This window comes from Lactuca sativa, chromosome 8, assembly GCF_002870075.4.
Source record: "Lactuca sativa cultivar Salinas chromosome 8, Lsat_Salinas_v11, whole genome shotgun sequence".
Taxonomy (NCBI): Eukaryota; Viridiplantae; Streptophyta; class Magnoliopsida; order Asterales; family Asteraceae; genus Lactuca; species Lactuca sativa.
The window spans coordinates 145,976,831-146,121,009 of NC_056630.2; the positions used below are offsets into that span (position 1 = coordinate 145,976,831).

A 144,179-nucleotide genomic window follows, 5' to 3' on the forward strand; every position below is an offset into this window, starting at 1 on the left:
CGGATTGGAGTGGTACTGCATGAATGTTGCTTGCTTTGTGCTTTGTGGGACTCTTAGGTGATGGGAGCCATCTACTAAGTGAATATGTCAAGTCACATGTGACAAAGGGTGGATAATCATAAAGTGATGGATTTGACTCTATTGCACAGCTCTTGTTTGAGTCTAACCCTTGTAGAGAAGAGTTTGTTACTCGAAGGATTATCTAAGATTTGTTGCATGTGACTGTGTTCGAGCTGGGTAACTAGCATTATGGGGAGTTCTTCAGTAGATGATGACAGTGTGAGGTCGGGAACCTAGGAAAGCCTATAGATTTCTTCGGTGGGTTTTGTTGCGTCGGCTCACGAGCGTTTGGTGTATGGATTGGAGAAGGTGACTTAAAGGATTCGGGAGGATTCTTGAGGAAAGTATGGGTAGGTGTGGTGTAACATCCCAAAAATACGGGCCAAAAATTTTGTTTTTAATTAAGCGATTTGAAAAAGCATTTGTAACAAAACATCATATGGTCATAATATTTAATAAAACATGTCTCGTGGCCATAAACCAAAACATAAAACATGAAAATGTCAGAGTACAAAATCCCAGAATGTCTCTTGGTGCAGAAATCAAAAGAGTGTGTGCGATGCGCCGCTACCGTGCCAGCTCTTTCCCCTTGACAGAAGAGGTACCTAAAACAGCAACTGAAAATTGTAAGCACGAAGATTAGTGAGTTCCCCCACTGTACTGCATACCATATAACCACATAACATACATATATTGTCAGGCATATCTGGGTGCCCGACCTACCCCTTCGGTCCTCTTAACCGGATACTGGCTAGCATATCTGGGTGCTGGCCTCCCTTTCGGTCCTCTCGACCGGATACTGACTAGCATATCTGGGTGCTGGTCTCCCCTTCGGTCCTCTAGACCGGATGCTGGGGACTATTTCACCCCCTACTACTACCACATATCACATATCACATAATCTATCTAGCATGGCTGGGCATGACCGCCCCTTCGTCCCTATCGACCGATATTCTGGGGACTATTTCCCCTTACTGTCACTAGCACATAGCATCATATCATACTAGCACATAAGCATATCACAGGTAGTAGCAACCCTAGATGAATATCACAAAGACAATCATCTATCATACAACTCCTACTGGTGGGCCGGCATTGTGGCCGTAGACCCACCGCTACTGGAAGATAACTCACCTCGAAAGTAGCTACTGATGTCTGTTTGCTAAGCGCCTGACTGCTGAATCGGAAATCCTCCGGCTATAAATCATAAACATAGATTAGCCTCTCATACACACCCTTAGGTCAGATGACTGACCCTCCCTTGGTCTAAGGTCAACTCCTTGGTCAAGGTCAACTTCCAGTTGACTGGACTCGCCGATTCCTTCTCCCACTAACCCGGTCCCACTCTACAAGTCCCTTTTTCCCACTCACTGAGTCACCCTTAACTCACTACTCGGGACGATAGGACCGGCTCGCGATCCGGCTCGCCGAGTCCATGAACAACTCGTCGAGTCCGTGCGAGCAGACTTCCCACTCGCTTCCAGATCCTCATCTGAACATCCTTCATGAGAATCTGGGTTTCTGGGACTATCGTAACACGTTGGATTGCTAATTCTACGTGCAAACACGAGGGGTTGGACTTCTGACACTTAAACCCTTCGTACACAGTAACAGTTCATACGACTCGCCGAGTTTGAAGAACAACTCGTCGAGTACCAGACAATCTTCATAGGACTCGCCGAGTTGTTCATCCAACTCGCCGAGTCTAAGGCCATCTTCATAGAACTCGCCGAGTTCCACTTTGGGACTCACCGAGTCCCTTGACCCATTTCCCATATGAGCCAAATCTGAGACATGCAACACTTCAAAACCACAGATCTATTGTCCTAGGGAATGCTTAACACGTAAAGTTGCAAACTTTACGTGCATGCATGGCCCTATAAGCTCAAAAATGCAATTCCAAGCTCTTTAAGAGGTCATGCACACAATGGGGTCCTCAATCACTTCAACCACAGCAACTTTATGCTTTTAACATGTTCATAAGGTCTACATCTGAAGTCCTTTCGGATCATTAAGCTCAAACACATGGAGTTTGGTGTTTTAGGGCTTGAAAACCACCAAATTGGGACAAAATGGGATCTAATGAGCTAAAGATCAAGGTAGAAACTTTACTACGTGAATGGAAGCTTCTCCCAATGTAGATTTCGGATCTACTCCCTCTCTCGCACTCTTCAATCTCTTCTTTTCTTCTTCTAAACTTCAATTTCCTTCACCAAGCAAGAACTTCACTCACACGCACAATATGGGGGACTAGGGACTCTCACTACAGCTCTCTGGAAGTGTTAAGGACAAGGGGCCGAGTTAATGTGCTTAAATAGAGTGACAATACTCGGGTTAGGGTTTTTGCCCAAACAGGGCCTACTCGCCGAGTCGGGAAACCGACTCGCCGAGTCCAAGGCTCAGACCCCGCGTCTCATCCCGCTCCTACTCGGCGAGTCGGTCCTTCAACTCGCCGAGTCCAAGGCAAAAATGCAAGAATTAAGAATTTTAAATTACAAGAAATATGTACCGGGAACCAGGTGCTACAAATCTTCCCCACTTATTTTAGACTTCGTCCTCGAAGTCTACTGCTCGATCCTGAAATAGCTCGGGGTAGTGTTCCATCATTTCTTCCACCGGTTCCCAAGTCCACTCTGATCATTTCCTATGCTGCCATTGCACCTTTACAAGTTCCACCCTCTTGTTCCTCAGATCCTTTGACTTCCTGTCGAGGATCGCCACAGGCCGCTCGATGTAATTCAGACTATCATCGACCTGAATATCCTCCAAAGGCACTACTGCCGAGTCGTCCACCAAACACTTCTGCAACTGAGAAACGTGGAAAGTGTTGTGGATCTGGCTAAGTTCGGCTGGCAGATCCAACCTATATGCCACCTTGCCCACCCGGGCTACAACCCTAAACGGTCCAATGTATCTTGGGCCCAACTTGCCCCGCTTCCTGAATCGGATGACGCCCTTCCAAGGCGACACTTTCAGGAGAACCATATCCCCGACTTGGAATTCCAAGTCTAAACGACGCTTATCGGCATAGATTTTTTGCCGACTCTGTGCAGTCTGAAGCCTGCTCCGAACCTGCTGGATCCTCTCGGTAGTCTTGAGCACCACTTCGGTGCTCCCCATGACCCTCTGGCCCACCTCACCCCAACATATCGGGGTCCTACACCTCCGTCCGTATAATATCTTGAATGGAGGACGGTCAATACTCGCGTGGTAGTTGTTGTTGTACGAGAACTCAGCCAAGGGAAGATAGGTATCCCAACTACCACCAAAGTCTAGCACGTACGCCCGCAACATATCCTCCAGAGTCTGGATGGTACACTCGCTCTGACCATCTGTCTGCGGGTGAAAGGTGGTGCTAAAGTGCAGACGAGTGCCTAACTCATCATGAAACTTCTTCCAAAACCTGGAAGTGAACCGCACATCTCTGTCTGATATCACGGACACCGGCACCCCGTGCCGCACCACTATCTCCCTGATATAGATATCGGCCAACTTTTCGGCCGAGATACTTTCCTGGATCGGAATAAAATGGGCGCTCTTGGTCAATCGATACACGATGACCCAAATCAAATCTACTCCCCGCGCAGTCCTGGGAAGCTTTGCGATAAAATCCATCGTAATATCTTCCTATTTCCACAACGGGATATCCAACGGTTGCATCTTCCCGTGCAGTCTCTGATATTCGGCCTTGACCTTCCTGCAGGTCAAGCACCGCTCAATGTACCAAGCCACATCCCGCTTCATGCAGGGCCACCAATAGTCTAGAGGAAGATCCCTATACATCTTCGTTGCCCCGGGATGAATAGAAAATCGGGATTTGTGCGCCTCCTCCATCAAGATCTGACGCACACCTCCGTGATACGACACCCACACCCTACTGTGTAATGTCAATAATCCTCGACTATCATAATCGAAGGAGGTGACTAGACCCACTATCTGCTCGCTTTTCCGATGCTCATCCTTCATAGCCTCTTGCTGAGCTTCCCGAATCTGCTATAACAGTGGAGTCACCACCATCATCCTCATACATACATCCCTGATCGGCGCCGCCTTACGGCTAAGCGGATCGGCCACAACATTGGCCTTCCCCGGGTGATAAAGGATCTCACAATCATAATCATTCACCACGTCCAACCACCGACGCTGCCTCATGTTCAAATTCGGCTGATCCATGAGGTACCTCAGACTCTTGTGGTCCGTGTAGATGGTACATCGAACCCCATAGAGGTAATGCCGCCAAATCTTGAGGGCGAAGACCGCCGCCCCCAACTCTAAATCGTGCGTCAGGTAGTTCGCCTCGTGAGGCTTCAGCTGCCTCGAAGCATAGGCAATGACATGCCCCCTCTGCATCAGTACCGCGCCCAACCCCGAAATGGACGCGTCACAGTATATCACAAAATCCTCTACGCCCTCGGGCAGGGCTAAGATTGGCGCCTCGCATAATCTCTGTCTGAGAGTCTCGAACGCTGCCTGCTGCTCAGGCCCCCATCGAAAGACCATGGCTTTCTTAGTCAACCGTGTCAGGGGCACGGCTATCTTGGAGAAATCCTGCATGAATCTCTGATAGTAGCCCGCTAATCCTAGGAAACTTTGAATCTCGGATGGAGACTTCGGAACCTCCTATCTCATCACGGCCTCGACCTTGGCCGGGTCGACCAGTATACCCTTTTGGTTGACAAGGTGCCCAAGGAATTGCACCTCGCGCAACCAGAACTCGCACTTGGAGAACTTAACGTACCTGCTCTCCCTCCTCAGGGTCTCCAAAACCTCCCTCAGATGCTCCTCATGCTCCTCCTGCATCTTGGAATAAACCAAGATGTCATCAATGAAAACTATCACAGACCGATCTAGCATCGGTCTGCACACGCGGTTCATGAGGTCCATGAACGCGACAGGAGCATTGGTGAGCCCGAACGGCATCACCATGAACTCATAATGGCCATAACGCGTCCGAAACGCGGTCTTCTGCACATCCTCCTCTCTGACCCTCATCTGATGATAGCCCAAACGCAAATCGATCTTAGAGAACCAAGATGCTCCCTATAACTGATCGAAGAGGTCGTCGATCCTCGGGAGTGGGTAACGGTTCTTCACCGTTACCTTGTTTAGCTCCCGGTAATCTATACACATCCGATGCGACCCGTCCTTCTTTTTCACAAACAGGATCGGGGCTCACCAGGGTGAACTGCTTGGTCTAATGAATCCCTTATCTAACAGCTCTTGTAGCTGTGTAGACAACTCCTGCAACTTAGGAGGAGCCAACCGATATGGTGCCTTGGATATCGGAGCCGCACCAAGAACTAGGTCGATCCTGAACTCTACCTGTCGCTCCGGAGGTATTCCAGGAAGTTCCTCCGGAAACACATCAGTGTAGTCTCGCACCACTGGAACCTCACTCATCGTCGTCTTACCCGCCTCCCGGGTATCCAGAACATACGCGACATATCCCGCGCAAACCTGCTGAAGGTAGCACCTAGCCCTCGTTGCTAAGCGTACCGTGGGTCCACGTAGTGGCCTCTCGCCATGGATCACCAACTCTCCCCTACTTGGGGTCCTGATCCGCACTAGTTTCTGAGCGCAATCTATCACCGCCCCATTAGGGCTTAACCAATCCATGCCTATAATCACTTTGTTCCCACGCAACGGAATGGGAACCAAATCCACCAAGTAGCGCTCCTCAAACAACCTTAGAACACAATCTATGAACACTGCTGATGCTCGCACTAATCGGTCATCGGCAATCTCTACCTCTAAAGGGCAATCCAATATGCCCGAAGACTCAGTAAACTTCTTACTAAGCGCAAGAGAGACAAATGATCGGGTGGCACTCGAGTCGAACAACACCTGAACTGGGATACCGTTCACATGGAATGATCCTAACGCATATATATAGCACATATCAATATCATAACATCATAAAAATAAAATAGGGGGAAAGAATCATACCCGTCACCACATCAGGTGCGGCGCGAGCCTCCTCGGTAGTCAGCTGAAATACCCGGCTCCTCACTACTGGAGCCTCTGCCTTGCCCTCCTGGCCATCAGTGATCCGTAGGGTTGCTGGAGCTGGCGCCTTCATTGGCGTTGTTGCTGTCAACTGAGGGCAATTGGCCTTCTTGTGGCCCCTCTGGTTGCAGTGGAAACATAGCAACTCAGACGCCTGTATAACAGGTACAAGGGCGGTACAATCCCTGCCGAAGTGTCCTGACTTGCCGCACTTATAGCAGCCTGACGACCCCAACTTGCACGCTCCCTCGTGCGTCTTGCCGCATTTCCTGTAGCGGCCCCGCCCCTGTTGGCCTTTCGGCCCCGCATATGGTCCCTTAGGCTTCTTCCCCGAAGCCCCCATAACATGCCCCTCTTCCGCCTTCCTCTTCCGGATGTGCTCCAGATCTATCTCCCTCTCCCTTGCCCTGGCAATCATAGAGTCTAGAGTAGGGCAAGCTGAAAAACTGACATGCTCCCAAATATCAGCTCGTAGCATGTCATGATAGCGGGTCCTCCTCATGTCTTTGTCACCTGCATACTAGGGCACCAACAATGCCCTCTCCCGGAACTTGGCGGTGATCTCCGCCACAGTCTCCGTCGTCTGTCTCATGTCCAAAAACTCCCTGGTCAGCTGTTGAAGCTCGACAGACGGTGCAAACTCTGCCCTGAACCTGGTCACAAAGTATGACTAGGTCATAGCCTCAATAGCCGAGGCTCCCAACGAGTCACCAATGGACTCCCACCAATCCCTAGCTCGATCTCTCAAACATCCTGCTGCAAATCTCACTTTTGACCCCTCAGGGCAGAAGCTAGTCACCTGTGCAGACTCAATGTCTGCAATCCATCGCCTGGCAGCTATGGGGCCCTTCGCCCCGTGAAAATCCGGCGCACCACTGCCCTTGAAGTCCTTAAAGGACAGTGTGCAAGATCTCGACTGGCCGGATGCCATGTCGCTCCTGAATGCCCGGAGGCGTGTAACATCCCCCTCTGGCACGTATCACAATATTGTCCGCTTTGGGCCACTCGGCACGAGGACTTCCCAAGGGGTCACCCATCCTGGTACTACTCCCGCCCGAGCACGCTTAACTGCAGAGTTCTTATGGGATCTGCTGCCCTCACGGCTTTAAAACGCGTTGTGATAGGGAAGGTATCCACACCCCTTTTATAAGGAAATGTTTCGTTCTCCTTCCAAGCCGATGTGGGATCAGATCTAACCCACTTTCACCCCCCATTATAGGGTTCGACGTCCCCGTCGAACACATCGACCCGTGCCCTGGCTCTGATACCATTTGTAACATCCCCCTCTGGCACGTATCACAATATTGTCCGCTTTGGGCCACTCGGCACGAGGACTTCCCAAGGGGTCACCCATCCTGGTACTACTCCCGCCCGAGCACGCTTAACTGCAGAGTTCTTATGGGATCTGCTGCCCTCACGGCTTTAAAACGCGTTGTGATAGGGAAGGTATCCACACCCCTTTTATAAGGAAATGTTTCGTTCTCCTTCCAAGCCGATGTGGGATCAGATCTAACACACTTAGTTAAGTGGGTTAGATCTGATCCCACATCGGCTTGGAAGGAGAACGAAACATTTCCTTATAAAAGGGGTGTGGATACCTTCCCTATCACAACGCGTTTTAAAGCCGTGAGGGCAGCAGATCCCATAAGAACTCTGCAGTTAAGCGTGCTCGGGCGGGAGTAGTACCAGGATGGGTGACCCCCTGGGAAGTCCTCGTGCCGAGTGGCCCAAAGCGGACAATATTGTGATACGTGCCAGAGGGGGATGTTACAAATGGTATCAGAGCCAGGGCACGGGTCGATGTGTTCGACGGGGACGTCGAACCCTATAATAGGGGGTGAAAGTGGGTTAGATCTGATCCCACATCGGCTTGGAAGGAGAACGAAACATTTCCTTATAAAAGGGGTGTGGATACCTTCCTTATCACAACGCGTTTTAAAGCCGTGAGGGCAGCAGATCCCATAAGAACTCTGCAGTTAAGCGTGCTCGGGCGGGAGTAGTACCAGGATGGGTGACCCCCTGGGAAGTCCTCGTGCCGAGTGGCCCAAAGCGGACAATATTGTGATACGTGCCAGAGGGGGATGTTACAAGGCGATCCTCCATCAACTCAATTATCCCTTCTTGATCGACCCGAAAATAATAGGGGTCGACTCCAGGATACCCCTGGTGATCTCTAACGCGATGAACTCACGTAGTCCCTCGTCTACTAGCTCGGAGCCTGATCCCGAACCTGATCCCTCTCCTGAACTGCCAACTATCGGCCTCGATCGTAGTACCACCATTCTTCAATAAATAACATTCGTTAGTGATACTGATACTTCTTGAGGGATCACATCTACTACAAGTTCCCAGGTCTTATCTTGGCCTTCCTTGGTTCGGGTACGGATCCTCTGCTTTCAGTAGTATGGGCCCATACTACCTTCCACATCTATCCGTACCTTCTTCAAGGACTGCCTCGACTCCACCAGATCCCTTTCACTACTGCTGATCACTGCTATACTCATCCTAGGCTTACCCTAGGGAAATCTCTAACTCCACCCTTCCCGGTCCTCAGCTGTTGAAGGCCTCTTTGTAATGCCAATTAGCCATTACCTGAATACCATCACATGTGATGAGGCTCAGATAATCCTTTGAGTAACGGACCCGTCCCTACCAAGGTTAGACTCAAACAAGAGTTGCGCAATAGGGCCAAACCCAACACTCTAAGATTATTCAACCCTGATCACATGTGACATGACGTATTCACCTAATGGATAACTCCCATCACTCAGAGTCCCACGAAGCACAAAGCAAGCAGCATTCAGACAAAAGGAAACAATCTCAAGCAACTCTACTCTCATAGAGAGAAACTGAACTAGCATACAGTGCTAAACTCATACTATCAGGCATAACCCTAATAGGCTATCCTACTGTTGTCTACTCAATTCTAGCATGCAATTTTCATTCACTGAAGCACATAAAGCAGGAACATAAGGCATCACTCCTAGATCCTTAGTCCAATTTGTTGGATTAGTGTCTAAGTCCATAACTATTTTGGTATGTACTTTACCCGATGGTGCATGGTCCTTTTGGGTTGCCTTCACCAAAGCAACTTGATAGGATGAATTATGGAGAGAAAGGATTAATTATGATTTATTATTATATTATGAGAATAATATATTAAAGGAGAAATCATATTGTTTAATTAATATTAGTCAAGAATTAATAAGAATTAAGTTTGTGGCTAAAAGACATTAATTAAACTTAAGGGACTAGAACTGTCAACTGTGTGATAGTTGAATATTGGGCTAATGGACTCCATATTAGAGGGGTGGACGAATTCTATGGGGAAACCCATTAGAAATCGTCCTAGGCCTCTAAGGAGGGAGTCCACGAGTTGCTTAGGGCCTAAGCATCCAAATTAGGGTTTCCTTGTTAGATAACCCTAATAGCCTCACTGTTTAAAGGACCCTTGAGACTCAAAAACGTGGTGAACTAATTGATTAGGGTTTCCACACGTTTTGGGCAGCCTCCCCTCTCCTTATTCTTCATCCTCTTGCTCTTGGTGTTTCTGAACCATTAGAGGAGTGACATTTGTGACTCTAAGCTTTCTAAAGTCATTACAAGGAGGATTTGAGATTGTTATTGCTACATAACTATCAAGGTAATATCTTAAACCCATTTTTATGTTAATATTGATTATCATATGCTAGATCTAGGGTTTAAAGTCTTGGATGAATTTCATGTACAATAGAGAAACCTAGATCCAAACATTAGGGTTTGTATGAGCACATAGGATGTTCTTATGGCTAAAACCCATCCGTGGTATCAGAGCCTGGTTGGTTTATATTGTATTGATGCTTATTTGATTGAAATTGTCACTAAAAATCGAAATTTTTTGCTTCTGAGTGTTTGACTCGCCGAGTCACTAGGTGAACTTGCCAAGTCAGCTGTACTCGACGAGTCAAAGAGTCTGACAACTCGTTTTCGCGATTTTCTTCCTGTTTTCGCTTTGGATAATTACCATAAACATGTTTTTGTAATAAAATCCGAATTTTATCAATATTTGGTGATTATCCTTACCAAAATAGAAGATAATTGTCAAAATTTAGATAATCATTTGTTTTATTAGATAAAGTTTGATTATTTGTAATTTAGATTTGAATTATCTTGTGAAAAAGATTCAAATTTCCCCCCTTTAGGTTTTATAGTTTAAATTTAAACTCAAAAGTTTTGTTTTTGAAATTTAAATAAGTTAAACCCTAATGTTTTGAAATGTTTCAAAATTTGCCCTCAAGTTTTGGAATTTAAAAGTTGATTAAAAGTTTAATTTAGAAATGTTAAATTCTAAAAACCCTAGTATTGTTTTGAAAAAGTTCAAATCACACCCTTATGGTTTTATTAATTAATCAAGGTGTATAATTAAAGGAGATTTAATAAATCCATAAAGTTTAGGTTCACATTTAGTTAAATTAAAAGTGTAATTTATTAAATTAGACCACCTAGTATTTTAAAAGTGTAAAATACACCCTATACTATATATAACATTAAAAGTGTAACATTATATATATATGTATGAGTAAAAGTCAGTCTTACCGTTAGTAGGCCTCATTCACGAAGGTGGTCTATAAGGGGTGTTTAAGGAAATTGCCTATAAAATGGCGATTGAATGGGTATCCACTCTTACCCACCGCACGCTTGACCAGTGAAGGGTTGTTAGCCGAACGGGTAGGATAGGACAGAAACCTTCCATTATAAGTATAATGAAGTACAAAAGTAACTAAATGCTTTCATAAAATTCCCAATCTTAGTTACTTTAGGCAAAAAGTGAATTGATGCAATTCCATGAAATTACACTTTGTGCCCTTGCGAAGACGTTAGTGGAGCGTGTGTGGTTAACAGACACACTAAATGGTTCCAAGCAAAGGTAGCAAAGGGTAACTCAATGTTTGTCATAGTTCGATGGAGTGTGTGTGGTTAACCGGCACATCGAATAGGTGATTGTAACATGTGGGGGCACCATGTAAGTTTGCATGGTTATTCACACCTGCTTTGTGATCCTCGGTATCCTAGTCACAAACTAGAGGGGCATATCGAGATTTAAACATGAAATTGAAATGTTCAATGAATTTCAAAAGATCTAGGAATTTTCAATAGATTTAAAACTTAAATTTCTTTTTCGTTTTTTCATGGTGAATCGTCATTCACTCACCTTCAAATATTCTGCAACTAGATTACGGCATCCTTTTCGAGGTTGTAGAGTATTGTGTTGGGTCCTAGCCTTAATATCTCATTTGGGTGATTTATTAAGGACTCAATCAATCAACTAACTTGAATTTAATTTTTCTCCCGTTTTGTAGATGTCAAAGTATGACAACTATGGTCTTCTCAAATTCCGTGGAACAAGCTTTTCACATGAAGATGATATTCCACGATTCGATCGAGGAACACGAGATCATGATTCACTTCCTCCACCTCCTCCTATTATTCTCCCTAACCCACAAGTTCAAAAGATTAAAAAGTTCAAACTCACTCAAGCCCTTTTGGCAAGTAAACATGAAGAAGGAAAGTCAGTGTGTGCACACATCCTAGAGATGAAGTCACACATTGATAGATTAAGAATTTTGGGATTTGTTGTCTGTGAGGAGTTGGCTGTTGACTGGGTTCTTCAGTCACTTCCTAACTCATATAGTGAGTTCGTAAGAGAGTACTATATGATGAACCACAACGTAACCCTCATTGATCTCACCTATATGCTTATTGCTGCTGAATCAGCAATGATTTGGCGCACTAGAAAACCAAAGTTGATTGGTGGATCGGCCTTCCAGACCTCTATGGATATAGGCAATGGCAACGAAAGGCATGCCATGATCAAAAAGTTTGATCATAAGAGAAAGGCAAAGTCAGAAGTAGTTCTGTGTGCTGTTCCAAAAGAGTCAATTTGCTTTTATTGCCAAGAGAAGTGGCATTGGAGACAAAGCTGCCCTATTTACCTAAGAGATCTAAGAGATGGGAGAGTCAAAACATATGGCTCTGCTTTAGGTAAAATCCATTAACTAACTCTTTTAAGTTCCTATTCTAGATTCTTAATACATGATGTGATAAGATTGCATTTCGATGCCTTGTAGGATCGAAGAAAAGAGAGGAAACTTAAGGGAAGAAGTGAGCAGAATCTAATCGTGAAGAAATGGATTTCGATCGCATTGCTTGAAGATTGGATTCTTGAGTTACTACTTAGAGTTAGAATAGATTGCTAAGAAATATGTATTAACATAGTTTTTCAATTGAATTGCATTGTAAGGACAAATTTTTCCGCAATAAAAAAAAAATTTTATTTTATATTATTTATTTATCCTTGCAATGGTGTGTGTGAAAAATTGATGTTTGTAAGCAATAATAGATTTGATTCTTAATTATTTTAATTGTGGAAAGGTCAAGAATTTACCAAATAAGGAAAGGTTCTCATCACCCAAGTTTCAATTGGACATAAACTTGGAATCATACAACTTGGTTGCATGATGAATGAAAATTTTCATATTTGGAAGTTAGACTAATTCGTTGACAAAGTGTCAAGTGAAGGACTAGGAGATCAAGTACACAAGGTTGTGTGTTGATCAAGTCCACCACAAGAGTAACAAAGATATTTGTCATGATTTACTAAGGTTAAGTAAATATGATTATACTTATGAGATTAAGTGTAATTCTCAGTTGATTGAAAGAGTTTCAATAAATAGCAGAACGAATAAAGAAGAATCAAGTAGGCAGAAAGATAAAAGTTTCTCTATTCTAAGAAGAAGGGAGAGTACCTTTTATTATGTTTTATGATAGGTCTTAATGATTAAGAACCATATCTCAATTGATCCTCTAAGTGAGTCTTAGTGCAATTGTATGTCTGAGAAGAGGAATCAAGAATTGATGAAATGGTTAAATCAAGAAGTCAATCATACTTCGTTCCAAAACCAAGTCTTAGAGTTAAGATTGTGACATTGAGTGACAAGTCTTAAGAAGGTTTATAACATTCATCAAATGTGGAAAGTTGTGATGTCTTGGATAAGACAAAGACCAACTAGGACCAATTTTGTGAAATGTTTTGTCTTGATAAAAGCTACACTAACTCTTGAATATTTGTTTGTCGAGAAATGTTTATTGACAAGAGAATCTTATATGTCAAGGAGTCAGTGGAAGTGTTAATGGTCTCGAAAAGTTTCAAGAACTAAACAAGAATAAACCTTATCGATCATCACTATCACACGAGTTGAGGTTGACAACCTATCGTGTTGACACTATCTTGTTTATGTGTTCCAATTGAGTTAATTATGCATGTGAGTCCTATGAGTTCTCATTTGAATGCATAAAAGGCAAGGACCTTGATCAATGAAAAGTAAATTGATAGGAAAGGGTGACCTGCTTAACTACTTGGAAGACATGGTGGGCAGCCGTGTTACCATAAGGCAAGAGATCAAGATTGAGAAAGTTTAGTCCATAAGAGTTTGGATTTGTCACAAACTTTGGTTTTGTACAAATTCGCATGGATAGGAACACATACACCATTAAAATCTAAGTTTCATAAGATTCCCTCCTTCATGAAGATGGCTGTGAGGAAATGCTTTCACCAAGAGAGATTTTAAGAAGATAGTGATTGTGAAAATTGTATTCTCAAATTTGATTATGGTTACGGTATCCCTTTCCATAATTCGAATTGTGAGATTTGGCAATTATTCTGAATAGTTTAGACACACATATGAGCCATCTAAAGCAAAGGTGTATAAGTTTGAGAAGCTTAGATAAAGGATTATCAAAGAATTAGGTATTAGAAATATGAACTTAATAAATTCAATAGGTATTGTTTTTCTGGAAGTTAAGTTGTTTTCTGAATACATGTCAAAGCTAGTGGGAGCATAAGTGTTATGCTTATATGATAATAATCATCATGATAGTGGGAGCATAAATGTTGTGCTTGTATGATTATTAAGGCAAGTATTGCAAGTTAGCAATATTAATTATAGAAAACAAGAGTTATACTTTGCAAAGTCGTAAGGGTTGAATAGTTGTTTTGCTATAATTAAGGGAGATAATATTATGCTTCATTTCAAATCTAAAGGCTTAGGTTGTGGAATGTTAATAAATTTAGTCAAGGATACATAGTGCGTTCTTAAATTTCGATTATGATCATGGTATCCCTCTTCATAGTTCGAATTGTGAGAACGTGACACATTAAATATTATGGCAGAAGATTGATAAAGTATCATATCTTTATGTAAGACATATTACATCGTGTCCCATACGCTTCGGGTATAGGATCGATTGCAAGGGTTATAATATTTAACCATTCTAAAATTTTCCAAATGTCTAGCGCATTTAGAGGGAAAAATGACAAGAATCGGTTTTGACTAATATAATTAAACAACTATCAAAGGATGATCCAAAGTTCGCCGAGGATTGGTCGCTTGCGAGTAGTTGGAAGTATAGTATTGGATGGACCATATCGACATTATTATGAATAGATAAGATTCTATTAAGAATGAGTTGTCATATGGAAAATATGAAAATGGTTCCATATTAGGATTTGGATATTGAGAGTCTATGTTTAGATTAGAAAATTTTATGCAAAAGGATGTTCAAGGAATGTACTTTGAGTGAGAGACATCACGTCTATGGAAATGTATTGTAACAATCTCAGATAGAGGACTTTGTAATTTCATTGGCAATAGTCATTGTGACTTTTGTACTATGACATTATGAAAGGATCATTGCATAAAATGTTAGAATCTAGCATATTCTATAAGTGGTAAGAATTTGATATTCTTCCACTTGTGAAAAGGATTAGGAGTTGTGAAATGAGTATGATTGGAAATGTGTTCATTTGATCTATTTCACAAAGTAAGAACCATAGGTAAACATTGTGTGCATGCTAAGAGCATGGGACAAGTGTAGTAATAATTCAAGTAAGAGGTTGATTACCCGAAACAACAAATAATGAGTAATCAATATGGTGATAGATAAAAGGTGTTTTATTTATACTCAAAAGTTTGGGTCCATATGGGATTAGTATTATTCTTGTGTTTCACTTTGCATGTTTTGAATTCCTGAATAATCTAATTGGTTCAGAACAGTCAAATTATTCGAACGGACCACAGTCGTTCGTATGTTGGATGTAGGTATGAATGAAGACTATCGTGACGTAGATCTGGTATAGCTTTGAGCTAACGTATATGTATGATATGCGGTATTTTAGAAAACTCAATAAGCTTCGTGGTTATAGTTTTTAGTTTATATTTCAGGTACTTCCGGATCGAAAGGGAAGAGCTCGGGCTGATCGTATTGCACACACCATGAGTTTTCACTTATTTGACTCTGATGTATATTGGATGTTTATGAATTTCCTTTGGGTTTTGATAAACACATTTGGTAGATGTTTTATTTAATATAAAAACAAAAAAATGGTTTTAAGTTTTGGGACGTTATAACTACCTACCACCAACGCCATCACCACCTACCACTACCACCCACCACCGCCACCACCAACATGAATGCTTAATTAATAAAATGAAAATTTAGTATTTTATATTTTATATAATATATCTTTACATGTAAGATAGAAAACAAAGTAAGTTAAGCGAAACAAACAAAAAAAGGGTAATTTTGTCATTTTCATGGATTACAATTCTATTTCCTGAAAACCAAATAAAATCTAGAATTAGTTCCAATTTCATTCCCTACCGACCAAACAGTATATGAAATTGGATTTAAATTCCTGACAGTTTTTTTTTTTTTTCCAATTCCAATTCCTTTAGAAACATTTTGCGAACCAAACAACACTTAAGGGCGTGTTGGCAAAACTAGTTGGTAGCTGGTAGCCGAAAGCGGGTAGTTGGTAAATGGAAGCTTGAGTTTTTATTATATGAGTGTTTGGCAAAAGTAGCTAGAAGCTTTTGAAATCTATAAAACACATAAAAAAGCATTTGTCTAAAATCTAAATGTGAAACATAATAAATAAAAAGGAAATTTTGAAAATTGATTAAAAAGGTCAATAACTTTTTCTTAAACGTTATAGACATGTTTGTTAAAACTAGTTGGTAGCGTTTTGTTAAACGCTATGTGAGATAGCTTTTAGATTTGAAGCGTTTTGTTTAAACTAAACGCTAAAAGTCTGTAGTGTCAAATGATGCTTTTTGATTAAAACGGAACATGTTGTCAAAGGCTAGAAGCTCTCAAACGTTATATGTCAAACACACTCACATTAAATAACTTTTAGATTCGGAGCATTTTGTTTAAATTAAAAACAAAAAGTTCATACTATCAAAAAGTTCATACTATCAAACGAAGCTTTTTGTTTAAATCAAATATTTTGTCAAAAACTAAAAGGCTCCCAGACGGTTTTTGTCAAATATAGAGTATTCATATCTTAGTACTTACGTACTACTTAATACCTTGAACATGTGGAGTTTTTTTGCCCACGTACAATTTTTAGTCGGAGACTATGTATTAATGTATATTTATCTAGTTAAAAGCTCACTCTATTACTCTATATATAACACCCAACGATTTAAGGTAAGAAGAACCACGCCTTATTGAGTAAACTTTTCCTTTCTAATTTAATAATAAGTAGGAATTAATTTAAATACGAGTTAAGGTGCGCAATGTATGTTAAGGGCAAATGGTGCTTTAACAACTTTATAAAAGTAAATTATGAAAAAAAAAAAAAAAAAACAAAAAAAACCCTTAACTTAAGTTATTTTGTTAATTAATTTAGTCCTTGATTAAATTAGTTATTATGCTTTTGTATGAATATTATACTTCATTCTATGGTGGGGTTATTAGTTAATTAATTTAGTCCTTGATTAAAGGGATAATGACTTAAAAGGGTAATATATTTTTTGATTTGTATATATTTGGTCGCTGAGTTTTTTTTTCGTCCACATTTACCCCTTTAACTTGTTAAACTGTACACATTCAGTCATTATGACCGGTTACTCTAGGTTAGCCGGGAAAAATGATTTAATAAAGTAATATATTTCTCATTTGGTACACATTTAGTCCTTAATATTTTTGTACACATTTAGTCTTTAATACTTTTTTGTTTCAAAATAAGTCATTTTTGTTTTTGTACTCATTCAATACTTATGAATGATTTCTTTAGGTTTTTCTCACGACATCTTACGTGGGACAATCATTGATGAAGTGTGTGAGGTTGTTGATGTTTATGTGTAACGTCTCATTTTCACAACCAAAATTTTTTATTTTTAAATAAGGCAAAAGTCCCTAATTATAAATACATTATTAAGAAAAAAAAAACGTTTATTCCAAAATACATTTATCGAAAATTAGAGTAATATAAGAAACGCGGAATCCTCAATATCGTTGATGAGTGTGTACATTCATGCCTTCATCTTCCCACAATCAATGATAGAACCAAAAAACATAAACAATTGGGTAAGCACAAAGTTTAGTGAGTTTCTCCAAAAGTACTCGATATAACAAACGTATAATCATGCATAACGAGCCCACACTCATCAGATTGGAATACCTTGGCCCAATCAGTCATTGGACTGGAATGCCAACATGCAATAGGTCCAATCAGTAATCGGACTGGAATACCCAGGGTTTGTCGGCGTGTCGCCTTAACCCAACCGCTCTTCTCGAGTCTCCATGCCTACGGCTTACAGCCAGCCCGCACCAGGTATCTTGGCCTACAACATATAGCAGGACCACCTCAACCTATCCCACCACCATATGACTATCTCACTTAAGATGTCATGAAAAAAACTAAAGATCATTCATAAATATTAAATGAGTACAAAAACAAAAATGACTTATTTTGCAACAAAAAAATATTAAGGACTAAATGTGTACAAAAATATTAAGGACTAAATATGTACAAAGTGAGAAATATATTACCCTATTAAGTCATTTTTACCGGCTAACCTGGAGTAGCCGGTCATAAGGACTAAATGTGTACCGTTTAACAAGTTGAAGGGGTAAATGTGGACAAAAAAACTCAGTGACCAAATGTGTACAAATCAAAAAATACATTACCCTTTTAAGTCATTATCCCTTGATTAAACTACCTGTATTTACCAATTAAGAAATCCACTGTAGGGTTTTTCATGGTGGTGAGGGACATTGAGAATTGGGAGGAGACATCGAATGACGATTTTGGTGACAAAGGAAAGGATTCGTTATTTACTTATTTTTGACACATATAAGTGTTTTCATAGCAAATAAGGTAAATTTTTATTTGTTGTGTTATTCGGTTAGGATTTATTGTGTTGATTCATCTAGGATTTTCAGTTTTTATTGTTCTTAGAGTTGATTTTTCCAAATCCTTGTCGATAATTGATTCAGACCATGACTTGATCCGTTTCTACACAAAAATTAAATTTGGGAGCAAATTGGACCTCCAAATGGAACCAAGTCGGCATTGACCACTCTAGATGGAGAGTGTTTAAGTCCTAGAAAAAAAATTAAAATTTGATTAACCAAATTTACGGGGTCACCGAACAACTTTCCAAACTCAATCAGCCGAGTTCCCAAGTTGACTCGGTGAGTATAATAGGTGTTGTCATGTCTAGTTTTATAGTATTTTTCGTAGAGGGACTTTTTTGTTGTGTAACGTCCTAAAAATCAAAGTAACATTTTCATTTTTCCAAAACAACCTCTAGTAAATAATTGCTTACAAAAAGGTTGTTTCAAAAGTATAGTACGTTAATCAGAGTATCCCAAAATCCAATAACATTAAATATGAAAGATGTGCACGACCACGCCTTTGTTTTTCATGATCATCTGAAGTACCTGAAACCGTAACAAACAACTATAAGCATGAAGCTTAGTGAGTTCCCTCAAAGTACCAACACACACAACATATAACAGCATATAGTGGGTCCACAGCTAAAAGATTGGATTACCCATGAACCCACAGTAAGAGTCTGGCTTGCCTATCGGGCCCACAGCTCATATCTAGATTGCCCTCAAGCCCGCAGCATAAATCTAGCTTGCCCTCGGGCCCACAACTTATGTATGGATTGCTCTTGAGCTCACAACATAAGTCTGGCTTGCCCTCGGGACCCACAACTTATGTCTAGATGGCTCTGGGGTTTGTTGGCTACCGCACAAAGCAATACAACCTCAACCCAATCATACTATGTCGACATATGCATAAAAGATAATATATAACCAGCAAACAGATAATCATATAATCAGTCGGACAAACAGGCATGTCCATAGCAACATCGTATATCTCAGAATACAGATCTAACAGATCACTACTGCATAACAACACCCGATATACCAGAATACAAAATCCAGTGGGCCGGCATTGGTGTCTTTGACCCACTAGTACAGTGAGGAAAACTCACCTGAATGAAGAAACCCGAGAACCATTGCAACACGCTCTCTGCTACATTGCTTGCTCTCGCGGAACCACTAACACCATAACCATATAAAATCTTAATCACCAGTCAAAACCCTCAAGTATGACCTAAAGTCAAACTTGGTCAAAAAGTCAAAAGTCAACAGAGTCAACAAAAGTCAAAGTCCAAGGTTGGTTGAGTACGCCCTGCGTACTTAATTTACGCCCAGCGTACCCGGGATGGTTTAGTACGCCCAGTGTATGAAAATTACGCCCATCGTACACGAGCTAGTTCCATCCTTTCCATTAAGCATTTAATCCCTTAAGGACTTTTCACATAAACTCATATCTAGCCTCAAAACATTGTCTTAAGTCATAAAGTTTCCACCTTTTATGACTTTCCATGTCTAGGGAAGGTCCAAAAGCTAAAACCCTAACTTATTGATCAATTAAGACATCACAACTCTTGCATGGAAGGGAGAGAAGGACCAAGATCACATTTTTATGGTTCCTAATAGCTCCATAATGGAAAAAGTTTCCAACTTTATCCATTAGAATGGTCCCAACAAACAAGATCTAGTCTTTAAGTCTCAAAGGGACCTAAACGTGCATCTTTTCAACTTAATCCATTAAGTTCAAGTCTCCAACCTTTATATCTGAATCAAAATGATGTTTAGATGGATAACGCTCCCAACTTTATCCATAAAAAGGTCACAAACTTTCAAGATCTAAACTTTATGCACTTAAAGTGACCAAAAGCTCATAACACCCAAAACTAGCTAGATCTAACAATTTCATCATCAAGATTCAAACTTTATACCTCTAGAAGAAAGATCAAGGTGAACAAGGTCTGGATCTACAAGCTCCAAAGAAACCAATGCTTCTTCACAGAGTTCCTTCTTCTCCAAGCTGCACCAAAAACACTTAAAACACTTTCTTTTTGCTCACAAGGCTCAATCTAGAACTAGAGTTTCAAGAAAGGGTGTTGGAGAGGTGAAGGCTAAGAATGGAATGAGTTTGGGGGAGTTAAGGAGCTTAAATAGGGCTCAAACCATGAAAATAAGGTTTGGGCACTGATCGTATACGCCCAACGTACTAGGGATGCCCTAGTAACGTACTCCCCATACGTCCAGCGTACGCGGCTATCCCAAAAATTGCCCTAACTTCAAACGGTCGTAACTTCTTCGTTTCAACTCTGTTTTCGACGTTCTTTATATCCACAGAAAGGTGTTGAAGAGCTCTACAATATTGTCTAAATATCTTGGACTAAAAACTTCTTGAATAAAAATCCATATTTCATGCAAGAACCTGGCCTAAGACTTTTCTCTTTCTACCCTCCGGGCCAAAACATAATTCAAGGATAAAATCTCTTAACTAACATTAGCTCCTTCCACAATGACTAAACTTTCCTCCTTAAAACCCAAAGTCTTACACAATCAACTTCCGACCCATGACCCAGAAATTGCAACAGGATGTTACATGTTGAGTTGTATACTTATAAAAATATGTAAAATATAGGAAAAACTCTAATTTAGCTGTAGGTTATTATTTTAATTACAATTAAGCTAGATACTTGGTATAGATTATTTGCCTACGTTATCGTAGAGTTTTAGATTTTTCTAGTTGCTCATATATGTTAGTACATAATTGTTTTTTATGACATATCCCCTACAAAATTAGTTGTTTTATTAAATGTTATTTGTGATTCAATAGTTATTTTATATGTTATTTTATGTTATAGTTATGATGTGATGTTATGCCTCGTTGTCATGTTAGGATCGATCTTATAGTATGGTGTTATCATGTGTTCGGTGGCGGACGCAGAATGTTTTAGTAGGGGTGGCACCTAAAAAAATTCGAATAAATCTAAATTAGTAGTGGCACTCGTATCTTAAGTCGGTACACCTAATAGAAAAACAATTTTTTTTACACTACCTGTCGGAATCGGAACAGTGGCCTTGGACCCCCGGCCCGAGCTCCACTAATGTTCACCACTGCATGTGCTAGTATGCTTAACTACCATGCAAAGATTGATGTTATGATGTTACAGGACGATCATTAAATTAGGGTGTTACTATATGTATCCCTCTCACACAAAAAATCAACATACACACACTCACCCACTCATATAAGGAGGTACAACTAGTAATTGGGGGTATGAATAGGCTCACCCTTAACTTAGGTGTTGTTTGTTTTTTTGAAGCCAAAATGTATGTAGTCTGCGGACCACATCTGCAAGCCTCTGCGACAGAAGAGGTGGACCAAATGTCTGCAGTCTGCAATAAGAAAATTGTTTGTTTTTAACATCTGCAGCTGTTGAAATAAATTAATTTTTCAAACTTAATTCCATGTCATAAACATTAAAAATGCATTTTCAGCAAAAAGAGAAAGAAAAAAAACGGGTGGTCTTTTTTTTTTAGGTTAAAATGAGGTCTGAAGACCTTTGAAGACAGTGGCCCATGTCTACGCCAGGAAGACCTCGCGCAGACGTTTTTTTGTCTGCGCACTTCCAAAAAACAAACACTCTACGAGGGCATATGTCTGCGCGTTGTCTGCGCGGCGCAGACAAAAGTGGTTGCGCAACTCTTCACAGAAAAAACAAACAGCCCCTTAGTTTCCATGCTAAGAATGTTGTTATGATTTGATGATGTGATGATATGCTTAGTTGTCATGTTATGATTGATTGGTGTGATGGTATGTTTAGTGTTCATCTTATGATTGTCATGTTATGATTGATTGGTGTGATGGTATGTTTAGTGTTCATCTTATGAGTGATGTTATGGTATGATGAGTTGATGATATGATTAGTTGTCATGCTAATATTTGATGTTATGATGATTGATGGGATATTTGTCATGTTGAGATTAATGTTACGATGTTATAATGATAATGTTATAGTTTTATTATTATGTTGTGTAGATGCTATATTTCTTGCCATTGTATTCACATGCACTGTCGTTTTATATCATAGCAAGATACATGTTGATTGGATGATGAACGGTGTGACAGTGAGTTCATGATCGATGATGTGTTAGTTTAGTGACGATGACGAGAGGAGTTCGCGAAGCCGTGTCATCGCTCATGAGTTTTAGAGGTGTTAAAAAATATTTGAGTATGAATATCTTATCCAAAATTCGGATTTGGATTTAGATAGTATTTATCTTTTGAATATATACTATAATAAATGAAGGTTTTTTTGTCACATGTCCTCTTCTCATTCATTTGGACACATGGCATTTTCTAGAATTTTTATATTCTCTATTTTTCTACTTGTCATTTTATTGTATTTTTCATTTTATTAAATTAAAATTCCACATTTAATGTGTAAGGTAATATAGGTATTTATTAGAAAAAATTTATATACGTAATGTATTCAATACATTAAAGTTTCATTAATTTTAATAATTCAAATTTTTCCCATTTTTCTTATAAATTCAAACTTTTCAAATTGTTAAAATTTTATATTTATTTCTTTAATTAAACCCATATAATATATGGGTCTCACACCTAGTTATGAATATTCGAATATGTGATATCCAAAATATGTAATTAGTATTATGTAAATCAAACTTAATTTCGATTGTTTATGCCATTATATAACCAAAGAAGTTTTATAATATATAAAAGACAAATAAAAAATAAAAGTTCTATACCCATCGTTATACACGTGTAATTAATGACATACACTGAAACCTGATTACAGAGGACCGAATCTGCATGCCGAGAAAACTGACGAATTTCACTCCGCCATTTGATAATGCTTCAAATCATATGAACAACGTAACTCTACTATCGATCTGTAGTAATTAATTAATAATAATCACGAAGGAGTTCACCAACCTGCATCGATCGATGTCTCGTGATCCGAAATCAATCCAACAATTTTGCCCTAACGAAGACGACGATCTAAACCATAGCAGATCTTCGATTAGTGTAACGAACGGAGAAGGATTTGGAAAGAATCTCAGGCTCCGATTCACTGTTCCATTGCAATCCTTGGTCGAAATTCTGCATGTACGTATACTCATCGTAAGGAACTTGATGATGAACCGATGAAGATCTAACCATCAATCTCTTTTTCTCTCTCTTCAATTTCTTCCACCACACTTTCCACACAGATTGAGAGGCGCCACCTGGCTGGGTGGCGGAGTTCACCGTCTCAAGGTGGTTGTAAGTGCGATCTGGTTTGACCGATTTGCTGCGCCATTTCTTCATATCCATGCTGGATTTTGGTTGGTGGTTTAGTGAGGACTGAATGTTTTACATCTTTATATTACTGTAAGTAAAGTAACTACTATATAGTATATAAATTATGGATATGGTCAGAATTAATACGCAGCCTTAGGCAAAAGGTCAACAATTCAGCCAATAGTCAAACATATATAGTATTATTTTAATTTGCCGAAATTGCAATCTGCTGCATTCTTTTGACACATTCGCTCTCTGGTTTTGGATAAATGGGGCTGTTTTTTCCTTATTATATTAAAAAAACGTGTTTACAAATGAAATAAAGTTGGAATATAATAAGTTACTTTTAAGCAAAATTACAAAAATAGTCTTTAAAATTTTGTTCAATTTTGACCAGTTGAATCTATAGTCTAATAATCCTATAGATAGATCCTAAAGAAGAGAAAAACACAAAATGTATGAGAAATAATAAACAACTCCCGGGCTTTTTTTTTTTTTTCATTAAGCATATTTGAAAAGAATCACACAACTTATAATACGTTTTCATTTTGGAACAACAAAAGACTTGTTTAAAGTTATAAAAACAAAAGATAAAAATCCTGCAGGCGTTGACATGCACGCACTTGATGTATTGGGTCCGATTGTTGACACTATACACCCTTACACTTCCTCCCTCCACCAACAACACCCCTTCATCTTTGTTTCCTTTTAAAGGAAAAGCCCAAAGTAGATTTTCCTTTTTGCCTGTACATAATCTTAAAAAGTTTTTTATATTCCATAACCGCACAACAAAAACTCTACATCTTTTTCACCGCCTTCCCAACCAACCGCACCCCTGTGGCAAAACCGTAAATAACCACATCAGGTGGAAATTTTTATATTAGCAATACAGGCAATGTACTTTATTTGTTACCCATAATATCAACATACTTTTAGTTTTCCATTGAAAACTCTATAAAAGTCCTTATATTTTGGCCTCATAATCGATTTAGTCCTTATATGTTTTTTTAATTCAGTTAAGTCACAAAAACTATAGCAATTTTTGACCCGTTCATCCCACTTTCAAAACTTATACTTTTGACCCAGATCTTAAATTTTATTACAAATTTGGTCCAAAACTTTACACTTTTGGCCCAGAATTCAAATTTCATTACGAATTCATCCTAAATTGTTAATTTTGTTCTATTCATACAAAAATGGGTTTTTATATAGAAAAAAGAAGGTTTTTACGTGAATGTTTTTTTGTATAAATATGATTTTATACGGCAAAAAAAACATATTCGAAACAAAATTTTGAAAAAAAAAACTAAATTTAGGATGAATTCATAATAACATTTTGAAATTTGGTCCAAAAGTGTAAATTTTGGACCAAACATGTAATAAAATATAAAATCTTGGCCAAAAGTGTAAATTTTGAAAGGTAAAACCAGGTAAAAGGATGAAAATGAATACAATTGCGGGGTTTTGGGACTTAATTGAATAAAAAAAAACATATAAGGATTAAATTGATTATGAGGCCAAAATATAAGGAGTTTTCCCATAGTAGAAATATTACCCATATTGGTATTGTCAGTGAAAAATTGTAAGTTACATATAATATAGGTGTTTCTTTTTCACTTAATACAGAAAAAATGAGTTAATAAAATAACAGTATGACAAAGTAAACACTTTGAGAGAGAAACATACGAATAGAATTTTGTTTCTTGAGATTTTCAAGATACAGTTCTTCCATAACAGATGGATGCTATGTACAAATTCTTGGACCATTTCTCCTGTGGATACATACAAAAACACACAACAAAAAGTCAAAAATAAAAACTTTTTTTTAGTTTTTAATTTGTATAATTAAGAAAAAAAAATACCTTGACATGGGTACTAGGAAAAGCAGATGTCCGAAGAGTTTCTTGAGTGACATCTTGTGATCTCTTCTTTGTTGTACTGAGAATGAAGGCTGCTTGATCTTCTGTTGCTGCTGCTGCTGTAATTCTGTACCCGTTTTCCCATCTTCTGTGAATTCCTTCACTTGGATACAGAAAATCCAGCTCAACCACCTGTTTTTTTTTTAAAATGTTAAAGAGTCTTGTTTGTTTGGATGGAACTGGAATTGGAATTGGAATCACCAAGGAATGGAATCAATCAACCATTCCATTCCTTCTCAATTCCATCATACCAAAAACACTACTAAAGTTTCATTCATAACACAAGAATTTAATAAAATAATAATAATACCTGATTAGAGTAAGTTGCATCACGAGACATGACAATACCCCATCGACTACCAGCAGTTGTCATTGAAGTTACCAAAAACCCTTCTTTCCATTTTTTATTAATCCACTTAAATGGAAATACATCACTCACTTTATACGATTGTTGCGTGTATGTCGTCCCTAAAAAAACCAAGTTACAAAAATTTAAAAAAAAATCATCATAAAGGGCAAAATCGTAAATACCCAGCATCCAAAATTATAAAAAAGAAAACTTACCCTTTGACATTACCACCAATGCACTACCATTAGTCGCCCCAGCAAGTGATGTGATGTAATAATTCTTCTCCCATTGCTCCATAATCCATTCCTTCAATAAACAAACATAAAAATATAAAATATTTATATTATATATTGAAAAAAAAAAAAGAAAAAAAAATGTTACCTTGTGTAAGAAAACAGGGGAGAGCTCATAGACTTGTGAAGTGAACCCTGTCCCAGCATCCATAACAATGGCCCACAAATTTGATGCAGAAGCAACACAACTAATATTCAAACCATCATTCTTCCCTTTTTCAACGTGTTGATGAAGTCTTGAATCCATTACATTGTAGTAATACCTATGTTTACATATGTCAACAAACATCATTTAAACTTTTTACTATATATTTGGTTTTTCTTCAACATCCTAAAATGGAAATTTTCTTTTTTTAATGTGTAACACTTACCTTTGTTTCATGGGAGTTCTTGAAGTATAAATAGAAATCCATTGAGTTGCAGGAGTGCCTAGACGTATTTTCTTCCTAGGTTGAGCATCATCTTCCAAATCAATAAGTAATCTTCCCCTCTTTTGTCCCACCTATTAAGTTTAGATTAAAGAATCATAAAAAAAAAAAATAAAAAAAAAAAAAAAAAAAAAAAAAGAGTAAATATTTAAAGAGCAAATCACAAGGAATAACATTGAAATTGTACCTTTAAGGCACCATCTATTCTGATTGGGCGTAAAGATGCACTTGAAACTAAGCAGTTTTCAAAGAGACCAATGAGCTTCAAGTAATTTGGTTCTTCATCAAATTTCATATTTGTCACAGTTTCAAGGAATAGTTTGAAAGGCGATGGACAAAGGTAACAAAGAATATCGGGAGAAGTTGCCATCTTTTTTTTACAAACAAGAAACCCTTTGTTTTCTCCCTGAAATTATACAACTTTAATCATTAGGTTCAACGATAAAGTTATAAAAGAGAAATCAAGATTGAAACGTTGAAAACATTAGATGAAACCTAAATATCAAAAGCACCCCAACTTTCAAGAATGGAAAGAAGGTGATTTGGGGAATCTTGAAATAATTTGCTTAAACTTAGGGGATATTCAAAGCATCCAACTTTAGGAAATTTCGATTTTAGGAAGCAAATCCAAATTCTAAAGAACAAAATTCCCTAAAAAGGAAAAAACTTAGAAGTTGATAAACTTTAGGAAAGAAGTCGCAATGAAACCTTTCCATGGAAGCCTTAAATCAATTATATTGAAAGACAAATTACTCAACATTTAAACTTCAAGTGCCTTGGCATGTAACCAGAGTATGAAAATCTTGAAACAGTTCAATAAGAAAAACAAAAACACCCAACTATCATATATTTGCACTATGAAAATCCACAAAATGGAAAGAACACAAGTTCGGGAATCTTATAAATGATTTCTTCAAAAGCACCAAGCTTTATAAAATTTCCTATTTTAGAAACAAAATCCCAATTGGGTTCAACAACAAAGAATATAAAGAGAAAAAGTAAAAGAGTTTAGAAGTTGACAAATTTAGGGAAAAGCTCTCAAAGAAACCATGCCATGAAAGCCCCTAATCATATAACCTTAGTATGAAAACCTAGAAAAATTTAAAACCACAAAAGCACCCAACTTTGAAGATTGCATAAAAGTAAAACCCATAAAATGGAAAGAACATAACTTTACGAATCTTGAAATGATTTATTTAAAAGTTAAAACCGAAGAAATCCAAAACACCTTTAAAGAAAACAATACCCAATTGTAAAAAATTTTAAAAACAAACTCACAATAAAACCCTGCCATGGAAGCTTTCCTCTTAAGAGAAATATTAATGTATAAGCCAAAGATTCAAGATCATCTCTTCGGCTTCCTGTTCTCCCTAAATGTGCATGCACACTTGCATAACGCACTGTTCCCCTATAAATTTATATAAAAAAAAAATTAAAAATTAAAAATATATAAACTTATTTAAGCCAAGAAAAACATCTAAAACCAAGAATGTACCTGAAAACATCAGGCTTTTGGTCATAATCAACATGATTACCAGATGATGTGTCCCTCCATTTTGAAGCTAAAATATAAAAATATTAAGCCATAATAATATTTTTAAAATGTTAAATAGAGTAGGAGAAATACGTACCTAAACCAAGATCAACTAAATATAATTTCTTCTCATTAGGTGTTCCAGGTTGACCGAGTAAAAAGTTTTCTGGCTTCACATCTCCATGAACAAAACTATAAAAAAGTAAAAACAATTTATTGTAACATATTTTGATAATAAAGAAAGAATATAAAGTACTTGTCTAAAATCTTAAATTTACGTGGATACCCTCGTAAATGAAGCTGCTCTAGGATCGATAAAGCTTCCACTGCTATACAAGCAACCATTTCTTCAGAGAGACTGTTAAAATGAAGAAATAAAATAAACTTTATACAACTTTAAAAACAAAAAAGAAAAATAAAAATTAAAACAAGATTTGATTTATTCACATACATTTGGTTGCTAGAGTTCCAAACATCCCATAAACTCGGGCCTAATTTGTCCATAACCTAGATAAAAGAAAAGTAGTATGTATTAAGCATCAATGATGAGAATGAAAAGGGCATTTACGTCTTTTGCACCCCTAATGGAAGATTACTCACAAGTATATAATAGTCTCCTTGGCGACCTTTATGATGCACCATTGGAACTCCATAACACCCATTAAGAGTACTTCAAGAAAAAAAAAAAAAAGTAATTAGCATTTTATAAAACATTTTAAATCTTTTAAAACAAATCAAAACATCATTCACCTGTAAACTTGCCACTCATAAGGAGGTCCATAACTACACCCCTTCCCATTTCGATGCTCTAACTTTAAAGCAACCTAAAAATTCTCAACATGTCAATAATAAACAAATTTTCAACAACTAACAATAATTTTTAAAAAAAATATATATAAATTTATAAAATTATACCTCAAGAGCATCGGGCCCCGTGTTCCCTGAGCCACCACTAACCCTTCTCCCTACATAAACTTGTCCAAATCCTCCTTTACCGAGTTTTCTTTCTAATTTATAAGCAGGAGAATTCCCAACTTGAACCTAAAACCCAAAATTATATAAAAAAAAAAACAAAAAAGTTCAAAAATATAAGTATATAACCACTTTCCTTACTATTACTTCATTTCATTTTCAATCAAAAACATAAAAGTTTCCGACTTTTTTCCAAATCAAACCATTTTGACAAGTTATATAAGTTCAAAATGGTTAGACATGTCTAAAACTTTATGGCCGTAATATTTCATAAAACAAATGACTAAAATACCCTTTCAGGAAGAGGGCTTGTGCTTCCTTCATCTTCTGCATCATTAGCAGCTAACTTTTCAGCACTTTTACCAACAACTAATGGATTATTATTACAAACTCCAACATCAAGATTTAAGTGGGCCCGACCGACACCTGTACCAAATAGTTCAGGGTTTTTATCCTCTGTTGCTCGGGTCCCACGACCTCTGCCAGCTGGCCTAGGCATTGGGTACGGGTATGCGGGGCCCACTGGACCTGAACCAACACCAGCAGCAGGTGCTTTTTGTGCCTGAGCTTTGCCTCGCCGGGTCCCACGACGTGGTGTTGGAGCTAAAATAGGGGCATTTTCGTCAATATTATTATTATTATTGTTATTGTTATTAGCTTTTTTGGCTTGGCGAACTCCACGTCTCAAATCCGGCATCTTCTTCCATGCACAAATAAAGATCCTCCAACCCCACTAAAGAAATGCCTATAAAACCTGATAAAGATTCAAGAAATCAAATTTATATTCACAATTTTACATAAATTAAACAACTTTTTAACACCCTTTTTATCAGTTTAAGTATCAGAATCGGTATAAGAGCATTGATTTAAGTGAACTAGGTTAAAATCTTGAAAACTGATTGCTCAAAGAATGTGTATTTTTTTTTTCTTTCTATAGGAAGCTTCAATAGGGTTATATTGGAATGTTGTATCTAATTGTTTTAATGAAAGTTGATTTTTTGTTTAATGTGACTTCCTTTTACGGGAATACAACCATTTTAGAGATGTGATTCGAATAAAGAGGAAATAAGTGAAATGTTATGAATGAAATTCATATATAGAAGTTGAACATCTGTAATTAAATGAATGTGAATAGTTTTTGATACTAGTTATCAGCAAAAAAAAGTGTTGATTAAGAATTTAAGATCATTCTTTCTGCATTTACATTCGGAGAATTCATCAAAAGTTGTTTGTTTTGTTAAAATGATGGTCTTTTTAGTTCTGTGTGAAATAATTGACTGTCTATTTGTCTGTTTGCAGTGAAAAGGGGAAATTGATGATTTAAAACAATAATCACTTGAAGAATAACTTAATTTCAATCTGCTAAAACCACAGTAAATGTGTTGTATGACAAAGTTAATGTGAATTTACTTGGTAATCGGGAAAAACAAGAACAAATTCTTTTTTTGATGATCTGATAAATCGGATAGAAGAACAAAGGCAACCCCAAATTTTGCTATTGAGTAACCCAACATCTATCAGTTGTAAGATCACTTTTGAATACAATCTACAAACTTAAAGAGCGAAGATGAGATCAATTGATACACCATCAACAATGATCATCGGATAACACAAAATTGATCAAAACAGTTGAGATACCCAAAAGAAAGAAGCAAAAAACATACATCGTAAATGCAGAAACGTCAGATTCAAAGACAGACAGATACACAGTAGAATCAGAAACAGCAAAAGACAATCTGAATTTTCAGGGATAAAGATTATACCTTTGGGTAAACAATCAAGTGCCCAGATGATCGATTGAAAAAGGGGCTGTTAAGATTGAATCGAAGAGATTGAAATCTCGATGAAAGATATTATGTTTGGATTTGTAAATTTCATGAAGAGGGGAGGTCGGTAAGTCGAAGGGGGTTTGCGGTGGATGTGTGTGTGTGTCTGTGTGGCGCATGGAAAGACGGTGTAAGGTACGTATGGGCGTAGGATAGCATCCTCTGTCTCTATGACACCATGGTTGTGTTTATCAATGACAATGGCTATGTGCTGGTGCGGATTCGCCCTTAGATTTAATGGGGCCTCGTACTCGTATCTTCACGCTTGTTAATGGCAAATGGGCTCCTCTTCACCCTGTTCAAGTTTTGTGTGGGCTCTTTGATAATTCTTGCTTCTGAATAGATTCAGTCATCAATCAGATTACAAAAGTTTTAGGTCGACTTTTGTAATTCTGTAAATTGTAATTGGTACTATTGCTTATACAAATGAAATGAAATTAAGGAGAATCATATGTTTATTTATTACATAGAAATAAAGTTATATACTTTTCTAATCCCTTCTTTTGGATTCCTTTTTTAGTTATGAAACAAATGATGTTTATGTTCTATTTCTTAATAGGATGAAATAATATACAGCTAAAATTTTATTTTTATTTAGATAGATTTTAATTATATTAATGTTTATAAAAAATTCAAATCCAAAACTATAATTAAATTATTATTTGTTATATTTTGAAAGAAAAAATCAAAAGTGTTTGTTCTTCTCATTTTTTTTACTTTTATATCGAGTTTTTAGAGTTATTTGTTCAATTTACGTTTTTTTTATAAACTATATATGATTTTATCTAAAAGAATATCATTAAACCTGTTTAAAACTTTATATTTGTTTTAAAAAAAGTAAAACTTGTTTTTATTTTTATTTTTTTCATGTTTTTTATAACTCGTTATATTTTTTTGTACAACCTTTTCCAATCTTTTTATTATATATTCTATTTACTCTTTTCATGTGTTGCTTTTTTTTTTGTAACAGTTCATGTTTAGCTCATTTATTTCGATAAATTACTATTATATCGAAATAAAAATAAAAAATTACTAATATAATTTTTATTCTATTTATTTTCTTATTTAGCAAATTGTATCCATACAAAAGTAAATTCCATCGCATTTTTAAAGTAATATTTTAGGTAAATTACATTAACACTTGTAGGAAAATTTTATCATGTTTGACACACTTAGTTTTTCACATATGTGTTTTGTTATAGATGAAAAAAGGTATAAATGCACACTTATTATGGATTAAAACCAAAACACTGTCTTCCAAAACTACAAAATGCGAGTTTTAATATGGTTATTTTTTTCTGTTCATATGGCTTTGAAGGTTCGTTTACAGTGACTCCAATGTATGATGTATAACCTCATGTTTACAAGGGGATTAGTCAGGATGCGCATAAGCCAAACGGAACACCTTTGTTAGAGAGACCCTTTCTATAAAAAATAAAATAAAATAAAAAACAGTTTCTAAGAAAGACATCAAATTCAAGTTTTGCAACCCACAAAATTCAATTAAAATCATAATTTAAGCTCCGGTTTTTTTACTGTTTAAACTTTAAACGGTTTGTAACCTAATAATGATTTAGATTTAGTATACGGTAATTACATTTTCTTAAAACTAACTTAAATACACTAAATGGAAAAGGATTGTGGGTCAAAATCAAAAGTGTATTAATTCTTAAATGACTTATTTAAAACTCACCCGAAAAAAAAAATCTAAATAAACTGAAGTTAAAATTTCTTTTTTAAACATAATGTAACAATATGGAAGAAACAGACTCCCCCATAAAATAAAAACTAGGAACTACGATACAACAACCCAACAAACATCATTCCATTTCCCAGAATTGGTGAAATCTTGATCAACAACGAAATGGCTAAAGAGGAGAGGTTTATTGGATCGAGGAACCACAAGCACAAGATTCATCCTCTACAATAAGAAAGGTGAAAACATTGGATCCCACCAAATCGAGTTTACTCATTCCTGCCCTCATGGAGGGTAAAATCAAATCAAATTCTTCTTCTTCTTCTTCTTTTGTCGTCTTTAATTTTCGGTTTTTATGCATGATAACTCATAACGATGATAGATGGGTGGAGCACGACCCTATGGAGATTCTCGAAAGTGTGAGAATATGTGTATCAAAGACCATAGACAAAGCCACCGCTAATGGATACAACATTGACAATGGACTTAAAGCAATCGGAATCACGAATCAGAGAGAAACCACCGCTGTTTGGAGAAATCCACCGGAATTCCTCTTTACAATGCAATCGTCTGGATGGATATACGAACCAGCTCCATTTGCAGGTTCCTTCTCATCATCTCTTCCCAAATATTTTTTTTACAATTCGGATCCTTGAATAACAATAGTAAAAAATCATCCCTTTTTAAAACCGGATATGATTTTTTATTAGTGAATTAGAGAAAAAGTTTTCACGTGGAAGAACCCATTTTCTGGAAACATGTGGGTTGCCAATAAGCACGTATTTCAGTGCGATGAAACTGTTATGGCTTCTAGAGAATGTGAAGAAGGTGAAAGAAGCTGCAGAAAAAGGCGACGCATTGTTTGGAACCATTGATTCCTGGTTAATCTGGAACTTAACCGGAGGCATAAAAAACGACATCCATGTCACCGACGTGTCAAACGCATCCCGAACAATGCTTATGAACATCAAAACCTTAAATTGGGACAAACTCTGAAACATCCCAAAAACACAGTCTGAAAAATTTGTTTAATTTAGTAATAAAACCGTAGTCAATAAACCTCATATAGAAATCATAAGCGATGTATCTCAAAATATTATAACAACTGTCAAGTATATCAGAGTATAAACATCCTAGGATGAACAAATAGTGTGTGCAATGCAATCTTCCGAGCTCCTCTTTTGAAAACTGGGTACCTGAAACCAAAACTGAAAACTGTAAGCACAAAGCTTAGTGAGTCTCCCCCAAGATACCACATACCATACACATAATCACATATGTATATATTGGGCCCTGCCCGACATCGGACCGAAGTCCGGAATATCTCGGGCCCCACCCGGCTTCAGACCGATGTCCGGAATATCTTGGGCCCCGCCCAGTACATCGGGCCCCGCCCGGCATCAGACCGAAGTCCGGAATAACTTGGGCCCCGCCCACTGCATCGGGCCCCGCCCGGCATCAGACCGAATTCCGAAATAAACTGAACATAGCATAACATATAACATAATCACATATATTGTGTCAGGCTTGCCCGACATGCTACACATAACAAAACATGCATGAATCACCAAGACATCAAGCATCCATAACTACTTATCGGGATGGCCCCGACATCGGACCGAAGTCCATAAAACATAACATATAACATGTAAGCTAAACAACTGCATTAGGCCCCGCCCGACATCAGACCGAAGTCCGGAACACATAACATATAACATGTAAGTTAAACCACTTCATCGGCCCCCGCCCGGTACTACTAACATCTAAACGGGCCAGCATTGTGGCTTTAGACCCGCTCCTACTAGAAGAGGACTCACCTCACACTGCTGAAGTCCCGCAGACTCAATCCCACACTGCTGAAGTCCCGCAGTCTCGACCCCAGCTCCTAGATGACAGATTCCCGATCTGTCAACATCAAAATAACACCCAATTAATAATTGGGTTCCACTACAAAACTATAATTACATACTTTGGATAATCACTACATTACCCCAAGCTTGGCTTACCCAAGCCCAAGGTCCAAACCATAGGCCCAAAGTCAACTAGGGATCAAAGCCCAACATATGGCCCAATTTTCCAAATTGGGCCCAATCCTTCATTAGGGCCTTACCCTAAAGCCCAACTAAATATTCTAGTCCATAATCATTCTTGGATGGCCCATTATTAGCCCAATTACCAATTACCCAAATGAAAAGCCCAACTCAAGGCCCATGTGATATTAAGGTTTCACATAAAATCATAATTAGGGTTAAGTGTTTCTCACTTAACCCATTAAGGGCTTAACCCACTAAGGACTTAATCCATTAAGTACTTAATCCATTAAGTCCATTATTGCTTAGACTACTTCATGCCAATGATTATTATTTAATATTTCACTTATTAAATAATTCTCGTGTGTGTCCTGGTAATTTCTCAAATATTAGGATTTTCTCAATTAGCCCATTAAGGACTTAGTCCATTAAGTCCTTTACTCTACTAGATAAATGGCATGGAATAGTTTGGGCTTAATTCACAATCCAATCCCAATGGCCCAAAAGTGGGTCCAATAAGTCCAAGGCCCAAATACTCATAATTAGGGTTTTTCACCCAAACATGGCCCAATAGGCCCAAAGCTAACCCTTAAGCCCATTAGGGTTTTGCTAAGTTCATTAGGGTTTTTGCTAGGGGGGCACCACCCACTACCGCCTCGAGTAGTGGTGGTCAATGGCGGCTCACGGCGGCGGCCACCACCCTAAGGTGGTGGTTTTCCATTCCTTTTCATTAATCTTTTGGAAATTACAATTACAATGCTTTATATACACACACACAAACTAACTAACACACACACACACAACCACCCTAGTGGTGGCCGGCGGTGGTACAAGGCGGCAGCCACCACCTCACGGTGGTGGTGGTGGCTCTTTTCTCAACTTTTCCGATTAGACAAAACACACACATCCCACACACTAACGATAGAACTACAGCCCCACACACGTTTCTTATTTGCACTAAGCACCCAGCCACCCACCTGGTGGCTCACGGCGGTCCGGCAGCAGCAACAACAAGGCGTCCAACACCAACAACAACTGCACGTCGGCGGTCACGACGTTTGACAGCCTCCCACGACGGTTCGTGACTCCTCACCAGCAAATGCACACGCCAGCAAGTCTTTGCTTAGACAACGAACTCAAACTCACCCGTAACATACATAACACGTTCATTATCATGGCGACAGTCGGGTGGTCGGAAACTACAGCGACAAGGAATAGCCGCATGGCGGCGGCTGCAATACATGGGACGACAAAAGAACGAGAGATAAAAGAATTCGTCATTACCGGAGAAGAATGGAAAAGAACAACGAGCGGGTACAACAATGCTGAGAGTCACCGCGTCTAGCGTTGTTCCGATCGTTCACATCCCGCACAAGTCGTTCACGGCTTAAAATCCGGTCTCGGTGGTCCTTGTCGCTCACAGCATCGCCGGCAGATGGTGGTTGTTGGTGGCTTCTGACCTCCATGATGATGATGGTGTGGCAACAGGAGTCCAGAAGGGAAAGGTGGTGATCGACGGAGGGGATACAAGGGGGGTTGCGGCTGCTAAGGCAACTAGGGTTAGGGTTCCCGTAGAATGATGGGTATATATACCCTGGTTTCTTTCAACTTTCCATATAATACACTTCCAGCCCTCCCCTCCTTTATTCCTTTCAAAATAAATCCATATTTTACACTTTTAACCCTGCCTTCAGAAATCTTTACAAACTGAATCCAAAACTTACATTTTAAGCCCTGATTCTATGATTTCCTTTCATAATAAATCCCTAACTTACCATTAAACCCTTAACTTTTAAAATTCTTCACCAATTTGTCAGGGACTTACCTTTATTAATTTATTTAAATAAAAGGGTGTTACAAACTCACATTAGAAACTCTCAAATTTCCTTCATCCATCCTCCCAAAGATCATCAGCAACTTTGAGGTCATCGATCGCGTCGGAAAAGGATGGTGGTTCACCGGAGTTCTGATTTCCGGTTGTTTAGGCGACCAACACGCAGCAATGCTAGGGCAAGCCTGTAAAAAAAGGCATGTGAAATGCACTTATAGGAACGGCGCTTTCATACTCTTGAACACCGGTGAGGAAGTAATCAAATCGCAACATGGGTTATTGACGACTTTAGCCTTCAAGCTCGGGAAGCATGCGCCCACAAACTATGCCCTAGAAGGTTCAATCGCCATCGTCGGAGCTGCGGTGCAATGGCTGAGGGACATTCTTGGAATTTTAAGCAGTACAAAAGAGATTGAAGATTTAGCTTCAAATGTAACGACCCGTCTCCGGTATGATATTTCCTTGGTATTTATTTTGGAAGTTTTGCAAGAGAGACTCGGTGAGTTCATAGCCTGACTCGTCGAGTAGGGTCGGGATTTCGAGCACGTGTTAGCTGGCGACTCGGCGAGTCCATATTCCGTCTGGGAGAAACCCTAAATCCTCGGGTTGCCCACTATTTAAGCCACCTTATAGCCCCCAATCTCGCCTCCTTCACCCTCAAAAGCTGTGAGAAAACCCTAATTCGTTCTTGAGTGATTCTAAGTGATTTTGTGTGCTATTGTGAAGGCTTGAAGAAGGAGAAGAAGAAAGGAGCAAGGAGAAGGAGTTCAGAGCAGAGATTCAAGGGAAAGCAAGAGCTATTTGAGGTATTCTTCCGTTTTCCCTCTCTTTTATGCCTTAAAACCCTTTCTAGATCTTGATAATGCTTTTCTCAAAGCTTTATGTTGTTATGGAAGATCTCTTTGATAGGTTTTGAGCATTCTAACACTTCCTAAGTGTACATGCAACCCTAATAACCTTGGATCTATGTTTGTCTAATTATCATGCAAAGTTGAATTCCAAGGTTATATTCCTATCTAGCATACATGGGGAACAATTTTAACTTGAATCATAGATAGAATAACTTACCTTGTTGTTGCTTGTGTTCCTTGAAACCTTGTGAGCCTAGCACCCCAAGTGTGATGCCTCAAATGCTTCACACAACACCAAATGCTCTTGGAAAGGCTCTTGAGATAACACACACTTCTCAAAATCGGCCAAGCCCTCTAGTTTCTTAGTCTTCAACTTGTGTAGCCAATTTTGTGGAGAATGGGACTCTTATATAGTGTTGGCACATCTAGGGTTACACCATGTAAACCCTAATGTGTCATGACTCTTCATTTCCATGACCCATGGGTTTGTAACTCCCATGGAGCATCCATGGAGCATCCTATGGGTAGAACCCAACTTGATAATCCATGGAGCCTCTTAGCCCACTATACAAGATATGGATGATTTACATAATCAACCCATATATTTAATTAGTTATCCTTTGATCACTTAATTAATTCCAAATTAATTCTTTGATCAACTAATTAAATAATATTATTAATATATTAGAACTTATAATATATTAATAATCTCCAAGTGTTATTTCTCTCATTTAGTCTATCCAATTGCATGGTGCCATGCAACCCAAATGGACCATGCCGGGTCGGGTCAAGTACAAGCCCGAAATAGTTATGGACTTAGACACCTTATCTGATGATACCCTCTTTGCCACGAGGTGTCCTTCTTCGATCCGATGTCTAAAGAAATGGTATTTTCTGTCGATGTGTCTGGATCTCCCGTGATCCCTTGGTTCCTTGGCTAAGACAACAACACTTTCACTATCACAGAAAATTTCCATTGGCTCTTTAATAGCTGGTACAACTCCAAGGTCTCCAATGAAGTTCTTCAGCCATATCGCCTCCTTTGCTGCTTCACTAGCTGCAATATACTCTGATTCACAAGTAGAATCTGCCACTGTCTCTTGCTTGGAACTCTTCCAAGAAATTGCTCCTCCGTTTAGGGTAAAGACCCAGCCCGACTGAGAGCGGAAATTATCCCTATCAGTCTGGAAGCTAGCATCACTATACCCAACAACTCTCAAGTCATCACTCCCACCGAGGGTAAGGACCCAGTCCTTAGTCCTTCGTAGGTACTTGAGGATATTCTTTACCGCAATCCAGTGTGCCTTGCCAGAGTTCGCCTGATACCTGCTAACCATGCTCAAGGCAAAAGCTACATCGGGTCGAGTACACGTCATAGCATACATGATCGATCCTACAGCCGAAGCATAAGGTGTTCGACTCATTTCTGCTATCTCAGCCTCAGTGCTAGGGCTTTGTGTCTTACTCAATCTGGTGTTACTCTGGATGGGTAACTCTCCTTTCTTGGAATCCTGCATGCTGAATCTCTTCAGCACCTTATCCAAGTAGGTACTCTGACTAAGTCCAATTAGTCTTTTACTCCGATCTCTCAAGATTCTTATCCCTAGAATATAGGCAGCTTCACCAAGGTCCTTCATAGCGAAACACTTCCCAAGCCAGGACTTTACTTCCTGCAGGGTTGGAATGTCGTTTCCTATGAGTAGTATGTCATCCACATACAATACCAAAAAGCTAACTATACTCCCACTAGCCTTGACATACACACAAGATTCATCTTCACTCCTAGAAAAGCCAAATTCCTTGACCTTTTCATCAAAGCAAAGATTCCATCTGCGAGGTGCTTGCTTCAATCCATAAATGGATTTCTCAAGCTTACACACTCTATTAGGGTACTCGTTGCTGACAAAACCCTCTGGCTGACTCATGTAAACATCTTCAGCCAACTTTCCATTAAGGAAAGCGGTTTTGACATCCATTTGCCATATTTCATAGTCATGAAATGCAGCTATGGCTAACAGAACCCGAATAGACTTAATCTTGGCTACTGGAGAAAAGGTCTCATCATAATCCACTCCAGGAATTTGAGAGAAGCCCTTTGCAACCAGTCTAGCCTTATAAGTGTGTACTTTACCATCCATGTCGGTCTTCTTCTTGAAGACCCATTTGCACCCTACTGTCTTACGACCTGGTACATTTTCAACCAAGTTCCAAACTTGATTGTCATACATGGATTGTATCTCGCTATCCATAGCCTCTTTCCATTTAGCAGACTCGGGGCCTGCCATGGCTTCCTCGTAGCTGTTAGGGTCATCTTGACTTACTAGTGTACCATCACTAATAAGTGTCTCACCTTCTGCAGTAATATGGAATCCATAGTAATGTTCAGGTGCACTCCTAACTCTCGTGGAACGTCTCAGAGGTACAAATTTGTCAATTGACTCAACAGGAGTTTCCTCCTCAAGTTGAGGGCTAGAGTTTGAAGTTCCTTCACCGCTTGATTCTTGAATTTCTTCAAGATCAATTTGCCTCCCACTGTCTCCTTGGCTTATAAACTCTCTTTCTCGAAAGACTCCTCTTCTTGCTACAAAGACCACATTGTCACTAGGTCTGTAGAAGAGATAACCAAAGGATTTCTATGGGTAACCGATGAAAATACACCTCTCGCTTCGAGGTTCGAGCTTATCATCAGTCTCGCGTCTCACGAAAGCCTCGCAACCCCAAATCTTGATGTGGTCTAGTTTAGGTACTTTACCAGTCCACATCTCGTGAGGAGTTTTGGCAACTTTCTTTGTAGGGACTAGATTAAGAATATGGGCGGTAGTCTCCAAGGCATACCCCCAGAATGAGATTGGTAGCGTAGCTCGACTCATCATGGAACGAACCATATCTAGCAAGGTTCGATTACGCCTCTCAGCCACACCATTCAACTGTGGTGTCCTGGGAGGTGTCAATTGTGAGACTATCCCACATTCCCTTAGATAGTCGAGGAACTCTGAACTAAGATACTCACCACCACGATCGGATCGAAGCATCTTAATGTTCCTGCCCAATTGATTCTCGACTTCCTGTTTAAATTCCTTAAACCTCTCGAAAGTCTCTGACTTATGCTTGATCAAGTAGACATATCCATATCTACTATAATCATCAGTAAAAGTCAAATAATAACGATTAGCATCCCTTGTGGCATGTTTGAATGGTCCACACACATCCGTGTGTATAAGGTCCAACAAACCTTCACCCCTCTCACACGAACCTGTGAAGGGAGACTTTGTCATTTTTCCAAGTAAGCATGATTCACAACTATCATCTGACTTTAGGTCAAACGACTCCAAGACTCCATCCTTTTGGAGTTGGCCTATGCGTTTCTTGCTTATATGTCCAAGACGACAATGCCATAATGATGCTTTATCCAAGTTATTATTAGTAGAATCAATACACAAAACATTATTTCCTAAGTTATCTACAACAGATACGGCTTCATACACACCATCACAAGGTAATGCTTTAAAATAAAGAACATTATTAAAGAAAGCATCAATAGAACCAACTTCATTATTAAATGAAAAGGTAAACCCTTGTTTGTACAAAGCATGAAAGGAAATAATATTTCTTGCCATTCCTGGCGAATAACAACACTTATTCAGATCTAAACTAAACCCACTACTTAGCGATAAAGTATAAACTCCAATCTTGGTAACAGGTATAGCTTTCCTATTCCCCATGATCAAGTTTATCCTTCCTTGCTCCACATTCTCACTTCTTCTTAGTCCCTGCAAGTCACAACAAATGTGAATACCACAACCGGTATCAAGGACCCAAGAATTAGAATGGGGTGAGTTATTAGAAATGATAGTGTAAATACCTGCATGGTTGGGTTTAACTTTCCCATCCTTCACATCTTGCTGGTATTTTGGGCAGTTCCGCTTCCAATGAGCTTTTTCATGGCAATAGAAGCATTCAGCCTCTTTTGGGTCAGAAGAAGGAGTAATGAAACCTTTCTTGGTTCCACTTGAAGAAGAGCCATCAAGGGTCCGAGCCTTGGTATCCTTCGAGGACCTCTTTCTCTTCCTCCATCGATTCTTCCCAATTGCCAAAACCGGAGTAGAGTTTTGAGTAGGAGTGATAGCAACCGACTTCCCCTTAAGACCTGATTCTGCGGTCTTGAGAAGTCCCTGAAGTTTGCTGAGGGTGACTTCTTCCTTGTTCATGTGATATGTCATGCGGAATTGATCATAGCACGATGGTAAGGAATGCAAAATAATATCTATTGCAAGATCCTCCGGGAAGTTCACATTAAGCTTCAGCAAACGATCCACATACCTTTGCATTTTCTGCATGTGGCTCGTGACGGATTCCCCGTCCTTCATCATGGTTGTTATCATGGAGCAGATGATTTCATACCTCTCTTGTCTTGCACTTTGATGGTATCTTTCCATCAAATCTTGGTGCATGTCATAAGGGTAGAAATCCTCATAAGACTTTTGGAGTTCCGCTGTCATCGTGGCCGTCATGATGCAAGCCACTTTCGTAGCATCCCTTTCATGTGCCCGAAATTCAGCGATCTCCTGAGGAGTTGCAGTGGACTCATCAATCTCCTTAAGCTCCTTGTCAAGGACATATTCTTTGTCCTCGTAGCGGGTAATCATCCTGATGTTTCTGATCCACTCATTGAAGTTGGATCCATCAAAGGTGACTTTCCCACACAAGTTCATAAGGGTAAAAGAGCCATTAGGATTAGAGCCAGAAGCATTGTCGAAAGACATCTGAAGGAAAGAGGACAAGATTAGTTTAGATATAAGAGAGTCCTTAATAAAACACCCAAATGTAATATTAAGGCTAGGATCCAATCACAATATAATATAACTTAGAAGAGGTATGCCGTAATCTAAGCTATATCATATTTGAAAGGTAGGTGAATGACGATTCACCAATTTCCACCACGAAAACCGCAATATTTTAGTATTAGGTTTTTGAATGGTTCTTAGAAATTCCTAGATTCTTTGAGATTCAATGAACTTTTTCAAAGGCATGTTTCAATCTCGAGTGTGCCCTCCAAGTTTTGTGACTGGGATACCGAGGATCACAAAACGAGGTGTGAAGTAACCATGCAAATCACTTGGTACCCTTAAAGTTTATCACTCAATCGATGTGCCGGTTAACCACACACGCTCCATCGATACTATAATAAACCCTAAGTCACCCTTTACCTACCTTGTTAAGTCCAAGTTAGTGTGCCGGTTAACCACACACGCTCCACCAATGACTTAATCAAAGTGTAAAGTGTAATTTCATGGAATAGCACCTTATTCACATTTTTCCTAAAGTAACTAAGATTGGGAATTTAATAAAACATTTAGTTACTTTATAATATTCATCATACTTTGAATGAGAATTAATAAGTCCTTGTCTTACCCGTTCGGCTAACGACCCTCCACCGATCAAGCAAGCGGTGGGTGAGAGTGGACACCCATTAAGTCACCATTTTATAGGCAACAACCTTATACCCACCTTATAGACCGGCTTCGTGAATGAGGCGTACTAGCGGTAAGACGACTTTGTTCTTATACATATACATATATATAATTATTAAATCATAATAATATAAGTATAAGGGTTGAATTTTAACTTTTAAAATTCTAGGGGTTGGAACTAAAGTTTTAACTTAACTTTACTTGTTCCAAAACTTGAGGGCAAGTTTTGTAAACTTTCAAAACTTTTCATTTCTTGTAACTTATGAGTTTAATAGAGTAATAAAATGAGGACTTTTCATTTTTCCTAACTCTTGTGTTCTTTTAATGGTTTTTAATCCAAGAGACTTTTGGTTTTTCCATAACTTGAGGACAAGTTATGGACTCCATTAAAACACATTATGATCATGAATTAATCTACCACATAGGTTACAAATAATTCCTATGATCATCTAAACATCATAAGAACAAGAATATGAATATGAACACTTTCAAGAATCAAAATCACATTTAATATTTGTAACTTTGATAACTAGTTGTTGTAAATGAGTTAGAAAAGACATTACACCTTCTAAAACAAGTTTTCAAGTACCAAAACATTTTAGGGTAATGATTCTAATCCATTTCCAGCAACTCAAGTCGAAATTCTGCACTCTGTCGACCCTACTCGCCGAGTGCATAAACCTACTCGCCGAGTAGGTTGAAGATACACATGAACTCGACGAGTCCTCCCCATGGACTCGCCGAGTCCATCAGTCAGACAGCAGAATTTTCGACTTTCTTCAACTTTTAAGCACAAATAACAAACAAACAAGCCTAGGCTTTGATACCACTGATGGGTTTTGAGCATTCTAACACTTCCTAAGTGTACATGCAACCCTAATAACCTTGGATCTATGTTTGTCTAATTATCATGCAAAGTTGAATTCCAAGGTTATATTCCTATCTAGCATACATGGGGAACAATTTTAACTTGAATCATAGATAGAATAACTTACCTTGTTGTTGCTTGTGTTCCTTGAAACCTTGTGAGCCTAGCACCCCAAGTGTGATGCCTCAAATGCTTCACACAACACCAAATGCTCTTGGAAAGGCTCTTGAGATAACACACACTTCTCAAAATCGGCCAAGCCCTCTAGTTTCTTAGTCTTCAACTTGTGTAGCCAATTTTGTGGAGAATGGGACTCTTATATAGTGTTGGCACATCTAGGGTTACACCATGTAAACCCTAATGTGTCATGACTCTTCATTTCCATGACCCATGGGTTTGTAACTCCCATGGAGCATCCATGGAGCATCCTATGGGTAGAACCCAACTTGATAATCCATGGAGCCTCTTAGCCCACTATACAAGATATGGATGATTTACATAATCAACCCATATATTTAATTAGTTATCCTTTGATCACTTAATTAATTCCAAATTAATTCTTTGATCAACTAATTAAATAATATTATTAATATATTAGAACTTATAATATATTAATAATCTCCAAGTGTTATTTCTCTCATTTAGTCTATCCAATTGCATGGTGCCATGCAACCCAAATGGACCATGCCGGGTCGGGTCAAGTACAAGCCCGAAATAGTTATGGACTTAGACACCTTATCCAACACTCTTATGCCGAGATAACCTTAGATCTGTTCATTTAGGAGTTGTAGAGCCCAGATCTATTGCCTTTATGGAGCTATTTTGCATATTAACCCTAGATCTACCCCTTTTAAGCATCTTTTAGCCTTTATTCCCTTGTTCATGCGTTTGTACACGTAAAGTTGGAAACTTTACGTGGTAAATCAGCTTATTGGACTCAGATCTATCATTTGTATGTATTAGATTCGAGTAGAATCGAATGTAGAATAGTTGCATGGCAGTGACTCGGCGAGTCGCAAGAACGACTCGGCGAGTCCTCGATTTCTTCCTTTTTGAGCGGTGTCGAGTGGGACCAGTGAGTAGTGGAGTGGACTCAGCGAGTTTGAGGGTAGACTCAGTAATGGAGGGACTCGGCGAGTTGTTCATACAACTCGGCGAGTCCAAGGCAATCTTCTTAAGCTCAAGAACAACTCGTCGAGCTGTTCATATGACTCGGCGAGTCGGATGAAGATTGTCTGAGTGCTTGGATCGAATGAGTACTCGTCGAGTCGATGCCATACTCGACGAGTAGCAGCGAGTAGGGTCGAGGAGTGAGAATAGGGACTCGGCGAGTTGGCGGCCCAACTCGGCGAGTCAGGTCAACTGTGGGTTGACTTTGACCGAGAGTTGACTTTGTCTGAGAGTTGACTTTGACCAAGGGTAAAAGAGTCATTTTACCCAGTGCAGTGTTTAGTATTTGATTGAGTGTGTTTATGGACTTGTAGCCGGGGAAGTACCGGAGCAGCAGCAGTTAGCCCTTAGAGCTATTCACTCAGCAGCCAGTTCACGAGGTGAGTTCCCTTTCAGTAGGAACGGGTCTAAGGCCACAACGCCGGCCTGTTTAGCTAGCAGTAGTATCCGGATTGTTATCCGATGCAGTAGTTAGCACGTTTGATGCCTTCGTGGCTCAGACAGGATTATGTGTGTTCATGTTAAGTGATACGTTTATGTTATGATCAGTCAGCTTCGGACTTCGGCCCGATGTCAGCTTCGAACTTCGGTTCGATGTAGGGGACAAGGTCCCAGTCAGCTTCGGACTTCGGTCCGATGTCAGCTTCGAACTTCGGTTCGATGTAGGGGACACGGTCCCAGTCAGCTTCGGACTTCGGTCCGATGTCAGCTTCGAACTTCGGTTCGATGTAGGGGACACGGTCCCAGTCAGCTTCGGACTTCGGTCCGATGTCAGCTTCGGTCACCGGTCCGATGTAGGGGACAAGGTCGCAGTCAGTCAGCTTCAGACTCCGGTCCGATGTAGGGGACAGGGTCCCAGTCAGTCAGCTTCGGACTTCGGTCCGATGGAGGGGGCAAGGCCCCAATATGTGCTTGATATATTATTGTATGGTATGTGGTAATTTGGGGGAGCTCACTAAGCTTCGTGCTTACAATTTCAGTTTTGGTTTCAGGTACTTCCGCCAGTAGAGGGAAGAGCTCGGGATGATGGCATCGCACACACCACAGCTTCAGCTTTTATCCTGGGAGTCGATTTAGTTCTTGATATTTATATGACATGGATATGAAACAGTTTTCCACACAGTGTTTTATTATTATTTTGAGATACATCATGTATGGTTTTATGATATGACACTCAGATTATGGTTTTTGGTTATGTTGAAAAATGAAATTTTTGGGTCGTATTTTTGAGTCGTTTCAAGTTGGTATTTTTGAGTCGTATTTTTGGCCGGCAGGGCCGAGCCGAGACGCTAGTGGCGAAGAGCAGGGCGTTTCAGTTGACAGCAGAGGAGGCGCGAGCGACTCCTGATGTGGTGACGGGTATGTATCTTCCCTTCATCTCTTTATTATTATTATTATCGTTTGAGTATTGCTTATGATTGTATGTTTTATTCAGGGTCGTTCTCTGTGAACGGCATTTCTGCTATGGTATTATTCGATTCGGGGGCTACCCGATCTTTTGTATCGCTTGCGTTTAGCAAGAGATTTAGTAGAGCTCCAAGGGAGCTGGATTGTCCATTAGAGGTTGAGATAGCACCTGATAGGACCGTGAGGGTCGGCAGAGTGCATAGAGGGTGTTCCCTTCAGTTGTTTGATGAGCAGTTTTCAGTGGATCTGGTACCTATTCCCCTGCGAGGGAATAAGGTTATTGTGGGCATGGATTGGCTAAGCCCCAATGGGGCGGTGATTGATTGTGAGCTCCAGCTAGTGAGGGTCCGCACTCCCAGTGGGGGAGAGTTAGTGATTCAGGGCGAGAGGCCACAGCATGGACCGACCTTTTGTTCCGCCGCAAGGGCGAGGCGCTATGTTCAGCAGGGTTGTGCTGGTTTTGTAGCTTACGTCTTGGATGCCCGGGAGAAGGGCAAGACGACAGTTGATGATGTTCCTATTGTTCGAGACTACCCGGACGTGTTTCCCGAGGATTTGCCGAGGATACCTCCTGAGAGACAGGTTGAGTTCAGGATCGACCTAATTCCTGGTGCGGCTCCGATAGCCAAAGCACCGTATCGATTAGCTCCCCCTGAGATGCAGGAGTTGTCTACACAGCTGCAGGAGCTGTTAGACAAGGGTTTCATTCGGCCGAGCAGTTCGCCTTGGGGAGCGCCGATCCTGTTTGTGAGGAAGAAGGATGGGTCGCATCGTATGTGTATAGATTATCGGGAGTTGAATAAGGTAACGGTGAAGAACCGTTACCCACTTCCGAGGATAGATGATTTGTTTGATCAGCTTCAGGGAGCGTCTTGGTTCTCCAAGATCGATCTACGCTCCGGTTATCATCAGATGCGGGTTAGAGATGAGGATGTACAGAAGACTGCTTTCAGGACCAGGTATGGTCATTATGAGTTTGTGGTGATGCCATTTAGGCTCACCAATGCTCCAGCCGCGTTCATGGATCTCATGAACCGCGTGTGTACGCCGATGCTGGATCGGTCAGTGATAGTGTTTATAGATGATATCTTGGTATATTCCAAGACGCAGGAGCAGCACGAGGAGCACCTGCGGGAGGTGCTGGAGGCTTTGAGGAGGGAGAGACTTTTCGCAAAGTTCTCCAAATGTGAGTTCTGGTTGCGCGAGGTGCAGTTCCTTGGTCACCTCGTCAACCAAAAGGGAATTTTGGTAGATCCGGCCAAGATAGAGGCCGTGATGCAGTGGGAGGTCCCGAAGTCTCCATCTGAGATTCGGAGCTTCCTAGGGTTGGCAGGGTATTATCGGAGATTTATTCAGGATTTCTCCAAGATAGCAGTGCCGCTCACCCGACTGACCAAGAAGTCAGTGGTATTTCGTTGGGGTCCAGAGCAGCAGACAGCGTTCGAGACCCTCAGGCAGAGGTTGTGCGAGGCTCCGATCCTTACCTTGCCAGAGGGAGTAGAGGACTTCGTAGTCTATTGTGATGCCTCGATCACAGGTATGGGAGCAGTTTTGATGCAGCGAGGCCATGTGATAGCTTATGCCTCGAGACAGTTGAAGCCTCACGAGGCTAACTATCCTACCCATGATTTGGAGCTGGGGGCAGTTGTGTTTGCCCTCAAGATTTGGAGGCATTACCTCTATGGGGTCCGTTGTACTATTTACACGGATCACAAGAGTTTGAGGTACCTTATGGATCAGCCGAGTCTGAACATGAGGCAGAGGAGGTGGTTGGATGTGCTAAAGGATTACGACTGTGAGATCTTATATCATCCAGGGAAGGCCAACGTGGTGGCCGATGCCTTGAGCCGCAAAGTGTCGGCGACCCCTATCAGAGATCTATGTTTGAGGATGACAGTGATCACTACGTTGTTGGAGCGGATCAAGGAGGCTCAGGTGGAGGGCCTCCAGGAGGAGAGACAGAAGTGTGAGAGGATCGTGGGCCGAGTAGCCTCGTTTGATTATGATAGTCGTGGTTTGTTGACGCTTCACGGGAGAGTGTGGGCACCATACTGGGGTGGAGTACGGCAAGTGTTGATGGATGAGGCTCATAAGTCTCGGTTTTCTATCCACCCAGGGGCGACGAAGATGTATCGGGATCTTCGACCTGATTATTGGTGACCCTGCATGAAGCGGGACGTCGCCTGGTATGTTGAGAGATGCCTGACCTGCCGAAAGGTCAAGGCGGAGCACCAGAGGCCTCACGGCAAGATGCAGCCGCTAGACATTCCCGTGTGGAAATGGGAGGACATCACCATGGATTTTGTCACCAAGCTCCCCACGACCGCACGTGGAGTGGATTCGATATGGGTAGTAGTGGATCGGTTGACGAAGAGTGCCCATTTTATCCCGATCCAGGAGAGTATATCGGCGGAGAAGTTAGCCGATATCTATGTACGAGAGATTGTGGCACGTCACGGAGTGCCGGTATCGGTGGTGTCAGACCGAGATGTCTGTTTCACATCCAGATTCTGGAAGCGGTTTCACGACGAGATGGGTACTCGTCTCCATTTCAGCACCGCTTTCCACCCTCAGACAGACGGGCAGAGCGAGAGGACGATTCAGACTCTCGAGGACATGCTTAGGGCATGTGTTCTAGATTTCGGTGGCAGTTGGGATACGTATCTTCCGTTAGCGGAATTCTCGTATAACAACAGTTATCATGCGAGCATTGATCGACCTCCCTTTGAGATGCTGTATGGGAGGAAGTGTAGGACCCCGATTTGTTGGGGCGAGGTCGGTCAGCGGGTCATCGGGAGCACGGAAGTGGTGCTCAAGACGACTGAGTTGATCCAGCAGGTCCGTAGTAGATTGCAGACTGCTCAGAGTCGGCAGAAGAGCTACGCCGATAGGAGGCGTTCGGACTTGGAGTTCCAGGTGGGGGATATGGTCCTTCTGAAGGTCTCACCTTGGAAGGGTGTCATCAGGTTCCGGAAGAGGGGCAAGTTGGGCCCCAGATTTATTGGTCCTTTCAGGGTTTCGGCCCGGGTGGGTCGGGTTGCTTATCGGTTAGATCTTCCTGAGGAGCTTAGTCAGATCCACAACACTTTCCATGTGTCTCAGTTGAGGAAGTGTTTGGTGGATGAGTCAGCAGTCGTTCCCCTAGAGGATATTCAGGTTGATAGCAGCCTGAATTATATTGAGAGACCGGTCGCGATTCTGGACCGGAAGACCAAGACCTTGAGGAACAAGGAAATTCAGTTAGTAAAGGTGCAGTGGCAGCACCGGAAGGGGTCTGAGTGGACGTGGGAGGCTGAGGAGGAGATGAGGGAGCACTACCCAGAGATATTTGCAGATTCAGCGGTAGCAGACTTCGAGGACGAAGTCTGAGATAAGTGGGGGAGAATTGTAACGACCCGTCTCCGGTATGATATTTCCTTGGTATTTATTTTGGAAGTTTTGCAAGAGGGACTCGGCGAGTTCATAGCCTGACTCGCCGAGTAGGGTCGGGATTTCGAGCACGTGTTAGCTGGCGACTCGGCGAGTCCATATTCCGGACTCGGCGAGTCTGTCCGTCTGGGAGAAACCCTAAATCCTCGGGTTGCCCACTATTTAAGCCACCTTATAGCCCCCAATCTCGCCTCCTTCACCCTCAAAAGCTGTGAGAAAACCCTAATTCGTTCTTGAGTGATTCTAAGTGATTTTGTGTGCTATTGTGAAGGCTTGAAGAAGGAGAAGAAGAAAGGAGCAAGGAGAAGGAGTTCAGAGCAGAGATTCAAGGGAAAGCAAAAGCTATTTGAGGTATTCTTCCGTTTTCCCTCTCTTTTATGCCTTAAAACCCTTTCTAGATCTTGATAATGCTTTTCTCAAAGCTTTATGTTGTTATGGAAGATCTCTTATGCCGAGATAACCTTAGATCTGTTCATTTAGGAGTTGTAGAGCCCAGATCTATTGCCTTTATGGAGCTATTTTGCATATTAACCCTAGATCTACCCCTTTTAAGCATCTTTTAGCCTTTATTCCCTTGTTCATGCGTTTGTACACGTAAAGTTGGAAACTTTACGTGGTAAATCAGCTTATTGGACTCAGATCTATCATTTGTATGTATTAGATTCGAGCAGAATCGAATGTAGAATAGTTGCATGGCGGTGACTCGGCGAGTCCCCGATTTCTTCCTTTTTGAGCGGTGTCGAGTGGGACCAGTGAGTAGTGGAGTGGACTCAGCGAGTTTGAGGGTAGACTCAGTAATGGAGGGACTCGGCGAGTTGTTCATACAACTCGGCGAGTCCAAGGCAATCTTCTTAAGCTCAAGAACAACTCGTTGAGCTGTTCATATGACTCGGCGAGTCGGATGAAGATTGTCTGAGTGCTTGGATCGAATGAGTACTCGTCGAGTCGATGCCATACTCGACGAGTAGCAGCGAGTAGGGTCGAGGAGTGAGAATAGGGACTCGGCGAGTTGGCGGCCCAACTCGGCGAGTCAGGTCAACTGTGGGTTGACTTTGACCGAGAGTTGACTTTGTCTGAGAGTTGACTTTGACCAAGGGTAAAAGAGTCATTTTACCCAGTGCAGTGTTTAGTATTTGATTGAGTGTGTTTATGGACTTGTAGCCGGGGAAGTACCGGAGCAGCAGTAGTTAGTCCTCAGAGCTATTCACTCAGCAGCCAGTTCACGAGGTGAGTTCCCTTTCAGTAGGAACGGGTCTAAGGCCACAACGCCGGCCCGTTTAGCTAGCAGTAGTATCCGGATTGTTATCCGATGCAGTAGTTAGCACGTTTGATGCCTTCGTGGCTCAGACAGGATTATGTGTGTTCATGTTAAGTGATACGTTTATGTTATGATCAGTCAGCTTCGGACTTCGGCCCGATGTCAGCTTCGAACTTCGGTTCGATGTAGGGGACAAGGTCCCAGGCAGCTTCGGACTTCGGTCCGATGTCAGCTTCGAACTTCGGTTCGATGTAGGGGACACGGTCCCAGTCAGCTTCGGACTTCGGTCCGATGTCAGCTTCGAACTTCGGTTCGATGTAGGGGACACGGTCCCAGTCAGCTTCGGACTTCGGTCCGATGTCAGCTTCGGTCACCGGTCCGATGTAGAGGACAAGGTCCCAGTCAGTCAGCTTCGGACTCCGGTCCGATGTAGGGGACAGGGTCCCAGTCAGTCAGCTTCGGACTTCGGTCCGATGGAGGGGGCAAGGCCCCAGTATGTGCTTGATATATTATTGTATGGTATGTGGTAATTTGGGGGAGCTCACTAAGCTTCGTGCTTACAATTTCAGTTTTGGTTTCAGGTACTTCCGCCAGTAGAGGGAAGAGCTCGGGATGATGGCATCGCACACACCACAGCTTCAGCTTTTATCCTGGGAGTCGATTTAGTTCTTGATATTTATATGACATGGATATGAAACAGTTTTCCGCACAGTGTTTTATTATTATTTTGAGATACATCATGTATGGTTTTATGATATGACACTCAGATTATGGTTTTTGGTTATGTTGAAAAATGAAATTTTTGGGTCGTATTTTTGAGTCATTTCAAGTTGGTATTTTTGAGTCGTATTTTTGGCCGGCAGGGCCGAGCCGAGACGCCAGTGGCGAAGAGCAGGGCGTTTCAGTTGACAGCAGAGGAGGCGCGAGCGACTCCTGATGTGGTGACGGGTATGTATCTTCCCTTCATCTCTTTATTATTATTATTATCGTTTGAGTATTGCTTATGATTGTATGTTTTATTCAGGGTCGTTCTCTGTGAACGGCATTTCTGCTATGGTATTATTCGATTCGGGGGCTACCCGATCTTTTGTATCGCTTGCGTTTAGCAAGAGATTTAGTAGAGCTCCTAGGGAGCTGGATTGTCCATTAGAGGTTGAGATAGCACCTGATAGGACCGTGAGGGTCGGCAGAGTGCATAGAGGGTGTTCCCTTCAGTTGTTTGATGAGCAGTTTTCAGTGGATCTGGTACCTATTCCCCTGCGAGGGAATAAGGTTATTGTGGGCATGGATTGGCTAAGCCCCAATGGGGCGGTGATTGATTGTGAGCTCCAGCTAGTGAGGGTCCGCACTCCCAGTGGGGGAGAGTTAGTGATTCAGGGCGAGAGGCCACAGCATGGACCGACCTTTTGTTTCGCCGCAAGGGCGAGGTGCTATGTTCAGCAGGGTTGTGCCGGTTTTGTAGCTTACGTCTTGGATGCCCGGGAGAAGGGCAAGACGACAGTTGATGATGTTCCTATTGTTCGAGACTACCCGGACGTGTTTCCCGAGGATTTGCCGAGGATACCTCCTGAGAGACAGGTTGAGTTCAGGATCGACCTAATTCCTGGTGCGGCTCCGATAGCCAAAGCACCGTATCGATTAGCTCCCCCTGAGATGCAGGAGTTGTCTACACAGCTGCAGGAGCTGTTAGACAAGGGTTTCATTCGGCCGAGCAGTTCGCCTTGGGGAGCGCCGATCCTGTTTGTGAGGAAGAAGGATGGGTCGCATCGTATGTGTATAGATTATCGGGAGTTGAATAAGGTAACGGTGAAGAACCGTTACCCACTTCCGAGGATAGATGATTTGTTTGATCAGCTTCAGGGAGCGTCTTGGTTCTCCAAGATCGATCTACGCTCCGGTTATCATCAGATGCGGGTTAGAGATGAGGATGTACAGAAGACTGCTTTCAGGACCAGGTATGGTCATTATGAGTTTGTGGTGATGCCATTTAGGCTCACCAATGCTCCAGCCGCGTTCATGGATCTCATGAACCGCGTGTGTACGCCGATGCTGGATCGGTCAGTGATAGTGTTTATAGATGATATCTTGGTATATTCCAAGACGCAGGAGCAGCACGAGGAGCACCTGCGGGAGGTGCTGGAGGCTTTGAGGAGGGAGAGACTTTTCGCAAAGTTCTCCAAATGTGAGTTCTGGTTGCGCGAGGTGCAGTTCCTTGGTCACCTCGTCAACCAAAAGGGAATTTTGGTAGATCCGGCCAAGATAGAGGCCGTGATGCAGTGGGAGGTCCCGAAGTCTCCATCTGAGATTCGGAGCTTCCTAGGGTTGGCAGGGTATTATCGGAGATTTATTCAGGATTTCTCCAAGATAGCAGTGCCGCTCACCCGATTGACCAAGAAGTCAGTGGTATTTCGTTGGGGTCCAGAGCAGCAGACAGCGTTCGAGACCCTCAGGCAGAGGTTGTGCGAGGCTCCGATCCTTACCTTGCCAGAGGGAGTAGAGGACTTCGTAGTCTATTGTGATGCCTCGATCACAGGTATGGGAGCAGTTTTGATGCAGCGAGGCCATGTGATAGCTTATGCCTCGAGACAGTTGAAGCCTCACGAGGCTAACTATCCTACCCATGATTTGGAGCTGGGGGCAGTTGTGTTTGCCCTCAAGATTTGGAGGCATTACCTCTATGGGGTCCGTTGTACTATTTACACGGATCACAAGAGTTTGAGGTACCTTATGGATCAGCCGAGTCTGAACATGAGGCAGAGGAGGTGGTTGGATGTGCTAAAGGATTACGACTGTGAGATCTTATATCATCCAGGGAAGGCCAACGTGGTGGCCGATGCCTTGAGCCGCAAAGTGTCGGCGACCCCTATCAGAGATCTATGTTTGAGGATGACAGTGATCACTACGTTGTTGGAGCGGATCAAGGAGGCTCAGGTGGAGGGCCTCCAGGAGGAGAGACAGAAGTGTGAGAGGATCGTGGGCCGAGTAGCCTCGTTTGATTATGATAGTCGTGGTTTGTTGACGCTTCACGGGAGAGTGTGGGCACCATACTGGGGTGGAGTACGGCAAGTGTTGATGGATGAGGCTCATAAGTCTCGGTTTTCTATCCACCCAGGGGCGACGAAGATGTATCGGGATCTTCGACCTGATTATTGGTGACCCTGCATGAAGCGGGACGTCGCCTGGTATGTTGAGAGATGCCTGACCTGCCGAAAGGTCAAGGCGGAGCACCAGAGGCCTCACGGCAAGATGCAGCCGCTAGACATTCCCGTGTGGAAATGGGAGGACATCACCATGGATTTTGTCACCAAGCTCCCCACGACCGCACGTGGAGTGGATTCGATATGGGTAGTAGTGGATCGGTTGACGAAGAGTGCCCATTTTATCCCGATCCAGGAGAGTATATCGGCGGAGAAGTTAGCCGATATCTATGTACGAGAGATTGTGGCACGTCATGGAGTGCCGGTATCGGTGGTGTCAGACCGAGATGTCTGTTTCACATCCAGATTCTGGAAGCGGTTTCACGACGAGATGGGTACTCGTCTCCATTTCAGCACCGCTTTCCACCCTCAGACAGACGGGCAGAGCGAGAGGACGATTCAGACTCTCGAGGACATGCTTAGGGCATGTGTTCTAGATTTCGGTGGCAGTTGGGATACGTATCTTCCGTTAGCGGAATTCTCGTATAACAACAGTTATCATGCGAGCATTGATCGACCTCCCTTTGAGATGCTGTATGGGAGGAAGTGTAGGACCCCGATTTGTTGGGGCGAGGTCGGTCAGCGGGTCATCGGGAGCACGGAAGTGGTGCTCAAGACGACTGAGTTGATCCAGCAGGTCCGTAGTAGATTGCAGACTGCTCAGAGTCGGCAGAAGAGCTACGCCGATAGGAGGCGTTCGGACTTGGAGTTCCAGGTGGGGGATATGGTCCTTCTGAAGGTCTCACCTTGGAAGGGTGTCATCAGGTTCCGGAAGAGGGGCAAGTTGGGCCCCAGATTTATTGGTCCTTTCAGGGTTTCGGCCCGGGTGGGTCGGGTTGCTTATCGGTTAGATCTTCCTGAGGAGCTTAGTCAGATCCACAACACTTTCCATGTGTCTCAGTTGAGGAAGTGTTTGGTGGATGAGTCAGCAGTCGTTCCCCTAGAGGATATTCAGGTTGATAGCAGCCTGAATTATATTGAGAGACCGGTCGCGATTCTGGACCGGAAGACCAAGACCTTGAGGAACAAGGAAATTCAGTTAGTAAAGGTGCAGTGGCAGCACCGGAAGGGGTCTGAGTGGACGTGGGAGGCTGAGGAGGAGATGAGGGAGCACTACCCAGAGATATTTGCAGATTCAGCGGTAGCAGACTTCGAGGACGAAGTCTGAGATAAGTGGGGGAGAATTGTAACGACCCGTCTCCGGTATGATATTTCCTTGGTATTTATTTTGGAAGTTTTGCAAGAGGGACTCGGCGAGTTCATAGCCTGACTCGCCGAGTAGGGTCGGGATTTCGAGCACGTGTTAGCTGGCGACTCGGCGAGTCCATATTCCGGACTCGGCGAGTCTGTCCGTCTGGGAGAAACCCTAAATCCTCGGGTTGCCCACTATTTAAGCCACCTTATAGCCCCCAATCTCGCCTCCTTCACCCTCAAAAGCTGTGAGAAAACCCTAATTCGTTCTTGAGTGATTCTAAGTGATTTTGTGTGCTATTGTGAAGGCTTGAAGAAGGAGAAGAAGAAAGGAGCAAGGAGAAGGAGTTCAGAGCAGAGATTCAAGGGAAAGCAAAAGCTATTTGAGGTATTCTTCCGTTTTCCCTCTCTTTTATGCCTTAAAACCCTTTCTAGATCTTGATAATGCTTTTCTCAAAGCTTTATGTTGTTATGGAAGATCTCTTATGCCGAGATAACCTTAGATCTGTTCATTTAGGAGTTGTAGAGCCCAGATCTATTGCCTTTATGGAGCTATTTTGCATATTAACCCTAGATCTACCCCTTTTAAGCATCTTTTAGCCTTTATTCCCTTGTTCATGCGTTTGTACACGTAAAGTTGGAAACTTTACGTGGTAAATCAGCTTATTGGACTCAGATCTATCATTTGTATGTATTAGATTCGAGCAGAATCGAATGTAGAATAGTTGCATGGCGGTGACTCGGCGAGTCCCCGATTTCTTCCTTTTTGAGCGGTGTCGAGTGGGACCAGTGAGTAGTGGAGTGGACTCAGCGAGTTTGAGGGTAGACTCAGTAATGGAGGGACTCAGCGAGTTGTTCATACAACTCGGCGAGTCCAAGGCAATCTTCTTAAGCTCAAGAACAACTCGTCGAGCTGTTCATATGACTCGGCGAGTCGGATGAAGATTGTCTGAGTGCTTGGATCGAATGAGTACTCGTCGAGTCGATGCCATACTCGACGAGTAGCAGCGAGTAGGGTCGAGGAGTGAGAATAGGGACTCGGCGAGTTGGCGGCCCAACTCGGCGAGTCAGGTCAACTGTGGGTTGACTTTGACCGAGAGTTGACTTTGTCTGAGAGTTGACTTTGACCAAGGGTAAAAGAGTCATTTTACCCAGTGCAGTGTTTAGTATTTGATTGAGTGTGTTTATGGACTTGTAGCCGGGGAAGTACCGGAGCAGCAGCAGTTAGCCCTTAGAGCTATTCACTCAGCAGCCAGTTCACGAGGTGAGTTCCCTTTCAGTAGGAACGGGTCTAAGGCCACAACGCCGGCCCGTTTAGCTAGCAGTAGTATCCGGATTGTTATCCGATGCAGTAGTTAGCACGTTTGATGCCTTCGTGGCTCAGACAGGATTATGTGTGTTCATGTTAAGTGATACGTTTATGTTATGATCAGTCAGCTTCGGACTTCGGCCCGATGTCAGCTTCGAACTTCGGTTCGATGTAGGGGACAAGGTCCCAGGCAGCTTCGGACTTCGGTCCGATGTCAGCTTCGAACTTCGGTTCGATGTAGGGGACACGGTCCCAGTCAGCTTCGGACTTCGGTCCGATGTCAGCTTCGAACTTCGGTTCGATGTAGGGGACACGGTCCCAGTCAGCTTCGGACTTCGGTCCGATGTCAGCTTCGGTCACCGGTCCGATGTAGGGGACAAGGTCCCAGTCAGTCAGCTTCGGACTCCGGTCCGATGTAGGGGACAGGGTCCCAGTCAGTCAGCTTCGGACTTCGGTCCGATGGAGGGGGCAAGGCCCCAGTATGTGCTTGATATATTATTGTATGGTATGTGGTAATTTGGGGGAGCTCACTAAGCTTCGTGCTTACAATTTCAGTTTTGGTTTCAGGTACTTCCGCCAGTAGAGGGAAGAGCTCGGGATGATGGCATCGCACACACCACAGCTTCAGCTTTTATCCTGGGAGTCGATTTAGTTCTTGATATTTATATGACATGGATATGAAACAGTTTTCCGCACAGTGTTTTATTATTATTTTGAGATACATCATGTATGGTTTTATGATATGACACTCAGATTATGGTTTTTGGTTATGTTGAAAAATGAAATTTTTGGGTCGTATTTTTGAGTCATTTCAAGTTGGTATTTTTGAGTCGTATTTTTGGCCGGCAGGGCCGAGCCGAGACGCCAGTGGCGAAGAGCAGGGCGTTTCAGTTGACAGCAGAGGAGGCGCGAGCGACTCCTGATGTGGTGACGGGTATGTATCTTCCCTTCATCTCTTTATTATTATTATTATCGTTTGAGTATTGCTTATGATTGTATGTTTTATTCAGGGTCGTTCTCTGTGAACGGCATTTCTGCTATGGTATTATTCGATTCGGGGGCTACCCGATCTTTTGTATCGCTTGCGTTTAGCAAGAGATTTAGTAGAGCTCCTAGGGAGCTGGATTGTCCATTAGAGGTTGAGATAGCACCTGATAGGACCGTGAGGGTCGGCAGAGTGCATAGAGGGTGTTCCCTTCAGTTGTTTGATGAGCAGTTTTCAGTGGATCTGGTACCTATTCCCCTGCGAGGGAATAAGGTTATTGTGGGCATGGATTGGCTAAGCCCCAATGGGGCGGTGATTGATTGTGAGCTCCAGCTAGTGAGGGTCCGCACTCCCAGTGGGGGAGAGTTAGTGATTCAGGGCGAGAGGCCACAGCATGGACCGACCTTTTGTTTCGCCGCAAGGGCGAGGTGCTATGTTCAGCAGGGTTGTGCCGGTTTTGTAGCTTACGTCTTGGATGCCCGGGAGAAGGGCAAGACGACAGTTGATGATGTTCCTATTGTTCGAGACTACCCGGACGTGTTTCCCGAGGATTTGCCGAGGATACCTCCTGAGAGACAGGTTGAGTTCAGGATCGACCTAATTCCTGGTGCGGCTCCGATAGCCAAAGCACCGTATCGATTAGCTCCCCCTGAGATGCAGGAGTTGTCTACACAGCTGCAGGAGCTGTTAGACAAGGGTTTCATTCGGCCGAGCAGTTCGCCTTGGGGAGCGCCGATCCTGTTTGTGAGGAAGAAGGATGGGTCGCATCGTATGTGTATAGATTATCGGGAGTTGAATAAGGTAACGGTGAAGAACCGTTACCCACTTCCGAGGATAGATGATTTGTTTGATCAGCTTCAGGGAGCGTCTTGGTTCTCCAAGATCGATCTACGCTCCGGTTATCATCAGATGCGGGTTAGAGATGAGGATGTACAGAAGACTGCTTTCAGGACCAGGTATGGTCATTATGAGTTTGTGGTGATGCCATTTAGGCTCACCAATGCTCCAGCCGCGTTCATGGATCTCATGAACCGCGTGTGTACGCCGATGCTGGATCGGTCAGTGATAGTGTTTATAGATGATATCTTGGTATATTCCAAGACGCAGGAGCAGCACGAGGAGCACCTGCGGGAGGTGCTGGAGGCTTTGAGGAGGGAGAGACTTTTCGCAAAGTTCTCCAAATGTGAGTTCTGGTTGCGCGAGGTGCAGTTCCTTGGTCACCTCGTCAACCAAAAGGGAATTTTGGTAGATCCGGCCAAGATAGAGGCCGTGATGCAGTGGGAGGTCCCGAAGTCTCCATCTGAGATTCGGAGCTTCCTAGGGTTGGCAGGGTATTATCGGAGATTTATTCAGGATTTCTCCAAGATAGCAGTGCCGCTCACCCGATTGACCAAGAAGTCAGTGGTATTTCGTTGGGGTCCAGAGCAGCAGACAGCGTTCGAGACCCTCAGGCAGAGGTTGTGCGAGGCTCCGATCCTTACCTTGCCAGAGGGAGTAGAGAACTTCGTAGTCTATTGTGATGCCTCGATCACAGGTATGGGAGCAGTTTTGATGCAGCGAGGCCATGTGATAGCTTATGCCTCGAGACAGTTGAAGCCTCACGAGGCTAACTATCCTACCCATGATTTGGAGCTGGGGGCAGTTGTGTTTGCCCTCAAGATTTGGAGGCATTACCTCTATGGGGTCCGTTGTACTATTTACACGGATCACAAGAGTTTGAGGTACCTTATGGATCAGCCGAGTCTGAACATGAGGCAGAGGAGGTGGTTGGATGTGCTAAAGGATTACGACTGTGAGATCTTATATCATCCAGGGAAGGCCAACGTGGTGGCCGATGCCTTGAGCCGCAAAGTGTCGGCGACCCCTATCAGAGATCTATGTTTGAGGATGACAGTGATCACTACGTTGTTGGAGCGGATCAAGGAGGCTCAGGTGGAGGGCCTCAAGGAGGAGAGACAGAAGTGTGAGAGGATCGTGGGCCGAGTAGCCTCGTTTGATTATGATAGTCGTGGTTTGTTGACGCTTCACGGGAGAGTGTGGGCACCATACTGGGGTGGAGTACGGCAAGTGTTGATGGATGAGGCTCATAAGTCTCGGTTTTCTATCCACCCAGGGGCGACGAAGATGTATCGGGATCTTCGACCTGATTATTGGTGACCCTGCATGAAGCGGGACGTCGCCTGGTATGTTGAGAGATGCCTGACCTGCCGGAAGGTCAAGGCGGAGCACCAGAGGCCTCACGGCAAGATGCAGCCGCTAGACATTCCCGTGTGGAAATAGGAGGACATCACCATGGATTTTGTCACCAAGCTCCCCAGGACCGCACGTGGAGTGGATTCGATATGGGTAGTAGTGGATCGGTTGACGAAGAGTGCCCATTTTATCCCGATCCAGGAGAGTATATCGGCGGAGAAGTTAGCCGATATCTATGTACGAGAGATTGTGGCACGTCATGGAGTGCCGGTATCGGTGGTGTCAGACCGAGATGTCTGTTTCACATCCAGATTCTGGAAGCGGTTTCACGACGAGATGGGTACTCGTCTCCATTTCAGCACCGCTTTCCACCCTCAGACAGACGGGCAGAGCGAGAGGACGATTCAGACTCTCGAGGACATGCTTAGGGCATGTGTTCTAGATTTCGGTGGCAGTTGGGATACGTATCTTCCGTTAGCGGAATTCTCGTATAACAACAGTTATCATGCGAGCATTGATCGACCTCCCTTTGAGATGCTGTATGGGAGGAAGTGTAGGACCCCGATTTGTTGGGGCGAGGTCGGTCAGCGGGTCATCGGGAGCACGGAAGTGGTGCTCAAGACGACTGAGTTGATCCAGCAGGTCCGTAGTAGATTGCAGACTGCTCAGAGTCGGCAGAAGAGCTACGCCGATAGGAGGCGTTCGGACTTGGAGTTCCAGGTGGGGGATATGGTCCTTCTGAAGGTCTCACCTTGGAAGGGTGTCATCAGGTTCCGGAAGAGGGGCAAGTTGGGCCCCAGATTTATTGGTCCTTTCAGGGTTTCGGCCCGGGTGGGTCGGGTTGCTTATCGGTTAGATCTTCCTGAGGAGCTTAGTCAGATCCACAACACTTTCCATGTGTCTCAGTTGAGGAAGTGTTTGGTGGATGAGTCAGCAGTCGTTCCCCTAGAGGATATTCAGGTTGATAGCAGCCTGAATTATATTGAGAGACCGGTCGCGATTCTGGACCGGAAGACCAAGACCTTGAGGAACAAGGAAATTCAGTTAGTAAAGGTGCAGTGGCAGCACCGGAAGGGGTCTGAGTGGACGTGGGAGGCTGAGGAGGAGATAAGGGAGCACTACCCAGAGATATTTGCAGATTCAGCGGTAGCAGACTTCGAGGACGAAGTCTGAGATAAGTGGGGGAGAATTGTAACGACCCGTCTCCGGTATGATATTTCCTTGGTATTTATTTTGGAAGTTTTGCAAGAGGGACTCGGCGAGTTCATAGCCTGACTCGCCGAGTAGGGTCGGGATTTCGAGCACGTGTTAGCTGGCGACTCGGCGAGTCCATATTCCGGACTCAGCGAGTCTGTCCGTCTGGGAGAAACCCTAAATCCCCGGGTTGCCCACTATTTAAGCCACCTTATAGCCCCCAATCTCGCCTCCTTCACCCTCAAAAGCTGTGAGAAAACCCTAATTCGTTCTTGAGTGATTCTAAGTGATTTTGTGTGCTATTGTGAAGGCTTGAAGAAGGAGAAGAAGAAAGGAGCAAGGAGAAGGAGTTCAGAGCAGAGATTCAAGGGAAAGCAAAAGCTATTTGAGGTATTCTTCCGTTTTCCCTCTCTTTTATGCCTTAAAACCCTTTCTAGATCTTGATAATGCTTTTCTCAAAGCTTTATGTTGTTATGGAAGATCTCTTATGCCGAGATAACCTTAGATCTGTTCATTTAGGAGTTGTAGAGCCCAGATCTATTGCCTTTATGGAGCTATTTTGCATATTAACCCTAGATCTACCCCTTTTAAGCATCTTTTAGCCTTTATTCCCTTGTTCATGCGTTTGTACACGTAAAGTTGGAAACTTTACGTGGTAAATCAGCTTATTGGACTCAGATCTATCATTTGTATGTATTAGATTCGAGCAGAATCGAATGTAGAATAGTTGCATGGCGGTGACTTGGCGAGTCCCCGATTTCTTCCTTTTTGAGCGGTGTCGAGTGGGACCAGTGAGTAGTGGAGTGGACTCAGCGAGTTTGAGGGTAGACTCAGTAATGGAGGGACTCGGCGAGTTGTTCATACAACTCGGCGAGTCCAAGGCAATCTTCTTAAGCTCAAGAACAACTCGTCGAGCTGTTCATATGACTCGGCGAGTCGGATGAAGATTGTCTGAGTGCTTGGATCGAATGAGTACTCGTCGAGTCGATGCCATACTCGACGAGTAGCAGCGAGTAGGGTCGAGGAGTGAGAATAGGGACTCGGCGAGTTGGCGGCCCAACTCGGCGAGTCAGGTCAACTGTGGGTTGACTTTGACCGAGAGTTGACTTTGTCTAAGAGTTGACTTTGACCAAGGGTAAAAGAGTCATTTTACCCAGTGCAGTGTTTAGTATTTGATTGAGTGTGTTTATGGACTTGTAGCCGGGGAAGTACCGGAGCAGCAGCAGTTAGTCCTCAGAGCTATTCACTCAGCAGCCAGTTCACGAGGTGAGTTCCCTTTCAGTAGGAACGGGTCTAAGGCCACAACGCCGGCCCGTTTAGCTAGCAGTAGTATCCGGATTGTTATCCGATGCAGTAGTTAGCACGTTTGATGCCTTCGTGGCTCAGACAGGATTATGTGTGTTCATGTTAAGTGATACGTTTATGTTATGATCAGTCAGCTTCGGACTTCGGCCCGATGTCAGCTTCGAACTTCGGTTCGATGTAGGGGACAAGGTCCCAGTCAGCTTCGGACTTCGGTCCGATGTCAGCTTCGAACTTCGGTTCGATGTAGGGGACACGGTCCCAGTCAGCTTCGGACTTCGGTCCGATGTCAGCTTCGAACTTCGGTTCGATGTAGGGGACACGGTCCCAGTCAGCTTCGGACTTCGGTCCGATGTCAGCTTCGAACTTCGGTTCGATGTAGGGGACACGGTCCCAGTCAGCTTCGGACTTCGGTCCGATGTCAGCTTCGTTCACCGGTCCGATGTAGGGGACAAGGTCCCAGTCAGTCAGCTTCGGACTCCGGTCCGATGTAGGGGACAGGGTCCCAGTCAGTCAGCTTCGGACTTCGGTCCGATGGAGGGGGCAAGGCCCCAGTATGTGCTTGATATATTATTGTATGGTATGTGGTAATTTGGGGGAGCTCACTAAGCTTCGTGCTTACAATTTCAGTTTTGGTTTCAGGTACTTCCGCCAGTAGAGGGAAGAGCTCGGGATGATGGCATCGCACACACCAAAGCTTCAGCTTTTATCCTGGGAGTCGATTTAGTTCTTGATATTTATATGACATGGATATGAAACAGTTTTCCGCACAGTGTTTTATTATTATTTTGAGATACATCATGTATGGTTTTATGATATGACACTCAGATTATGGTTTTTGGTTATGTTGAAAAATGAAATTTTTGGGTCGTATTTTTGAGTCGTTTCAAGTTGGTATTTTTGAGTCGTATTTTTGGCCGGCAGGGCCGAGCCGAGACGCTAGTGGCGAAGAGCAGGGCGTTTCAGTTGACAGCAGAGGAGGCGCGAGCGACTCCTGATGTGGTGACGGGTATGTATCTTCCCTTCATCTCTTTATTATTATTATTATCGTTTGAGTATTGCTTATGATTGTATGTTTTATTCAGGGTCGTTCTCTGTGAACGACATTTCTGCTATGGTATTATTCGATTCGGGGGCTACCCGATCTTTTGTATCGCTTGCGTTTAGCAAGAGATTTAGTAGAGCTCCAAGGGAGCTGGATTGTCCATTAGAGGTTGAGATAGCACCTGATAGGACCGTGAGGGTCGGCAGAGTGCATAGAGGGTGTTCCCTTCAGTTGTTTGATGAGCAGTTTTCAGTGGATCTGGTACCTATTCCCCTGCGAGGGAATAAGGTTATTGTGGGCATGGATTGGCTAAGCCCCAATGGGGCGGTGATTGATTGTGAGCTCCAGCTAGTGAGGGTCCGCACTCCCAGTGGGGGAGAGTTAGTGATTCAGGGCGAGAGGCCACAGCATGGACCGACCTTTTGTTCCGCCGCAAGGGCGAGGCGCTATGTTCAACAGGGTTGTGCTGGTTTTGTAGCTTACGTCTTGGATGCCCGGGAGAAGGGCAAGACGACAGTTGATGATGTTCCTATTGTTCGAGACTACCCGGACGTGTTTCCCGAGGATTTGCCGAGGATACCTCCTGAGAGACAGGTTGAGTTCAGGATCGACCTAATTCCTGGTGCGGCTCCGATAGCCAAAGCACCGTATCGATTAGCTCCCCCTGAGATGCAGGAGTTGTCTACACAGCTGCAGGAGCTGTTAGACAAGGGTTTCATTCGGCCGAGCAGTTCGCCTTGGGGAGCGCCGATCCTGTTTGTGAGGAAGAAGGATGGGTCGCATCGTATGTGTATAGATTATCGGGAGTTGAATAAGGTAACGGTGAAGAACCGTTACCCACTTCCGAGGATAGATGATTTGTTTGATCAGCTTCAGGGAGCGTCTTGGTTCTCCAAGATCGATCTACGCTCCGGTTATCATCAGATGCGGGTTAGAGATGAGGATGTACAGAAGACTGCTTTCAGGACCAGGTATGGTCATTATGAGTTTGTGGTGATGCCATTTAGGCTCACCAATGCTCCAGCCGCGTTCATGGATCTCATGAACCGCGTGTGTAGGCCGATGCTGGATCGGTCAGTGATAGTGTTTATAGATGATATCTTGGTATATTCCAAGACGCAGGAGCAGCACGAGGAGCACCTGCGGGAGGTGCTGGAGGCTTTGAGGAGGGAGAGACTTTTCGCAAAGTTCTCCAAATGTGAGTTCTGGTTGCGCGAGGTGCAGTTCCTTGGTCACCTCGTCAACCAAAAGGGAATTTTGGTAGATCCAGCCAAGATAGAGGCCGTGATGCAGTGGGAGGTCCCGAAGTCTCCATCTGGGATTCGGAGCTTCCTAGGGTTGCCAGGGTATTATCGGAGATTTATTCAGGATTTCTCCAAGATAGCAGTGCCGCTCACCCGACTGACCAAGAAGTCAGTGGTATTTCGTTGGGGTCCAGAGCAGCAGACAGCGTTCGAGACCCTCAGGCAGAGGTTGTGCGAGGCTCCGATCCTTACCTTGCCAGAGGGAGTAGAGGACTTCGTAGTCTATTGTGATGCCTCGATCACAGGTATGGGAGCAGTTTTGATGCAGCGAGGCCATGTGATAGCTTATGCCTCGAGACAGTTGAAGCCTCACGAGGCTAACTATCCTACCCATGATTTGGAGCTGGGGGCAGTTGTGTTTGCCCTCAAGATTTGGAGGCATTACCTCTATGGGGTCCGTTGTACTATTTACACGGATCACAAGAGTTTGAGGTACCTTATGGATCAGCCGAGTCTGAACATGAGGCAGAGGAGGTGGTTGGATGTGCTAAAGGATTACGACTGTGAGATCTTATATCATCCAGGGAAGGCCAACGTGGTGGCCGATGCCTTGAGCCGCAAAGTGTCGGCGACCCCTATCAGAGATCTATGTTTGAGGATGACAGTGATCACTACGTTGTTGGAGCGGATCAAGGAGGCTCAGGTGGAGGGCCTCCAGGAGGAGAGACAGAAGTGTGAGAGGATCGTGGGCCGAGTAGCCTCGTTTGATTATGATAGTCGTGGTTTGTTGACGCTTCACGGGAGAGTGTGGGCACCATACTGGGGTGGAGTACGGCAAGTGTTGATGGATGAGGCTCATAAGTCTCGGTTTTCTATCCACCCAGGGGCGACGAAGATGTATCGGGATCTTCGACCTGATTATTGGTGACCCTGCATGAAGCGGGACGTCGCCTGGTATGTTGAGAGATGCCTGACCTGCCGAAAGGTCAAGGCGGAGCACCAGAGGCCTCACGGCAAGATGCAGCCGCTAGACATTCCCGTGTGGAAATGGGAGGACATCACCATGGATTTTGTCACCAAGCTCCCCACGACCGCACGTGGAGTGGATTCGATATGGGTAGTAGTGGATCGGTTGACGAAGAGTGCCCATTTTATCCCGATCCAGGAGAGTATATCGGCGGAGAAGTTAGCCGATATCTATGTACGAGAGATTGTGGCACGTCATGGAGTGCCGGTATCGGTGGTGTCAGACCGAGATGTCTGTTTCACATCCAGATTCTGGAAGCGGTTTCACGACGAGATGGGTACTCGTCTCCATTTCAGCACCGCTTTCCACCCTCAGACAGACGGGCAGAGCGAGAGGACGATTCAGACTCTCGAGGACATGCTTAGGGCATGTGTTCTAGATTTCGGTGGCAGTTGGGATACGTATCTTCCGTTAGCGGAATTCTCGTATAACAACAGTTATCATGCGAGCATTGATCGACCTCCCTTTGAGATGCTGTATGGGAGGAAGTGTAGGACCCCGATTTGTTGGGGCGAGGTCGGTCAGCGGGTCATCGGGAGCACGGAAGTGGTGCTCAAGACGACTGAGTTGATCCAGCAGGTCCGTAGTAGATTGCAGACTGCTCAGAGTCGGCAGAAGAGCTACGCCGATAGGAGGCGTTCGGACTTGGAGTTCCAGGTGGGGGATATGGTCCTTCTGAAGGTCTCACCTTGGAAGGGTGTCATCAGGTTCCGGAAGAGGGGCAAGTTGGGCCCCAGATTTATTGGTCCTTTCAGGGTTTCGGCCCGGGTGGGTCGGGTTGCTTATCGGTTAGATCTTCCTGAGGAGCTTAGTCAGATCCACAACACTTTCCATGTGTCTCAGTTGAGGAAGTGTTTGGTGGATGAGTCAGCAGTCGTTCCCCTAGAGGATATTCAGGTTGATAGCAGCCTGAATTATATTGAGAGACCGGTCGCGATTCTGGACCGGAAGACCAAGACCTTGAGGAACAAGGAAATTCAGTTAGTAAAGGTGCAGTGGCAGCACCGGAAGGGGTCTGAGTGGACGTGGGAGGCTGAGGAGGAGATGAGGGAGCACTACCCAGAGATATTTGCAGATTCAGCGGTAGCAGACTTCGAGGACGAAGTCTGAGATAAGTGGGGGAGAATTGTAACGACCCGTCTCCGGTATGATATTTCCTTGGTATTTATTTTGGAAGTTTTGCAAGAGGGACTCGGCGAGTTCATAGCCTGACTCGCCGAGTAGGGTCGGGATTTCGAGCACGTGTTAGCTGGCGACTCGGCGAGTCCATATTCCGGACTCGGCGAGTCTGTCCGTCTGGGAGAAACCCTAAATCCTCGGGTTGCCCACTATTTAAGCCACCTTATAGCCCCCAATCTCGCCTCCTTCACCCTCAAAAGCTGTGAGAAAACCCTAATTCGTTCTTGAGTGATTCTAAGTGATTTTGTGTGCTATTGTGAAGGCTTGAAGAAGGAGAAGAAGAAAGGAGCAAGGAGAAGGAGTTCAGAGCAGAGATTCAAGGGAAAGCAAAAGCTATTTGAGGTATTCTTCCGTTTTCCCTCTCTTTTATGCCTTAAAACCCTTTCTAGATCTTGATAATGCTTTTCTCAAAGCTTTATGTTGTTATGGAAGATCTCTTATGCCGAGATAACCTTAGATCTGTTCATTTAGGAGTTGTAGAGCCCAGATCTATTGCCTTTATGGAGCTATTTTGCATATTAACCCTAGATCTACCCCTTTTAAGCATCTTTTAGCCTTTATTCCCTTGTTCATGCGTTTGTACACGTAAAGTTGGAAACTTTACGTGGTAAATCAGCTTATTGGACTCAGATCTATCATTTGTATGTATTAGATTCGAGCAGAATCGAATGTAGAATAGTTGCATGGCGGTGACTCGGCGAGTCCCCGATTTCTTCCTTTTTGAGCGGTGTCGAGTGGGACCAGTGAGTAGTGGAGTGGACTCAGCGAGTTTGAGGGTAGACTCAGTAATGGAGGGACTCAGCGAGTTGTTCATACAACTCGGCGAGTCCAAGGCAATCTTCTTAAGCTCAAGAACAACTCGTCGAGCTGTTCATATGACTCGGCGAGTCGGATGAAGATTGTCTGAGTGCTTGGATCGAATGAGTACTCGTCGAGTCGATGCCATACTCGACGAGTAGCAGCGAGTAGGGTCGAGGAGTGAGAATAGGGACTCGGCGAGTTGGCGGCCCAACTCGGCGAGTCAGGTCAACTGTGGGTTGACTTTGACCGAGAGTTGACTTTGTCTGAGAGTTGACTTTGACCAAGGGTAAAAGAGTCATTTTACCCAGTGCAGTGTTTAGTATTTGATTGAGTGTGTTTATGGACTTGTAGCCGGGGAAGTACCGGAGCAGCAGCAGTTAGCCCTTAGAGCTATTCACTCAGCAGCCAGTTCACGAGGTGAGTTCCCTTTCAGTAGGAACGGGTCTAAGGCCACAACGCCGGCCCGTTTAGCTAGCAGTAGTATCCGGATTGTTATCCGATGCAGTAGTTAGCACGTTTGATGCCTTCGTGGCTCAGACAGGATTATGTGTGTTCATGTTAAGTGATACGTTTATGTTATGATCAGTCAGCTTCGGACTTCGGCCCGATGTCAGCTTCGAACTTCGGTTCGATGTAGGGGACAAGGTCCCAGGCAGCTTCGGACTTCGGTCCGATGTCAGCTTCGAACTTCGGTTCGATGTAGGGGACACGGTCCCAGTCAGCTTCGGACTTCGGTCCGATGTCAGCTTCGAACTTCGGTTCGATGTAGGGGACACGGTCCCAGTCAGCTTCGGACTTCGGTCCGATGTCAGCTTCGGTCACCGGTCCGATGTAGGGGACAAGGTCCCAGTCAGTCAGCTTCGGACTCCGGTCCGATGTAGGGGACAGGGTCCCAGTCAGTCAGCTTCGGACTTCGGTCCGATGGAGGGGGCAAGGCCCCAGTATGTGCTTGATATATTATTGTATGGTATGTGGTAATTTGGGGGAGCTCACTAAGCTTCGTGCTTACAATTTCAGTTTTGGTTTCAGGTACTTCCGCCAGTAGAGGGAAGAGCTCGGGATGATGGCATCGCACACACCACAGCTTCAGCTTTTATCCTGGGAGTCGATTTAGTTCTTGATATTTATATGACATGGATATGAAACAGTTTTCCGCACAGTGTTTTATTATTATTTTGAGATACATCATGTATGGTTTTATGATATGACACTCAGATTATGGTTTTTGGTTATGTTGAAAAATGAAATTTTTGGGTCGTATTTTTGAGTCATTTCAAGTTGGTATTTTTGAGTCGTATTTTTGGCCGGCAGGGCCGAGCCGAGACGCCAGTGGCGAAGAGCAGGGCGTTTCAGTTGACAGCAGAGGAGGCGCGAGCGACTCCTGATGTGGTGACGGGTATGTATCTTCCCTTCATCTCTTTATTATTATTATTATCGTTTGAGTATTGCTTATGATTGTATGTTTTATTCAGGGTCGTTCTCTGTGAACGGCATTTCTGCTATGGTATTATTCGATTCGGGGGCTACCCGATCTTTTGTATCGCTTGCGTTTAGCAAGAGATTTAGTAGAGCTCCTAGGGAGCTGGATTGTCCATTAGAGGTTGAGATAGCACCTGATAGGACCGTGAGGGTCGGCAGAGTGCATAGAGGGTGTTCCCTTCAGTTGTTTGATGAGCAGTTTTCAGTGGATCTGGTACCTATTCCCCTGCGAGGGAATAAGGTTATTGTGGGCATGGATTGGCTAAGCCCCAATGGGGCGGTGATTGATTGTGAGCTCCAGCTAGTGAGGGTCCGCACTCCCAGTGGGGGAGAGTTAGTGATTCAGGGCGAGAGGCCACAGCATGGACCGACCTTTTGTTTCGCCGCAAGGGCGAGGTGCTATGTTCAGCAGGGTTGTGCCGGTTTTGTAGCTTACGTCTTGGATGCCCGGGAGAAGGGCAAGACGACAGTTGATGATGTTCCTATTGTTCGAGACTACCCGGACGTGTTTCCCGAGGATTTGCCGAGGATACCTCCTGAGAGACAGGTTGAGTTCAGGATCGACCTAATTCCTGGTGCGGCTCCGATAGCCAAAGCACCGTATCGATTAGCTCCCCCTGAGATGCAGGAGTTGTCTACACAGCTGCAGGAGCTGTTAGACAAGGGTTTCATTCGGCCGAGCAGTTCGCCTTGGGGAGCGCCGATCCTGTTTGTGAGGAAGAAGGATGGGTCGCATCGTATGTGTATAGATTATCGGGAGTTGAATAAGGTAACGGTGAAGAACCGTTACCCACTTCCGAGGATAGATGATTTGTTTGATCAGCTTCAGGGAGCGTCTTGGTTCTCCAAGATCGATCTACGCTCCGGTTATCATCAGATGCGGGTTAGAGATGAGGATGTACAGAAGACTGCTTTCAGGACCAGGTATGGTCATTATGAGTTTGTGGTGATGCCATTTAGGCTCACCAATGCTCCAGCCGCGTTCATGGATCTCATGAACCGCGTGTGTACGCCGATGCTGGATCGGTCAGTGATAGTGTTTATAGATGATATCTTGGTATATTCCAAGACGCAGGAGCAGCACGAGGAGCACCTGCGGGAGGTGCTGGAGGCTTTGAGGAGGGAGAGACTTTTCGCAAAGTTCTCCAAATGTGAGTTCTGGTTGCGCGAGGTGCAGTTCCTTGGTCACCTCGTCAACCAAAAGGGAATTTTGGTAGATCCGGCCAAGATAGAGGCCGTGATGCAGTGGGAGGTCCCGAAGTCTCCATCTGAGATTCGGAGCTTCCTAGGGTTGGCAGGGTATTATCGGAGATTTATTCAGGATTTCTCCAAGATAGCAGTGCCGCTCACCCGATTGACCAAGAAGTCAGTGGTATTTCGTTGGGGTCCAGAGCAGCAGACAGCGTTCGAGACCCTCAGGCAGAGGTTGTGCGAGGCTCCGATCCTTACCTTGCCAGAGGGAGTAGAGAACTTCGTAGTCTATTGTGATGCCTCGATCACAGGTATGGGAGCAGTTTTGATGCAGCGAGGCCATGTGATAGCTTATGCCTCGAGACAGTTGAAGCCTCACGAGGCTAACTATCCTACCCATGATTTGGAGCTGGGGGCAGTTGTGTTTGCCCTCAAGATTTGGAGGCATTACCTCTATGGGGTCCGTTGTACTATTTACACGGATCACAAGAGTTTGAGGTACCTTATGGATCAGCCGAGTCTGAACATGAGGCAGAGGAGGTGGTTGGATGTGCTAAAGGATTACGACTGTGAGATCTTATATCATCCAGGGAAGGCCAACGTGGTGGCCGATGCCTTGAGCCGCAAAGTGTCGGCGACCCCTATCAGAGATCTATGTTTGAGGATGACAGTGATCACTACGTTGTTGGAGCGGATCAAGGAGGCTCAGGTGGAGGGCCTCAAGGAGGAGAGACAGAAGTGTGAGAGGATCGTGGGCCGAGTAGCCTCGTTTGATTATGATAGTCGTGGTTTGTTGACGCTTCACGGGAGAGTGTGGGCACCATACTGGGGTGGAGTACGGCAAGTGTTGATGGATGAGGCTCATAAGTCTCGGTTTTCTATCCACCCAGGGGCGACGAAGATGTATCGGGATCTTCGACCTGATTATTGGTGACCCTGCATGAAGCGGGACGTCGCCTGGTATGTTGAGAGATGCCTGACCTGCCGGAAGGTCAAGGCGGAGCACCAGAGGCCTCACGGCAAGATGCAGCCGCTAGACATTCCCGTGTGGAAATAGGAGGACATCACCATGGATTTTGTCACCAAGCTCCCTAGGACCGCACGTGGAGTGGATTCGATATGGGTAGTAGTGGATCGGTTGACGAAGAGTGCCCATTTTATCCCGATCCAGGAGAGTATATCGGCGGAGAAGTTAGCCGATATCTATGTACGAGAGATTGTGGCACGTCATGGAGTGCCGGTATCGGTGGTGTCAGACCGAGATGTCTGTTTCACATCCAGATTCTGGAAGCGGTTTCACGACGAGATGGGTACTCGTCTCCATTTCAGCACCGCTTTCCACCCTCAGACAGACGGGCAGAGCGAGAGGACGATTCAGACTCTCGAGGACATGCTTAGGGCATGTGTTCTAGATTTCGGTGGCAGTTGGGATACGTATCTTCCGTTAGCGGAATTCTCGTATAACAACAGTTATCATGCGAGCATTGATCGACCTCCCTTTGAGATGCTGTATGGGAGGAAGTGTAGGACCCCGATTTGTTGGGGCGAGGTCGGTCAGCGGGTCATCGGGAGCACGGAAGTGGTGCTCAAGACGACTGAGTTGATCCAGCAGGTCCGTAGTAGATTGCAGACTGCTCAGAGTCGGCAGAAGAGCTACGCCGGTAGGAGGCGTTCGGACTTGGAGTTCCAGGTGGGGGATATGGTCCTTCTGAAGGTCTCACCTTGGAAGGGTGTCATCAGGTTCCGGAAGAGGGGCAAGTTGGGCCCCAGATTTATTGGTCCTTTCAGGGTTTCGGCCCGGGTGGGTCGGGTTGCTTATCGGTTAGATCTTCCTGAGGAGCTTAGTCAGATCCACAACACTTTCCATGTGTCTCAGTTGAGGAAGTGTTTGGTGGATGAGTCAGCAGTCGTTCCCCTAGAGGATATTCAGGTTGATAGCAGCCTGAATTATATTGAGAGACCGGTCGCGATTCTGGACCGGAAGACCAAGACCTTGAGGAACAAGGAAATTCAGTTAGTAAAGGTGCAGTGGCAGCACCGGAAGGGGTCTGAGTGGACGTGGGAGGCTGAGGAGGAGATAAGGGAGCACTACCCAGAGATATTTGCAGATTCAGCGGTAGCAGACTTCGAGGACGAAGTCTGAGATAAGTGGGGGAGAATTGTAACGACCCGTCTCCGGTATGATATTTCCTTGGTATTTATTTTGGAAGTTTTGCAAGAGGGACTCGGCGAGTTCATAGCCTGACTCGCCGAGTAGGGTCGGGATTTCGAGCACGTGTTAGCTGGCGACTCGGCGAGTCCATATTCCGGACTCAGCGAGTCTGTCCGTCTGGGAGAAACCCTAAATCCCCGGGTTGCCCACTATTTAAGCCACCTTATAGCCCCCAATCTCGCCTCCTTCACCCTCAAAAGCTGTGAGAAAACCCTAATTCGTTCTTGAGTGATTCTAAGTGATTTTGTGTGCTATTGTGAAGGCTTGAAGAAGGAGAAGAAGAAAGGAGCAAGGAGAAGGAGTTCAGAGCAGAGATTCAAGGGAAAGCAAAAGCTATTTGAGGTATTCTTCCGTTTTCCCTCTCTTTTATGCCTTAAAACCCTTTCTAGATCTTGATAATGCTTTTCTCAAAGCTTTATGTTGTTATGGAAGATCTCTTATGCCGAGATAACCTTAGATCTGTTCATTTAGGAGTTGTAGAGCCCAGATCTATTGCCTTTATGGAGCTATTTTGCATATTAACCCTAGATCTACCCCTTTTAAGCATCTTTTAGCCTTTATTCCCTTGTTCATGCGTTTGTACACGTAAAGTTGGAAACTTTACGTGGTAAATCAGCTTATTGGACTCAGATCTATCATTTGTATGTATTAGATTCGAGCAGAATCGAATGTAGAATAGTTGCATGGCGGTGACTTGGCGAGTCCCCGATTTCTTCCTTTTTGAGCGGTGTCGAGTGGGACCAGTGAGTAGTGGAGTGGACTCAGCGAGTTTGAGGGTAGACTCAGTAATGGAGGGACTCGGCGAGTTGTTCATACAACTCGGCGAGTCCAAGGCAATCTTCTTAAGCTCAAGAACAACTCGTCGAGCTGTTCATATGACTCGGCGAGTCGGATGAAGATTGTCTGAGTGCTTGGATCGAATGAGTACTCGTCGAGTCGATGCCATACTCGACGAGTAGCAGCGAGTAGGGTCGAGGAGTGAGAATAGGGACTCGGCGAGTTGGCGGCCCAACTCGGCGAGTCAGGTCAACTGTGGGTTGACTTTGACCGAGAGTTGACTTTGTCTAAGAGTTGACTTTGACCAAGGGTAAAAGAGTCATTTTACCCAGTGCAGTGTTTAGTATTTGATTGAGTGTGTTTATGGACTTGTAGCCGGGGAAGTACCGGAGCAGCAGCAGTTAGTCCTCAGAGCTATTCACTCAGCAGCCAGTTCACGAGGTGAGTTCCCTTTCAGTAGGAACGGGTCTAAGGCCACAACGCCGGCCCGTTTAGCTAGCAGTAGTATCCGGATTGTTATCCGATGCAGTAGTTAGCACGTTTGATGCCTTCGTGGCTCAGACAGGATTATGTGTGTTCATGTTAAGTGATACGTTTATGTTATGATCAGTCAGCTTCGGACTTCGGCCCGATGTCAGCTTCGAACTTCGGTTCGATGTAGGGGACAAGGTCCCAGTCAGCTTCGGACTTCGGTCCGATGTCAGCTTCGAACTTCGGTTCGATGTAGGGGACACGGTCCCAGTCAGCTTCGGACTTCGGTCCGATGTCAGCTTCGAACTTCGGTTCGATGTAGGGGACACGGTCCCAGTCAGCTTCGGACTTCGGTCCGATGTCAGCTTCGAACTTCGGTTCGATGTAGGGGACACGGTCCCAGTCAGCTTCGGACTTCGGTCCGATGTCAGCTTCGTTCACCGGTCCGATGTAGGGGACAAGGTCCCAGTCAGTCAGCTTCGGACTCCGGTCCGATGTAGGGGACAGGGTCCCAGTCAGTCAGCTTCGGACTTCGGTCCGATGGAGGGGGCAAGGCCCCAGTATGTGCTTGATATATTATTGTATGGTATGTGGTAATTTGGGGGAGCTCACTAAGCTTCGTGCTTACAATTTCAGTTTTGGTTTCAGGTACTTCCGCCAGTAGAGGGAAGAGCTCGGGATGATGGCATCGCACACACCAAAGCTTCAGCTTTTATCCTGGGAGTCGATTTAGTTCTTGATATTTATATGACATGGATATGAAACAGTTTTCCGCACAGTGTTTTATTATTATTTTGAGATACATCATGTATGGTTTTATGATATGACACTCAGATTATGGTTTTTGGTTATGTTGAAAAATGAAATTTTTGGGTCGTATTTTTGAGTCGTTTCAAGTTGGTATTTTTGAGTCGTATTTTTGGCCGGCAGGGCCGAGCCGAGACGCTAGTGGCGAAGAGCAGGGCGTTTCAGTTGACAGCAGAGGAGGCGCGAGCGACTCCTGATGTGGTGACGGGTATGTATCTTCCCTTCATCTCTTTATTATTATTATTATCGTTTGAGTATTGCTTATGATTGTATGTTTTATTCAGGGTCGTTCTCTGTGAACGACATTTCTGCTATGGTATTATTCGATTCGGGGGCTACCCGATCTTTTGTATCGCTTGCGTTTAGCAAGAGATTTAGTAGAGCTCCAAGGGAGCTGGATTGTCCATTAGAGGTTGAGATAGCACCTGATAGGACCGTGAGGGTCGGCAGAGTGCATAGAGGGTGTTCCCTTCAGTTGTTTGATGAGCAGTTTTCAGTGGATCTGGTACCTATTCCCCTGCGAGGGAATAAGGTTATTGTGGGCATGGATTGGCTAAGCCCCAATGGGGCGGTGATTGATTGTGAGCTCCAGCTAGTGAGGGTCCGCACTCCCAGTGGGGGAGAGTTAGTGATTCAGGGCGAGAGGCCACAGCATGGACCGACCTTTTGTTCCGCCGCAAGGGCGAGGCGCTATGTTCAACAGGGTTGTGCTGGTTTTGTAGCTTACGTCTTGGATGCCCGGGAGAAGGGCAAGACGACAGTTGATGATGTTCCTATTGTTCGAGACTACCCGGACGTGTTTCCCGAGGATTTGCCGAGGATACCTCCTGAGAGACAGGTTGAGTTCAGGATCGACCTAATTCCTGGTGCGGCTCCGATAGCCAAAGCACCGTATCGATTAGCTCCCCCTGAGATGCAGGAGTTGTCTACACAGCTGCAGGAGCTGTTAGACAAGGGTTTCATTCGGCCGAGCAGTTCGCCTTGGGGAGCGCCGATCCTGTTTGTGAGGAAGAAGGATGGGTCGCATCGTATGTGTATAGATTATCGGGAGTTGAATAAGGTAACGGTGAAGAACCGTTACCCACTTCCGAGGATAGATGATTTGTTTGATCAGCTTCAGGGAGCGTCTTGGTTCTCCAAGATCGATCTACGCTCCGGTTATCATCAGATGCGGGTTAGAGATGAGGATGTACAGAAGACTGCTTTCAGGACCAGGTATGGTCATTATGAGTTTGTGGTGATGCCATTTAGGCTCACCAATGCTCCAGCCGCGTTCATGGATCTCATGAACCGCGTGTGTAGGCCGATGCTGGATCGGTCAGTGATAGTGTTTATAGATGATATCTTGGTATATTCCAAGACGCAGGAGCAGCACGAGGAGCACCTGCGGGAGGTGCTGGAGGCTTTGAGGAGGGAGAGACTTTTCGCAAAGTTCTCCAAATGTGAGTTCTGGTTGCGCGAGGTGCAGTTCCTTGGTCACCTCGTCAACCAAAAGGGAATTTTGGTAGATCCAGCCAAGATAGAGGCCGTGATGCAGTGGGAGGTCCCGAAGTCTCCATCTGGGATTCGGAGCTTCCTAGGGTTGCCAGGGTATTATCGGAGATTTATTCAGGATTTCTCCAAGATAGCAGTGCCGCTCACCCGACTGACCAAGAAGTCAGTGGTATTTCGTTGGGGTCCAGAGCAGCAGACAGCGTTCGAGACCCTCAGGCAGAGGTTGTGCGAGGCTCCGATCCTTACCTTGCCAGAGGGAGTAGAGGACTTCGTAGTCTATTGTGATGCCTCGATCACAGGTATGGGAGCAGTTTTGATGCAGCGAGGCCATGTGATAGCTTATGCCTCGAGACAGTTGAAGCCTCACGAGGCTAACTATCCTACCCATGATTTGGAGCTGGGGGCAGTTGTGTTTGCCCTCAAGATTTGGAGGCATTACCTCTATGGGGTCCGTTGTACTATTTACACGGATCACAAGAGTTTGAGGTACCTTATGGATCAGCCGAGTCTGAACATGAGGCAGAGGAGGTGGTTGGATGTGCTAAAGGATTACGACTGTGAGATCTTATATCATCCAGGGAAGGCCAACGTGGTGGCCGATGCCTTGAGCCGCAAAGTGTCGGCGACCCCTATCAGAGATCTATGTTTGAGGATGACAGTGATCACTACGTTGTTGGAGCGGATCAAGGAGGCTCAGGTGGAGGGCCTCAAGGAGGAGAGACAGAAGTGTGAGAGGATCGTGGGCCGAGTAGCCTCGTTTGATTATGATAGTCGTGGTTTGTTGACGCTTCACGGGAGAGTGTGGGCACCATACTGGGGTGGAGTACGGCAAGTGTTGATGGATGAGGCTCATAAGTCTCGGTTTTCTATCCACCCAGGGGCGACGAAGATGTATCGGGATCTTCGACCTGATTATTGGTGACCCTGCATGAAGCGGGACGTCGCCTGGTATGTTGAGAGATGCCTGACCTGCCGGAAGGTCAAGGCGGAGCACCAGAGGCCTCACGGCAAGATGCAGCCGCTAGACATTCCCGTGTGGAAATAGGAGGACATCACCATGGATTTTGTCACCAAGCTCCCCAGGACCGCACGTGGAGTGGATTCGATATGGGTAGTAGTGGATCGGTTGACGAAGAGTGCCCATTTTATCCCGATCCAGGAGAGTATATCGGCGGAGAAGTTAGCCGATATCTATGTACGAGAGATTGTGGCACGTCATGGAGTGCCGGTATCGGTGGTGTCAGACCGAGATGTCTGTTTCACATCCAGATTCTGGAAGCGGTTTCACGACGAGATGGGTACTCGTCTCCATTTCAGCACCGCTTTCCACCCTCAGACAGACGGGCAGAGCGAGAGGACGATTCAGACTCTCGAGGACATGCTTAGGGAATGTGTTCTAGATTTCGGTGGCAGTTGGGATACGTATCTTCCGTTAGCGGAATTCTCGTATAACAACAGTTATCATGCGAGCATTGATCGACCTCCCTTTGAGATGCTGTATGGGAGGAAGTGTAGGACCCCGATTTGTTGGGGCGAGGTCGGTCAGCGGGTCATCGGGAGCACGGAAGTAGTGCTCAAGACGACTGAGTTGATCCAGCAGGTCCGTAGTAGATTGCAGACTGCTCAGAGTCGGCAGAAGAGCTACGCCGATAGGAGGCGTTCGGACTTGGAGTTCCAGGTGGGGGATATGGTCCTTCTGAAGGTCTCACCTTGGAAGGGTGTCATCAGGTTCCGAAAGAGGGGCAAGTTGGGCCCCAGATTTATTGGTCCTTTCAGGGTTTCGGCCCGGGTGGGTCGGGTTGCTTATCGGTTAGATCTTCCTGAGGAGCTTAGTCAGATCCACAACACTTTCCATGTGTCTCAGTTGAGGAAGTGTTTGGTGGATGAGTCAGCAGTCGTTCCCCTAGAGGATATTCAGGTTGATAGCAGCCTGAATTATATTGAGAGACCGGTCGCGATTCTGGACCGGAAGACCAAGACCTTGAGGAACAAGGAAATTCAGTTAGTAAAGGTGCAGTGGCAGCACCGGAAGGGGTCTGAGTGGACGTGGGAGGCTGAGGAGGAGATGAGGGAGCACTACCCAGAGATATTTGCAGATTCAGCGGTAGCAGACTTCGAGGACGAAGTCTGAGATAAGTGGCGGAGAATTGTAACGACCCGTCTCCGGTATGATATTTCCTTGGTATTTATTTTGGAAGTTTTGCAAGAGGGACTCGGCGAGTTCATAGCCTGACTCGCCGAGTAGGGTCGGGATTTCGAGCACGTGTTAGCTGGCGACTCGGCGAGTCCATATTCCGGACTCGGCGAGTCTGTCCGTCTGGGAGAAACCCTAAATCCCCGGGTTGCCCACTATTTAAGCCACCTTATAGCCCCCAATCTCGCCTCCTTCACCCTCAAAAGCTGTGAGAAAACCCTAATTCGTTCTTGAGTGATTCTAAGTGATTTTGTGTGCTATTGTGAAGGCTTGAAGAAGGAGAAGAAGAAAGGAGCAAGGAGAAGGAGTTCAGAGCAGAGATTCAAGGGAAAGCAAAAGCTATTTGAGGTATTCTTCCGTTTTCCCTCTCTTTTATGCCTTAAAACCCTTTCTAGATCTTGATAATGCTTTTCTCAAAGCTTTATGTTGTTATGGAAGATCTCTTATGCCGAGATAACCTTAGATCTGTTCATTTAGGAGTTGTAGAGCCCAGATCTATTGCCTTTATGGAGCTATTTTGCATATTAACCCTAGATCTACCCCTTTTAAGCATTTTTTAGCCTTTATTCCCTTGTTCATGCGTTTGTACACGTAAAGTTGGAAACTTTACGTGGTAAATCAGCTTATTGGACTCAGATCTATCATTTGTATGTATTAGATTCGAGCAGAATCGAATGTAGAATAGTTGCATGGCGGTGACTCGGCGAGTCCCCGATTTCTTCCTTTTTGAGCGGTGTCGAGTGGGACCAGTGAGTAGTGGAGTGGACTCAGCGAGTTTGAGGGTAGACTCAGTAATGGAGGGACTCGGCGAGTTGTTCATACAACTCGGCGAGTCCAAGGCAATCTTCTTAAGCTCAAGAACAACTCGTCGAGCTGTTCATATGACTCGGCGAGTCGGATGAAGATTGTCTGAGTGCTTGGATCGAATGAGTACTCGTCGAGTCGATGCCATACTCGACGAGTAGCAGCGAGTAGGGTCGAGGAGTGAGAATAGGGACTCGGCGAGTTGGCGGCCCAACTCGGCGAGTCAGGTCAACTGTGGGTTGACTTTGACCGAGAGTTGACTTCGTCTGAGAGTTGACTTTGACCAAGGGTAAAAGAGTCATTTTACCCAGTGCAGTGTTTAGTATTTGATTGAGTGTGTTTATGGACTTGTAGCCGGGGAAGTACCGGAGCAGCAGCAGTTAGCCCTTAGAGCTATTCACTCAGCAGCCAGTTCACGAGGTGAGTTCCCTCTCAGTAGGAACGGGTCTAAGGCCACAACGCCGGCCCGTTTAGCTAGCAGTAGTATCCGGATTGTTATCCGATGCAGTAGTTAGCACGTTTGATGCCTTCGTGGCTCAGACAGGATTATGTGTGTTCATGTTAAGTGATACGTTTATGTTATGATCAGTCAGCTTCGGACTTCGGCCCGATGTCAGCTTCGAACTTCGGTTCGATGTAGGGGACAAGGTCCCAGTCAGCTTTGGACTTCGGTCCGATGTCAGCTTCGAACTTCGGTTCGATGTAGGGGACACGGTCCCAGTCAGCTTCGGACTTCGGTCCGATGTCAGCTTCGAACTTCGGTTCGATGTAGGGGACACGGTCCCAGTCAGCTTCGGACTTCGGTCCGATGTCAGCTTCGGTCACCGGTCCGATGTAGGGGACAAGGTCCCAGTCAGTCAGCTTCGGACTCCGGTCCGATGTAGGGGACAGGGTCCCAGTCAGTCAGCTTCGGACTTCGGTCCGATGGAGGGGGCAAGGCCCCAGTATGTGCTTGATATATTATTGTATGGTATGTGGTAATTTGGGGGAGCTCACTAAGCTTCGTGCTTACAATTTCAGTTTTGGTTTCAGGTACTTCCGCCAGTAGAGGGAAGAGCTCGGGATGATGGCATCGCACACACCACAGCTTCAGCTTTTATCCTGGGAGTCGATTTAGTTCTTGATATTTATATGACATGGATATGAAACAGTTTTCCGCACAGTGTTTTATTATTATTTTGAGATACATCATGTATGGTTTTATGATATGACACTCAGATTATGGTTTTTGGTTATGTTGAAAAATGAAATTTTTGGGTCGTATTTTTGAGTCGTTTCAAGTTGGTATTTTTGAGTCGTATTTTTGGCCGGCAGGGCCGAGCCGAGACGCCAGTGGCGAAGAGCAGGGCGTTTCAGTTGACAGCAGAGGAGGCGCGAGCGACTCCTGATGTGGTGACGGGTATGTATCTTCCCTTCATCACTTTATTATTATTATTATCGTTTGAGTATTGCTTATGATTGTATGTTTTATTCAGGGTCGTTCTCTGTGAACGACATTTCTGCTATGGTATTATTCGATTCGGGGGCTACCCGATCTTTTGTATCGCTTGCGTTTAGCAAGAGATTTAGTAGAGCTCCAAGGGAGCTGGATTGTCCATTAGAGGTTGAGATAGCACCTGATAGGACCGTGAGGGTCGGCAGAGTGCATAGAGGGTGTTCCCTTCAGTTGTTTGATTGTAACAGCCCAAAATCTCAAAGTATTGTTAAATTGCATTTTGGGATGTTTTAAAGGGGAGACTCGGCGAGTTGGAGCCAGACTCGCCGAGTAGGGTCGCAGAGCTGGTCGCGGGTTCGCGACTGGACTCGACGAGTCCAGGTATGGACTCGGCGAGTCGACGCTGTTCAGTGGAAAACCCTAGCCGTTCGGTTTGGGAAGTATTTAAGGGATCTTATGCCTCCATTGTTCGCCTTTTGGCCGACTGAGAAGGACCCTTAATCGTTGTGGACGTCTAGGGCAGGAGAAGAAGCTTTTGGAACCTTGAAGAATTTGTTAAGCAAGAAGAAGAAGAGTTTTGGCCAAAGGAATATCAAGGGGATCGAGTTCTGAGGTTTGGAGACACAGAGAGGGTGTTATTCAGGTAATATTTCGAATTATCCTCTGCTATGTTGATGTGTTATGGAATTAGGGTTTATGAAACCCATTTGGTGAATTGATGGATTATTATGTTGTTATACAAAAGTTTATACCCTAGTAATAGGATGATTAGAGGTCCAGAAGTCCCATTGGTGTGTTTTTCGGGAATAAACGTATCTCAGGAAGCAGTTGGATCGACTGCATGGCGTGGACTCGCCGAGTCGGATGATCAGACTCGGCGAGTAGCTTGAAGATTCACTGGGACTCGCCGAGTTGTTCTTCAGACTCGGCGAGTGGAGTCGGGGTGGCCCCGCGATTCTTCCAGGAGTGACTCGTCGAGTCAAAGAGGATACTCGACGAGTAGAAGGGGAATCTCAGAGGATTGAAGGACGACCAGACTCGCCGAGTCGCCATGGAACTCGCCGAGTCCAGTCGAGCTGACATTGGACTGTTGACCAGAGTTGACTGGTGTGATTCTTAGGGTCAGTTGACGTGGAAGATAGAAGTATTAAATAAGGGATATATGATGTTACAGGGAGCTTGTAGCTCGGAGGATCAAGTGCAAGGGATTTTAGGAGTTGCTATCTTCCAGTGTCCGTGAGGTGAGTCTTCTCACTATACCTCACCCGGAAGGGTTTGATTGTGTGACCGGAAGGTCAAGTATGCTATGTGTTATGTTATATGCTATAAATGGAAAGTTAGCTGCTACGCGTGATATACATGCTTATATATGGGCCGGAAGGCAAGGTATTATGTGACAGAAAGGTCAGGTATGATATATGATGGTTTGATTGTGTGACCGGAAGGTCAAGTATGTTGTGTGTTATGTTTATATGCTATGAATGGAAAGTTAGCTGCTACGCGTGTTATACATGTTTATATATGGGCCGAAAGGCAAGGTATTATGTGACAGAAAGGTCAGGTATGATATGTGATATATGTGCTTTATGTGTTAGAGTATTTGTATTATGTGTTATATATGTGTATGGGCCTGGAAGGCGATTATCTTGTGGACCGAAAGATCCGGGCCGGAAGGCGATGTTATGTGGATCGAAAGATCCGGGCCGGAAGGCAAAGTTATGTGGATCGAAAGATCCGGGCCGGAAGGCGATATTATGTGGATCGAAAAATCCGGGCCGGAAGGCGTATGTGCGTAAGGTATATTGGGGAACTCACTAAGCTTCGTGCTTACGTTGTTTATGTCATGTTGTTTCAGGTTTTTACAGTAACGCGGGATGGCAACGGTTCGATTGTACACACCGAAGAAAGAGTTGTGTTTTGGAGGATCCTGGTCTTCTTTTATAACGAAAATGAAACTACGTTTTGTAATTTGAATGTGAATAAGATTTTAAACAAGTGTTTTTAATATTAAATTGATTAATTAAATGAAAATTTTATTTTTTGGAAATCTGGGTGTTACAAATTGGTATCAGAGCCTTGGTTTGAGGGATTCGGACGCGCCTACGGGTAAATCTGGACTCAAACTGAGGAAGTAAGAAAAAGTTTTCCAAATAAATGGTTTTCTAAAAGTGAATAAGAGTTCAAAGAGAAAGCAAGAAAGAGCAGTGTGTACAATCAGCCAGAGCCAAACGGTGATTTCCCAAAATACCTTTACTTTTGTATTATGAAATATCTATTATGCACTTTATGAGACATTATTGCATGCTAGAGACAGGCTAGGTACTTCACATCTTAGGACTAGAGTGGCCTGATTTGTGATGCCTTAGTCTAGGGTTGCTGTTATATGTGCGTTATGCTTTTGTGTGTATGTGATGAGTGAGAGTATCTAGTTAGAACGCACAAGGGGTAAAGCGACGGAGTACTGAGGTACTTCCGAGGGTGAGTCGAGAAGGTGGAGCTACCACAGATGGGGAGTCCTATGTATGCTTCAATGCTCGAATGCTGCTTGCTTTGTGCTTTGTGGAGTTGTCGATGATGGGAGTCAGCTACTAAGTGAGTATGACGATACTCAGGAGGTAGAGGGCTGGCATCATTAGGAACTCTTCAGCAGCTGATAGCAAAGAAGTGGGAGGACGGCGGAAGGGACTAGGGAATGAACCTAGCCAAATGAGTGCGCTGGCAGAGTAGAGGATTTCGCTGGAAAGCGAGCACGCACGATGAGATTGGTGAAAGAGCAGGTTTATCAGCTACTTAGGAACTCTGGAATGGTCCGTGTGGAAAGTATGGGTAGATGTGGCAGGTAGTATGGGCCCGTACTACTGAAAGCAGAGGACCCATACTTGATACAGGGGGCATTCTGAAGGTCCTAAGGAACAGATTGAGGGGTGATGTTATGGTTCGGATACCATGCATCGGATCGGATACAGAGTGATGTTATGGTCAGGGCACCATACACCGGAACAGTTTGAGGTAGATGTTGTGGCTCGAGTGCTACACATTGGAGCAGATTGAGGAGTGGTGCTATGGTTCAGGTACCATACACCGAAGCATGTTGAGGAGGGATGTCATGGGATGAGTACCATGGTTCGTAGTGGGTGATGCTTGTGGCTATCTTGTTATCCGGTTATCGATCGGACGAGCACGAGCGAGCGGGTTGCGAGGATTCGCGAGATCCGGCGTGATGAGGTTGCTGCATTGTTGCGGGCTGAGTCGCCAGAATTGTTTGGGTCGATTAGGACCACTATGATTGAAGTAGTTTGATGAGCGATATGCGGCTTTCGCAGAGACGGCTGCCGCGGCGGTTGCAGCGGCTGTAGCAACGGCAAAGAAAGGGACTAGTCGGGGTTTTTAGTATCGGGACTTCTATTATGCGAAGCCTCCCACATTCGATGGAGTTCAGGACTCGATTGTTGCTATGAGATGGTTATCAGACATGGAGGGGTGTTTCTCCACGAGTTTATGCCCTACTGATCAGAGGGTGGGGTGTGCTCTGAACCTGTTGAGGCTCGGGGCGAAGGATTAGTGGAGATTGACCACGAGGTCATTTTCTGATGCGCAGAGGGCTGCGGTTTCATGGGATCAATTCAGAGGGATGTTCAGTACTCGCTATGTTCCGCGGGATGAACAGGAGAAATTGGCTCGGAAGTTCGTTAAGCTGAGGCAGGATTTGGAGTCGGTGACTAAGAGCACCGGGATGTTTGTTGAGAGGGCGATGTTTTGCCCTGAGTTCGCTTTGGAGCAGGCTCAGATGCCCGATATTCGAGTAAGCTCAAGGGGGTATCAGACAGTTCGTGTCTGCGCGGAGGTGCGAGACCCTGTTGGAGTTGCAGAAGGCCGCCATGTGGCGTGAGTTAGAGGTTAAGTTGCAGTTGCGTGAGCTGGGACAGGCCCCGATGCAGTCGCAGTCGGCGCCGAAACGGTTCAGAACCGTAGACGTTGAAATGGGGGATCGGAGCGGTCACACTTGTGGGAAGTGTGAGAGAGATGGCACCGGAGCCTGTTGGCCAATGATGCATGCCGCGAGTGCGGAAAGGAGGGGCATGGTGCACGGGATTGTCGGCAGTCAGTGCCAATTCGGGATCCCAGGATTTGTTATCAGTGTCGGCAGGTTGGACATTTGAGGGTCAAATGTCCACAGCTTTTGCAGGATCGGTGCAGGCTCTAGCACCGGCTACCTTGAGGAGTTCAGGAGGAGGACAGGATGGAGTAGAGCCCAAGGGCTCAGGGTTGTGCTTATCGGCTTGCGGCAGAGGGAGACGGAGCAGTGCCGGGGGGCAGCTGCGGGTATGATGCTGTCTTGATGACTTGATTAGCTTGCGTTGTTTGTGGCGTATTGTTTGTGCTGGTAGTGTGGATTTCGATGCGATATTCGTTGTTCCGCGGGGTTGGCATGATTATGGATTAGTGCTTCAGGTTTGCTTCGGCATTCGTTGTTCCCTGATGGTTGGGTAAGGTCATAGTCGGGTGTTTTAGTGTCGATAGCTTTGTGCGGTTTTCGATGTGGTATTCAACCTTTGGCAGGTTGTGGGTTTGGTTATGGGTTATTGCTTGGGAATTCCGTTGGTCATCGTTGTGAGGGTTGATAGTGGAGGTGCGGCACTGGGTTGAATGACGGGTAGTATCTGCAGTTGTGGAGTGGATAATTGAAAGATCGGATTCTTTTGAGCGGATTGATCAGGGAGGAGATGTGTTTTGCTGAGGGTTGCTTACGCTTGTGGGAAGCAGTCAGTGGGTAAATGTTCTCTTTGTGCAGGATTGTTCTGAGAGGTCGTTAATGACGATCGGTGGCAGTTAGTTAGTGCTTTAGTGGGGGAGAATTAGAAAATTCTCCGGGAGATCGATAAGTATGTGAGGGTGCTTAGCTGCCGGGATTCAGCAGTGTTTGTCAGCGCAAAGTATAGGCCGACGAGAGCGAGTGTTGGATATGCAGGGCGAGATACAGACCTAGGGCATTGATTGTGGAGGCCTGAGAGGAGGTCGGGATCGAGCTTGAGTAAGTAAACGGAAGTTTGCGATCAGAGTATTGGTACGTTTGGGGTACGTGATGGTTGTACTGCATCAATCCCACGGGATTATGTTGTGCATGTTTCTAGAGCTGGAACCGGAAGGTTCCCAGAGTTAGAACCTGAGGGTTCGCAGAGTTGGGTGTACGGACCCACAGAGATATAGCCTCGAGTGGCTAGTATGTGTTATGAGAGTCGGTCCAGTCATACTGGAGACTCTGTTGGTATTGCTGGATTAGTTTGAGATTTGCGGATCACGTATGTTGCAGTGTGATTGCATTGGAAGGTCTGGCCCTGGGTTGTTGATCTTGTTTAGCGGAGGCAGTGATTTCGATGAGTGAAGAGAGTGCATGGGATTGAGAGTCCCTGCAATGAGAACCAGAGTATGTGAATAGCAGTTACGCAAAAAGGGTGGTGTCGCTTGGGGCGAGCACCGTGGAACTGGTTGGAGTGGCATTATGTTCAAGAGAGTTCCGTGGAAAAGGAAAAGAGGAGGGTATGTAACTCCGAAGGGGGTGCAAGTTCACGAAAGTGAAAGCTGCAGAGCAGAGTTATGGTTAGAATATTTCGAGTATGGTTTTGAGCATCGTGTTCGCGGCAGTGGAATAGGAACCCATCCGGTTGGGATGTCTGTTGAGGCTCAGAAGGGATGCATGGAGAGAGAAAATTTTAAATTTTCAGTGTGAATCTGATCAGAGTGTAGGGTGGATGTAGTGGTTCATCTTGGGAGATGTTCGAGGATATCATCAGTGTATCGGGTCTTCCAACCTACGAGTGTTGGGGCTAGTTCAGCATGTGTATATGACGGCAAGAGGAGAATTTGTGAGAGTTACTCTGGGAATGAGAATGGATCTCTCAGTTGGTCTGGGATGGACAAAGTGGGCTTTGGATCGGGGATCCGGTGGTTCAGGGCTTCCTAACCCTTATTGTTCGAGTGATTGTTGGGGTTTAAGAGCAGAGTTGCATCTTGGGTGGTTCTCGGTTACAGAGAGAGATGGACAGTACAGAGTTTGGGCTTCAGTCGACAGAGCAGACTCAGCAGGTTACGGAGAGTTAGTGATCGTTTAGAGTTAACAGGAAAGTTATGCAGGCAGACGCCGTTACGAGTATGTGATTCAGGTCAGCGACTTCGTATTTCTGATGGGTGCTTCGATTTAGGAAGAAGGGTAAATGGGGGGCCCCGGTATGTTGGGTCTTTTCGTGAAGGTGCGAAGGTAAGAAGGGTGGCCTATCGTTTGGAGCTGTCAACGGAATTGGGACGGATCCATGACACTGGTAGGTGTCGCAGTTGAAGAGGTGTATAGCGGATGAGTCAGCAGAGGTTCTACTAGAGAACGATTAGGTGGATGTGAGCCTGTGTTACGTCGAGAGGCCAGTGGCCGTCGGAGATCGGAAGATCAAGGTTCTGAGGAACAAGGAGGTACCTCTGGTAGTGGTTCAGTAGCGACCTCGGAAAATATCGGAAGTGTTTAGGGAAGCCGAAACGTGAGATGCGGGAGCAGCAGCCAGAGCTATTTTCAGAGTAAGACTTCGAGGGCGAAGTCTAATTCTAGTGGGGGAGAATTGTAACAGCCCAAAATCTCAAAGTATTGTTAAATTGCATTTTGGGGTGTTTTAAAGGGGAGACTCGGCGAGTTGGAGCCAGACTCGCCGAGTAGGGTCGCAGAGCTGGTCGCGGGTTCGCGACTGGACTCGACGAGTCCAGGTATGGACTCGGCGAGTCGACGCTGTTCAGTGGAAAACCCTAGCCGTTCGGTTTGGGAAGTATTTAAGGGATCTTATGCCTCCATTGTTCGCCTTTTGGCCGACTGAGAAGGACCCTTAATCGTTGTGGACGTCTAGGGCAGGAGAAGAAGCTTTTGGAACCTTGAAGAATTTGTTAAGCAAGAAGAAGAAGAGTTTTGGCCAAAGGAATATCAAGGGGATCGAGTTCTGAGGTTTGGAGACACAGAGAGGGTGTTATTCAGGTAATATTTCGAATTATCCTCTGCTATGTTGATGTGTTATGGAATTAGGGTTTATGAAACCCATTTGGTGAATTGATGGATTATTATGTTGTTATACAAAAGTTTATACCCTAGTAATAGGATGATTAGAGGTCCAGAAGTCCCATTGGTGTGTTTTTCGGGAATAAACGTATCTCAGGAAGCAGTTGGATCGACTGCATGGCGTGGACTCGCCGAGTCGGATGATCAGACTCGGCGAGTAGCTTGAAGATTCACTGGGACTCGCCGAGTTGTTCTTCAGACTCGGCGAGTGGAGTCGGGGTGGCCCCGCGATTCTTCCAGGAGTGACTCGTCGAGTCAAAGAGGATACTCGACGAGTAGAAGGGGAATCTCAGAGGATTGAAGGACGACCAGACTCGCCGAGTCGCCATGGAACTCGCCGAGTCCAGTCGAGCTGACATTGGACTGTTGACCAGAGTTGACTGGTGTGATTCTTAGGGTCAGTTGACGTGGAAGATAGAAGTATTAAATAAGGGATATATGATGTTACAGGGAGCTTGTAGCTCGGAGGATCAAGTGCAAGGGATTTTAGGAGTTGCTATCTTCCAGTGTCCGTGAGGTGAGTCTTCTCACTATACCTCACCCGGAAGGGTTTGATTGTGTGACCGGAAGGTCAAGTATGCTATGTGTTATGTTATATGCTATAAATGGAAAGTTAGCTGCTACGCGTGATATACATGCTTATATATGGGCCGGAAGGCAAGGTATTATGTGACAGAAAGGTCAGGTATGATATATGATGGTTTGATTGTGTGACCGGAAGGTCAAGTATGTTGTGTGTTATGTTTATATGCTATGAATGGAAAGTTAGCTGCTACGCGTGTTATACATGTTTATATATGGGCCGGAAGGCAAGGTATTATGTGACAGAAAGGTCAGGTATGATATGTGATATATGTGCTTTATGTGTTAGAGTATTTGTATTATGTGTTATATATGTGTATGGGCCTGGAAGGCGATTATCTTGTGGACCGAAAGATCCGGGCCGGAAGGCGATGTTATGTGGATCGAAAGATCCGGGCCGGAAGGCAAAGTTATGTGGATCGAAAGATCCGGGCCGGAAGGCGATATTATGTGGATCGAAAAATCCGGGCCGGAAGGCGTATGTGCGTAAGGTATATTGGGGAACTCACTAAGCTTCGTGCTTACGTTGTTTATGTCATGTTGTTTCAGGTTTTTACAGTAACGCGGGATGGCAACGGTTCGATTGTACACACTGAAGAAAGAGTTGTGTTTTGGAGGATCCTGGTCTTCTTTTATAACGAAAATGAAACTACGTTTTGTAATTTGAATGTGAATAAGATTTTAAACAAGTGTTTTTAATATTAAATTGATTAATTAAATGAAAATTTTATTTTTTGGAAATCTGGGTGTTACATTGATGAGCAGTTTTCAGTGGATCTGGTACCTATTCCCCTGCGAGGGAATAAGGTTATTGTGGGCATGGATTGGCTAAGCCCCAATGGGGCGGTGATTGATTGTGAGCTCCAGCTAGTGAGGGTCCGCACTCCCAGTGGGGGAGAGTTAGTGATTCAGGGCGAGAGGCCACAACGTGGACGGACCTTTTGTTCCGCCGCAAGGGCGAGGCGCTATGTTCAGCAGGGTTGTGCCGGTTTTGTAGCTTACGTCTTGGATGCCCGGGAGAAGGGCAAGACGACAGTTGATGATGTTCCTATTGTTCGAGACTACCCGGACGTGTTTCCCGAGGATTTGCCGAGGATACCTCCTGAGAGACAGGTTGAGTTCAGGATCGACCTAATTCCTGGTGCGGCTCCGATAGCCAAAGCACCGTATCGATTAGCTCCCCCTGAGATGCAGGAGTTGTCTACACAGCTGCAGGAGCTGTTAGACAAGGGTTTCATTCGGCCGAGCAGTTCGCCTTGGGGAGCGCCGATCCTGTTTGTAAGGAAGAAGGATGGGTCGCATCGTATGTGTATAGATTATCGGGAGTTGAATAAGGTAACGGTGAAGAACCGTTACCCACTTCCGAGGATAGATGATTTGTTTGATCAGCTTCAGGGAGCGTCTTGGTTCTCCAAGATCGATCTACGCTCCGGTTATCATCAGATGCGGGTTAGAGATGAGGATGTACAGAAGACTGCTTTCAGGACCAGGTATGGTCATTATGAGTTTGTGGTGATGCCATTTAGGCTCACCAATGCTCCAGCCGCGTTCATGGATCTCATGAACCGCGTGTGTACGCCGATGCTGGATCGGTCAGTGATAGTGTTTATAGATGATATCTTGGTATATTCCAAGACGCAGGAGCAGCACGAGGAGCACCTGCGGGAGGTGCTGGAGGCTTTGAGGAGGGAGAGACTTTTCGCAAAGTTCTCCAAATGTGAGTTCTGGTTGCGCGAGGTGCAGTTCCTTGGTCACCTCGTCAACCAAAAGGGAATTTTGGTAGATCCGGCCAAGATAGAGGCCGTGATGCAGTGGGAGGTCCCGAAGTCTCCATCTGAGATTCGGAGCTTCCTAGGGTTGGCAGGGTATTATCGGAGATTTATTCAGGATTTCTCCAAGATAGCAGTGCCGCTCACCCGACTGACCAAGAAGTCAGTGGTATTTCGTTGGGGTCCAGAGCAGCAGCAGCGTTCGAGACCCTCAGGCAGAGGTTGTGCGAGGCTCCGATCCTTACCTTGCCAGAGGGAGTAGAGGACTTCGTAGTCTATTGTGATGCCTCGATCACAGGTATGGGAGCAGTTTTGATGCAGCGAGGCCATGTGATAGCTTATGCCTCGAGACAGTTGAAGCCTCACGAGGCTAACTATCCTACCCATGATTTGGAGCTGGGGGCAGTTGTGTTTGCCCTCAAGATTTGGAGGCATTACCTCTATGGGGTCCGTTGTACTATTTACACGGATCACAAGAGTTTGAGGTACCTTATGGATCAGCCGAGTCTGAACATGAGGCAGAGGAGGTGGTTGGATGTGCTAAAGGATTACGACTGTGAGATCTTATATCATCCAGGGAAGGCCAACGTGGTGGCCGATGCCTTGAGCCGCAAAGTGTCGGCGACCCCTATCAGAGATCTATGTTTGAGGATGACAGTGATCACTACGTTGTTGGAGCGGATCAAGGAGGCTCAGGTGGAGGGCCTCAAGGAGGAGAGACAGAAGTGTGAGAGGATCGTGGGCCGAGTAGCCTCGTTTGATTATGATAGTCGTGGTTTGTTGACGCTTCACGGGAGAGTGTGGGCACCATACTGGGGTGGAGTACGGCAAGTGTTGATGGATGAGGCTCATAAGTCTCGGTTTTCTATCCACCCAGGGACGACGAAGATGTATCGGGATCTTCGACCTGATTATTGGTGACCCTGCATGAAGCGGGACGTCGCCTGGTATGTTGAGAGATGCCTGACCTGCCGGAAGGTCAAGGCGGAGCACCAGAGGCCTCACGGCAAGATGCAGCCGCTAGACATTCCCGTGTGGAAATGGGAGGACATCACCATGGATTTTGTCACCAAGCTCCCCAGGACCGCACGTGGAGTGGATTCGATATGGGTAGTAGTGGATCGGTTGACGAAGAGTGCCCATTTTATCCCGATCCAGGAGAGTATATCGGCGGAGAAGTTAGCCGATATCTATGTACGAGAGATTGTGGCACGTCATGGAGTGCCGGTATCGGTGGTGTCAGACCGAGATGTCTGTTTCACATCCAGATTCTGGAAGCGGTTTCACGACGAGATGGGTACTCGTCTCCATTTCAGCACCGCTTTCCACCCTCAGACAGACGGGCAGAGCGAGAGGACGATTCAGACTCTCGAGGACATGCTTAGGGCATGTGTTCTAGATTTCGGTGGCAGTTGGGATACGTATCTTCCGTTAGCGGAATTCTCGTATAACAACAGTTATCATGCGAGCATTGATCGACCTCCCTTTGAGATGCTGTATGGGAGGAAGTGTAGGACCCCGATTTGTTGGGGCGAGGTCGGTCAGCGGGTCATCGGGAGCACGGAAGTGGTGCTCAAGACGACTGAGTTGATCCAGCAGGTCCGTAGTAGATTGCAGACTGCTCAGAGTCGGCAGAAGAGCTACGCCGATAGGAGGCGTTCGGACTTGGAGTTCCAGGTGGGGGATATGGTCCTTCTGAAGGTCTCACCTTGGAAGGGTGTCATCAGGTTCCGGAAGAGGGGCAAGTTGGGCCCCAGATTTATTGGTCCTTTCAGGGTTTCGGCCCGGGTGGGTCGGGTTGCTTATCGGTTAGATCTTCCTGAGGAGCTTAGTCAGATCCACAACACTTTCCATGTGTCTCAGTTGAGGAAGTGTTTGGTGGATGAGTCAGCAGTCGTTCCCCTAGAGGATATTCAGGTTGATAGCAGCCTGAATTATATTGAGAGACCGGTCGCGATTCTGGACCGTAAGACCAAGACCTTGAGGAACAAGGAAATTCAGTTAGTAAAGGTGCAGTGGCAGCACCGGAAGGGGTCTGAGTGGACGTGGGAGGCTGAGGAGGAGATGAGGGAGCACTACCCAGAGATATTTGCAGATTCAGCGGTAGCAGACTTCGAGGACGAAGTCTAAGATAAGTGGGGGAGAATTGTAACGACCCGTCTCCGGTATGATATTTCCTTGGTATTTATTTTGGAAGTTTTGCAAGAGGGACTCGGCGAGTTCATAGCCTGACTCGCCGAGTAGGGTCGGGATTTCGAGCACGTGTTAGCTGGCGACTCGGCGAGTCTGTCCGTCTGGGAGAAACCCTAAATCCCCGGGTTGCCCACTATTTAAGCCACCTTATAGCCCCCAATCTCGCCTCCTTCACCCTCAAAAGCTGTGAGAAAACCCTAATTCGTTCTTGAGTGATTCTAAGTGATTTTGTGTGCTATTGTGAAGGCTTGAAGAAGGAGAAGAAGAAAGGAGCAAGGAGAAGGAGTTCAGAGCAGAGATTCAAGGGAAAGCAAAAGCTATTTGAGGTATTCTTCCGTTTTCCCTCTCTTTTATGCCTTAAAACCCTTTCTAGATCTTGATAATGCTTTTCTCAAAGCTTTATGTTGTTATGGAAGATCTCTTATGCCGAGATAACCTTAGATCTGTTCATTTAGGAGTTGTAGAGCCCAGATCTATTGCCTTTATGGAGCTATTTTGCATATTAACCCTAGATCTACCCCTTTTAAGCATCTTTTAGCCTTTATTCCCTTGTTCATGCGTTTGTACACGTAAAGTTGGAAACTTTACGTGGTAAATCAGCTTATTGGACTCAGATCTATCATTTGTATGTATTAGATTCGAGCAGAATCGAATGTAGAATAGTTGCATGGCGGTGACTCGGCGAGTCCCCGATTTCTTCCTTTTTGAGCGGTGTCGAGTGGGACCAGTGAGTAGTGGAGTGGACTCAGCGAGTTTGAGGGTAGACTCAGTAATGGAGGGACTCGGCGAGTTGTTCATACAACTCGGCGAGTCCAAGGCAATCTTCTTAAGCTCAAGAACAACTCGTCGAGCTGTTCATATGACTCGGCGAGTCGGATGAAGATTGTCTGAGTGCTTGGATCGAATGAGTACTCGTCGAGTCGATGCCATACTCGACGAGTAGCAGCGAGTAGGGTCGAGGAGTGAGAATAGGGACTCGGCGAGTTGGCGGCCCAACTCGGCGAGTCAGGTCAACTGTGGGTTGACTTTGACCGAGAGTTGACTTTGTCTGAGAGTTGACTTTGACCAAGGGTAAAAGAGTCATTTTACCCAGTGCAGTGTTTAGTATTTGATTGAGTGTGTTTATGGACTTGTAGCCGGGGAAGTACCGGAGCAGCAGCAGTTAGTCCTCAGAGCTATTCACTCAGCAGCCAGTTCACGAGGTGAGTTCCCTTTCAGTAAGAACTGGTCTAAGGCCACAACGCCGACCCGTTTAACTAGCAGTAGTATCCGGATTGTTATCCGATGCAGTAGTTAGCACGTTTGATGCCTTCGTGGCTCAGACAGGATTATGTGTGTTCATGTTAAGTGATACGTTTATGTTATGATCAGTCAGCTTCGGATTTTGGCCCGATGTCAGCTTCGAACTTCGGTTCGATGTAGGGGACAAGGTCCCAGTCAGCTTCGGACTTCGGTCTGATGTCAGCTTCGAACTTCGGTTCGATGTAGGGGACACGGTCCCAGTCAGCTTCGGACTTTGGTCCGATGTCAGCTTCGAACTTCGGTTCGATGTAGGGGACACGGTCCCAGTCAGCTTCGGACTTCGGTCCGATGTCAGCTTCGGTCACCGGTCCGATGTAGGGGACAAGGTCCCAGTCAGTCAGCTTCGGACTCCGGTCCGATGTAGGGGACAGGGTCCCAGTCAGTCAGCTTCGGACTTCGGTCCGATGGAGGGGGCAAGGCCCCAGTATGTGCTTGATATATTATTGTATGGTATGTGGTAATTTGGGGGAGCTCACTAAGCTTCGTGCTTACAGTTTCAGTTTTGGTTTCAGGTACTTCCGCCAGTAGAGGGAAGAGCTCGGGATGATGGCATCGCACACACCACAGCTTCAGCTTTTATCCTGGGAGTCGATTTAGTTCTTGATATTTATATGACATGGATATGAAACAATTTTCCGCACAGTGTTTTATTATTATTTTGAGATACATCATGTATGGTTTTATGATATGACACTCAGATTATGGTTTTTGGTTATGTTGAAAAATGAAATTTTTGGGTCGTATTTTTGAGTCATTTCATCAAAGGTTTAATCTGCTGGTGGGGTCTACTTTGTCCCTACTTTCAATGGGCTTTTTGAACCATGGTAGCGTGAAGATGCTTGAGGAGTTATTATTGGGATTACTCGGTTTACAAATAAATGTCATATCGCTCGAGTTGTTCTTGAAAGTATGTGTTTTCAGGTGAAAGATGTGTTAGGTTCGATGCGTAAAGATGTAGGTCGCAGAAATGAGGGGAGGAATGAAAAAGGGGAGTTTTCTCTTAGGGTTGATGGTGGGGCCACTATTAACACCATGCTTATGCAGTTTCAGGTATATTTTTTGGGTAAAAAAAGTAAAGCATATTGGTCATAAATACATTTTTTGTAATGGGATATACGAGTCGTGAGGCTGAGTGACATAGAGACAACTGCACTTGGAGCAACTTATGCAATTGGTTTAGTGGTTGGAGTTTGGAGTGAAAAAGATGTATTTTTAAATGAGGAAAGAATGAAGAAAGATATGACTTTTAGTCATGTGTTGAGTGAGGAATTGAGGAAGAAGAAAATGGATTCTTGGATTAAAGTTGTGGAAAGAACTTTTGACTTGGCTGATTTGTCTCTTTAGTACAATATTATTACCATTAGTTTCTCTCTTATTATTCAAGTAAATATAGTTGGAGATTGGTCTTCATACGTACATATGTTGGTAAATATAACCCAATAAGAATCAAGTATTCAAAATTTGAGGATGCAACAAAAAGTTTCACTGCAGTTCTTGGAGTCAAGAGTGATAAAGAGGAGCTTTGTAAAAGGCTCCATGTCCAGATGAAAAATAAGATGTTGGTTTGATTTTTCGCGAGTGTATGGTAATTCTTTACGATTAATGGTGAATGCAAATTAGATTGGTAAAAGACGCGGTTGATGATTCTTTTTCCTATGAAACTTGTATTTTGAAGTATTCTATAAAGACATTGCTCTTTTTATAATTTACTCATTCAAATTGCACCAAATAGTAATGTACACACAACATGTTTTAAATTTTTACCTTATAATAGCAACTTAGTTATAGTTTTACAACCTATAGCAAAAGTTAACCTGAAAAATCGGTAAGCAGTAACAAATCTACTTTTTAATTTCTTTCTTTTTATATTTTTTTTGCTTATGAGTAATTACTAATATCAAGTTATCAACTAATCATTATGAATCAAAGAAATGTTTAAGCGGGATAATCTCAATCAAACTTGTAATAATCATATAGCTTCAACCAATGCTAGGAATTTGCAAATTTGTATGCTCAATAAGAACAATATTATATCAAAGAAGAATGGTTTGCAAATTTGTGCCTATTGATGTTCGTTGATCTTATTTAAAATGAACTACATGTATATATTTGTGTAAAATTGTTTTAATTAGTGTAATTTTATTGGTTTTTGATGGACTATGCGAATACAAAATATTAATGTTCAATTACCTTACATATCATGTATCTCAATCACATTGACGAAAACTGAACCGAGTTTCTTGAAGAGATAGATCGGATAGTGGAACTAGAGTTGAGTAAGACCGAGAATGATTACCTTACATATCATATATACTTACTGTGTTAAGAAAAACTTAATAATAATCACAACTTTTATCCAACATCAAGTGCTCTTTTTTAAATTTCTGTGTCTCAAAGATCCTATAAACATTAAATATGTACACTCAAAGGTGCAACTGCCATTTTAGCACCTTAAGTAAAATCAAATTGGTGTTCAAAAAATGTTTACTATGAATTTAGGCATTAACTGCAGCTTTTCGGTGTGCATATGTATTCTCATATACATACATATCTATCATATACACTGTTGTCATCTACTCTACATACAGTTTTCATGCACATACTTAACTGTCATATACATACTTATCATACAAACATACATATACATACATACATACATACCTATTTCAATTTTGATGGAGGAAAGTTGATCAAGGTAGAAGTTAAGTCATAAAATTTACTATCTTATTATTGGAAAAATCAAGATTTCTATATCAACATTTTTTTGCAAACATGGAGTGGATGTGGCTTTAAATAGCAAAAACATGACAACGGAGGAATAATCATTTCCTTCAGTCTATCCATTTAATTCCATCCGACCGACCAACCAACCAACCAAACACACATTCTTGATACATTATTACATACAATGAGCATTTTTAAGAAGAGAAACCTAAACTTGACACTGACTAAAACAAACTACAAGCTGGATATCAATCGTCATCATCAGAACTATCATCACTACTGTACTCAGTATCACTATCATCATCAATATCAAGTTGCACATATTGAACCTGTATCGGTTGTGGTCCCTTACCAAACCCAGGAACATGAACCGGTTGTTGTTGCTCCTCCATCCTAGGAGCAACAACAACCGAATCCAAAGATGGCAAAGCCACCGGGTCCCCCGGCTTCCATCCAGCCGGCGGAAGAATCGGTAGATCCGTCGGTAACTGCACCGGCTTCCACCCAGAGGGCACCACAATATTCGTAGGAAGCATATCCTTAATCGCCATATTCCCAACCAAATTACTCCCCAACACATTTTCAGCCAAGGGCTCAATCATAAATTTCTCCTTATCGGATTTCGGTAATCCCACGTCCATGTCAACAAATAAGTACAACTGAGAAGCACGCATCTACTCCTCCTGAGGGGCGGGGGGCTGTCCCAACCCCAAACTCAGGCGGAGCAAACATTGTGTAACTTATTCTATGCGTGTACGATAAAATATCGTTCAAGTTTAAATGTGTGGCAACCGTTGTTGTATTTGAATCCTCTTCACTTTCTTCAACTTTTGATCTTTTTAAACGGCGATAATCGGAATAATCATCAACTAACATGTCGAGAACACGTTCGGATTCTTTAATTTTGTTAGCAAACGCGAGAATTGCGGAATCTTTGGATCGGATTTCGCGGGTTATTTTTTGTTTGGCATCTTGGAGGTCGAGGATTTCTTGGAGTTCGTTACGGATTCGAAGAGTTGGGATTGGAGGGTTGTAAAGAGGGAGATGATTTCTTTTGTGGTGGTGGGAATGGAATCGGTTGGAGCTTGGGTTTGGGTGGAAAGGAATGTAGGAAATGAGCCACAGAATGTGGTAAGCCATTGGGTTTGGTTTGGGGAGACATCGAAGAGTTTTGTTGGGAGGGATGACATTCTTAAGAGGATTGATTAAGCTTTTTGTAGTGGTGGAAGGAGGGGGAGGAGGGTTAGGGAGGTGGGGGTTGTTTGTAGATTTGGGTGGAGGTTAGGTGGGTGTGATTGTGGGATTTGTGAGGTGAATTTTGGAGGGGTTGGGGTTTGTAAAGATGGTGAATTAGGGTTTGGGAGGCCTAGCCTAGCGGGAGATTGTATCATCTGGTGAGGTACGTTTTGTAGCATTTTTTGTCACACCCCGAAACCGACGGCAGAAACATTTTGGGGCGAAGGACGTCATGCGTAGTATCACAACCATTGTACATAGTAAGCATAGTAAACACAACCATTACATTACATATGAATATTTACATTTGTTTGAAAGTGGAGAAATACATAATTTATATATACATCAGTATAACAAAAGTATAGACGAGACTTCTATAAGCACCGTCTTCTCCAAAAGTAAGCGAGATACCTGTCTAACGAGAACCTGAGAATACAAGCAGTTTTAAAAATATCAACATAAAGCTGGTGAGTTCATAAGAAGTTGAGTTCTGGTAAAAGAAAAACGTTCCTTTGGTTTCACGAAAAGTTGTTATCCAAGAAAATCCCATATTTTCTTATAAAAGAAGTTGGTTATTCATTTGTTAAACAACCCGTTTAAGAAAAGTTAAGTTATTCCAGGAAAAACCCATATTTTCCTTAAAAGTCAATGTTTGGTTATCGATCCGGAAATGAAATGTACAAGTATCTACCATACTTGTATCGTTAGGTGAAGTTTCCTTGAAAGCTAGGTTAATCTTCATAAAGTACATTAGTTTTAACACATATATAAAACTAATAAGTAGGTAGTGAACCAATTCCTAAGGGTATTGTTGATACCCTCTAGTAATCAAAACAGTTATTACTTTGAGGTTCGTTCACTAGATTCATTATTACTAAAAGTAAATTTCCATTATCTAAGTTGCGAGTTCTATAACCATACAATAAACTAGATATGGCTCGTAATGGGGGCCAATATCATTTTATGACTTTGTCACCCGTAGATCTGTCGGTCCCACTGTAGCTAGCAGCAAGGTGCGGGGTAGTCAGTCCCGTATAGATCTATACACACAAGTCACGTTCTCCCTCCAGGAGATTCTGGTTACAGGGTCGGTCCTCCACTCTCGTATCTATGGGGAGCGTTACTGAGGACTTGTCTCCAATCTTAAGAATAACGAATTTACAAGTAATGATATGGAAAATCCCGTTTTATGATTGGCGTGAATCCTTTGTAAATTATGAAATATAACATAAAATATAACCTTTTATGATGAGATTCACAAGTTCCTTTGTTTTGGATTTGAAAATTAACTCTACAAGTTAGTTTCTTATTCGATTAATTAAACGGTTTTCTTTGTTAAAAACATGCTGAACATGTAAACATTTCATATGAAATAATAAGTTTTGAGTACAAGTTCCCTTGTACTTTTGCTTGTATCCCCCCCCCCCCCCTGAAAACATGAAAAACTCGAAAAAAGTAGGGGTATGAACTCACATGACGTGAGTGTGCCGGGTTTGGACGCTAGATGTCAATTTAGGACTTGAACACACGCGAGGGTCCTATGTAACATGAAGTGATACATAATTGTATCTAATTAGTCATTAAACCACTAATTAAGCAAGTAAATACACTCTAATGCAAGGAAACACTTTATTTCAAGTGTTAGGAATGATACGGGTTGCATCTAAGGAGTGTATGGTCTTGTTAAGGAGTTTACTCTTCAAGTGTAAGACCCTTAGGGGTGTTTACAGTTTCAAGACCATATCCCCATGAGTTTACGGCTGTAAACTCATGTGAGTGGTGTTATTGGGTGCTCAAAGGTCTTATGCTTCACAAAGAAAGGTCCTAGTGTTGGATCAAAGGTCATGGAAGTGTTTGGGGCTTGAAATGGACCCTTTATGGAGTTTACGGTTTCTGAACCACTCCTTGGGGAGTTTACGGTCGTAAACACATGAGTTTACGACCATAAACTCATGTTTGTCCATTTTCATGTGTTTTGGTGGTTGTAGGTTAAGCATGCAAAGTTCTAGACCCAAATATAAGCCATACAAGGTGTTAAGGGCACTTAAACACCCTTTGGAGGTGTTTACGGTTTTGGGAGATCCCCAAACTGTAAACTCATGTTTACCCCCTTTAATTCATGTTTTGGGGTTCCTAGATCATTCATGCAAGTTTCTAGGTCATAAGCCAAGCATTGGAAAGGTTTTGGAGGGGTTTTGGGGCATAACCCCCCCCCCCCCCCCCCCCCCCCTTTTTAGGGTGTTTACGGTTTTGGGATGTTCCCAAACCGTAAACACATGTTCTTGGTGTTTTTGGATGATTAAACCACGGATTTGCAAGTATGTTAGGCTAAACAACAAGCTAGGAAGGTTAACTTACAATTGTGAAGCTTGAAGGGGCGTTTCTAGATCAATCCCAAGTTGTAGAGAGAGAGTAGAGAGAGAAAGCTCTAAGGTGGGTGAAAAAGGTTCAAATGGTGACCAGTCAACCCTTATATAGGGTTGAGTTCACGGCTAGGTGGGGATCCACCCAATCCCGATATTAAACGGAGTTTAAGATTGTACCCGATTAAATGGTCGTAACCCGACTTAGTCGTGAACTAGAATTTTTTCCGAAAGAATTCGAGGGTATTTCACGTGATTTTATTGCTTTCAGATGCATTTGAAAAATACAACAATAACCCAATGAATTTACTTAACTCAAAAGTTAACGGAAAATTTTTTATAAAAATAAATTTTATTAACGGAAGTGGGTTACATTGACGAAATAAATTTCGGGTTGTCACATTTTTAGACTTTCTTTATGAATATGTTTCTTATAAAACCAACACAAAAAAATACAAGGTTTAAAATCAGATAATAATGCAGTCTACAACTCTACATAATATGAATCGGTCCATTCAACCATGATGTGATTTCAGGAAATCATCATGGAGTTAAAGAAGTCATGTTTGATAAACCAATTGACCAGATTGTTTTCAGCAGTGCCACACAAAAGCATCATACACATTCATGGGGATATTAGCAAGAAAATTCATGTATTTTGTACAACATAATTCGATATCCCAATTCCCACAGTAACTGGAAGGATCTGGAGGGGCAGATACGTTGGTTGCAGAAAGAATATGATCAAATTGGGGATTACGTGTAGGGCTTTTGGACGTCAGAGTGGTAGTAATTGTAATATGAAACATGAATGCCAAATTCATTTGAACAGTCCCTAACCCTAAACCTAACTCGATTAACAAAAGGGAGATGAAAGGGGGCGTCGCCGGAGACGGTGTTGTGCGTTCGCGCAACGCCACCAATAATGGGACTGAACGAGGGTTTATTGGATGTGGGAGTTAATTCCAAATCACAGTTTAATCATAAATCAAAAAATACATTGTTTATCATAATTCAAAAGTCAGATTTCTAAAACAATAACGGACATAGAAATATAAATCACAATCAGATTTAGGGTTTCTGAAAATTTTGAATCAAGAGCTTGTTATAAAACACCCAACAAGAGATACTAGATAGAGAGAGAGGAGGAAATCTGGAGAGAGACATACCGACGTGAGGGGTGGAGCAACGGCCGACGGGAAGGGATGGAGCGACCGGTGAAGGGAGTCGGGAGGTGTGCGTACTGAGTCAGTGCGGGGTGTTGTTATTCACTAATTCACACCTAAATGAGGTCAAAACCAGCTTTGAAAGTCGATACCACATTCAAAACAGCTTTTTTACTTTGTATGCGCATTAGAACCAGCGATGACCATCGGAATTGGGTATTGCTTTTGAAATCGGAACTGCAAGTTCTAGAATTGACACCGACTTAAGCGGTTCCGATTCCGGTTCTTAAAGTAATGGAACCGTTTTAATCGGTTTCGGTTCTCATTTTTTTGGAACCGGTACCCGTTGGGTATCCGCCGGAACCTATATATATATATATATATATATATATATATATATATATATATACACACACACACACTAGCCATTTACCAGTACCAAGGGACAAGTGCGAATATTTTTTATTCAAAAATTAGTTTCTAGAGCCTTAGTGTTTTAAGTTAACATTATCTATTCTTATATATAATTATTTTATTTCTAATTTGCTCATATGTTTGATGTTTTTATCTTTTTACTTTTGTATATTTATAAGTATAGTTAAAAGAAATTATATAACGATCACCTCATTTTAGAAAAAGAATAATAACAAAACAAAGAATGATAGATTTACCTTAAATAATTACAAACCAAATTAAAACCAAGTTCAATATAGAAGTTCATATGATAAATTTTTACTTATGAATTTAAAATAATATTACTTTATAATGTTAAAATCTTTTAACATAATATTACTTTAATATTTGACATGTTAAAATATATTTTTATTACGTAATTAAAATTCCAATTAAAATCAAGACATAAGTAACAATTATATTACTATACAAAACAAACATCTAGATAATAATTAAATCTAACATTATATTATCTTATTTGTTCACAATCTGATTTTTTTCACAAGATCACTAATAGACTTTAAATTCTCTATTTGAGCCACCGCAACAATTCAACTACAAATCAAAGTGTAATTTAGACATTTCACAAATAGTCAAAAAGTTAACCATGTATTTCTGTCTCACAAGTTCCTAAAGCTCCTAATCATTATAAATTTCATGAAGATACATCTCACTAATCAGCTCTTTGTGTATATCCCAAAGAGATGTAAATTTTTTATAAAAGTAGATTCCAAGCGTCTACTATTGTATCTATTATCCATGTTTTGTACCTTGTATATAAAATATTTACCACTATAAAAACCAAAATATTATAAAAGCATGATTACAAATCAAATGAAAATTACATACTTCCCTGAGATTCTATTTATGCCTATCTTGTAAAAAATAAGCCAAAATGATTTCCAATAAAAACACCAATATCAAATCCCATCGGCCCATAAACAAAATTTTTTGAGTCAATGACTTGAGTTGACTTATGGGTAACCATAACCGAACCCATATAGCCTTTTTTTTTTTTTTTTTTCATGTAACCTACACAAATTCATTATCATACATCATATGTAAATGGAAAATATAATCCAACATTTAGGAGGGTAAAAAAGTAATTGGCTCTGGACTTAGACTTTAGTTCAGCACATTAAAGTTTTAGTACTTTGTCAGTGTTAACTTCTTCAGCATCGGTACCAGGATAAGATGAAGTGTAACAGCTAAATTATGAAATCTTATAAGGGTTTGCAACATACTATAGGGTTTGTTACTTTTTTCTTTTTCAATCAAGATGGGCGATTAGTGCCTCAAATGTTGGTCTCATTTATGGGTCTTTTCTAGCATGTATTTAAGCAATCATATTAAACTCATCAAGATATATAAAAGCAAGATCCTACATAAGCACAACAAACCATCAATCAAACCATAAAAGCTTCCCATGAATGATGTTATATTATTTATTCATAAAGGGAAATAAGGACTTACATTTATCCTTGCAATGGAAAACATTTGATTTAATCTAGCATCCCCAATCTCTTTTGCTTGTGTCAGTACAAGTAACAACTTTCCTGACAGAGGTACTCCCCATGCCACATATAACCAAATAGTTTAGAATGCACATCCAAATTTAGTCTGTAATATTTTTTCCTATGTAAAATCATATAATCATGAAATGTTATAGATGATTAAACTATTTAAGGAAACCTTCGAATCCTTCTTATTTGGCATATCCAATACCTGCACAAACAGATGCATACAAATACACATGACTATACAAAATGATACATACAAACACACACAATAAAAATAGATGTGTATAGCCATGTACACTTGCACATATTTTGAAAATGAATACAAGACCCATAGATACTTCAATAACTGTAAGTAGTTATTAAAACAATACATCAGGAAGAGAGAATTCAAAAATCAAGATTTGTATAAGCCAAAAGAATAAGAAAGAAATAGATTGAGGACGGAAAAGGTATACTTGAATCAGTAAAAGTTGACCGCGTAGTAACTAAATTACTAACCTTCAGCCAATTGAATCGGTCAAATGCCTCTTCAGTTGCTCCTTCACTCCATTAACCTCTTCATATGGCTCTGCCACCTTCAATTTTTCTTTATCCATCACCATCACAAATTCTTTTCCGCCTTCAACCACCACACGTCTACTCACTCTCGATGCCTCTTCTCTCTCATCTGTCTCCATATGTTGCACCATGACCCACTCAAATCGCCATAACCCTTTTCCTCCATCAAATCCACCATCACCCTATGGTTCAACTCTTTTTTATCACCATTGGTCATTGATTTTCTTTTGCCTTCAACTGTAACATCCCGAAATTCAGGTAAAGCTATTTAACCCTTCTCTTTTGTCGAGATGTCAAGATTAGCCCTTGAGTGGAAATTGTAGCAAATGAGTACGCTAGACGTACTGGAGAGTACGTTGTGCGTACTCATGCTCTTAATTTGGACGCGGACTCGCCTAGGTACGTTGGGCGTAGCGGGCCCAGATGCAAACCCTAATATTTGGCTTGTACACTATATAAGGAATGCTAAGGCTTTATCCTCAGCCACCATATCAGAGAGTGAAACCCTAAGAGAGCATTTCCTTTGTCCTAAAGCTTGTGTGTGAGTGTTTTGAGCTAAAATGGCCTTTGTGTGTTAGTGAAGAAGAAAGAAAGGAGCTTGTGGAGGCTAGGGCTTGAAGTGCATGTTTGGATCTGAGTTGTTCAGAGGGAGGAGCTTCATCTAGAGGTATAAAGCTCAAAACTTTCCTCTTTATTTTGGTTTGGTGTTGCATGGGCCATTTCTAGGGTTAAAGTCCCAAAGGTGGAGACTTTATGAGCATAAGGGACTCCATGCACCTAGATCTGTCCCATTTCAGTGATATATGTGTTGTAGATCCATAAAAATCCCAACTTGGTCGTTGTTATGGGGTCATGCTTGAGTTATGAGCATTTCTAGGGTTGGAAATGGAATGTTATGGGTGTTGGTGACTATTACAGCCATGCAAAGGCTTAAAGTCACCAACTTTATGGATTAAGAGGCTTAGGGATGGCTAGATCTGAAAGATAGACGTTTGTCTTAACTGTTTAAGACCCCAAAAGCTAAGGAGTCTAAAACTGGGAGTTACGCGGGGCGTAATCCTAGTACGCGCGGCATAGGGGGTCGCATTCCCCGTTTATGTGAGGTCGTCGGGTACGCCCAACGTAACCTGGAGAGTTGACTTTTGTTGACTTTTAGGGTTTGGTCAACTTTTGGGTCTTTGAGCCATGAGAGGGGTAAAATGGTCTTTTACCCTTCTAAGATTGCTAAGAGAGGGTATAGTCTATCCTCGAGAGTTGTATTGATTAGAGTGCTTATTCCATGTGATTAGGCGGAGGCTAGACTAGATTTTACCGAGCTCGAGATTACCGAGTTACCCGAGGTGAGTCTTCTCACTATACTTTACCTAGGGTGGTAGTTAGAGTTATATGACAGAGTATCTTGTATGTTATTTATGTGATGGTGATGCACTGCATTATTTCTATGTGATTCATGTCGTGTATGTTTCAAAGTTTACAGAGTTAGAACCGTAAGGTTCAAAGAGTTAGAACCGGAAGGTTCACAGAGTTAGGACCAAAGGGTCCATAGAGTTAGGACCGGAGGGTCCACAGAGTTATAGCCTCGAGTGGATATTATGTGTTATATGTAGTATTTTAGGGAACTCACTAAGCATTCATGCTTACAATGTTGTGCTATGCGTTTCAGGTACCAGTGAGGATCACGGGAAGGCGTCGGCATGATCAGTACACACATGAGGAGTTTTTATATATTATGATTTTGGGATGTGTTTCTATGGATTGATATGTGATACAATGACATTTTTCTAATGATGCTGAATGAAAGTATGTTTTGAAATTGTGAAAATTTGTTTGAAAATTTTGGGCGTTACAAGTTGGTATCAGAGCCTTGGTTTGAGGGATTCGGGTGCACCTTTGGGCGTATCTGAACTCAAACTGAGGATTTGAGAGATTTTCAAATTAAAATCACAAAATTTTTCTCAAAGAGTAAAATGTTTTTGAAAGAGCAGAGCAGAGCAGTGTGTACGATCAGCCAGCGCCCGAATGGTGATTTCCCAAAATACCCTTACATTATGAGTTATGAGATATGTTATGATATGATATGCGTGCTAGAGTAAGCTAGGTATTCTTATTAGGACTAGATTGGCCTGATTTATGATGCCTTAGCCTAGGGGTTTTGCTGCTAGGAGATGCTTGAGAGTGAATAGATAGCAACGAGGAGCTTATGAGAGATCTGCTAGAGAGTAGACTATGCATAGAGAGAGTAGAGTAATTGGGACTTAGGATCCTAGAAGGAGGACTTGGGGTGAATACTGATGCGATGTGAATGGTAGTATTGGGCCCGTACTACCGAAGGCACCGGATCAGTATGCAGTCCAAGTAAGAATCCTTAGGGTACCAGGGAGCGAGTAGGAATGGGATATCGAGTGTGTGTACACTCGAGCGAGTCTCTGATATTTTGTGTTGTATTTCAGAGAGACATCATGGTTGGGAAACGCCACACACCTGAGAGCAGTGGTGTTAGCGATGAGGAGATCCGCAAGTTGATTCACGAGGAGGTGGCTGCTGCAATCCAAGCCGAGATACCAGAGATGTTTGGGTCTATCAAGACCACCCTGATCGAGACTTTTGACGAGCGTTACGCTGCTCTTACTGATGTTATTGTTGTTATGGCCACCGCAGCCGTCGCTGCTGCGAGGCTACAGGAGGGTGACTCGTTGTTGTACCGAGAGTTCAGCAACACAAAGCCACCAAATTTTTATGGGACGCAGGACTCGATCGCTGCGATGAGATGAATTTCTGATATTGAGGGATGCTTCTATACGTGTTCTTGTCCGGAGCATCTGAGAGTTCGGTTCGCGCTGAACCAGCTTTGCTTGGGAGCGAAGGACTGGTGGAAGTTTGTGACAGCGCACTATTCTTCTGCAGAGCTTGCTGCGGTGACCTGGGAGAGGTTCACCGCTATGTTTCATGATGAGTACGTTCCCTTGGTGGAAAAGGAACGTTTGGCCCAGGAGTTCTTGACCCTCAAGCAGGGTACCGAGTCTGTTACAGTGATCACCAGGATGTTCCATGAGAGGGCGATGTTCTGCCCTGAGCACGTGTCTTCCGAGCAGACACGCATGAGTCGATATTTGAGCATTTTGAAGAGAGATATCCGCGAGTTCGTGGCAAACTCGTCGTACCGGACATTTTCCGCGCTTCAGGAAAAATTCCCGGAAGAGGGAGATTTAGCTCAAGACTCAGGCCAGGGAGGAGGCGAAGTCTCAGGGGAGGGGATCAGCAACCGACACAGTCCCAGCCGACAGCCAAGCGGGCCAAGCCCGCCGATTCGAGATCAGGGAACCAGAAGGGCCGCACTTGTGGCAAGTGCGACAAGAGTCATGAGGGGGTTTGTAGAGCAGGGTCTTACTACAAGTGTGGCAAGGAGGGGCACATGGCCAAGGATTGCCCCAAGGGGTTTACAGTCTGTTTCCACTACAACTAGACTGGAAACCGGAAGGCCGAGTGTCCGCAGTTGCGGGGGTCAGCATAGGGAGCATCACATGGATCTGCCCCTGTTGCCGTACGAGCTACAGAGAGTCGGCCAGTGAAGGCCGAGGCACCAAAGGCTCGCGGGAGAGCCTTCCAGTTAACAACGGAGGTGGTCCGTGCAACGCCCGATGTTGTGACTGGTATGTATTCTTTCATCTATTTATTTTGAGTTTGTGGTGTTATGCTTATATTATGATATGCATAGGTACATTTCTTGGGAGTTCTGTACCTGCTTTGGTGTTATTTGACTCGGGTGCGAGTCGGTCTTTTGTGTCGTTGGCCTTTAGTCAGCACATCAATATCTGTCGAGAGGCGTTGAGTCGACCTTTGTGAGTTTCCATAGCCGACGAGAGAGCGGTGTATGCCACTGATGTGATTCGAGGATGTGTACTCGAGATCTTTGGTGTTGAGTTTCCGATTTATTTGGTCCCGATTGCGATGGGAGATGTCTGTGTCATCATGGGCATGGACTGGTTGAGCGGATTTGGAGTGGTTATCAACTACGAGCGATAGCTGCTGACCATACGAGACCCTAGTGGGGGAGTTCTTATGGTTTATGGCGAGGGTACCCGTTCTGGGTTAATATTTTGTTTGGCCGCTAGAGTGAGACAGAGTCTACAGCAGGGCTGTAGCGGGTTTGTGGCTTATGTGGTGGATACGAGAGTAGGTGAAGAGAGACCGAGGTCGGTCGATGAGGTCCCGATAGTGCGTGAGTTCCCGGATGTTTTCACCGAGGATTTGTCGGGTGTGCCTCCCGAGAGGCGGGTGGAGTTCCGTATCGATTTGGTTCCGAGGGCAGCGGCTATCGCCAAGGCGCCCTATCGCCTTGCGCCTCCAGAGATGCAGGAGTTATCCTCGCAACTTCAAGAGCTGCTAGGAAAGGGGTTTATACGGCTGAGTAGCTCGTCGTGGGGAGCGCCGATCCTTTTTGTCAAAAAGAAGGATGGTTCACACCGGATGTGCATTGATTACCGGGAGTTGAACAAGCTGACGGTCAAGAACCGTTACCCCTTACCGAGGATCGATGATTTGTTCAATCAGTTGCAAGGAGCGTCTTGGCTCTCCAAGATTGATTTGAGGTCTGGATATCATCATATAAGAGTATGTGATGAGGATATCAAGAAGACAGCGTTCAGGACTCGTTATAGGCATTACGAGTTCGTGGTGATGCCTGTCAGGCTCACTAATGCACCGGAGGCATTCATGGATCTCATGAACAGGGTGTGCAGGCCGATGTTGGATCGTTCGGTGATCGTGTTCATTGATGATATATTTGTTGGATTAATGTCTAAGTCCATAACTATATTTGGTAAGACTTGACCCGACCCGGCATGGTCCATTTGGGTTGCATACCTTCATGCACTTGGATAGACTGTAATGAGAGAAATAAGACACTTATGGTTATTAATATATTATAAGTTCTAGTATATTAATAATAAGAATAATAAGATTATTTAATTAGTATTGATCAAGAATTAATCTAGGATTAATTAAGTGATCAAAAGAAGACTAATTAAATATATGGGTTGATTGTGTAAATCATCCATACTTGTATAGTGGGCTAATGCTCCATGGATAATCAAGTTGGGCTAAAACCCATAGGATGGTCCATGGATGCTCCATGGTGTATTTGTACCCATGGATCATGGAAATGAAAGGCCATGTCAATTAGGGTTTACATGGTGTAACCCTAACTATATAAGCATCTTATTCTTGACCAAAATCGGCCACTAGATTGTGAAGTGAAAGGGCTAGCCGATTTCATGAGTTGTAGAATTCTCTCAAGCTATTCTAAGTGTTTTGGTGATTGTGATTCCACTTGAGGCTTCCACACTATTGGGGCTAAGTTCTTAAAGCTTGAAGACATCAAGCTACATCAAAAGGTATGTATTCTATCTTGTTACATTCATTGATTTGTATGCTAGATTAGGATAATACCTTGGAAGTTATTATTTGCATGTATAATAGAGAAAACATAGATCCAAGGTATTTAGGGTTGCATGTACACTTAGGAGTGTTAGAATGCTCAAAACCCAACAGTGGTATCAGAGCCTAGGCTTGTTTTCTTGTTATACCTGCAATAGAAGCTGAAAAAAACGAATTTGGTGCTGTCTGATCATCAGACTCGGCGAGCCCATCAGAGGACTCGGCGAGTCCATGCCTAAAATGTGATCAATTCGATCCAACTCGCCGAGTTGGTTCATGCACTCGACGAGTTGGACCCCCAGACAGCATATTTTCGAGGTTTTTGGCTGGAAATGGACTAGGAACATTACCCTAAGTTGTTTTTGAACTTATAAACTTGTTTTTGATGTGGTAATGTTCATGCTAATCCATTTTCAAAGATAATTGTCAATAGATTCATGTTTTGTATTAGTTTAAGGTTTAGACTAATTACATGAAAAAGTTTGATTTGAATTATCTTGTACTTATGAGTTGCTTAGATTAATAGAAATGTTGAGTGAAATAGTTGTTTTCAATCCATTTTAATCTAAGAGTTGAGTATAAAATGTGTTTGTGTAACTTGTCCTCAAGTTACATGAAGAGTCACATTAAAAACTCATAAAACTCATAAGAGTTGGCAATGGTTACAAAATGAAGAGTCTTGTGTCATTGAATAATTTTTATGACTCCATAACTTGTCCTCAAGTTATGGAAGTTCACGAGTCACTTCATTAAAGAAAAAATATGTAACCATAATTAAATCCATAAGTTATAAAATAAAGAAAAAGTTAGTTCTTTTATTAGTTTAAAGTCTTCCATAACTTGTCCTCAAGTTATGGAACTTGAAGAGTTTTTTGGATTAAAACTACTTTAAACTCATAAGTTATGGAATTAATTAGTTTTGAATAGTTTCAAAACTTGCCCTCAAGTTTTGGAATTTGAAAAGTTTTCACTTATGAATACTTTAATTCCAAGTTAGCCCTTAGAATTTTAAAAGTTAAAATTCAACCCTTATACTTTATAATATTATAAGTTAATAATATATATATATATATATATATATATATATATATATATATATATATATATATATATATATATATGTATAAGAGTAAAGTCAGTCTTACCGCTAGTACGCCTCATTCACGAAGCCGGTCTATAAGGTGGGTATAAGGTTGTTGCCTATAAAATGGCAACTTAATGGGTGTCCACTCTCACCCACCGCTTGCTTGACTGGTGGAGGGTCGTTAGCCGAACGGGTTTGACAGGACTAGAATTCTCCCTTCATTAAAAGTATTAATGATAATAATAAGTAACTAAACTCTTAATAATACCCAATCTTAGTTACTTAGGAAAATGTGAATAAGGTGCTAATCCATGAAATTACACTTTACACTTTGTCAAAGTCGTTAGTGGAGCGTGTGTGGTTAACCGGCACACTAACTTGGACTTAACAAGGTAGGTAAAGGGTGACTTAATATTTATCATAGTATCGATGGAGCGTGTGTGGTTTACCGGCACATCGATTGAGGGGTAATTTATTAAGGGTACCAAGTGATTTGCATGGTTACTTCACACCTTGTTTTGTGATCCTCGGCATCCCAGTCACAAAACCTGAAGGGCACACTCGAGATTGAAACATGCCTTTGAACAGTTCAATGAATCTCAAAGATCTAGGAGTTTCAAAACCAATTAAAACCTAATAATACATTTCGTTTATCTTGGTGGAAATTGGTGAATCGTCATTCACCTACCTTCAAATATTTTATAGCTTGGATTACGACATACCTCTTCTAAGTTATAAAATAGTTTGTTGGGTCCTAGCCTTAATATTTCATATTGGGTGTCATATTAAGGACTTTAAATCAACTATCTTGAATATCTCCCAAAAGATGTCTGTAATAGACACCTATGATCTTCCCAAATCTCTTGAAACAAGGTTTCCTAATGAAGATGATGTCCCATGGATATCATACTTCTTTCTCCTACTCCAGTTATTCTCCCCAACCCACAAGTTCTTGAAAAAGTTTAAGGTCACTCAGGCCCTATTGGCAAGGCAAGGTCTAGGTGTGGTCACGTCTTGGAGATGTAGTCACATATTGACAAGCCGGGAGAGTTGGGTGTCAAAGTCTTGAGAAAGTCGGTGGTTCAATCACTTTCTAAGTCACATAGTGAGTTCCTTTGGGACACCTATGAAACAGACTATGACAGGACCCTTAATGATCTTATCTATTTGTTAAGATCAACTTTCTTAAAACTTGATGGACATTGACAATAGTGACACAGGAAATCCCGGAAAGCATTCTCTTCCCAATGGAAAGGGATCGGCCATAGTCAACTCGGTTGACCAAATGGTAAAGAGAAAAGCTAAGTCTGTGATAGTCCCGTGTACCATTATCAAAGGGTCCATATGTTTATATTGCCAAAGGAAGGGGCATTGGTTGCGAAGCTGCCAAATTTACCTAAGGATGTTAAAGTCAACAAGTTTGACTCTACTTTAGGTAAATTCCACTATCTAACTCTGTTAAGTTTCTATTCTGAGATTCTTGATACATGGTGTGACTGGGTCACATGGTGATGTTTTAAGAATCAAAGAAAAAGGTGAAGAAACTTAAAGAAAGAATATGTTGAATCTGATCGCGTAGATAGATTTCTATCGCATAGTTTGAAGATCGGATTATTGAGCTACTTCTTAGGAGTTATGAGATATTGCTTAGGAATAGATAACAACAAGTTTTCATATGGATTGTAAGGATAAGTTTTTCCGTAGAGTTTTAAAATAATAGAAATTTTTTTGATTTTATTTATTTTAAAATATCCTTACAATGGCATCTGAGGAAAAATTGTTGCTTATATGATTCCATTAATAGCAAGAGTGGAAATATGAAATTGATTCTATCATTTGTGGTAATGTCTAAATTTACCAAATAAGGAAAGATTCTCATCACCCAAGTTTCATTTGGACCGGGACTTGGAATCATGCAAGTTATATAGCATGATGAATGAGAACTTTCAAGTTTTGGAAAAATTAAGACTAATTACTTGTTCACATGGATGTGTGAGTCAAGTAAAGGACTAAAGGATCGAGTACACATTCTTGTGCACTGATTAAGTCCACCACAAAAGTTTGATAAGACTATTCGTCATAGTTTACTAAAGCTTAGTAAATATGATTATACTTACATGCTTAAGTGTAACTCTGAGACATTGGAAAAAAGGTTCCAATGTAAGGCAGAGCGAATAAGAAGAATCAAATTAGGCAGAAGGATAAAAGTTTCTCAAATCTGAAAAGATGGGAGAGTACTTTAGTATCAGTTTTGTGATCATCTTAATGATTAAGAAACCATATCACAATTAGTTCTCTAAGGAAATCTTAGTGCATTCTTATGACTAAGAAGAGGGATCTTGAATTGTTGAAATGGTTAAATCCAGAAGATGAGTCATACTTCGTTCCAATACAAGTCTTAGAGTCATACTCCAAGATTGTAACTTGAGTGACATGTCTTAAAGAAGGTTTAAAACACTTGTCAAATGTAAGAGTAAAGTTTTTTACTCTTGTACATTTGAAATTGGTAAGTTGTGATGTTTTGGATAAAACAAAGACCAACTTAGGCCAATTGTGTGAAGTGTTTGTCTTGATTAGAATCCACACTGTCTCTTGGATGTTTGACAAGGGAGTCTTATATGTCAAGAGGACAGTGGGAGTCTTAAAGGTCTTGAAAGTCTCAAGAACTAATCAAGAAGAGAACCTGAAGTTCTTCACTAGCACACGACTTGAGGTTTATAATCTATCGTGTTGACATATTCTGTGTCCATTCCAGTTAAAGTTGGCTTTGCATATGAGTTCTTAGAGTTCTCAATTGGTTGCATAACAACTTGGAAGCAATGGCAGGCCCTTGAGCTGCCAGGTGGCAAGAAATTAAGATTGAGTTCAATCCATATGAGTTTGGGTTTGTCATTATCCTTGTCTTGTGACTATGATTTTGACCATTCACATGGATAAGAACACATACACCAGTAAATCTAAGTGTCATAAGGTTTCTCTCCGATTCATGAAAATGATGGTGAGGAAACACTTTCACTAAGTAGATTTTATCTAGATAGCAATTGTGATATTTGCATTCTCAAAGTCGTTAGTGGAGCGCGTGTGGTTAACCGGCACACTAATATGGACTTGTGAGAAGTGGCAAAAAGGTCTAACCATTATGATTACGGCATACCTCTTCATAACTGTTTAGACACACAAGTGTGCTATCTAAGGGAAGGTGTATGATTTTTGATAAAGTTTTATCAAAACAATCTAGTATCAGAAATATGAACTTTGGTAAGAGAGTCAATGAAGTATTGATTTCTAGAAGTCCAGCTGATTTCTGAGTACATGTCAAAGCTAGTGGGAGCATAAGTGTTATGCTAATAATCATCATGTTAGTGGGAGCATGATAATTATGATAAGTATTGCAAGTTAACAATGTTAATTATAGAAAACAAAAGTTTCAATTGGGAAAAAGTTGTTTTGCTATAATTAAGGGAGAGGAAATTATACTTCATCTCAAATCTATAAGCTTAGATCGTGAGGTTTTAATCATTTAGTCAAGGATATATATATATATATGAATTTCATGTTGGAATGGCTCAACATAAGGAAATTCTGTATATGAGTCCATTATTTGCGTTCTAAAATTCGATTATGATTACGGCATCCCTTTTCATAATCTGAATTATGAGAACTTGGCAAATTGAAATGGAAATATTATAGCAAAAGACTGGTTTAGTCTTTATGTAAGACATCATGAATCGTGTCCCATATGCTTCGGATATAGGATCGATTACATGTGCTATATTCATCCGTTCTAAAATTTTCCAAATGCCTAGGGCATTAAGAAGGGAAAAGGTTTAGAACTGGATATGACTAAAAGGATTAAACAATTGTCGAGGACAATCTAAGGTTTACCAAAGATTGGTTGCTCAAGGACAGTTGGAAGTATAGTGATAATTCTGGAAGGACCATATTGACATAATCTGGAAGGAGGCAACTCTTGTTCAGAAGTGATAGTCAAAAATGGAATCTGGAAATGTTTCAAAGTTAGAAATTTCAATCTGTGTAAGATTAAGGAAACTTAATGCAAGAAGGATATTTCCAAGGAGTTGATCTCCTTTGGAATGCTCTGTAATGGTTGTTGTCAAGTCTTTCTGACTTTGTGCATAATCATTACAAGAGGATCAATGCATAGAAGTTTAGAATCTAACATATTTCAGTAAATGGCATGAATTTGAAATTCTTGCATTTACGGTAAGGATTTGGGAGTGTGAAAAGAGAATCATTGAAGTAATGTTCAATTGATCTAGTTCACAAAGTAAAGATCATAGACAAACATAGTATGCATACTTGGTGTATGGCATGACTAGTGTTTAAGAAAACATAGTGTACATGCTTGGAGCATGGGACAACTATTGTTTTAAATTCAAGAATAAAGTTGATAGCTGAAACAATATACAATGAATAATGTGTAATCATATGGTGATAAATAAAAGGTGTTTTATTTATGTTCAAAGAGTTGATACCATATTGGATTCAATTATTATTGTGTTTCACTTTGCATGTTTTGACTTCCCGAATAAACTAGGTTATTCTTCCGGAATGACTAAGTTATTCAAACCATCCACAGTCGGTCATATGTTGGAAGTAGATATGAATTAAGACTGTCATGATGGGTTGTAGAGGTCTAAGGTGTTGGACAAGGCTACAACAATCATGAGTGCTCATAAGTTCTGAGTATTGGATTCAACCCGCGCTCATTGGAATCACTTCATGGATTTTATCACGAGTGATCATGAGACGATAATATCTTATATTCTTCAAACCTAGAGATATGAGTTGTTACTATGAGTTGATAGTACATTGATTGCACGTAAACGCATACGGTAACTCGGTGTTATAAAACGTGCCTTTGTGTATGATTCAACAAGTAGTAGAACAAGCCATATGAGTCGAAGTTTATCCGTTCCTTTTACCTTCGGGATAAAAGCGATATCTGTGGGCCCCTCGATGATTTGATGATGACAAATGGAAGTGCTCGGCCGGGACAGGACTGATTTGATTTGTTCAATTAGTCAGTCGTCATAAATCGCAAATCAGGAAACAACAAATGGACAGAGAGAATGATTATAATCCATGTCTCAGTCCATATGATATCTAGAATGGAGGAATATATGATCCCTTATCTAATGGACAAGTCACTGACAAAGGTCAGAGTTCATCTACAAGGTCAGAGTTCGACAGAAGCTTTTGAGAGCTACGATTGCCAGTTGGTTCCTGAAGTCATACGCAATAATAGTTTTAGACTTATCCAAGTGGGAGACTGTTGGATTAATGTCTAAGTCCATAACTATATTTGGTAAGACTTGACCCGACCCGGCATGGTCCATTTGGGTTGCATACCATCATGCACTTGGATAGACTGTAATGAGAGAAATAAGACACTTATGGTTATTAATATATTATAAGTTCTAGTATATTAATAATAAGAATAATAAGATTATTTAATTAGTATTGATCAAGAATTAATCTAGGATTAATTAAGTGATCAAAAGAAGACTAATTAAATATATGGGTTGATTGTGTAAATCATCCATACTTGTATAGTGGGCTAATGCTCCATGGATAATCAAGTTGGGCTAAAACCCATAGGATGGTCCATGGATGCTCCATGGTGTATTTGTACCCATGGATCATGGAAATGAAAGGCCATGTCAATTAGGGTTTACATGGTGTAACCCTAACTATATAAGCATCTTATTCTTGACCAAAATCGGCCACTAGATTGTGAAGTGAAAGGGCTAGCCGATTTCATGAGTTGTAGAATTCTCTCAAGCTATTCTAAGTGTTTTGGTGATTGTGATTCCACTTGAGGCTTCCACACTATTGGGGCTAAGTTCTTAAAGCTTGAAGACATCAAGCTACATCAAAAGGTATGTATTCTATCTTGTTACATTCATTGATTTGTATGCTAGATTAGGATAATACCTTGGAAGTTATTATTTGCATGTATAATAGAGAAAACATAGATCCAAGGTATTTAGGGTTGCATGTACACTTAGGAGTGTTAGAATGCTCAAAACCCAACAATATTGGTGTATTCGAGATCCAGAGAACAGCATGAGGAGCATTTGAGGGAGATCCTCGAAGTTCTGAGATCGGAGAGGCTTTACGCCAAATTATCCAAGTGTGATTTCTGGTTACGAGAGGTCCAATTCCTAAGACACCTCGTCAACCAGAATGGGATACTGGTCGATCCGGCCAAGATTAAGGCTGTGATGAGTTGGGAGGTGCCGAGATCCCCTTCAGAGATCAGGAGTTTTCTGGGGTTGGCTGGTTATTATCGGAGATTTATCAAGGATTTCTCCAGGATTGTTGTTCCTCTCACCAGGCTGACCCGGAAGGGTGTGGCTTTCAGTTCGGGCCCGAAGTAGCAGGCCTCATTCAAGACACTTCGCCAGAGATTATGCGAAGCCCCAGTGTTAGCCCTTCCGGAGGGGATGGAGGATTTTATGGTATATTGTGACGCGTCGATATCGGGACTAGGTGCGATGCTGATGCAGAGAGGGCATGTGATAGCATACGCATCGAGGCAGCTGAAGCCTCATGAGATGAGGTATCCTACTCACGTTCTGGAGTTGGGGGGTGTGGTGTTCGCCCTCAAGATCTGGCGTCACTATTTGTATGGGGTTCGGTGTACCATATACACGGACCACAAGAGCTTGAAGTATCTGATGGATCAGCCCAACCTGAACATGCGCCAGAGGAGATGGTTGGATGTGGTAAAGGATTATGAGTGTGAGATCTAGTACCACCCAGGCAAGGCTAATGTGGTAGCCGATGCCTTGAGTCGTAGGACAGAGAGTGCCCCGATACGGGATGTTTGTATGTGGTTGACAGTGATGACTCCGGTGTTGGACACCATTCGGGAGGCCCGGGTAGAGGCCATGAGATCGGAGAACCGCAAGAGAGAGCGGGTGACCGGGCAAGTATCTGAGTTCATTGCCGATAGCCGAGGGCTTATGACCTTCCAAGGTCAGATTTGGGTGCCATTTGAGGGCGGGGCACGTACCATTTGATAGAGAAGGCGCACAGGTCGAGGTTTTTGATCCATCCCAAGGCCACTAAGATGTATTTGAACCTAAAGAGAGACTATTGGTGGCCCTGTATGAATAGGGATGTGACGTGGTTTGTAGAGAGGTGCTTGACCTGTCGCAGGGTTAAGGCCGAGCACCAATGTCCACACGGCAAGTTGCAGCCACTTGAGGTTCCCCAGTGGAAGTGGGAACAGATTTCCATGGATTTTATCACCAAATTGTCGAGGACTGCGAGTGGTGTCGATGCAATTTGGGTGATCATTGACCGGCTGACAAAGAGCGCTCAATTTCTTGCTATCAGTGAGAGCTCTTCCGCAGAGAGGCTAGCGGAGGTGTATGTGAGGGAGGTGGTGTCGCGGCATGGTGTAACGATCTCGATTGTGTCAGATCGAGATGTGCGTTTCACTTCCAGGTTCTGGAAGAAGTTCCATGAGGAGTTGGGTACTAGGCTGCATTTCAGTACCGCTTACCACCCACAGACGAACGTACAGAGTGAACGGATGATTCAGACGCTCGAGGACATGTTTCGGGCATGTGTGTTGGACTTCGGAGGGAGTTGGGACACGTATTTTCCATTGGATGAGTTTTCCTATAACAACAGTCACCATTCGAGCATTGGTATGCCTCCCTTCGACTTGTTGTATGGGAGGAGGTGTCGGATTCCCCTTTGTTGGGGAGAGGTAGGGCAGCGAGTGATAGGCAGCATTGAGATAGTGCTTCAGACGATAGAGCAGATTCAGCAGGTTAGACAAAGGTTGTTGACGGCTCAGAGTCTCCAGAAGAGTTATGCGGATAGGCGACGATCCGAGCTTGCGTTGTGGGAGACCTCGTGGTCCTAAAAGTGTCTCCTTGGAAGGGAGTGATTCAATTCAGAAAGAGGGGCAAGTTGGGCCCCCGGTATATTGGGCCGTTTAGAGTGATCACGAGGATGGGCAGGGTAGCATATCTTTGGAGCTACCTGCGGAGTTGAGTCATATTCATGATACCTTCCACGTGGCTCAGCTGAGGAAGCGTATAGCCGACGAGTCGGTAGTGGTGTCGTTGGAGGATATCCAAGTGGACGCGAGTCTGAATTATGTTGAGAGACCGATCGCGATCTTGGACCGGAAGGTCAAGGTTCTGAGAAACAAGGAAGTGCCTCTGGTTCGGGTCTAGTGGCAACATAGGAGGGGGTCCGAGCTGACTTGGGAGCCGGAGTCAAAGATGTGGGAGCAACATCCGGAGTTGTTTTCGGCATGAGACTTCGAGGGCGAAGTCTGGTTCTACTGGGGGAGAATTGTAACATCCCGAAATTCAAGTAAAGCTATTTAACCCTTCTCTTTTGTCAAGATGTCAAGGTTAGCCCTTGAGTGGAAATTGTAGCAAATGAGTACGCTGGGTGTACTGCAGAGTTCGCTGCGCATACTCATGCACTTAATTTGGACGCAGACTCGCCTAGGTACGCTGGGCGTACCCAGGGTTACGTTGGGCGTAGCGGGCCCAGATGCAAACCCTAATATTTGGCTTGTACACTATATAAGGAATGCTAAGGCTTTATCCTCAGCCACCATATCAGAGAGTGAAACCCTAAGAGAGCATTTCCTTTGTCCTAAAGCTTGTGTGTGAGTGTTTTAAGCTAAAATGGCCTTTGTGTGTTAGTGAAGAAGAAAGAAAGGAGCTTGTGGAGGCTAGGGCTTGAAGTGCATGTTTGGATCTGAGTTGTTCAGAGGGAGGAGCTTCATCTAGAGGTATAAAGCTCAAAACTTTCCTCTTTATTTTGGTTTGGTGTTGCATGGGCCATTTCTAGGGTTAAAGTCCCAAAGGTGGAGACTTTATGAGCATAAGGGACTCCATGCACCTAGATCTGTCCCATTTCAGTGATATATGTGTTGTAGATCCATAAAAATCCCAACTTGGTCGTTGTTATGGGGTCATGCTTGAGTTATGAGCTTTTTTAGGGTTGGAAATGGAATGTTATGGGTGTTGGTGACTATTACAGCCATGCAAAGGCTTAAAGTCACAAACTTTATGGATTAAGAGGCTTAGGGATGGCTAGATCTGAAAGTTGGACGTTTGTCTTAACTGTTTAAGACCCTAAAAGCTAAGGAGTCTGAAACTGGGAGTTACGTGGGGCGTAATCCCAGTACGCGCGGCGTAGGGGGTCGCGTTCCCCGTTTCTGTGGGGTCACCGGGTACGCCCAACGTACAGGTTTGGTACGTGCAGCGTAACCCGAAGAGTTGACTTTTGTTGACTTTTAGGGTTTGGTCAACTTTTGGGTCTTTGAGCCATGAGAGGGCTAAAATGGTCTTTTACCCTTCTGAGAGTGCTAAGAGAGGGTATAGTCTAGCCTCGAGAGTTGTATTGATTAGAGTGCTTATTCCATGTGATTAGGCGGAGGCTAGACCAGATTTTACCGAGCTCGAGACTACCGAGTTACCCGAGGTGAGTCTTCTCACTATACTTTACCTAGAGTGGTAATTAGAGTTATATGACAGAGTATCTTGTATGTTATTTATGTGATGGTGATGCATTGCATTATTTTTTTGTGATTCATGTCGTGTATGTTTCAGAGTTTACAGAGTTAAAACCGTAAGGTTCACAGAGTTAGGACCAGAGGGTCCACAGAGTTAGGACCGGAGGGTCCACAGAGTTATAGCCTCAAGTGGCTATTATGTGTTATATGTGGTATTTTAGGGAACTCACTAAGCATTCATGCTTACAGTGTTGTGTTATGTGTTTCAGGTACCAGTGAGGACCGCGGGAAGGCGTCAGCATGATCAGTACACACATGAGGAGCTTGGGATGTGTTTCTATGGATTGATATGTGATACAATGAAATTTTTATAATGATGCTGAATGTAAGCATGTTTTGAAATTGTGAAAATTTGTTTGAAAATTTTGGGCGTTACATCAACCAACCTTCACCACCATCCATCATCTTCTTCCTCATTATCACCGTAAACCCTAGACGTCTCCGCCTTCTTCCCAAACCCTAGAATCCCTTGTCGGAACTGTAACCACCTCCTTCACGTGTATCTTCCTTATGCCTTAATTAAAGTGGACCATGTACTGCTTCATGAAAAGAAATATTTACATTGTCTCTCTTTCTCCCTCTCTGCATCAATGATGCTTGCTGGAAACGCATGTAATAAAGTAAATGCATCTGTCTTCTTGATTTTTTATAGTGTAAACTAATTTGAATTTCATTTTTTTTCCTAATTTATCCCATGAGTTAAATTTTCATCTTGATTCAAAGATTTAAAAATATGCAATTATTTGCTCCCCATTTCTATCAACCTCTATCACCACCACTACAGAGATAGAAATGTTACCAAACTCGACTTCAATGTGAGTTTTTACATTTTAGTTTTACATCCCATGGTTTTAATTAAACTGGTATGTGAAGTGGTAGACATTTTTTAGTGAGGAATGTGATTATTTCATTCGTGTTGTTTCATTTTTAAGCTCCACAGCATGTAATCCCTCAAAGGTCCCATTTTAAAAAAATCATATTAAACTTACTTTGATTTAGAAATCTTGAAGTTGATTTCTTTAATTTCAGGAAAATTAGGTAATGGAGGTACCAGAGTCGGAGATGGTTCTGGTGGCAACATCTACCTAAAGGCTTATAAACCAAAACAGAGTAGTGGCCCGGGACTCCCGGGGAACCCCCTAAATCCCCCTAGTGTATAGTACTTTGCTATCCACCACAAATGAGTTTTTGTGTTTATATGTAGCTATATCAGTAAAAATTGTTTGGATTTTCCTGTAAGTATCATTTTCTAATTTGCAGGGAAGTTTTGGAAACATCCAAAAAAAAGATCGAATCTTTGAATGTTATTTGTAATGTTCTTTTTCCAGGTGATTCAATTCCTTTTGTGAATAGTATAAAATGATTTTGTTTATGTATATTTTTATTGCCACTTGATTCTCTATTCGTAGTATTTTGTATAGTTTTGTCTTCCTTTACGTCATTTTTTGACAAGTCCACAAACCTTTTTATTGCAATACAGTTAAAGTGAATGGTGAAGAGAAGAATAACATATGCATGGTTGTAAGCCTCTCGACACAGTTATTAGACGAAAGTTTAATCGAGTTTATATAAGACTTCATAAATTTAAGTCTATTTCCCCTGTTCTTTATGCAGGTTAAAAAGGGAACAATGTCATAGTTGAAGAACTTGAACCAGTTAACATACCACATGGCTTGTAGATTTGTATTGGTATGTTTTTTTTTTTTTTAATATTGTGTATTAGTACATACTAACAAATGAAATGCCACACAAGCAAAAAAACACAAACATATAAGATTAGACAATTGGTATTTTAGGGGAAAACCATAGAGCAGTAGTGAGATTATATAAAGAAAGGATGCATGAAAATGTTTTCACTTCTAAGTATTATATGTATAAGGTTCACAGAATGGGAGTCTCATTGTCTCTTCATTCTCCTTTATCACATATATTGTTTATTGATATTGTGTTTGTTGGATTTAAGGTTTCATGTAGATTTGTCATGGTTCTCTAATGCCCTATTTTGTTGTCTATTGGATGCATAACGACCTGCTTCTTCTTTCCATTCTAATGCTCCATTTGATTGTAGTATGTTGTTTATAACATAACAGTGGGATTGAAGTTTTATTAATTCCTATCAAACTTATCTGTGGACCTATACTTTTGTAATGTTCATAATTTTTCTTTGGACTGATTTATAGGTTATTTGTCAAGCAACATTGAGAAAGAGTGATACATGTTTTTGTGTTCTCCGTTAGAAAATAGCCAAGAAGAGCTCCTGATTAGGGATTGGTGCATGTGTTGGAGGTTACTTACCCATATCTACAAATGATGTTAAATGAGATGAAAATTGTTTATGTAGCTATCTCTGGCTGTTGTTTTCTGTCCATATTCTATTCCTTTTGTTTTTGTTGTTGAAAATTGGGTGGGTAAACATTATTTTTATATGAAAAAAAATATTTCTCATCTGTAATGCTAAAAGAACATAACATCAAGATATTTGCAAAATTGGAGGATAAAAATGTTTATGAAATCTCTCTGGATCCATTTTAGTTTAATGATCGTATACATTCTAATATTTTAGAATTTCCCGTTTAATATTTGCACACATTCCATTATAAGTACATAAAATTCTATTTATTTTTTTAGTATATAAAATTTCATTTACTTTTATTTATACGATTAAATAAAATATTTCTCAATAAAAGTAAAATAGAAACTAACTTTAAAATGTTGAAATTGCATATAACTCATGATCTCACAACAAACTAATCATTATATCATTATATACATAATAATAAAATCAAAACATGAACAGTTGCAATCAATAACTTTCATTTTAATTGGACAAACTTAATCACTGGTTCACATAAATCATCGTTTATCTTTTTACAATTAAAATGATCATAAAATTATTATACTAAAATAGTTGTCGTGATGATAAGCTAAAATTAAATTATCTAATAAAATTGAATCTATAAAAAAATTAATGTACATATCATATGCAATACAAACTGAAATTATTTTAAATTTAAAACATTAAATCATTATATGAGTATATAAGATGTCATAAGGTAATTAAAAATTCGTAGATGGAGTGTACCTTTTTTTTTCAAAAGTATTTTATGGTTAATCTCTAAAAATTTGTTATTTTTTTCCAAATAAAACCACATACATTTTTTTAATTATATTAAAAATTAAATAACAACAAACGTTTTTTTTAATTATATTAAAAATTAAATAACCACATAGGTTTATTTTTTTAACAAAATAATAACATACCTTTAACTATGTTTTTTCCTCTAAATTTACAAACGAAAAAAAATGTGTTTTTCAAATATATTATCATAAATTAGATCTACTTTCAAAATAATAGATAAAACATATGAAAACGTCTATCCAACATATACAAACGCAACGAACAACATTAAAAAAATACACTTTGCGTCGGAAAGAAAATGAATCGGAAAATTGAAGCTAATGCTTACTGACATTTGTTAATACATTGTATCTAATTTTTAATATAACATATTTTCTAAAACAAAATAATCCTTCAATTAAAACTAATCAATGTTCGCCAAAGAAAACAAATCAGTGAAACAAACTATTCACACCCGTCGTTTGACGCAGGTAAACAGCTAGTATATATATATATATATATATATATATATATATATATATATATATATATATATATATATACATATTTCATATGAATATGTGTGTGTTATTTAGACATGTTTAAAATATATTGGTCCGATTTTGTCGGTCTTTGATTTGAATTGATTTGATTTGGATCGAATTAAGTTGCGATTTTGTTGACAAAAGTTAACAAAATTGATGTAACCGGGTTATCCGCTCCCCGAACCGGAACCGTCGGTTCCAGAATTGGTTCCTAAAATTTAAAAACCGTGTAGATCGGTTTCGGTTCTGATTCTAACTTTATAGGAACCGCCGGTTCTCGCCAAATGAAGCGAATACCCGCCTATGTTCATCCCTAATTAGAACCAAACTTATGATTATTTTTCTTTTTACAATTATATATATAGTCTAATATATTTTATACTATTATTTTCAATTTTAATTCTTTATATTTTTAAATTTAATAATTATATATACATACTAATTAAGAACTGCCACTTGAACAGTTCTTATGTATGATTGGCTGGAAATTTTTTTTTTTGGTTTTTTTTTCTTCATTTGTTCTCTTCTTTAGAATAGATATGGGGTTACTTGACGTTATTCCCTGTTTTCCACCGCTTTCACGTGTTCCAGAACCAATACAAATCAGATTAGTGGCCACCGCCCCTGTTATCCAATCAGATAACCTTTCTTCCCACGGCTTCCTGATTCCTCCATCAAATGTTACTTTCGTCATTTGCTTCCCGATCCTTCCACCACCACCTCTCACTTCTTTTATGCATTCTCTATCGGGTAAGAACTTCCTTCTGATTCCTTTGATCGATAATCGATTGGAATTCTCTCTCTCTCTCTCTCACACACACACATACACACACAAGGAGGCTATCAAATCGCTGTTATTCACCATCTTCTCCACCGATTGGCACCAGTCTAATATGGATCATATTGATCTATTTTATCTATTGTTTTGAATTTGTCATCAGTTTGTGCTTTCAATTGTTATGATACATCATGCTTCTTGAAAGAACAATATCAGATTGATGAAGAAAAAATGAAATCTATGAAATACTTTTATGATTTGGTAACAATGATGATAGTGGATTGTGAAGTGAAATGGTATCGGTTTCTATCTTTAAGATTTTTTTTCCTTTTCTTTTTCACTATCCTTGCAGGAAGGCTTTGGCGGATAGTCAGCGTATGGTGCCCAAATCAGATGTAGACAATTCCATCTTGGGTGCTTCACTCCACTCCTATCATTCGACTCCACCTAATTACCATTTTCCTTTTCATTTTTGGTGTAGAAGACTGAAGAGGACTTTGAAATTGAAGGTTCTACTATAAATGTTGTGTTTTGGAAGGTATGGAATTACACTCTAGAGCGCAAACTCTCTCCTACATTCTACTCATCTCATTTTTTCCATTTGGAGCAGTAATAAGAAGAAGAAATCGATGTGGTTAGTTTTTTTTATTAAACAAATCGATGCTATGGTGCTCTGATTAATATAAAGTTTCTATTCTTCTTTCAAATTTCTATAAATTTTCATGTGATGATTTTGATTTTAGGGTTTCTTGGTTTTTGGTTATTGATGCAGGTGATTTCAATAACCTTCTTGCTGTATTGCTCGACGTTTCAACCAGAGGCCCTGTTAAGGTTGGTTTACATGATTCCTACATATATTAAAGAGTGTAACAACTATCAATGAACTAAAAATTGAATTTTTTTTTTGAAGAATTGGCTGAAAATACTTCTTTTAAGGTTGTCATCTTTCCCTTTTTTTACCTTTATCAACTGAACTTCATGACTGTGATCTTCTCACTATATATTATACATAGTATTCTTGAATATCTATGGAAACTTACCTTCACATACCTAATTACCAGACTTCACAGTTGCACATCATTCAACCCTGTTCTCAGAACCAGTACTTTAATCTTATTACTTTTAAGTACTATTTAAGCAAATAGTGCGTAGTCGGGAAGTTTTTTTCTATCCTTTTTTCCTTTGTTTTAATTATATTTTATCATATTGTGTCAATTCTTTGAGTTTATAAACTATTAATACAATTTTCAATCACCACCTATTGCAGTAGCAGCTTATCTGACATTGGCAGGGAAGCCTTCTGTTTTCCTCCCAACAATCTTTTTTTGATGGGTTCAAGGTGCTTGCGTCTACATATTTGCATTTTAAGGAGGAGGAAAAGATGGAATTATTTGGAGCGATTGAAGGGTTGCTGAAGAATGTGAGTTTGGGAGCTATTATAGAACGTTTTGAACCCAGAAGACAGGTTTCTTTCCTTTTACTTGATTGGGATTTTGGACATAATGACTTAATGGATTAAGCCAAAAAAAAATATGGCTTAATGTATTCACACAAACTCTTTAATATGAATTGTGATGGATGAGTTATTTTTACATTGACAAAGAGCTTCAGAAGCAGCTGTTGGAGGGAGCCAAGAGTTGAAAAGCTTTCAAATGATATTGGAATATATAAAAGCCTTGCCTGTGAGTATTTCTTTTTAGGATTTTTGCCAAAAAAATAATGCTAAATTACTAATTTACCCCTATGCAGACTGGACAAGAAACAGACTTCATATTGGTATCATGTACACCATTAGAAGTCACAGCTATTGCTTAAAAACAGATTCAAAGCTAGCTGAAAGGAAAGATCAAGCTCAAAAGCATACCAGTTGTAAATCTTTAGGTCAAACCTTTTTGACCTCTCCACTAGACATCTTTCTTCTATATTACAATTAGATAAGTTTCTGTGGTAAGAACTAAGGGTTGTTGATGTTGATGCTCAACTTTGCCAATGGACACCTGATAAAAGCTTTAACCGAAAAGAATATTGAAACCAAATACATTATTAGATAAGAAGAGCACTATTATAGTTCTTCTGCAAGCTATAAGATCAATTTCACTGATATGCATCATCCTTTTTCTTACACAAAAAAACCAAGGGGCAAGAGAAGTAATTGTATAAATTAACAACATATAGAACAAATATGTAAATGAATTCAGATTCATAATAATTAAGGCCGAAGCATGAAATTTGATATTTACCCTGTTCCTTACAACATTGATACATCAAATTCTAGGGTTTAATAATCCACTCCAAAATTACAATACGAAACATAATCACAGCAACAACATCAACTAGCAACAGAGAAATTAGGCTCCTATGAAGATCATATCAAAAAAATTTAATGTGATCCATTAATAAGAAAATTATGGATAAGAACACAGAGTTGTTGTTTGCATGCGATCAACAAAAAGAACCGATTTTCAAAGAATGTTAATATGAATGCATTCACGTTCTAATTAGGGTATGACATCATTATTAAATGGATAAATGGTCCCTCCCCTCATTTAACCTTTAACATACTGAGTTTTTTCATTTCATGATTGAATTAGAAGTAAAAATTTGGTTGTTTTACATTAATTTTCTTGATAATCTATCAAGCTACCTTCCCTCCAAAACCTTTGGTTGAAATGAGCTGCTGAAGTTGTTCTGTTTCATATTGGTTAAGTTAGAAGAAGTGTTGTGATTTCCTTTTCTTAAAACATACTTTTCATTATTTTCCTGACACACGGATTATATGGTGAGCAAAGCTTCATGTTATTGTTTCCTACCAAGGGCAAAATTATCCAATGAAGAGGGATTTGCAATGTAAAACCTAACCATTTCTTTGGCGTTTCCATCCCCGCAAAGCGGGGTTCTTCCCTAGTTCATCCTATTTAACAAGTTTCATATATTTATGATTCTCTATTTTACATATGATTTATATTATAATAAAGCGTCGTTTATATATATATATATATATATATATATATATATATATATATATATATATATATATATATATATATATATATATATATATATATATATATATATAATAAATCGTAGTTATATTAAATCTCTTTTTAATTCTTCTGTTCGCATATATTAGCAAATTTAATTTAACAATGTTGATCTCACAAAAAATAACTTGTTTTTAGTAAATTTTATAAAATATATTTTGAAATTCAATATAAAAATCTTTGATATACTTACTTTTACATTATTAATACAAATCATAAATTTTATGGTAGTAAACAAAGATATTTCCAACTTGAATAATATTAATATTAATCTTTCTATTTTTTATAATAGTCAAGAAGCATTAGTCCTCAAGGTGAGAAGATCGGAATCGGGTTAGTGTCTAGTATGGATCGAAGTTGTGCATGTTTGTCGGCCTTCGAGTTATATTATAACTTGATCGATCAAGTTGTTAAATTTACTTTAGAATTGGGTTGTTTTTAGCTGACTAAGTGAAATTCAACCATGCAATTTTAATAAATTGGTTCAAACGATTCTTTCCCGGTTTGTTCAGATCGGTTCAACCATGTTTTTGGAGAAACCATCCAGTTTTATCCGGACTAAAAATTGGCATAAAACCATTCGTTGTTGAACCATTGTTGTCCGCAGTTTATGGTTTGACAAGTTCGCCCGACCGTTTTTTAAAACATTAGAAATAATTGATATAATAAATAATAATAAAAACATATTAATTTGAGATTTTTTTTATAAAAAACGGTTTGTTTGATTTTTATATTTACGATCGTCAAAGTGTGGAAAGTTAATAAAAATATGTATGTTTATCTTTATCAAAATTAATGATATAGATATCTAGAACAAATTAATGAAATGGTTTCTATGGTTTGCATAAATTTCGTGTTTGGTCCCTATAGTTTATTTTGCACGTTTGACATACATAACTTTTGCTTTTAATACACGTTTGGCATGCCAAGGGTATTTCTATCTTTGTAAAATAAAAGCCTTATAATGCAACTTTCTTCCCAAAAGATCAATATATTTGACTTTTCCCTTCACGTATTTTCTGCTAGGGAGTTTTGTGAACTCTCTACGATGGTGCAACTTGATGGAGAACATAGTCGGGTGACCACCCATGAAGAGAAAAATTTGAGCTTTACTCTCTTACATTTATGTTCTAAAATGAATCTAATGAACAAAAAATCTATGCCTACTGTATGCTTCATTAAGGTCGATTTCATCCATAGATGCTCTAATCTTCCATCAACCATCGTCGCTTGGGGGATGGTTTTGACTTGAGGGTTTTTCAAAAAAGGTGATCGATTTGAGAGAGGATTTTGACGTGATGAAGAAGACAATCAGAATGGTAAAAGACTTGAGTCTAGTTCATATCAGGCGCCATGTTTAAAAAGACAAAAATACCCCTGGTGTGCCAGGCACGTGGGGTGTATTAACTGAGAGGGCTAACAACAGACGGAGGTAGGAACCAAACGCGTATTAAAAGCAAATGTTAAGGATGTCAAACGTGCAAAATAAACTATAGGGACCAAACACAAAATTTGTGCAAACTATAGAGACCATTTCAATAATTTGTTCAAATATCTAATAATATTTTAAAAACAAATAGGATTAATTTGAAATTATTTAAATAAATGATTTATATATATAAAATCTAAAAACTTATAATTTAAAACTATTTATATAAAACAAAAGTTGGGTGTAATTTGAAACATTTATATAAATCAAAGGACTAGCAGAAAATATATAAATAAAATCTCGAAATCAAAATTGACTAACACCTTTTCATTTTAATACGAATTAAAATATTCATGTCAAATGGAAATAGGCTATCACTAAATATCATATGTATGCTATTAAACTCCCTCTAGATTTAGGTTTAAAGAAAAACCGGCCAAGGGAAAGAAACCCTGAAGGAAGGTAAGAACTAATTCACTAAAGAACAACGCTTCAAACTTATTCACGATTGAAATTAAATTTTTTTCAATCTAATAAAATAAACGGATTTATAGTTCAACCGATTATACTATTCGTTAACTAAACATAACCCGTATAATAAACATGTTATATGGTTTTTAGGTTTACCCAAACTCATTTGTGTACTTGATTCTTGTCGTGTCGATAAGAAATGAAGAACTTGAAGAAGAAATGAATAAAATTTTGGTCCTAGCAACACCTTGAAGTAGATCCCGAGCTTATGGGGGTTTTCTAAGAGTATGATCCCCAAAAATGTTTAGAAGAAGTGTTCTTAACATAAGAATGAAGTTATATAACTTGGATATGTAGGAACTTACCGAAGAAAGATGATTTTTGGTGGAAATCTCCTTGAACAAACCTAGATCTTTGAAAATTTGGAGAAGATAGGAGGTTTTCTAGAGAGAGTGTTCTTGAAAGATTTTTGAAAGAGAATGAGGTGGTGAGAGTGAGGTTCAGCCGAGAAGAAGAAGAAGAGAAGAGAGAGAGAGAGAGAGAGAGTGAGGTGATGTGCATAGATATCCATCTTGCAATAAAGAGGTGGCAAACTCTCATAATTCCTCTAATTTCCCTTTATTTTTCTTTTCTTTTCCTCATTGGGCCGAGAATTGGGCTTAAGATGGATGAAATTGAATTAGTTTGGCCCACTCTTGGTTTTTATTGATTTTGTGAAGCCCCATAAATAAGTTTCGGCCCATTGGGCCCTTAAGTGTATTCACGGCCCAATTTGACATAAAAGAATGGATTTATGGCCTATTAGGGTTAATTGGATTAGTTATGGCCTAATATGGCCCATTAGGGTTAGAATGAATCATTCTAATTCCAAATGCTCCAAAATGTTATAGGTTTTTGAATTGGGTCCATTTAGAATCCAAATAGGGTTTCCAAGCCCAATATAGTTGAATTGAATGCTTATTGATCCATTAGGCCCAATAAGGAAATCCTAGTCCATAAAGAACTTGGACTTGGATCTCTAGGGTTTTCAACCCTTAATTGAACATAAAAGATGTATTTAAATGGGCATTGATTGATATTCACTTAGAGTACATGCTTTACAATGGTTGAATGATTTCATAAGAATAGAATTTTCCTAACTAAAATGCTAGTTGTTGTTGGGTTTTGAGCATTCTAACACTCCTAAGTGTACGTGCAACCCTAAATACCTTGGATTTATGTTTTCTCTATTATACATGCAAATATGAACTTTCTAAGGTATTCATCCTAACTAGCATAATAACATTGATTCATATGAATACATCAAGTTAGAATTACATACCTCTTTGATGTAGAATGTCTTCATGAAGCTTGAGTGCCTAGTGCCCCAAGTGTGACACCTCAAATGGTTCACACAACACCAAATACACTTGGAATAGATTAGATAGAAATCCACACTTCATAAAAATCGGCTAGCCCTTTCACATATAATATAGTCGCCAATTTTTCTCAAGAATATGATCTTTATATAGTGTCACAATTAGGGTAAACCCTAATTGTCATGGCTTTCCATTTCCTTGGATCCATGGGTTCAAATATACCATGGAGCATCTTATGGGTTTTAGCCCAACTTGACAATCCATGGAGCATTAGCCCACTATACAAGTATGAATGATTTACACAATCAACCCATATATTTAATTAGTCTTCTTTTGATCACTTAATTAGTCCTAGATTAATTCTTGATCAATACTAATTAAATAATCTTATTAATATATTAGAACTTTTAATATATTAACAAACCTTAAGTGTTATTTCTCTCATTATAGTCTATCCAAATGCATGATGCCATGCAACCCAAATGGACCATGCCGGGTCAAGTCAAGTCTTACCAATTATAGTTATGGACTTACATATCAATCCAATAGTCTCTCACTTGGATAAGTCTAAAACTATTATTGCAAGTATGACTTCAAGAACCGACTGGCAATCGTAGCTCTCAAAAGCTTATGTCAAACTCTCACCTTGCCGATGATCTCCGACCTTTGTCAATGACTTGTCCATTAGATAGGGGATCATATATTCCTTCATTCTAGATATCATATGGACTGAGACATGGATTATAATCATTCTCTTAGTCCATTTTTTGTTTCCCGATTTCCGATTTATGACGACTGACTAATTGAACAAATCAAATCAGTCCAGGCCCGACCGAGCACTTACATTTGTCATCACCAAATCATCGAGGGGCTCACGGATATCGCTTTTATCCTGAAGGTAAAAGGAATGGATAAACTTCGACTCATATGGCTTGTTCTACTACTTGTTGAATCATACACAAAGGCACGTTTTATAACATCGAGTTACCAATGCGTTTTCGTGCAAACAATGTATAACCAACTCATAGTAACAACTCATATCTCTAGGTTTGAAGAATATAAGATATTATCGTCTCATGATCACTCGTGATAAAATCCATGAAGTGATTCCAATGAGCTTGGGTTGAATCCAATACTCAGAACTTATGAGCACTCATGAGTGTTGTAGCACAACTTTGTCCACCAACTTGGACCTCTACAAGCCAACCCATGACAGTCTTGATTCATATCTACTTCCAACATATGACCGACTGTGGATGGTTTAAATAACTTAGTCATTCCGGAAGAAAACCGAAACTTCGACTCTTGATTCTCAAAACAATTATGCTGATGTCGATGATAATTCAGATAATGTGAGTGAAATTAGTGAAATCGAAGAAGAAGATGAAGAGATTGATTGTTCTAAACTGTCTGTAATTAATATAACGTCTAAGGTCAAAGGTAAAGAAATTTTAGTTGATTCGATAGTGAAGGTTGACATTGACAAACCCTCAACTTCACAACTTTTTGACTTTGATGATGTGGAAGTTCGAAGTAGCCAAACAGATGACACTGATGATGACGAAGAGAAAGTGAAACCTTCATGTGAATGTAAGAAAGAGAAGAATATTTCGACTGAAACATCATCTACACGTGTTGTTGTTGAACAAGTATATGGTGACTCGAAGGAATTCAACCATATTCACAATGACAAAGGTGCACACTACTTGGAAACCAACACGGTTGTATATCCAAATTTAACATGCACTGATAAAACAGTTTTTCCAAACCAAATTTTCGTAACTGCTGGAAATGTTGAGAAAATCAAGCTTGAATTTAACAAAATGGTTGAAAATGATAACAAACAATCAACAACCAAAGGTTTCTTTGCAAATCAAAACACGATCGAAGACAATTTAACTCAAAATTCTTATGTTTTTCAAAATCAAAGACCATCACAAAAATGGGTGGTTAAACAGGAAAAAGACGAGAAAGTGTTTCAAAAAGATTGTAAAACAAAATCAGAAGTGAAATTGAATTCTCATGAATTTAAAGTGATGGTTGGTAAATTTTCATGTGAAAACAATGTTTCGAAAAGAAAAGCATGAAAGGCAATTTTTTGGCAAATAGTGTCTAACGAAAAGCCTAATGATGTTAAAACACAGGATTTGAAAAATAAAAAGGTGGGATCTATTCGAAAATATGATAACATTAGAAAATATGAGACTTCGCATAACTTTGTGAATGATCATAAGTTTCAAAATGTTGGAAAATCGACGAATAATTCACCAATTTTGAATGTTACATCCCAAACAAAAACAAAATTTTCACCTAAACAACCAAATTTTCCAAATCATTCAATCACAAAACCAACCAGAGTTTCTTACACAAAAGGAAAATCTGATGTAAATTCGATCAACACTTGGCTAGAAGGAAAAGGAAAACAATTTCAAAATGGAAAATTTTCATAACAACAAATCAAGACTGCATTCGAAAAATATGTGAATGAATCTTCTGCTTATAGTTTATCTTCTCATGGTTCAACCGTTCCACTACAAAAATGGAAACCAGTTATGAAAGTTAAGCAGGTTGCGAAGGCTGAGGTGAAAATCAAGGAAAATCCAAAACTATCGAACAACTTTATTTCAATATCTAGATCTGATGATGTTGATTTAATTCAAAGTGTGAAGGAAAAAGTAAAAATCTGGGTTTTAAATTCTAAGAATCTGTTTAATGATACTAATGAAGGACCCAAGAAGTCTTGGGTTCCTAAAATTTTTCATTAATTGCAGATGATGTGTGATGAGCAATATGATTCAAAATGGTATAATGATAGTGGTTGCTCTCGTCACATGACTGGAAGAAAAGAGAGCTTGCGCGATTATAGAAGCTTGGAAAATGCTGGAGTGGTCAAATTCGGTAATAATCATAAATGTCAAGTGAAAGGCTACGGAAAAGTCACAAATGGGCAATTTACAGTAAATAGAGTTGCTTCTGTCGAAGGTCTTCAACATAACTTGATTAGTGTTTCGCAACTTGTTGTGGGCACTGGAAATCAGGTGGTGTTTAATGAAGAAGGATGCATCATATCAAAAGTGAACACAAATGAAGTGCTTCTCAAGTCAAAAAGATATGGAGACATGTTCACACTTGACATCAATCCGATTGTGGGCAAACCAGTAGTGTGTCTCTTGTCGAAGGCTTCTAATGATATTAGCTGGCTATGGCATCGCAGATTGTCTCACTTGAACTTTCGCAATATCAATAAACTTGTCACTGAAGATTTGGTTCGAGGTTTGCCTGTACTTAAATTTGATAATGATACTTTATGTGCAGCTTGCAAACAAGGAAAACAACACAGAAAAGGACATCCAATCATTATAGATTCAAATATCGTAGAACCGTTGGAACTTATTCACATCGACTTATGTGGACCGTCGACTTTTGTGACACTCAATAAAAAACGATACATTTTAGTTGTTGTTGATGATTTTTCTCGATTTACATGGGTATTTTTTCTCAGGTTAAAATCTGATGTTGCTCAAACGATGATTGACTTTATCAAGAAGATTGAGTTGAGTCTCAAAACGAGTGTTCGCAAGATCAAAAGTGATAATTGTTCTGAGTTTAAAAATCAAAAACTGGATTCATTTCTCACAGTTAAGGGAATTTCGCATAATTTTTCATCACCATATACACCACAACAAAAAGTGTGGTCGAAAGGAGGAACATGTCTCTATGCGAAGCGGCCCGGACAATGTTGACATATGCGAACTTACCTCAATATCTTTGGGCTGAAGTTGTGTCAACTGCGTGTTTTACTCAGAATCGTTCATTCATTCATCATAGATTCAATATCACTCCATATGAAATACTTAACAATCGAAAACCTAATGTAAAATTTTTACATGTTTTTGGTTGCAGGTGTTTTATAATGAACTTAAAAGATAATCTTTCCAAGTTTGATGCGAAGGCAGATGAAGGCATATTCTTAGGATATTCGCATAATTCTGTTGCATACAGAGTGTTAAACAAGCGAACACGAAAAGTTGAAGAGACTTTCAACTTAACCTTTGATGACTATTTTATTAAGCAGATAGATCGCAAATTTGAACAAAAATCCATCATAGCTGATTCAAATACTCAAGTTGAAATTGAAAATTCTATTGATTTTGATTATGAATTAATATTTGGTATTCCTGATAGGGCAATCGATGCTGAAATTCATGCTGTTGATCATCAAACATCAGAATCCTCAAAACACAATGATGACTCTACTTGTACATCTGACTCAAATTGTTGCGAAAGCATGCCTGAAGTTCGTATGGAGGGGGAGCATACGACTGATGAAATCAGTGTTCAAGGTGGTCATACTTTCGAGGGGGAGAAAAGAAATGTAGATCAACATGTTGAGGGGGAGCATCAAGATAATAATCAAGTTGAGGGGGAGCTTGAAGGTTCAGTTGAGGGGGAGTATGAAATTGATGACAATTTCAGTTGCTGAAACTGAAAACGATGAAGTGTATGAGGATGCACCATTAGACTTCGATCCGACATATCCACCAATGGAAAAATGGACAAAAAGTCATCCCAAAGAACAGGTCATAGGGAATCCTCAAGATGGTGTGTTGACAAGAGCTCAAATTCGTGCCAAAAATGAGGTACTGAATGCGAATCAAGAATAGTGTATGTTTAATGTTTTTATTTCGAAAATAGAGCCAAAGACAGTAAAGAATGCAATGAAACACTCAGATTGGGTTGTTGCCATACAATCTGAACTGGCTGAATTTGAACGAAACAAGGTTTGGAGACTTATTCCTAAACCTTCTGATGTTTCGATTGTCGGGCTAAAATGGATTTTCAAAAATAAAACCGACAAAGATGGAAATATTATTCGAAACAAGGCTAGGCTTGTAGTAAAGGGTATTCGCAACAAGAAGGAATTGATTATGAAGAAACCTTCGCCCTTGTCGCAAGACTCAAGGCAGTTCACATATTTTTAGCCTATGCAGCTCACAAAAATTTTGATGTTTATCAAATGGACGTTAAGTGCGCATTCTTGAATGGAGAGCAAGAAGAAACAGTCTATGTCGAACAACCACCAGGCTTCGTAAGTAAGGAACATCCTGATCATGTCTACATTCTAGACAAAGCAGTTTATGGGTTAAAACAAGCACCAAGAGCATGGTATGCAACTCTTACCAATTTCTTGAAACAGTCAAAATTTAAGCAAGGATCAGTTGATCCCACACTATTTTGAAAGAAAGTGGGTAATCATCTAATGCTGGTTCAAATTTATGTTAATGATATTATATTTGGCTCAACTGACGCTGCATTGTCTACTAAATTCGAAAATCTTATGAAAAGTCAATTCGAAATGAGCATGATGGGAAAAATAAATAATTTTCTTGGTTTGAATATAAGACAGAATAAGGATGGAATTTTTTATCAATCAAGAAAAATACACAAAGAATCTGCTCGAGAAGTTTGGAATGATGAACAATACAAAGCTTAGAGTGGCAATGGTAGTGGGAACAAGACTAACTCCTTCGTTAGATGCTCTTGCTGTGGATCTAACACTTTATCGAAGCATGATAGGGTCTTTATTGTACTTAACTGCAAGTAGGCCTGATATTATGTTTTTAGTTTGTAATTGTGCCAGGTTTCAAGCAAATCCCAGAGAACCTCACTTAACTACAGTGAAAAATATTTTTCGCTATCTTAAGGGGACAAATTCATTAGGACTCTGGTATCCTTCAAATTTAGGATTTTTCATTCAAGCTTTTTCGGATGCTGACCTAGGGGGATGTACTTTAGATCGAAAAAATACGAGTGGTGGATGTCAACTTTTGGATGGGAAGTTGGTGAGTTGGCAGTCGAAGAAGCAAACTTGTGTTGCTATCTCCACTGCTGAAGCAAAATATATTTCAGTTGTTGCCTGTACTTCTCAAATTATATGGATCCAAAGTCAACTTCGAGATTATGCAATAAATATGAAAAAGATTCCCTTGTACTGTGATTCTCAAAGTGCGATTCGCATTTGTCATAATCCTATACAACACTCAAAGACAAAACACATTGCTCTTCGATATCACTTTATCAAAGATTATGTAGAGGAAGGGAATATTGAAGTACATTTTGTTAAGACCATTGAACAACTTGCTGATATTTTTACTAAAGCTCTTGATGAAAAATCATTTGTGAGAATTTTAGCAGGTTTTGGTATGCTTGATGCGAATTCAGTGCCAAATAATATCACTCAAGGATGAAAGAAGTTTGTCAAGTAAAGAAATGCTCATTCAACGGATTTGTGTCAGAATCATTCAGAGGTTACTGTGCGTTAAGAGGCTTCGCAATGGTTCGCATTCGCATTTTGGGTAACTTGAGTTCATTTTTTTTTTGAGAAAACAAGAAAAATCAAAAATATTTTCTTTTGTTTGTAATTTTTTTTGAAAAATACAAAAACAACAAAAAGATTTTCTTTTGTTTTGTCTTTCATTTTCTAAAAATATAAAATTCCAAAAAGATTTTGTTTCTTTTCAAAAATATAAAAACACAAAAAGATTTTTGTTCTTTTAATTTTGTTCTTTTAGATTTGTGTTTTTTCAGTACTAGTGTGTGACAACCCTATATTTTCCGAAAGCGATGTAACACTCAAGAGTCAAATACAACGAAAACTATTTGGAATCAACGAAATTAACCTCAAAAATAAAGTGTTCAAATATCCAAATTGGGATGTATCAAATGTTAGATATCGTGCCAAGGTTTCCAAAAACATAAAGAACATTCAAAACCAAGTTATATTGAAGAAATTATAACCACTCGAATATTTACGACACATCGTTAAAACATTTTTTTTACGTAAAAAGTGAAATTACAATAAAATGCATTTTAGCCTTAAGCATCTAAACAAAAGTTGTAGAGTTCGTTAAACTGTAAACATACATAAAAAGATCACCCAAATTGGACTTCGTATGAAGAAGTTACGAATTTTCTAAGTTTCGTAACAGTAGTAGAGGGCTAAACGAAAGTTGAGGGTCTCCACAATAGGAGTAAAACGATAAAAAGACAAACAAAAACCGACGTCGAATAAAGAAGCTATGAATTTTTAACGGACTTTAGCAGTCGCGGCCTATTAAAAACATATCATTAAAAATAAAGTCAAAAATAGCCGACGGAGTCTAAATGAAAGTTGTAGAGCATAATCTCACCTACACGTGGATATAAGGAACGTGAAAAACGGAGCCCGTATGCGAAAATTACGGAATTTAGAAGACAGAAGCCGGGATTACGCCCAGCGTAATGTAGGAGTACGCCCAACGTACTCAGGAGCAGTGTTGAGTCCCATCGGCTGCAGCTCTACGCCTAGCTAGACTCAATTCGTAAGCCATGACGCAAAGTTACGCCCAGCGTAACCGAAGTACGCCCAGCGTACTCCGGTGGTACGCCCAGCGTACTCGACCTTCCAGCACTATAAATAGAAGGCTTGAGCTACGGATTTTGGCACACCTTCTCAAAGCTCTCACTTACTCCCACATACTTTCAAGCACCAGAAGCTGCCCCGACACTCGGTTTCCGCACCCGAGCCCCGACGAAGGTTCTACGCTACCGAGATCCCCGAAGAGCTCGAAGACGCAGCTTTCCGCGGTTGAAGTTCTGCTCAACTCTAGCCCCACTCTCTTCAAACCAAACAAGTGAGTTCTTACCCCTACCTTTCAAGTCTTTTCATGTTATAGGGGGGAAATACAAGTACAATACAAGTAAAAGTATCGTTTTATAAACATAAATGTAACATCTACCTTATTGATTATCGATACCAACAACTTACTTTACGTATAAAGGGCTAGTATATCATCAAGTTATTTTCACCAAATGGAACATACTTTTTGAAAAACTATAATGGGTATAGTTAGCAAGATATTCATACATTCTTACGTATACACCTTGAAAAACGAAATACTTTCAAACAAAATGACGTAAAGTCTTTCTTATTGTAAATCTATTTATACTAAGTGATGTGAGATATTCAAACTTCAACGTACTCTTATGTATGCATTTCAAGTCCTGTATTATATACCATAATCTCTTGGAGGGAGAGCATGATACTTGTGTATAGATCTATACAGGATTGACAACCCCGCACCTAAACTGTTAGCTACAGTTAGACCGGCAGGTCTGGGGTGACAAATGTCATAACACTACAACACCTGAAGAATGTTGTTACAGACAGTCAGTGTCAATAGTATGGTTATAAGACTCACATGAAAGTATAAAAACAAGTTTGATTTACGAGATTCATATATGCATTCAGTTTTCTACATTATTTTGAGCACAAAGTTTATCTTTATCATTCAAGTACGAAAAATACTAACGCACTCCAACTTTGGGAACTTTTCAAACTATTTATAGAAAATATTGGATTTTCTGAAAACCTCGTTCATTGATTTGCTACCAAAAGGACATACTTTTCAATACAAAACACTTATGAACTCACCAACTTAATTGTTGACACTTTTTCGAAACCACTTGTATTTCTCAGGGAATCAGTAATACAGGTAACCACCAGCTTTTGAAGAAGGAACGCTAAGGACGTTTATTATTAAACATTCACATCATCATATTGTAATATTCTTTTGGAAATATGTATAACGCAACAATATACGTTTTTATTATAAATATATATGATGGTTGTGTTACTTTCTTTACAATATTCAATTGTTATTGTACTACGTGAAGTCATCCACCCCCTAATGTTTCCGCCATTCTGGTTTGGGGGTGTGACATAGTGGAAGCAAGATTCGCAGATAACATGCTTAGTCTTCTATGGGAAGGTATCATTTCTTTGAACAATATACTAGTTAGGGTGTCCCTAGAAGCATGCTGCTGTATGTCGACCTAAGCCTCAAATGACTATATGTGTATCAAACGAAAGCCTTAATGAAATTTTCATACGAAAGTTTCTTCCCAATTAGGCTTACATTCGCATAAGTCCAACGAGCTACCTTACTCTTCTCACATGAGTTAAGAGTTTTCTGTTTGGTCCAAAAATAACAGAGGTACATTCAATCTTACAACCAATCTTTTTCATCACAAAATTTCTTAACACGATGCACACACGAAAACAAATGTCCTTGAGATCACTTGATAAAACTAATCGTGATTTAGACATGTCATCAATCTGTGTTAATGATCGTATTTCATGAGTCCGTGAAGTAAGTAAAACCCAAAATTGTCACACATTAAGGAATTGACGGGGAATCATGTTCCAGATTTTTATGAAACATTTGTTTCTGTACCCGGTATTTCATATACTCCAAATCATATTCTTTCGCATGAGTGGTCCTGCTCAAATGTTCGAAGCCCACGATGTTTGTTTCCCAACAGGATCCAGCACTTAATTTTTTTTATATGACTATGATTTCTGTGTGAGTATATATCTGAATCCGTTGTCACTTTTCAAAATGATCCAAAGAAAACTTGTCCCTGATCACAATGATCAAACAAGTAATTTCGGTTACAATTACTCACCTTATGTTTAGGTTGATATGTAATGAAATTCGCATAACCACAAAGTCAAGCCTATAAAAGAAGCCCTTCGATACTTCTCTACAAGTAGTCGATTGTATATCACGGGAACATACGAAAGCAGTTGATTACCTCTCTTGGTAATTAACGAAGTAACCTTTGCCCGGGGTTTTATTGCTTTGTGTCAATAAAATTTAACATCACAGAATCCTAAATTTTTCTTAAAATTGCTTCTTATCTCATTCGTTTGACTCACATGCACTCACGAAAACCTTGAGGTTCTAAGTACTACCAACTTAGGATGATGATTTCAAAAGTCTGGCATATGACTTCGTTTAACATCCCATAAATGAAAGAGCCTAACCTCAAAAAAGAAGGGTTCATTTTTGACAACTGAGATTGTGAAGGGTTTAAAGTAACCGTTGGCCCTAGTTCCAAGGCATTTAATAGGGCATGATCATTACAACGGCGCGTAATTACGAGTTTTCAGGAACACGTAACCTAGTCTATAATTCTTAAACGGTTCAATTTTGGGGAAATATATAAAAAGGGAACTTTTCACTATAATCTTTACGCGATTCATAATTCTCAGACGAACAAAAGCCCTAGAATTTTTCTCTCAAGATATTCCCAAGTTATCAAAAATGGCAGCCAATCAATCCAACACTGAAGAAATTGTCTCACAACCTCTGATGAAAATCCAAAGTAACAATTATCAGGTTGATGCTGTTGTGTCAACATATCTAGAGGAGTTGAAGATGTTGATTGTTGCTCTGAAAAGATCACCTTTAGCTACGGTGATGTTTAATTCTTTTTCTGTTCCAATGACCTGGTTATCAATGGCGGCTGCCACAACATCATACAACAAAGCAACAAACATCATCACTTTCAACCTGGTGAATGATAAAAGGATTCGATTGACAAAGTCGATGTTCATCAGTTTCTTGGAAATTCCTAACGCAACCCCATTCTTCAAACCTCACAATGCCCAGATTGTTAATATGTTCAATGAGATGGGGCATCAACCACCATTGGACAAAATCAGTGATTTCAGAATGTCAGGCCTGCCATGTATGTGGAATTTTCTCTTTGAAATTTTTTCTAAGATGCTTAACAGGACGAAGTGTAGGTCTTGACATAGGAAGGATGGAAGTGTATGCGATGGTAATGGGGTTATACTATGATCTCAGTGTGGATTATGGGACTCAATTATGGAAAGAATTCATTAAGAGTCTTGAAAATACAACTGTTGAAAAGGGGATTTCATGTGCTCGTTATTGGAGCTTAAGTCTTCAAAAAGTTTATGAAAAAGACGGAATTCAAGTTCCTGAAGGTGTAGAGGTTGTAGAGTTTACCAAGTATCAATGTCCTAAGGTGGTGGAGGATGATGAAAACATTTTTACAAACATTGCGAGAATTCCTGATACAATGCTTCGCAAAGTACATTCTTCGCATAAAGTGCTCATTAGATATATGAAGACTATCAATCCAGATGTTCAAACTGGAGTTTTATTAAATGTTGAAGGTGAGTCTTCCAAAGAAGCAAAGAAGTCAAAGACTGAGGAACAAACAAAGACTGAATTACCTAAGTCTTCAGTAGGGAAAGATGTTCAGACGGTGGTTGGATCTGAGAAGCCTGTGAAGGAGATTATTCCTTCAAAATCAGGAGTTTTAAAAAAGCTTCGCAAATTATCTCACAAGCGGACTTCTTCTGATGATTCTCCAACAATTCGCAAAACACAAGTTAGTAGTAAGGGAATTGTTATCAGAGAAATTCCTACACCTACTTCTCCAATGTCCAAGAAAAGGCGGGCCCATGATGTTGCGAAGCACATTACTAGGAAGTTGTATAAAAAGAGGAAACTTGTTGTTAGAGATGGCTCTTCAGAAGATGAAGTTGTTCCTGAAACTCCGATTGTTTCGACTTCTCCGATGGTAACTACTTCCATTATCTCTTCAACTATCACTTCGCATGTTTCTACCACAACTATAGTTCCACTCGAAGCAGTCTCTACTGAATCATTTAATGAGGAGGTACCTACTTCTGATATGGTTGTCAACGTATCTGATATGGGGGCACCTATTACGAGTGTCGACACATTATTACCTATTGTTTTGTCCACTTCGTTACCTATTTCATCTGAAAGCTTAAACACTTCGTTACCACCATTTCCCATTCCAAACCCATGTGTTACCACTTCACCCATTTTTGATCATGTTTTGAAACATCCTTTTACAACTTTATTTCCATCTCAATCCCCTGAGGATCCACAACCTATAACTTCTCAAGGTCATTCCGATGATGAAATAGAAGGAGGTGGTTTCGGAGGAACATTTGAAGAATTACACGTTGATTCAGAGGAGGAGGAGATACCTGACCACATGCTTATGTTGGGTAAACAATTCAAAATCTTGAATCGAAAATTAAATACCATCCTTTAGTCACAAGCTGACTTTGGTGCAAAGCATTCACTTTCTGGTATGGAGGTTGATGCGATGATCAAAGCAGCTGAAAGAAGATTGCTTGAGAAGATTGACTGCAATGATAAAAACAATGAGCTTCAGCTTAAAGCTCAAGGGAAAAATTTTGATGGTGCCTTACAAGAACTGAAAAACGTTGCAAAAGAGCGACATGTTCTCTTTGTTCAAGATGTCAAGAAAGTAAGGGAGGATGTAAACTTGAAAGTCGAAGAATTGAAGCAAGAGACGGAAAAAGAGCTTCAACATCTAACTTCGCAAAATTTGATAGTGCAAGAGCGAGTTGATATTGTGGCCGAAGCACTTACAAAGATTGTTAAAGACTTTCAAGCAACTGGGCCAACTATCGAAGCTAAGAGCAAACATGACAAGGAGCAGTTCGCTAAGCTCATTGAGTTGTTAGCTGAACTTAAAGCTATTGTGTCCAAGCCAACTTCGCAAACAATTTTAACTCCTGAATTTCTTACATTGAAAGTCACTTCGTTGGAGCAGGCAATTCAAAAGGCTTTGGCTCCAATAACAAATTTTATTTCGCTTTTGCCGAAGAATGCCCCACCTGCTTTCATAGGGGTGCAAGGGGGAGAAGTAAAAGGAAGTAAAGGGGAGGATGCGAAAGTTGTTGGGAAAGTGTATTCAACTCAATTGAAAATGACATTACCTATGAATACCAGCTCAATTCCTTCAACAGTGATAACATCAAAACCAATTACAAAAGCAATTCCTAAAGGAATTAAAATTGGTTCGACAGATAAAGGAAGCTCTAGTGCGAAGACTGATACTTCAAATGTTGGGAAAGGAAAGGGTATTGTTTATGAAAAGTCGAAGGAGGAGAAGAAAGTTGAAATTGAAGCTGAAATAGAGAAACAGAGACATATTCAAAGCATACTGAGGCTAAGAGAAAATGATCCACCAACAATGAACAAAGGAGATTCTGCGAAGTTATACTCTTTTTAATCAATTGAATCTAGAGTGTTGGGGAATCATATGTATGCTTTTGAGAAAAAGCTAAGGAAAAGCTATGCCACTTCGAACTCTGACATGTGCCAACTAGACTTCCCAATCAATGAAATGATGTTTATTACTGCTCAGTACAAGGTCAGCGAAAGATTCAAAGATCCTGATGAGTACACATACTTGAAAATTAGATTTGATGTTGTGCTTGGGAAAGATCAAGATGAAGTGTGGTCTTTGGTAAAGATACAAAGGGTAACTGCTATCAAGAAAGATGTCATGTTTGCGAATCTACTTCAGAACTTTCGTTATTTTGTAGTTCGAGTAGACAACAAACCTTTTGATTTCTCAATTGCTGATTTTCCCGTGATGAATCTCAATGATCTCATTCAGGTGGCCCTGATTCTGAAGGATATGGAAGAAAACCAACTGAAGCAAACTGATTTGGATGTGTTTAGACTTGGTTTAGGGCATCTCAAGATATTCATAGATAATTACTATGATTGCTTGGTCTTAACTGATGAAGAACTTGCTTCAGGAGTTGGAAGAAAGGTTAATGTTGCTATGGAACCTACGAAGCCACAGCAGGAGTTGATGAAATATGCCGATGGTGAAATTTGTCTCAAATCATTAGGCATGGTGTTCGCAGGGAAAGATACAAGGGGAAAAGCAAAGAGATTATTTTTTCAAGTTGTAGAGATCGAAAGATATACAACTTCGCAATATACGAACTTTATTGTTCATATGAATAACTGCACCAAGAATAATGATGGAGACAAGAAGGAGCCGAAGAAGATAATCTCTTTGTACTCAGAGATACGAAGGACAATGCACTATGTTGCTCAAGTTCTCACAAATTGAGTGAGTTCGACTATTTACAAAGGGGGAGCATGTTGAGTCTTTTTGTTGTAAAAGTCGAAACTTTGTCTTGTCTATTTCGCATTTTTACTTACTATGTCATCTAATGTCGACGCTTAAATGTCTAGACTTAGTATTTTTTGTACAC

The 144,179-nt window shown here is 41.7% G+C and overlaps 1 protein-coding gene and 2 pseudogenes across 1 annotated transcript; 1 reads left to right on the forward strand and 2 right to left on the reverse strand.

Annotated features, from left to right (window-relative positions):
* Positions 1-24,038: 24,038 nt before the first annotated feature.
* On the reverse strand, positions 24,039-31,173 carry LOC111899224 (casein kinase 1-like protein HD16). The gene is made up of 18 exons (XM_023895090.3): positions 30,840-31,173; positions 29,369-29,830; positions 29,020-29,145; positions 28,855-28,928; positions 28,705-28,774; positions 28,556-28,611; positions 28,391-28,462; positions 28,202-28,296; positions 28,066-28,132; positions 27,849-27,978; positions 26,758-26,976; positions 26,514-26,644; positions 26,231-26,405; positions 26,065-26,155; positions 25,811-25,968; positions 25,444-25,632; positions 25,268-25,353; positions 24,039-24,416 (listed from the first exon to the last, which is right to left on the reverse strand). Exons 2-17 carry the CDS (start codon positions 29,771-29,773, stop codon positions 25,294-25,296), a joined length of 2,118 nt encoding a protein of 705 aa, XP_023750858.1. The 5' UTR covers positions 29,774-29,830; positions 30,840-31,173; the 3' UTR covers positions 24,039-24,416; positions 25,268-25,293.
* A 1,615-nt stretch (positions 31,174-32,788) lies between these two features.
* Positions 32,789-94,724, forward strand: LOC111899244 (glycerol kinase-like; annotated as a pseudogene).
* A 1,490-nt stretch (positions 94,725-96,214) lies between these two features.
* LOC111918520 (mediator of RNA polymerase II transcription subunit 4-like) lies at positions 96,215-101,107 on the reverse strand (annotated as a pseudogene).
* Between the last annotated feature and the right edge of the window lie 43,072 nt (positions 101,108-144,179).

Bases quoted from the DNA above. Each gene is read 5' to 3' on its own strand.
- LOC111899224 (XM_023895090.3), bottom strand. From the start codon at position 29,773: ATGCCGGATTTGAGACGTGGAGTTCGCCAAGCCAAAAAAGCTAATAAC. The intron at 26,645-26,757 runs GTACAATTTCAA...TAAACTTAATAG, and splicing joins GAATAGATGGTGCCTTAAAG to GTGGGACAAAAGAGGGGAAG. The intron at 26,406-26,513 runs GTAAGTGTTACA...ATGTAAACATAG, and splicing joins AGAACTCCCATGAAACAAAG to GTATTACTACAATGTAATGG.